Genomic DNA, 144,179 nt, shown 5'->3' on the forward strand with positions numbered 1-144,179 from the left:
CCGCCACAGGGGGAGCTCCTTTTCAATTGTTACACTCACCCATCCGAGTCTTCGGCGGCACTTCAGCGGCAGGTAATAAACCTTGCCACCAAAGAAGGAAGTACCCGCTGCCGAAATGCGGTCGAGACCCGGACGTGCCAGGTGAGTGTAACAATTGAAAAGGCGCTCCCCTGCCTGTCACCGCCGCCTAAAATGCCCAAAACAAAATATCGGGACAAATGGCGTCCCAACCATAATTCGGTAGGGACGCGGGACAAACTGCTCGATATCGGGACAGTCCCAATTTTATTGGGATGTCTGGTCACCCTATGAGAAGGCCACAGCAGTCAATCAGCATCGAAAGTCTCTGTGTGTGTAGTGTTGGAGTGGACCACACAGTGAGAGTTTGTCTGGGGAAAGGGACTTAGAGGAAGAGTACATTTGCAGATGGGGGCTGGCATGGTGCAATGTTCACTTATTCACTCTATTTGCCAGCAGGTGTAAAGAAACACGGCCAAGCCATTATTAACGAGATCTCCTTGTTCTCAGGCTCAAGTGCTGCCTTATTTATTGGGGATACACGGGGACAGCTGACAGTACAATATATTTGTAGGTAATTTGTGGATCTCTGGCTCTGTAAAAATCAATTGAGGCTTGTAGAGCATGCACGACACCACCATCCCACAGAGTGTGTGCTGGATTCTGGGGGAAATCCCAGTGTGAGGCATGACAGTTAGGCTGGAAATGATGAGTTGTGCTGCTCTTTATCTGAAAGAGAGCATCTGGCAGGCGCTCATTTTCTCTCTCTAGATGTTGTGTGGGATTTGAGTGCATGGGTAAAAATGTAGACTGCCAACCCCAGAGGCAAAGTTTCTTCCTTTCTCTGCAGAACAGTGGCGCAAACTTTCCCACTCTCCCCCACCAATGTGCATCAGCCCTGACCTGTGGGTATCACTAGGGCCCTACCAAATTCACAGTCATGAAAAATGCATCACAGACCATGAAATCTGGTCTCTCACTGTGAAATCTGGTCTTTTGCGTGCTTTTACCCTATCCTATACAGTTTTCATGGGGGAGACCAGCATTTCTCAAATTGGGGGTTCTGATGCAAAAGGGAGTTGCAGGGGGGTCACAAGGTTATTTTAGGGGGGGCTGCAGTATTGCCACCCTTACTTCTGCACTGCCTTCAGAGCTGAGTGGTTGGAGAGCGGCGGCTGCTGACTGAGGGTCCAGCTCTGCAGACAGCAGCACAGAAGTAAGGGTGGCAATACCATACCGTGCCATCCTTACCTCTGCAATGTTGCTGGCAGCGACTCTGACTTCAGAGCTGGGGTCCCGGCCAGCAGCCACCACTCTCCAGATGTCCAGCTCTCAAGGCAGTGCCACTGCCAGCAGCAGTGCAAAAGTAAGGGTAGCAATACCACAACCCCCGCTACAATAACCTTTGCGACCCCTGCCCAACTCACTTTTGAGTCAGGACCCCAACAATTACAACACCATGAAATTTCAGATTTTAACAGCTGAAATCATGAAATTTATGACTTTTTAAAATCCTATGACCGTGAAATTGACCAAAATGGACCATGAATTTGGTAAGGTCCTAAGTATCACTTTTAGGTTGAGGATATAAGTGATCCCCCTTCAGGTCAGCAGCCCGCATGCTGAATAATGCACCAATCCTGTGGGGATAATAACCAGAGATTTTATAAATGAAGAGTAGGACGTAATACATATGCATGAGAGGCAGAGTGAAGGTTGCCCCTTTCTTGCTTCTGAGTGCTTCACTTTGCATCCTTCATGTACTTTTTTGATTGATTTAATATTTATTATCATGACGTCTCCACCCATTTAATTGTACTGGGGGGAAAAACACATTTGTTAACAGTGATGAATGATGGGAGAGTGATAGTGAAGCTGAAATACTTGTTATTTAGACTCTCAGTTCTTTGGGGCAGGGACTGTCTTTTTGTTTTGTGTTTGTACAGCATCTCGCACAAGGGGGTCCTGTCCTCGATTTAAGTCTCCTAGGAGCTATGGTAATGCAAATAATAAATAATGATGATATTCATCTTCTGTCAATAGACAGCAATGATGCTAATGGAATGGGAAAAAATACCTCCTTAAAGGTTTATTGCTTTCCAGAACATTTTCTCCTGCTCCGGGCACTGTTTTGCAGACAGAGAAGGGGGAATTTATTATTGCTGAGTTTGTCTCATGACAGGCTGTGGGATCATCTATCTATCTATCTAAATTATAAAAATCTTGCCTATTTTTAAAGGAAAATCTTCTGTGACTGGATATGCTGACTCTTGATGATACCTAAATACAGCATTGATAGCTGCATTATAGCTATGGAAGCTAAGGAAAGAGGCAATGTTTTAGGGGTAGAGGACTGTGTACAGTGTCTAGTAAAAGGGGCCCCAGTCCCTGGTTGAGGCCTGTTGGCATTACTGAAATAGAAATAATAAATCCTAAGGAGAAAGGGAATGCAGCTGTGTACTATTCACATACAGATCTCAGTAACCTGTTTCAGGTTGTTAACTGCAATAATGAATAGTTCTTCTTGTCCCCTAATTTTTTTTAAACATTTGTAGAGAAATTTCAGTGGTGGAGAAGGAGGGGAGAAAGGGATCTTCACAGCAATCACTTAGATTAAGGAGGCTTGTGCCAACCTGGGCAAAAGGAGGGTTTTTTTTCTTTCCAGGCTGAGCAGGCAGGGTGGGAAACAGTGCTTTGACTGTTGCAGGCAAATCAGGCTGTTTTAATCACTTTTCTTCTGTGTGTGTGTGTTTGCGTGCTCCAGGCTGAGTCAGCAATCTGGGGCAAAGTGGTAGGCTTCTCATCATGTGTGCAAAAAGGATTGCATCATATCATCAGGGGGGAAAAAAGTGCCACAAAACCTCCAATATCAGAAACCCAGCAAGTCACTGTTGGGTGAATTGGTGACGCCACTAGCCGTAAGACAGCAGCTCCCCTTGTAGTGGATTTATCGACAAGATTATTCAAACGTGTTGTTTTTAAACCTTTGGCGGAGATTTCTCCTTCATTGTGAGAGCATTTTTACCCCTGCCTGCTTCCAAAAAGGGAAGGAGCATTTGAGGAAAAAAGTTTTCATCATGGCCACCGCAAAGGGTCTTGAAAGAACTTGTCTTGTGGCTGACAGAGGCACCAAGAAGTACTCCTTAGCTCTAGACAGGTAACGCAGCTGTCTGTGTCTATTTCACTTTATATTGCTTTGCCCTTGAAAGTACAATGAGCCAGTAATCTGCAGACATTACTACTGAATTTGAAGCACTCACTTCTCTGAGTCTCAGACTCTATATAGGGATGCACATTGCACTATGGTATTGTTTGGGGTTTGGTGGGGGGTTTTCCCCTTCCAAACTTTCTTATTAAATGTTGGTTTAAGATACTAGAGATTAGTCTAATGCATCTGTGATGGATTGACCCAATCTACCGTTGAAGCCAATATCTCCTACAATGTATTTTATATGCTTAGTAGATTTATGGTAGTATGCAAAAATCCCACTGATTATAATGTGCTTTTAGGCTGAATCATAATAGTGCTATTGACATTGTGTTTGAGTCCAGGCTCCTTCATGCCTGGATGTCTAAATAATCTATTAGGTGTTAAAGAAATGTGATGGCATTAAGGGCTTGATCCTGCAAAACCTTACTCACATGACTAGCCAACTGGACTTGAAGTCAATGCATGTACTCATGTGATTGAGGATTACTCATGGGAGTAAGGGTTTATGTGAGCAAGCCTTTACTTGGTAATCCTTGTAAATGGATTTAGGGCCATATCCTGTATTCCCTGCCTTCCTCAAGCTCTGATGGGCAAGGAATGAAGGACTGGGCTATATGTTAGTTGAGAATTGAAGGGTATTTATTCTTAAATGTATTTGATTGTGTGAATTAAATGGTAATATTTTTTTGTTTGGAATTTAAAAAAAATGAGTACAAATGTCTACTAGGAAATACCTTTATCTTGAAATGTATTTTCATTCTTCCTCAGGCTTAGGAGCAGCAAATATTTTAAATAAAATAGCAGCACTGCTACAGTTTAGCACCTCTTGACATTTTCATTATCTCACTGCTTTTCAGGTTATTTGTTGCTTGGCTGTCTTAAAATGTGGGGGGCAGAAACTTGGTAGGAAACCTGTCCACTCTAATGAAAATCTAGCTCTGTGTTTTTCCACTGTGCCCACCACCACAGTATCTTAGTGCTTTAAATATTTGATTATTGCTTTAATATTATTTACCTGGCTGCATAAATATAAATGACGCTGTCCAAAAGAACATATACATTAGCAATAATATTTCTATTAAATCCCACTCCCCACATGTTATGGGACTCATTATCAGTTACCAAGGAATCTCAGTGGTGGTTTACAATTCAGCTGAAACAGCTTGGGGGAAGATCTTCACCCTCCCTCTGGCTGCTTTGCATTGGGGCTCTAAAAGCCCTGAATCTGATTGAGGGAATAGTTTTCTGGCAAAGGAACTGCTGAAGACAGCCATAAGGCTGCCTTCTGATCACCCCCTCACAAGCCCTGGTGTTAGGGGGTGTGCCAGGACAGGGCTGGGGGATGGATGGGGCTGGGATTAAAGCACATGGTCTTGGGAGATTGACGTAGGTCCTCAGGGCTGTTTAAATTGTGCTACAATTGCAGAACAGCACAGGATTAGGACAACATAGAGGTGGTTTAAAGCAAAGCTCCCCTCTCTGGGCTGCAAGTTCTGTGCTGCGCCTGTTTTTTAATCTGTAAAATTCTTCATGGACAAGTGGTTATTACTTATATTACAGTAGTAACTAGAAACCTCCACCAGCTTGGGACCCCATTGTGTTAGACACTGTATTAACCCATAAGAACGGCCATACCGAGTCAGACCAACAGTCCATCTAGCCCAGTATCCTTACTCTGAGGGTAGCCAGTACCAGATGCTTCAGAGGGAATGAACAGAACACAGCAATTTTGAGTGATCCATCCCATGTCATCTAGTCCCAGCTTCTGGCAGTTGGAGGTTTAGAGATACCCAGAGGATGGGTATCCATGACCACCTTGGCTAATAGCCATTGATAGACCTATTCTCCCTGAATTTATCTAATTCTTTTTTGAACCCAGTTATACTTTTGGCCTTCACAACATCACATGGCAACGAGTTCCACAGGTTGACTGTGAATTGTGTGAAGTACTTCCTTATATTTGTTTTAAACCTGCTGCCTATTAATTTTGTTGGGTGACCCCTAGCTCTTGTGTGATGTGAAGGGGTAAATAACACTTCCCTATTCACTTTTGCCACACACTTCATGATTTGATAGACTGCTATCAGATCTCCCCTTAGTCAAGTCTTTTCTAAGATGAACAGTCTCAGTTTTTCTAATCTCTCCTTGTATGGAAGCTGTTCAATGCCCCTAATAATCTTTGTTATCCTTTTAGGTACCTTTTTCAATTATCATATTTTTTTTTTTTGTGATGGGGCAACCAGAACTGCACACAGTATTCGAGGTGTGGGCATACCTTGGATTTATACAGTGGCATTATGATATTTTCTGTCTTAGTATCTATCACTTTCCTAAAGGTTCCTAACATTCTTTTAGCTTTTTTAACTGTTGCTGCACATTGAGCAGATGTTTGCAGAGAACTATCCACAATGACTCCCAGGTCTGCTGTGAAAGGCAGTGTAGCCTATTGGGTATAGTAGTGTATTGTGACTCAGAAGATGTGGGTTCTATTCCTAGCTTTGTCACTAACCTGCTGGGTGACCCTGGACAAGTCACTTAATTGCTCTGTGCCTCAGTTTCCCTGTGTATAAAATGGGGATAATGATGCCAGTCTCCTTTGAGATCAACTGCTGAATAGCTCTATATACAAACCTAGTTGTTGTTGTTATTATAGTGGGGAAAAAATCCATACCCTGAAGAGTTTATAATCTTTGACCCTAATCCTGTAAAGTACTGAAATCAGTGGGGCTCAGCAGAGGCACAGGGGGCTGTCTACACTGAGCTCTGTCTACTTTTGGGATCTGTGACAACATACAATGGTTGGAGGAAAGAAACAAATGTAGGTGCAGGGGGGATGGGGTAACAATATTATGAGCATATATTTGCATAGACTGGCTGTGTGCATGGTTTCTAGGTGTAATAAACTGATTAGTAGTATCAGAGGGGTAGCCGTGTTAGTCTGAATCTGTAAAAAGCAACAGAGGGTCCTGCGGCACCTTTAAGACTAACAGATGTTGGAGCATAAGCTTTCGTGGGTGAATGCCCGCGTCTGATGAAGTGGGCATTCACCCACGAAAGCTTATGCTCCAATACTTCTGATTAGTAGTAGTAATCTCAGTTTAGTCCTGGGGATAAATTACTGTATTTTTCAATTCTTTGTGTGTTTGTTTAGCAGAAACAACCCTGCTGTATTGCTTTCAAAAGCATTTATTTTGCAGACAAATTGGCTACTTCTTTACAACACTTTTTTTTTTTTTTAGTAAGCACCTTTTTAAAAAAAAAAAATGGAGATATACCTATCTCATAGAACTGGAAGGGACCTTGAAAGGTCATTGAGTCTAGTCCCCTGCCTTCACAGCAGGACCAAATACTGTCCCTGACAGGTTTTTGCCCCAAATCCCTAAATGGCCCTCTCAAGGATTAAACTCAAAACGCTGGGTTTGGCAGGCAATGCGCAAACCACTGAGCTATCCCTCCCCCCCCCCCCCGTCATTATTATTATATTATTCTGATGACAAAATCCTGGTCATCATACTCATGTTACTAGGAAGTCTGGCTTCCTGAACCTCTCTCTCCACAATGTTTTGGAGAGAACGTATTGCTATAGGCCAGTGGATCTCAACCTATTTATCATTGGGGGCCACATATGCGGCCCAAAATGTGTTACCTGGACCGCAGGTTGAGAACCGCAGCGTGTCCCCCCAACTCCTCCCACAGACCCCTATGCCTCCCTCCTAGAGACCCTTTAAAGAGTGGGGCCAGGAACAGAACCCTGGGTGGGGGGCTGGGCATCAGGGATCCTGGACCCTGCCGTGTGGGGCTGGATGGCAGTCCCAACCCTGGACCCTGCCGTGGGGGCTGGATGGCAGTCCCGACCCTGGACCCTGCCGTGTGGGGTCGTGTGGTAGGGCAGCATGTTGGCAGCCTGGACCCCAACCCCGCGGGACTGAATGGCAGCCCAGACCCCCGCTACGTGGGGCAGGCATCCGGGAATCTGGACCCCACCATGCAGCCCAGCGGCCTTTAGCACACAGCTGTGGCCCAGCTGTGTGCTAATTGGGCCGCATGTGGCCTACGGGCCCCAGGTTGAGAACCGCTTCTATAGGCTCAGGTTTTCAACAGACACTAGTGATCCCAGGTTTTGTTTGCCCAGCTTGAGACACTTTAAAGGAAGCTGTTTTTCACAAAGTGCTGAGCATCCACCCTGTTCATGAGTACCCATGAACAATTTGATATCCTACTCGGTAATTCTGTCATTTGTGCAGGAGTGTAACAGTTACACTCGTTATATCAATGACTTGTTGACCCAATCCAGTGCTGATGAATGTGTTTCCTGTTATGTATTTTATATGCTTATTAGAGTTATTGCACTGTGCAAAATCCTATTGATTACAATGGGATTTCGGATGGCTTTCTAGCCGTTTGACTCAAGGCTTCATCAATCTAGTTTCTTACTATTGTTAAAATACAAAGAACAGTAAATCAAGAGACAACATTAAAGTAAGTTTTGATTGCCCTGAGAAAGTCTGAAATTTAGAGTTGCAAGAGCAAATCCACCCCTAAGGGGTAGACTAATACTCAATGTGTGTGATGGATGGTAAGTTTTAAGATTCTCTGTGGAAATGCAGAATTCTTCTGCTGAGTTGCCCTGATATCAGGTGCTAGAACTTTGCATAGAGCTGCAGAGTTGCTTTTGCGGACTCATCTTGCTGTCAGGACAACTGAATCTTATCAATGCCAACCCAAGGAATATAAAAGGGTTTAAGTGGCTCTCAGAGGCAGGGGAAACCAGAAGCAGTGACAAGAGGGACAACCCTAAGAACAGGTGATCTGAGAAGAAAGCTTAGGGCTTCTTGACAGTTGAAAGTTGTTTTGGATTAATATGGGGTGTGAATTTAAAGTGCTATAGCTGTTCCTGAATAACACCATATGTAGACAAGGCCTTAGGCTTGTAACTGATTCCTGCCCACCCTGCTCACACCGCTGTGCAAAGGTCTGGCCTAAGGACTCTGAGGAGAGTTAGTGAGATGACTCTTTTAGACATGGACTCATTTTAAATAACGAAGATGTGGGTATGTTTAGTTCCTCCTATCCTAGCTTTCTGCTGGTGGAGAGAGTGGGCTAGGGTTCCTGTACCCACTCAGCGAGGACGTTACAACACCTAGAGTGTTCACCGAGGTGGAAGACCAGCTGGAAAAGGCCTTGACAGTTTGAGTGCTCAGCCCCTAGTAAAATCTCTGCACCAAAGGGGAGAACTGGAAACCTTTGGGATGGAGTCAGTGAAGGACCAAGCTCTGCTTTTCAAAAGGGAGACACCCTGCCAAAGACCTGCCTAACCAGTAGGCAGCATTGTTGGTGATTGTGCATCTTCTACAGGAGCCCTTGAACGTGGAACTCATTCCCTCTTTGGGCCAAAATCAGACATCAGGGACTACTTCAGAGCCCATCTCTTTTCCTTGGCTTTGGGGAGGGGAAAGTTTGAGGAGTTTATCTTTTTATTAGTGGGTATAAAGTCTATGATTATAATCTTGGCAGTTAATTTATTATAATTTAATTATTATTATTATTTGTATTGTGGTACCACCTAGAGGCCCCAATTAGGGCTCGTGGCCTCATTGTGCATATGCACCGTGCAGACATATAATGAAAAGACAGCCTCTGTTCCAAAGAATTTACTATCCAAGTACACAACAAGAGACAACAGGGGGCTACAGCAACCAGAAAGGGCGAACACAAGTTCATCTGTCTGTCTGTATCCACCTGTTGTCTCTTGGTTGACACTTAGATTGTAAGGTTGTGGGGGGCAGGAATAGTCTTTTTGTTCTGTCTTTGTACAGCGCCTAGCACAATAGGATCCTGGTCCATGACTAGGTGGATTTTATGAGCTGAGTTAAGTTTCATATGTGGCCAGCCCACAAAACCTAACTAAACAAAATAATTGCAGGCATAATGACTGTCAATTAGATGTCTAGTACAGATGCTAGCCAGCTGGTTTATATCTAGCTTGCAAATATTTACCTGCTTTGTTTTGCACCTACACAGCTGAGGAAGCAAGAAGAGACCTGTGGCTAGGCAGGCTGAAAATATGACCCCAAATGACTTAAAAACATCCAAGGTTGTATGCAGTGTAGTTGTAGCCATGTTGGGCCCAGGATATTAGAGAGACAAGATGTTACCTCACCCACCTCATTTCTTTAAAACCATCCAAGTTTAAAGACATCAGTTAAGATCAGCATGGTACCTACATAAAGGAGATGAATATAGTTTTGATGTATTATTTCTAAAGGTAGTTTCATTATTATTTCAGACACAGATAAAGCGTGATTTTCTTTTGTGGGGGAGGTATTCCTTCTCTGGGAAGTTTGCTGGTTCTGGTTTCATTCCCCTCACTGGAGTTCTAATACAGCCCTGTGAGGAAGGCAGCTGTACCCGTCAGCTTGTAGAGCAAGTCACTGCACATATCACATGAAAACAAAGACAAGGAAGCCATAATCACACTTGTTAATGATTTGTAGTGGTGCTGCGCTATGTATTAATGTATTCTTATTTACTCTTTCCTGGTGTAACTCAGTAGGTGCCCCTCCATGACATGTACCCTTATTGCCTTTCCTACAAAGAAAGAAGAATTTGAAATGGAAAAAAGATTGTTTTAATTTAGGACTCTGTTTGCAATGTGTCAGTGCAGGGAGCAAAAGCTCGAAGGTTGTGTCTCACTCTAGCACATATAGGAGGTTTATGGTATGCCTGCACTGATCTGTGCACTGTTAGCTCTTGTGCTCTACATCTAAAAATTTGTCTGTTAGATTATTTTAATTAGCAGGGAGCTGCTACTGAGGAATCTGTTACTTGCTGCAGTTGGCAGGGGTCTTCCTAATACATTTGGCCAGATTATGTTCTCTCTTACTCTGGTTGACTTCCGTGGGAATGGTGGATGCTCAGTGCCTCTCAAAACCAGGCCAGTAATTTAGGGGTCTAATTGAAGACACATAAATGTGACAATGTTTGGCTTTCCTCTCAGTTTACCGATCTGTTCAACGAGCTCTACAACACAGGGCCTACCAACCTCATAGTGATTGTCCGAGGTTGTGTTAGCTGATGTTTTGTAAAGTGCTGTGAAGATTTAAAAGAAAAAAAAAGGCACAAAGAGTGACCCAGTTCCTGACAGCATAAGAAGGGTTTGGTGGCTGAGAAACATGCAGAGGTAATTTTGGCACCTCCATTCTAGCAGATTCCCAAGCAAATTGCGACTCAAGTCCTCAAGATATTTTTAACTTTCACTGCCAGCCGATGAAAATCAGGTTAAGGCGAAATTAATTTTTTTCCACACACAATACAGAAGAGTGCTGAGATTTAATTCCAGAGAGACAGAGAAACTTGCATGCTGTGAGCTCTAGGGGAAAGTGAGTAAACTGTTTAACTCAGCCATCTGGAATTAATCAATTTGTGGTACCTTCTGGGTCTAATTCATCAGCAAAACACTGTTTCGAGTGACACAGTTGAACATGAGAAAGCAGATGAATATAAACACAAAATAATGGCAGATTCTTGTAGAGGGCTGGCCCTCAGGGTGCTGGCTGGCAGGGCAACACATCACCAGATGTGAGTCCTGTTCCCAGATGGCTCACCCGCAATTTATTTGCTATTCTGGGGAAATAGAGAAGAGGAGAAGAAAACAAGGAAAAAGCATCTCCACTTGGTGGGCAATAAATCTGACCATTTGCTCTGCCAAATAATCTCTGTGGAAACATGTACAGGGAATAGGTTGTCTAGGCTAGGCAAGCAAAGAGACTGATGGACCTGGTATGTGCCCACCTCAGAAAGCCCTGCTAGGAAAAAAAACCTGACTTTGGGGAGCATAGAATATTTAGAAAATCAAACCCATGCTGATAATTACTGGACTTAGAGAGCAAGGAAAATTCCTGCCACTTTCCTGGTAAATGGGCTGACAGATACTCTACACCAGAGTCTCCCCTTCTTTGCCTAAATCCACTTGGTGAAGGCAGCAGAGGGGGAAGTTGTCAGTGTTACAGCTCCTTAACTTTCAAGGTATCCCAGCCCTGAGGTAAGATAGGGCAGCCTAGGGGCTGCAGTAACTTACAGCTAGTTTGTTCCCTAGGGGACCAGATGCCAGCTGTGACTTGAAAGAGCTGTGCTGTACTGTGCACTGCCTTCCCATTTCACTTCACATCCTGACCTGCCCACTATGCTAGGCAGGCAGTGAGCATAGGTTCCACTCAGTTTACACCAGTTGATTTCCTCCCACTGAGAAGTTCTCTCTTGGGTAGGTGTGGCCAGTTTCCAACCCCTGTGCACCACTCAGCCAACACAAAGGGGGAAGAACCAGGGCAAAGAATCTGTCCCTCTGCCTTGATCACTTGTTACTGGAAAAGTTATTTGATCAAATAATCCATATGATGAGTACAATTAGTTTCAGGGTTTTTGTCCTGAACAGCAGGCTTACTGTTTCACAAACAGCACATGAAAAGCTGTATAAAGTCAGTAAGATCTATGTACCTCCTGAAGTTAGGGGCCCTTTAAATCAATCTACAAGACACATATTAATCCCAGTGACAAATCCTTCAGTGCAGGGAATGTGAAAACAGTCTGTTATTACCAGAGTGCCGTTAAACCCAGGTCTGCATCACATCTCTGAGCTAATTTCAGACTCAAAACAATAGGGCAGTTCATTGCATTTCAAGACTTTCATTACATTACATTCCAAGACGGTAATGTGGCACATCAACATTCATAGACTGTAGATGGGTAGAGCGAATGATTTTATAAACTTTATATATGTAGCATTGGGAAGAAATAGTTGGTTATCATACTGCACTCCTACAATAGCAATTCAGGAAGTATGGCAGGGGAGTTTTATTGTTGAATTTATTACACCAGAAGCAGCTGCTGCAGCAGTAAATACTGTAGTTGAAGTTACATAGTGGATTCTATTCTAACCCCCTTGGGCCAGTGTCTATTCCATCCAACCTTTGCTCAGTGTAGGAATAAAGGAGTAGAGAACAAAGGCACTTACAAAACCATCTTGGAGCCACCTGGCCCCTACCATAAATTAGAGCAGTCTCAGGATTGCTCTAGAATATGCCATGCACAAGGGCCACAGGGGCCATTCAGCAGCTGAGGACAGCTGCAGTACAGTGGACCCTAACTATACCCCTTTCCTTCCATCCCCTGGTATCCCCTATGTTGGAGATTTTGAGAGGGGACAGGATTGAGGTGTTCTGGCAGCTCTAAATTTACTAGGAAGCCGTCGTATGTTGGGGGGATTCTCTAGCAGCAAGTTCTGCTCAATGTTTGCTCCTTTTATGCCACTTGAGTAGCATAGATGGGGACCAGGCTACCGTGCGTCCCCTGCTTATAGCGACTCATGCTTTTTCATCTTTTGGGCTGCCAATTTCCATGCTTAGTCTCTGCCTGAAGCTGGATTTTTTCGGGTGTGCACACATGGAAGGTTTGAGAAACAGTTCAGCCATTTTTGAGTATGAGGAGTGTGGGATAAGTGAAGTTTTTCAATTATAAAAAAAGGAATTGTGGCCCCTTCTAAAATAATAAATTGCTGGGAGTAGAACATTGAAATTTTCTATGGAACTAGCCCCTGTCGAGAAGTGCCTTTAAATGTTCCATTGAATTTGATTTGGATTTGCCAGATTTCTGACTTTCTGCAAGTCATGCTGTACATTTGCATGGAGCTTTTTGTTTTGTTTTTGCTCAGTTCATAATGTGCACATCTTAGGAAGGCTGCACTGTGCATGACTAACTTAGGTGTGTAATGAAGAGAGCACTGAAGCGGGGCATAAGAACAAACTGAAGATCCACAGTTTCTTCGAACCTCACCCTGCATACCCTTACTCATGTGAGTAAACCTCTCATGTGAGTAGTCCAACTGAGGTTCAATGGGGCTTTTGACTTCAGTGATTAGGCACAGATGTGTGGGATTTCAGGAGTGTACCCCTGAATAGAAATAGCTTTGAAATCTTCTGGTTCTTTCAATCTCCTAGGATGGGACCGCAGCAGAATAATTTAAACAAAGAAGAATGCCAGGAGGAATCAGAGGATGCTGAAGATAATCCACTTTACCACTGCCATAGCCACTCAATGGCCTATGAGAGCAGAAAAATAGAACAATGTCAAGCTAAGCGGAAGCTCTATGCAGCATCAATAATTTGTCTCATCTTCATGACTGCTGAAATTATAGGTGAGTAGAGCTCTGTGTTTTGCCATCAAGGAAATTTCATATTGTTCTCAAGGTCAGTGATGTTTGAATCCTTTTGCTGTCACTCTCTCTGCACTTATTGTGATCTTCATTATAGAGGGGTGAACCAGCTGGGATAAAATAACTAATCCCAATCTTTTCCAATTAAAAAAAAACCTGTAAACTTTTTTAGTGAATTTCTCAAAACTTTTGTGTGACTGTCATTTAAGGATTAAGGCTGGATCCGGAATGGAGGGAATAATCCATATAATAGACTGGCCTGACAACTTAAGCCTGGTTCAAATTAGGAAGCTCTGGAATTCTTATGAGACAGCCTCCTTTCCTATTTCCAGACCTTATTAACTTTGGATAAGATTCAGAGATTTGATATGTTTATCCAAGTCTGGCAGGTCTGCAAACATTTGAGGGTCACCCATCAGTAGGATCTGATATAAAATGAGTGTAATACAACAGTCTTAAAGCATTTTGAGTAAATTCCAGGGTCATATTCATCATCTGTGTCTTTCCATTGAAGTCAATGGAGTTACATCATGGTGGATTTAAAAGCTTCAGATTTGACTGTTGGTTTGTCTTTGGAGAATTGGAGTGCTTTATGTTTGAGGTGGGGGAGTGCTTTATGTTTGAGGCTATGAGATAGTTAACAGTTCCCAGACGCTCTTGGACCGTAAATGGCCCGTCCCACAATGCTTCCATCTTATGGGCCTGGAGCGCCTTCAAGACCATGACCTGGTCCCCTACTTTGAAGGAATGCTCTCTGGCATGTTTATCACAGGCCTTTTGCTCTTCCTGAGCATCTTTTAGGTTTTCTTTAGCAAGGGCTGAAGAGTTTCGGAGGGTGTTTTGTAGGTTGTTTACAAAGTCCAGAATGTTAGTTCCTGGAGAAGGCGTAAACCCCACCCATTGCTGCTTCACCAATTGTAATGGCCCTTAACCTTGCAGCCATACACAAGTTCAAATGGTGAAAACCCCAAACTGGGATGTGGTACAGCCCTGTAGGCAAAGAGCAACTGCTGCAACACTAGGTCCCAATCATTGGAGTGGATTGGAGGTGGCCAGAGGACAACAATTCCATTTTGCGAAAACTTTTGAAAGTTTTTAAATGTTGTTTTTGTTCTGCATTGGAAATGAAACGAACCCATTTGAAGGTTTTCATGAAAATGGAGTTAGATTTCGATCTGAATATGGACATTTCAACCTAAGCTGTTCAATTTGGTAAGGGGCATGCGTATTGTCTGGTTGCTAGAGCACGGGCCTGGCATGCGGGAGAGCCAGATTACTCCGAATCAGGCAAAGCAGAGAGTTGAACCTGGATCTCCCACCTCCCACTAGTCCTAGCCACCAGGCTATAGAGTGGGAGAGTTGATCTCTCTCCCTCTTCAGTGAAGACATTGTCTAAACTGGTATCTCTCCACCCAACATTTCAGTTTTGACGAAACAGCATTTTTTGGCAAAGTTTCATTTTGTCAAAAATGTTCCAACCAGCTCTAAAATGGATCCAGCTGGCAGTAAATTATTCCACAGTCTAGGAGGCCTTGTTCCTAGGACCTGTCTCCTGATAATCAGCCTAACTTTTCCTTTGCTCTTTCCCATAGCACTTGTAGCCCCTGGAATCACTCTAAACAATGCCTCTCCCTCCTTGATATTTGTACTCCATTGATACTTGTGGGTAGTTATGTTTTCATCCTTCCTTCACCTCCTTCTATTTAGCTGTTTGTTTAGCGAAGTTATATATATTTATTTCCTTAAATCTTTGCTCAGAAATCTGTCCTTCCAGCCCTTAAATAGTTTTATGATTCTGCTTTGAATTTTCTCCTGTAAAACAAATCCTCTATCTTTCTCCATACCATGTATATGTACCTCACAGCAATGGATGCAAATATTTTTTCTAAATCCTGGGAAAGCTTCATCTCCTATGTCAGTGAGAGATTTTGGAGATGTGGTGTTGTGCATGAGAGATGTAGTGTGTAGTTTGGCACAACACCATACATGCTACATCAGCCTTGTCTTGTGGTAGCGTGAGGAAGCATGGAGGGAGACCTGTGCACCTGAAAGGGATTTTTCCACACCAGCCCCACATAGTATTGTAGAGGACAGCCATGGAGGGACTATGGGATCCATGCTTATGTAGACCTAGTACCCCTTAAACCCCATGCAAGTACAGAGCTTGTCTGCTTCTCTAGCCCTCTTGTCTATAGGCTGAAGCCAATGGTTTAGTGGTTAAAAAAATATGTAAACTAACCGAAACCACACTCCATATTCCCCAAGTGAGAAGTTGGTAACTCTGTTTACCTCTGACTACACTACTAGCTGGAGCTGTGGTCAGTGAGAGACTGCACTGCTGTCTTCTACCTTTGTTGTCCATTAGAGGGAGAATTTTCCTCCCCAACTTCATCACCTCCCCCCCCCCCCCCCCCCACACACACACACAATTTCCCTGCATAAATTGCTTGTGGGTCAGGTGAATTTCACTGGGTGAAATTTGGTGCATGCTATTTATCTCCATACAGTAATTTCCAGTGACAGAAGTAATGCTTTATTAACAAAACTATGTAATCAGCAGGCTTAAATTTGGTGAATACAGCATTGCTAGAGGATAATTGGAAGGACAGATGATATGTTAACAAAATGTTTCTTTTTGCTTAATGAATCATTCAGATTTTTGCAGTGACAGCTAAGTAACAGGCTTGAAAACCATTTTGTTTCAGACCATTAAACTCTGACAAACCAGTTATTAACTGCAGTTACAGACAGTCTATAGGGATTATTGCAATTATGAACCATATATTTAATTTTTTTAATCATTAGGCTAGACAGCATGTGCTAGATGATTGACCATTGAGTGACTGACAATTTCTATTGCTTTGTAGTATACAAAGCAATAAACAACCACTGTGAGTAATAATCAGTCACAAAGCCATTTGTTGGGAATATTGCTACGAAGAAATAAACCTTATAGCTATAATACAAGCCTTACTCTTGAAAGTAAAGAACATTTTATCCTCCCATCCCCTTTTAAAGGGCAAAATACTCCTGTAGGCAAAGCTGAGATAAGCAGCTGAAATGAGGATTGCTCCTGAGGGAATTCTGCACCACTGCACAATGCAGAGTTTGCACAGAAATTAATGTTCTGTGCAGAATTTTCTTTTCCCCCACAGTAATGGGCTGCAAAACTGCTGGTCGCCACTAGGGGCTGCTGGACCCAGGGGTATGGGCATCTGGCCAGGTTCTGCGGGGGGAGGGGACAGAGAAACTGGAACTGGGTTGTCTATTCTGGGAAGCCATGGCTCTGAAAAAGATTTGGGGATCATAGTGGACAATCAGCTGAACAGGAGCTCCCAATGTGATGCTGTCACCAAAAGATCACTAATGTGATCCTGGGATGCATAAACAGGGAAATCTTGAGTAGTAATAGAGAGGTTATTTTACCTCGGCATTTGGCACTGGAGTGACTGCTGCTAAAATACTGTGTCCAGTTCTGGTACCCACAATTCAAGAAGGGTGTTGATAAACTGGAGAGAGTTCAGAGAAGAGCCAGAAGAATGATTAAAGGATTAGAAAACATGCATTATAGTGATAAGCTAAATAGATTGAGTCCCTTGAATCTAACAAAGAGATGGTTAAGGTGACTTGATTGCAGTCTATAAGTAGTCTATAAGAAATGGGTGTCACGGGGCAGGGGGAGAGGGAAGGGATGTTACAGCCCCACATCTGAATCCAAGAAACTGCCCTTAGCCTCTGGGCAGTATGGCCTAATGTCTAGAGTCAGTAAGATGGCCCAGTAGTCAGAGTCAATACGGTGGCCCTCCTTTGCAAAGCTGCATGGCCCAGTGGCTGGAGTCAATATGGCAGCCCTCCTATGAAGGGCTGCATGGCCTAGTGGCCGGGGGGAAGTGGGCTGCAGCCAGGGTAGGAGGAGGGCCCTGTCAGCAGTGACTGTATTCACCACTAGGTCAGCAGGGATCCATCCGAAACATGCTGACTTTGCCCCAGTTCTACAACCGGAAAAAGTCTAATTCCCCTGGGCTACTTCCTACCCTGTTTTCCCGTGCAGTTGTCCACCAGTCTTCTAGGGTCATCAGCTGGTGAAGCTCCCGATGACTCCATCCACTCTTTGGCTTCCATGGGCAGCCAGCTATCTGCCTGGGTCTCAGTGCACCTGGCCTTCATGGTTTGGGGCTCCACCACTCCTGAGAGTGAGACTGCAATGTGTGTCCTTTCCCCTTAGTGATCAGCCTAGACTGAGCTGGGCTGCTTTTATACTGAGGCTTCAGCCGGAGCATGCCCAGCAGTGGTGACAGGGTGTGGCTTCCTCAGCCCACAATATGGGGTTAACTTGTCCAGTGCAAGGCAGGTATACCCCCAGGACAACGTAGAACATATATTTCAAATGGGCTCTTCAATCTAGCAGAGAAAGGTATTAACACAATTCAATGGCTGGAAGTTGTAGCTAAACAAATTTAAAATGGAAACAAGGCATACATTTTTAAGAATGAGAGTAATTAACCATCGGAACAATTTACAAGGGTCATGATGGATTCTCCATCACTGACAATTTTAAAATCAAGATTGGATGTTTTTCTAAAAGTTATGTTCTAGGAATTATTTGGGGGACGTTCAGTTACCCGTGCTATACAGGAGGTCAACATGGATGATCACAGTTGTCTCTTCTGGCCTTAGAATCTATGAAGGTAAGAGTGCTCAAACGGGGATATTTGAAATTAATGACAAAATGTGGATTTGGGACAATCCCTGGAAGATTTCAATTCCATTTTGGCACCTTGAGGTAGATAGAAGCCTAACTATATCATGTAACTAAAAGGGAAGCCATGCCCACATTGCTGGGACCAGCACAAGGAGATTTCAAAGAGACACCTCTTGGCATGCATCAACTTGGGCAATACGTCCAATAGTCCTTTGGATCATCTTTCAGAATTTCAAGCTGAGCAGAGTGGGCGTCTTGTAATTCTGTATGAAAAAACACAACAGAATGGAAGTAAAGTATCCAAAATGTAAAAGGATGTTGCAGCATTTTGTGGTCTTTATGCCAAGTTAAGAGAAAAACATCTCATATTCCAGCTTCTTATGGTTGCAACATGTTGTATGTCACTGTGTTAAATAGATATCTACCTAGAAAATATCTATAGTACAGCTGTAGGTGATGTATCACAACTGAAAAGTTGGTGTGTTACATGCTTTTTGCTTCAGCCTTATACATACATCAAAATGCTGCAGAGTAAAACTGATCAAAAATTTTCATCATAACAATTTTTGGTCAGAAAATGCTGTTTAGATTACACCTAATTTTTTGTGCAGTAATATCCATTTGACAAAATGTTGTTTAGGAGAAAAAATGGAAAAACATTTTGAAAATATTGAAACATCTCGACATGGAAAAGTTTCATTTTGAAATTTACTTTATCTAAAAATAGTCAGATTCAAAACATTTCATTCTGGTTTTATCAAATCAAAATATTTTGATTGACTGAAATGAATGTGGGGGTTTTTTTGCTTTGTTTTTTGTGGAATTTTGTTTTGTGGCAAACTTTAGATTCTGGCTTCTTGTTCCTATTCAGGATTGTTCTGTTTCTTTAAAAAAAAAAAAAAAAAAAAACCCACCCCTCTTTTTTGGTGTTTTTGCCAGATGGAAAAATCCATTTGCGGACCAGCTGTCATAGAATATCAGCCTCACTAGGTAACCCATTCCAGTGCTTCACCTCCCTCCTAGGCCTGGTCTACACTACGGGTTTAGGTCGACTTTAGCAGCGTTAAATCGAATTAAGCCTGGACACGTCCACACGACGAAGCCCTTTCTTTCGACTTAAAGGGTCCTTTAAACCGGTTTCTTTACACCACCTCTGACGAGGGGATTAGCGATAAAACCGGCCTTTGCGGGTCAGAATTGGGGTAGTGTGGACGGAATTCGACGTTATTGGCCTCCGGGAGCTATCCCACAGTGCTTCATTGTGACCGTTCTGGACAGCACTCTCAACTCAGATGCACTGACCAGGTAGACAGGAAAAGACCCGCGAATGTTTGAATTTCATTTCCTGTTTGCTCAGCGTGGAGAGCACAGGTGACCACGCAGAGCTCATCAGCACAGGTAACCGTGATGGAGTCCCAGGATCGCAAAAGAGCTCCAGCATGGACCGAACGGGAGGTACGGGATCTGCTCGCCATATGGGGAGATGAAGCAGTGATAGCTGAACTCCGTAGCAGTAAAAGAAATGGCAAAGTATTAGAAAAGATCTCCAAGGCCATGAAGGACCGAGGCCATAACAGGGACACACAGCAGTGCCGCGTTAAAATTAAGGAGCTACGGCAAGCTTACCACAAAGCCAGAGAAGCAAACGGAAGGTCCGGGGCAGAGCCGCAAACTTGCCGCTTCTACGCGGAGCTGCATGCGATCCTAGGGGGTGCAGCCACCACTACCCCAACCGTGTGCTATGACTCTCTCACTGGAGAAACACACAGGGAAGACGGTTCGGGGAACGAGGAAGATGAGGATGGAGGTACTGTAGGTAGCTCACAGCAGCAAGGAAGCGGAGAAACCGGTTTCCCCAACAGCCAGGATATGTTTGTGACCCTGGACCTGGAACCAGTAACCCCCGAACTCACCCAAGACCCTCAGGGCACACAGGAGACCTCTGGTGAGTGTACCTTTGTAAATATTTGTAAACATTACACATGGTTTAAAAGCAAGCGTGTTTAATGATTAATTTGCCCTGGCAATCGCGGCCAGTACATCTACTGGAAAAGTCTGTTAACGTGTATGGGGATGGAGCGGAAATCCTCCAGGGACATCTCCAGAAAGCTCTCCTTTATGTACTCCCAAAGCATTTGCAAAAGGTTTCTGGGGAGGGCTGCCTTATCCCGTCCGCCATGGTAGGACACTTTACCACGCTAGGCCAGTAGCACGTAGTCTGGAATCATTGCATAACAAAGCATGGCAGCGTATGGTCCCAGTGTTTGCTGGCATGCAGACAATATCCATTCCTTATCTCTCTTTGTTATCCTCAGGAGAGTGATATCATTCACGGTCACCTGGTTGAAATGGGGTGATTTTATTAAGGGGACATTCAGAGGCGCCCGTTCCTGCTCTTCTGAACAGAAATGTTCCCCGCTGTTAACCACGCGGTGGAGGGGAGGGGTGAAGTGATCATCCCAGAGAATCATGTGTGTGTGTGGGGGGGTGGTTTACTTGGGTTTGTGCCACATGTTAACCGGGAAACCGCAGCCCCTCCTTTTACATTGAAAACCCATTTTAAATGGACAACCCAATTCATCCTTGATATGGGAAATGCGCTGCTGTTTCCAACCTTTCCCGCATGTTAAGAAGGTTAAAAAAGCCAAAACACTGTGGCCTACCATGGCTGCCTGCAAGCCGAAATATGCGACCTTGTAATGAAAGAGTGTACCCATTATTCTCTAAAATGTGTCTTTTTAACCACCTCTCCCTTCTCCTCCACCAGCTGCAAATGTTTCTCCTTCGCAGAGGCTAGTGAACATTAGAAAGAGAAAACGTAGGACGAGGGACGATATGTTCACGGAGCTGCAGATGTCCTCCCACGCTGATAGAGCACAGCAGAATGCGTGGAGGCAGTCAATGTCGGACATGAGAAAAGCACAATATGAACGAGAGGAGAGGTGGCGGGCTGAATGGCGGGATGAAAAGAGCAAGTGGCGGGCTGAAGACGATAGGTGGCGTCAGCTTGCAGACAGACGACAAGAGTCAATGCTCCGTCTGCTGTAGCATCAAACTGATATGCTCGAGCATATGGTTGAGCTGCAGGAAAGGCAGCAGGAGCAGAGACCGCCGCTACAGCCCCTGTGTAACCAACAGCCCTCCTCCCCAAGTTCCATAGCCTCCTCACCCAGACACCCAAGAACACGGTGGGGGGGCCTCCGGCCACCCAGTCACTCCACCCCAGATGATCGCCCAAGCATCAGAAGGCTGGCCTTCAATAAGACTTAAACTTTTTAAAATGCAGTGTGTCCTTTTCCATCCCTCCTCCCCCACCCATCCCAGGCTACCTTGGCAATTATCCCCCTACTTCTGTGAGGAACTAATAAAGAATGCATGAATGTGAAAAAACAATGACTTTATTGCCTCTGCAAGCGGTGCTCGAATTGGGGAGGGGAGGGTGGGGTGGGGTGGTTGGTTTACAGGGAAGTAGAGTGAACCGGGTCGGGGGGGGGGGGGGTTTGGAGGGTTCATCAAGGAGAAACAAACAGAAGTTTCACACAGTAGCCTGGCCAGTCACAAAACTCGTTTTCAAAGCTTCTCTGATGCGCACCGCGCCCTGCTGTGCTCCTCTAACCGCCCTGGTGTCTGGCTGCGCGTAATCAGCGGCCAGGCGAGTTGCCTCAACCTCCCACCCCGCCATAAAGGTCTCCCCCTTACTCTCACAGATATTGTGGAGCGCACAGCAAGCAGCAATAACAATGGGGATATTCTTTTCGCTGAGGTCTGAGCGAGTCAGTAAGCTGCGCCAGCGCGCTTTTAAACGTCCAAATGCACATTCCACCACCATTAGGCACTTGCTCAGCCTGTAGTTGAACAGGTCCTGACTCCTGTCCAGGCTGCCTGTGTACGGCTTCATGAGCCATGGCATTAAGGGGTAGGCTGGGTCCCCAAGGATCACGATAGGCATTTCAACATCCCCAACGGTTACTTTCTGGTCCGGGAAGAAAGTCCCTTCCTCCAGCTTTCGAAACAGAGCAGAGTTCCTGAAGACGCGAGCATCATGTACCTTTCCCGGCCATCCCACGTTGATGTTGGTGAAACGTCCCTTGTGATCCACCAGGGCTTGCAGCAGCATTGAAAAGTACCCCTTGCGGTTTACGTAGTCGGTGGCTTGGTGCTCCGGTGACAAGATAGGTATATGGGTTCCGTCTATGGCCCCGCCACAGTTTGGGAATCCCATTTCAGCAAAACCATCCACTATTGACTGCACGTTGCCCAGAGTCACTACCCTTGATATCACCAGGTCTTTCATTGCTCTGGCAAATTGGATCACAGCAGCCCCCACCGTAGATTTGCCCACTCCAAATTGATTCCCGACTGACCGGTAGCTGTCTGGTGTTGCAAGCTTCCACAGGGCTATCGCCACTCGCTTCTCAACTGTGAGGGCTGCTCTCATCTTGGTATCCTGGCGTTTCAGGGCAGGGGAAAGCAAGTCACAAAGTTCCATGAAAGTGTCCTTACGCATGCGAAAGTTTTGCAGCCACTGGGAATCGTCCCATACCTGCAGCACGATGCGGTCCCACCAGTCTGTGCTTGTTTCCCGGGCCCAGAATCGGCGTTCCATGAACCTGCCCCAGTGACACCATGATTTCCACATTGCTGGGGCCTGTGCCTTGTGAGAGGTCTATGTCCATGTCAATTTCCTCATCACTCTCTTCGCCGCGCTGCAATCGCCTCCTCGGGTGGTCCGGGTTTCGCCTTGGCATGTCCTGGCTCTGCATATACTCCAGGACAATGCGCGTGGTGTTCATAGTGCTCATAATTGCCGCGGTGATCTGAGCGGGCTCCATGATCCCAGTGCTAGCTATGGCACCTGGTCAGAAAAAAGGCGCGAAACTAGTATCTGATGGACCAGGAGAAGGAGGGAGGGCGGGAGGGAGGGAGGGCCGAGTGACGACATGGCGTACAGGTACAGGAACAGGGAATTAAAATCAAGACCGGTGGCTGTGCATCAGGGAGAAACACAAACAACTGTCACACAGAATGGTCCCCCCAAAGATTAAACTGAAAACCCTGGGCTTAGCAGGCCGTTGATTTCACGGAGGAAGGGGAAGCAAATGAATACAGAACAAATCTATTTTTTACATCTTAAGCTGGCAGCCGACGGTGCAGCATGAGTGATAGCCTCTGCAGTATGATGATGACGGATACCAATCATAATATACCATCGTCTGCCAAAAGGCAAGGGGCTGCTGCTGTGTAGCAATGCAGCCCCACGTCTGCCAGCCCCACGTCCGCCAGCACCCAGCATCGCCCTCGGCCTCTTCTGGGTGCTTAGCAGACAATACTGGGCAATTGGCAGAAAATAGTATACTACGACTGGTAGCCATCATCATCGAAACAGTTGCATGTCTGCCCAGGTGGCCATGATTGACAGCCACTCCAGTACGACGACGATGGGTACCAGTCATAATATACCATCGCCTACCAAAGGGCAAGGGGCTGGTGCAATGCAGCCCTACGGCTGCCAGCCCCACGGCTATTACTCATGCTACACCGTCTACCGCCAAAAGGCAGTTAGCAGCTGCTGCTGTGTAGCAATGCAGTCCCACGTCTGCCGGCACCCAGAGGACATATGGTGACGGTGAGCTCAGCTGAGCTGAGCGGGCTCCATGCTTGCCGTGGTATGTTGTCTGCACAGGTAACCCAGGTAAAAAGGTGCGAATCTATTGTCTGCCGTTGCTGTGATGGGGGGGGAGGGGCCTGACGACATGTACCCAGAACCGCCTGCGACAATGTTTTGCATCATCCGGGCATTGGGATCTCAACCCAGAATTCCAAGGGGCGGCGGAGACTGTGGGAACTGTGGGATAGCTGTGGGATAGCTACCCATAGTGCAATGCTCCGGAAGTCGACGCTAGCCTCGTACTGTGGACGCGGTCCGCCGACTAGAGCACCTAGAGCATTTTATGTGGGGACACACACAATCGGCTGTATACAACCGATTTCAATAAAACCGGCTTCTATAAATTCGAACTAATTTCGTAGTGTAGACATACCCTTAGTGAAAAAGTTTTTCCTAATATATAACCTAAACCTCCCCACTGCAACTTGAGACCATTACTCCTTGTTCTGTCATCTGGTACCACTGAGAACAGTCTAGATCCATCCTCTTTGGAACACCCTTTCAGGTAGTTGAAAGCAGCTATCAAATCCCCCCTCATTTTTCTCTTCTGCAAACTAAACAATCCCAGTTCCCTCAGCCTCTCCTCATAAGTCATGTGCTCCATCCCCCTAATCATTTTTGTTGCCTTCCATTGGACTCTTTCCAATTTTTCCACATCCTTCTTGTAGTGCAGGGCCCAAAACTGGACACAGTACTCCAGATGAGGCCTCACCAATGTCTAATAGAGGGGAATGATCATGTCCCTTGATCTGCTGGCAATGCCCCTACTTATACAGCCCAAAATGCTGTTAGCCTTCTTGGCCCTGCAGAGCCCCCTCACATTTTGGATAATGTCTGTTCTGTTGTGTTTTTTCATTTCACTGCAATGAATCTATGGTGCTCCATTTTGGGAAGTAACCTATAGGCAGCAGTAAATGGCACTTATAAGGAATAGAAGAATGTTCTCTGTCCTATATGTGTGACTTACAGTATAATTATTTGGGAAGGATCTTGTTGGAGAAAACACTGTTTGCCAGATGAAACGTATCACTTTGTAGCAGTCTAACCTAGCCACGCCTGCAGGGCAACAGAGACTTAAGTCTAGCACCACCTGTGGAGCAAGCTATTTTCTGAACAGTAACTACGTTGTCGAGCCACATAGCGCTTGAAATTTTGGCCATGCACTCAGATCAACAAGATTCACCTGCCACGTGGAGAGGAATTTGAACCGCTATCTGCCACTTTCTGAGTATAAAGAGATCCACAGACAATCAGGAGATATACTTAGGGATCAGATTTCCTCATAAGGTCTGAAAGTGGTATGTTGCTTTTTGTAATGTTTTCCAGAATTTTTACTGGTATTCATATCAGGGTGTGGTTAAGATCAATAGGTGAGTTGGGCATGGCTGAATTAATCAGTTGATTCAGAAAGGGTTTAAAAAAAAAAGTGTGATGTGACTGAAGTAATAGGCACTGAGTCTTAGCAGCACTATGGCCACCCCACTGTGTTTTATGCCACACACAGCTCTATGCCACTAAGACATCAGTTTCAGAGCTGACATAATGGTTCCTTCTCCGTGATCCCTGGTTGCCATATTGGCCCCATGTGACCATTGGCAGCTGGTGTAATTAACGCCAACCTTTAGTTTCTCTGGCATAATTTAGATCAGCCTATAGTCCATAGTGTGACTAGCTTAAAGCATGTCCTATATATAAAAAATGATAAGTTTAATATGACAAATGTAACGCTCCCTTCCCCTACCCAAAATACTATACTGTATATCACGTAAATAGGGCACAGAACATACTATCTTTCTATTGGATTCTTCCTTAAATCCCATTTACTGTTGTTCACTGTCTTTACTCTTGTCCCCTTACTAAAACTCAGTGGGGGTGTTTTCGTTGGCTAGCTCCCAGTACCAAAAGAAAAGGGAAGGGTCGATGGGAAATCAGGACTCTGAGACTGACAGTCCCCAGGAACAATGGGGAGAGGCCAATGCTCCAGGTCAGCCTGATTGACAGGGTGAGCAGGCTAATCAGGAGGCCAGGGGGTCCTGAGCTGGAATTACCTGGGTCAGACAGAGTGGGGCCGAGCTAAGGAGAAAGCCGGGGCCCGAGCTGAGCTGGGGAGCAGAGCTGTGCCAGCTAGAGGGGCCAGAAAAGCAGACCAGGAAGCAAGTCAGTGCTGGGAGCAGAGTCACAGAAGCAGCCCACAGAACAGACCTGTCCTGGGAGCAGAGCTGCAGCAACCAGAGCCAGAAGGGCCAGAGAAGCAGCCCAGGGAGCTGAAGGCAGAGCAGCAGCCGTGCTGAGGCAGTGTGGAGCTGGAGCTGGCGCTGGAGCAGTCCGGAGCTGGGTGCGTTGAGCAGCTGGGAGAGCGAGGGGGACCCTAGGCAGCGGGCCTAGCACAGGGAGACACCCCCAGCCAAGGGGCCCTGCAGGCCAGACTTGGAGGGGGATCGTAACTCCGACGGGGCGGAGACGACACAGGGAAGAAGGGTCCTGCCACCTAGAGCCTGAGAGCGTGTGGCCACGGCCAGAGCAAGTGTCCAACCCGCAGCGTCTCTGCGGCACAGCCAGGGCCTGAGAAGGAGGCCTGGGACTTGTGAGGAACAGACTGAACTTCCCTGACATTCCAGAGACGCTGGTTGTGGTGCCTCTGTGCCACAGAACGGGGTGATGTGTTTTCCTTTAACCTTTCCGATTTTTTCCTTATTTTTTTAAATGGATTGCTGCTTAATAAATTGTATTTGCTTTGAACTGTATTTAACGATTAGGGTCAGGGAAGCATCCAGTGCAGAGAGCACCCCGGAGTGGGGTCACCCTAGCCCCTGCCCTAAGTGACAACGACAAGGTTGGGGGTTGAGCCCCCTAGGAATCCTGGGCCCAGCCTTGTTGGGGTTACGAGGACTCTGCCAGACAGGAGAGTGGAAGGGGAGCCCTTGAGGTCAGGCAGGCTTCTGGTAAAGGAAATGGGAGCGAGGACTCAGATCCTTTCGCTAGCTCACTTCACCGGGATAGTGCATAAGCCAGTAAAGTTCCCCACAATAACGGGACCATTTAGGTTGCTCTAAATCAAGAGTGGGCAAACTACAGCCTGTCAGGGCTTTGGATCCGGCCCGCGGGATTGCCACCCAGGAACGGGGAACCGCGGCCAATGGGAGCTTTGGGGGAGGTACCCGCAGGTGAGGGCAGCACACAGAGCCCTGTGCCCCCCTGTCCTCCAGGGGCTGCAGGGACGTAGCGCTGGCCACTTCCGGGAGTGGCACGGGGCCAGGGCAGGCAGGGAGACTGCCTCAGCCTCACTGTGCACCACTGCCACCCCAGAGCCGCTCCAGGTAAGTAGCACCAGGCCGCAGCCCGCACGCTCAACCCCTCCTACCCCCTGCCCTCCAACCCCTGCCACACCCCGCACCCCTCCCTGCACCCCTGCCCTGAGCCCCACTGCACTCTGGACCCCCTCCTGCACCCCAACCCCCTGCCCCGAGCTCCCTCCTGCACTCCGCACCCCTCCTCTGGCCCAACCCCTTGCCCTGAGCGCCTTCCTGCACACCGTACCCCCTCCCACACCCCGCATTCCCTCCTGCACCCCAGCCCCTGCCCCAGCCCTACGTTCATGGTCCTGCATACAATTTCCCCACCCAGATGTGGCCCTTGGGCCAAAAAGTTTGCCCACCCTTGTTCTAAATTATGCCAGAGAACCACCCATCCCAGGGTCAGGAAACAAACAAAGCCATCTTTACCCATTTTTGTGTAATGAGTGTTGCTTAGTTTGATTGGGGTCATATTGTGTTGACAAAAATGTCAGTGATTTGTGAGGAGAGATTAGGGGCATAATGGGATTGTAATTCAGAATGTTTGAGACTGTAATTGTTCTCCCACTTTAAAATAGCAATTAAACCACATTTCTAATGAGTTACAACATGTTTAAGATTTACCAGCCACTGGATGCTTTAGTAAAACTAAGATGCAACTTTTTTCAGGACTAGGAATATTTGACTGCGTGAATGGGATAAAAACATCTTCTAGTCTGTAAAGAGTTTAAAGTTATGCCATACATTATCATTGTAAATGAAGTTTTCTTTAGTTTTATAACAAATAAGGTCTTGGATACATGTCCTATTATATGCATGTATTTGTTTTACACAGGTGGACAAATTTCAGGAAGTCTTGCTGTGATAACTGATGCAGCACACATCTTGGTTGACTTGACAAGTTTCCTGATTAGCCTTTGCTCACTGTGGTTATCAACTAAACCTTCCACTAAAAGGTTAACTTTTGGATGGCACAGAGCAGGTACCAAATGTACTGTCATATGACCATGTGAAATAGAAAAGGCAATTCATCATAGCACGTACTCGGGAAAGTATTCTGAGATCAGGCACAGGTCTGTGGGTTTGTGAGGCTAATCTATTAATGTTCTCAAAGCTCCCAGGTTACATCAGAAACTGGAAAACAGCAAGTCATGGAACCTCAAAGAAGAAAAGAATATAATACTGGAGAACGTTACAGCCAAAGTTATTAGACCAGTGGTTCTCAACCTATTTACCATTGTGGGTATATGCAGCTCTAAGTGTTATGTGAGCTGCATCCATGCAATATATAACCAACCTGTATCCCAACCATTGAGCCATGGGGAACCATAGCTGGGAAGCTACCCACAGGGCAAATTTGCCCCCCACACCAGTTCTCCCCCCAGAGATGGGCCTTACAGGGCAGCCTCCTGTTTTGGCTGAGAACGCCAGGTCTGGACATGGCCAGCAGGGGTCTGGACATGGTCACAGAGCAAAAGCCAATGAACAGGCTGGCAGGCGGTCTGCTGCAGGCAGTTCTGGGCATGCTGCAGCCTGGAGCATGCTTATCCTCCCCAGAGGCGACACGTAGCTGTAGCTAGTGCGGGGGGGGGGGGGACGCATGCCCCCCCATTTCTCTGGACACCTCTGGCATGGACACCCAGAAGTAAGGAGCTGGCACTTAGTCATCCCCATCTCTTCCCCCTGCCCTATCCCATCCCTCTTCCTTCCCCACTGTCTCGTCCTGCCTAGGCACTCACCATTGTACAGAAACAGGACTTGCATTCATGTACAGTCTACTAAACATTTGTGCAATTGTGTGCTCCATTTGGATATCTGCAGACATCTTGAGGCTTCAATTCTACAGTGCATTTCAGTTTCACATGGTGTTTTCTGAGGCACAATTGGGCACAAATCCCAAGGTGCATGTCACCTTCCTGTTTCGTGAACCAGCAGACACTCTGCCAGCCCATGGGAACATGTATGAATCCATCATTCCCAAACCATGCCCATGAGTCTGCAACAAACGTCAACCCTGGGGAAACCAGATTTATTTGATCCCAACATGATTTGAATATTAGGATCTGCAAACACATAAGAACGGCTTTCTAATGGGGAAGTGTTAGTGCTAATCCATTAGCCAATTCCTTGCATTTTATTTAAAATGCCCCTAAAATTCAATTGTTTTAACCCCTAGAAATTCTGGGTGCTTTGATGTCGCTGCTAATCATTTGGGTGGTGACTGGCGTGTTGACATATTTAGCGAGCATGAGACTGCTGCAACCAAATTACGAGATTGAAGCTACAGTGATGCTCATTACTTCTGGTTGTGCAGTGGTGGCCAATGTCATGTAAGTTGTCTTTTTTGTATATAAAATACTTAATCATTTTGAGATTTCCTGGAGTGGACAATATCTACATATATTTACACATATGCTTGCTATTGCTTACCTTTTGCTTTAAGGAGTGCGATACTGAGGTGTTTGTTGTTGTTCTCTTAGACAGTATGATCTCACTGATATTTGCAGCATTGTATCTCTTTCAGATTAAGTCTAACTCTGCACCAGACAGGGCCTGGACATAGTCACAGAGGACAAGCCACTGAACATATATCAGCTCTTCAACAGAAGCCAGCTTTGGCCAATGCCAGTGTGAGGGCAGCTTTTGTACATGCCATTGGAGATCTATTTCAGAGCATTAGTGTGCTAATTAGTGCACTTATAATATTCTTTAAGGTCAGTTTTACTGGGTTTACTCACCTTCATAGCAATTAATGATGCAGTTATTTTCATAACACCATCATTAGATGCTATGTACATATTTTCTCTGTCTTAATGATATATATTGTAATTTAGTCATGGACAGTTATGCTCATTTCTGGGAATAAAATGGCTGTTGAGAGCACAACAATTTTTTCCTCGGGGTTTAAGCCATACGGAATCTATTGTTATGTGTCTCTCTCCTTTATCTTTAGTGGCTTGAAGTCTTAAAGAATAATGCAATCAGAAAATTGTCTGTTAACCTGGCTGTACTGGGACTGTACTGGTCAAGAATATCAGCAATGGTTACTGTGTTAGATAAATGGATTATATTGGTTTTTGATTAGCTCGTTAAAAATGTCAGCCAGAAACGGAAAGTGATGGATTTAATCAAGTGATGTGCTTATATTTTTTTAGCCAGAATACAAAATAGCTGACCCAGTCTGCACATTTGTGTTCTCTATCTTTGTGCTGGCAACAACCATCACCATTTTAAGGGACATTTTACTTGTATTGATGGAAGGTAAGAACTTCTGTATGTACAGTAGCTGTTTCTGGAATCAATATTATTCTGTTCTCTCTGTCTCTCTATAGAATACTTACCAACACTGGCCAGGGGGTTAAAAATGGGTGCCTCAAGTTAGGCTCTTAAATCTGTGTTTTGTCCCCTAAGTACCTGCCCTGATCTTCAGAAGTGTTGGACAGAGAATGTCTCCCATTGATTTCAGCCAGGTGCCTAAATATGAATTTAGGAGACTAACTATAGGCATTTATTATTTAAGAAAATCTTCACCACTCTTCATGGAAGAAATACATTCGTTCTACATGTACATTGTGTAGAAATCTCAAAAATGTTAATTGTTGAAATTGTATGCCTGACTCTTTGAAAATCAATCTCTAAATTATAATCTTGCAGGAAGTTACTACAGTTGTGTGCAGAAATTGGGTATACACATGTTCAAAATAGCCATTTACACATTAACTGGCCATCTGGGTGCTCAAATAGCCAATCAGTACATGCATTCATGGCAACTGCACGCAAATTAGAAGTGCAAATGGACATCGATTTTTTTCAAAAAAGTCAGGACCCTTAGTGTATTAGATGTTGTACAAGAAAAATCTTAATTGAACTCAAAGTATTTTAAAATAAACAGTTAGAGCACTTCAGTTGGATACTAGATGGTATATTATACTCCAGCAAAGGAAAAAACATGTCTGTGAAAATACCTAGAAAATAATTTGCCAAATTCTGTTCTTCATGTGACCCTCTTCAATTTCTCAGATATTTACATACAATTCTGCAGTGGGAGTTATGTGAACATGTTGGAGAACATAATTTGGCCTCTAGCTTTCAGGACTAGAATATTTTGATGCTAGTATAATTCTTAGGGTAACATATATAATCAGATGTGGGCTACCATCGGCAGCTGCAGTCAGAAACACAGAAATGCTTTAACACTTCATCTGATCTTGCATAACTCCCTTAGCGTGCTTCTAGTTCTTTTGTGATCCAAAATCCCTTGCACTGTGCCTCCTTAAAGCATACCATCATAGCTGGACCTTGCCCTTTATTAACACAGCAGCATAATACCCACCGCAAGCTAAATAACAAACAGTAGCTTGTCAAAACATAGCAGTGCCCTGATGTCATTTTCAGTATTTTCATAATTCTAAGCATATGCTGATCATAATTCTAGTTAGAACTATTTTAGATAATATAATGACAGAGTTATGTATATTCCAGATTTCCATTGAATCTTCTCCAAGAATCTCTGTGTTGCTGTTTTGTTAGTGAAACCATGATGAATTCCTACAACTCTGAGTCCTGTGGCACCTTTAAGACTAACAGAAGTATTGGGAGCATAAGCTTTCGTGGGTAAGAACCTCACTTCTTCAGATGCCATCTGAAGAAGTGAGGTTCTTACCCACGAAAGCTTATGCTCCCAATACTTCTGTTAGTCTTAAAGGTGCCACAGGACCCTCTGTTGCTTTTTACAGATTCAGACTAACACGGCTACCCCTCTGATACTCCTACAACTCTGTTTTTCACATGCATGCCATTGCTTCCCATAACCCCTATGGCATTTGTGAATTCTTTGTTTTGTACATTGTGTATTTCCATTATGAATCATGGATTTCATATTTCCATTATTTCCAATCATGAATCAAGCTTGTGCCAAAAATAAATCATAAAAATTGTGCTGCAGGTTTGACATTTTATCAAGCAGCAGAGGTATAAAACACTGCTAAGGTTTTGGTTACATTGATCTGAAAGAGCAAACCCAAGCAGCTTTCAAAGTCAGGTTAGAGTTCAAGGTAAAATGGACAGTTCTGAGCACCTTTTCATTAAGGTAATGAGACTGCCTAGATGTGTCAGCTGAGGGCCTGATGTTTGATTTGCCAAGGCTGAAAGTCAGAGTAGCAATCACAGATACACCTCTAGCCCGATATAACGCGACCCGATATAACACGTATTCGGATATAATGCGGTAAAGCAGCGCTCCGGGGGGGAAGGGAGGGGAGGGCTGCGCACTCCGGCAGATCAAAGCAAATTCGATATAACGCAGTTTCACCTATAATGCAGTAAGCTTTTTTGGCTCCCGAGGACAGCGTTATATTGGGGTAAAGGTGTACAAGTTTTTGCTTTCTGGGGGCTAAGCGATATGACGCAGCTATTGCCTCAACTACAGAAGATATAGGCCTTAAAGGGATGAAGAACTGTTACGTAGCTTTTTGGCTTGCTGTGGTTTAACCAACCTGACTCTCTGCATAGCCTATTGCTTCATGTGTCTTTATTGGCTCTTCCTTTTTGTATACGTTTTTGTTTCAGTAAAGAAATTTATCAGTATAGTCATTATAAAACTTTCCCAGAGGTTGCCTCTGCGTTCACCTGTCATGGGGCAGAAATCTAGAGTGAGAGTCACAAAAATGTAGGCATGGCAATTGCAAAGCCTAAATTTTAGGCTCCTAGAAAATCAGTGGGTTTCACAAAGCCTGAATTCAGTGCCTAGGCTCCCTATATAATGAATGGAAGGAGATAGGTGCCTGCCTAAACTAGCCAATGGGAGATGCCAAAGCAAGGGTATGTCTTAATCCCCACTCTCAGTGAATTTGGTGTCTAAATCCAGGCTGGAGGAAGGCGCCTCCCTCTGGGATACTTAGCTGCAAACCTTCTCTTGGGGTTAGGCACCCATGCCATTTTTTGCAAGGGGAAAGAAAAGGACCTCCCGCCCAGGGGTTAAGGTGAATAAATAGTGAAAGAATCAATGGGCCAGAGAGCATGGACAAGAAACTGATTCTGTAGCCTGGTTTTATAGGGACAGTCCCGATTTTTGGGTCTTTTTCTTATATAGGCTCCTAATAGCCTCCACCCCCAATTTTTCACATTTGCTGTCTGGTCACCCTAGATGGTTAGGACATTTGCACGGGAGCAGGGCCAGCTCCAGGCACCAGCACAGCAAGCAGGTGCTTGGGGCGGCACATCCAGCTCTTCGGCTGAAATTCGGTGGCGGGCCCCTCAGTCTCTCTCGGACGGAAGGACCTGCCGCCAAATTGCCGCCGAAGAATGAATCGGCGGCGGTAGAGCTGCCGCCGAAGTGCCGCCGATCATGGCTTTTTTTCCCCCCCTGCCGCTTGGGGCGGCAAAAACGCTGGAGCTGGCCCTGCATGGGAGACCCATTATTCAGTCCCCCTGCCCCAATGCTTTTTAAAATTATCAACCCACAGTGGAACAGCTTCTACAGGAGTGGGTGAGGGAGGCCCACATCAGAATATCCCACAACCCAGCAGTTAGTGCACTCACCTGAGAGATGGCAAAGCCCTGTTCAAATCCCATCTCCCTCTCAGGCAAAGGATCTCCCACATCCCAGGTGAGTACCCCAACCACTGTACTAAAGGTTATGTTATGAAGGGGGAGCTCCTCCTCCATTTTGTGTGAGCTCACCTCGAGAGGCGTGATATGGCAGGCGAGCTCTGAGCACACATACCAGATTGGGCCCCACAGGTGAGTTAGGTGGAGCAACACCTATCTTTCTCTGATTCCTGCAACGCTCTAAGGCTTAGGCGTCCAAATATCTAGAGTGAGGCTGCAGTGCACATGCACATAGGCAGAAACATAGGCGCCTAAGGAAATGATACTGCGAAAACGTGGGTGCCAACTGAGTTTAGGTGCCTACAGGCTTCAGTAGCAACTGAGTGGGGCCAGATTTGGGGATTTAGGTGCCTAAAGTGTCAAATGTGTCCAGCCAGAATACTGCACCTGGCAGGTCATCTCTCTTACATTAGGTAATGAAAGTGGAGGACGCCTGGTCTGTTGGTTATCAGAAAGGCCTGGGAGTTAGAACTTTGGGTTTCATTTCTGGCTCTGCTGCGCTCTCAGTATGTGACATTAGGCAAGTCTTAACCTCTGTTTAACCCATTCCATCTCATGTATTTCTGCTAAGAACTTTGGGCTAAATTCTTTGGAGGTTAATTCCACTCAAGTCAGTGGGTTCCACTGGGAATAAATTTGGCCCATTGTTCTTACTCACATCCTGATCAACGCAATACAGATGTGCCAGCCGATGGACTGCTTTTTCCCCAGACCATTCAGACCGATGATACTTTGCTGCGTACTGTTCTGAGTTACTCTTCGACTATCTTAGGTGAACCCCTGAGGATAATAGTTCCTTTGGGTCTGCTCAGCCTGGTGGGCTGAAGGGGAGCCAGGAAGCCCTGGGATTGTCACCCCTGAGCTGGTGCTCCCAGGGTTTCTGGGTTCTTGGTTTCCCATCAGCCTGCCAGGTGGACTGCTGAGGAACTGGGTTGGCCAGCTGGCAGATAGGGTTCCATCAGACCACTGCCTGCATTCCATTGGACCTTCATTGAAATTGAACAGTCTCTGTGGAACGTTACTATTCCAACAAATCTGCATTCTCCCCACAGGAAACAATTCCTTCAGAGAGTTTGTGATTAGCTCTCATGAAGACCTTTCCTCTCAGCACCATACTGTGCTGAGTCTGTGCTCCCTACAGTGTAGTATTCTTGTGATAAACTGACAGAACAAAACACGAGACACTGAGGTTCTTGTGTAACCACAAATAACTGGCATTAGAGCTATTGTAAGAAAGGCACAACTGAGTTGAATTGGCCATATCATTATTATACATGATGACACAGCTTTTATAAAGGGTGTCAGCAAGCCTGTGGACAAGGGTGGTATAATTGATATAGTGTACTTGACTTTCAGAAAGCCTTTGACAATGTTCCTCACCAAAGACTCTTAAGTAAAGCAGGCAGCCCTGGGAAAAGAGGGAAGGTCCTGTCATGGACCAGTAACTGTTCAAAAGATAGGAAACAGAGTAGGAATAAATCGTCAGTTTTCTCAATGGAAAGCAGTAAAAAAATTACTTGAGAGTTAAGTCCAAATCCAATAGTGAAGAGTTACAAAAGGATCTCACAGGGTGACTGGGCAACAAAATGACAGATGAAATTCAGTGTCAAGTGCAAAGTAATGCACATTGGAAAAATAATCCCAACTTTACATACAAAATGATGGGCTCTTTTTTGACAATGGAGCCTACAAATTTGCCTGAATTGTGAGCTCAACAGTAAAACTTATGTAAATGTTCCAAAGTGTTAAAATAAACTATAACAACAAGTGTTGATGGGGGAAAGGAATGAAAGGGAGACAGAATAATTGGATTAGTCTAAACAAAAAGACTAAATTGTTATGATTCAAGGACTGTGTTGAAATTATACTTGTTAAAAACAAGAGAGGTGGAGCTGGAAGTTAATGAGCCAAAATTTGGTATATCAGATATTAGTGCTAATTGGTGGACAAAATAATGAGCGAATAGGCTAGTCCACCTATCACTCCCTTTTTGAGCCCTTATAAGAAAGAGATTTCTGTGTGGAAAGTTGAAAACAACAACAACAACAGAAATCAAACACTCAGAAAGAACAGATAGACTACTTGTAGAGAGGCGGACTCACCCCTGCGGCGCTTCCTGCTGGTTTCTCCGGGAATTAGCTCTGTCCAGCCTCCGGAGCGCCCTCTGCAGGCTGGTGATCCGCCTTGTGCATTCTGGCCCCCATGTCCCTCCCTGGACCCCAGTGCCCTTTTACCTGGGGTGCTGCCCCCTGGCAGTAACCCCACAGTCTTAGGGTCTCCCCTCCCTGGGGAACCCCCACCCACTATCCCTACCTCGCCTCAGAATAAGGCCACTGCCAGTCACCAACTAGCCCCCACTCCCTGGGGCAGACTGCAGTATAGGGCACTCATCACAGGCAAGGTTGGGTTTGGACCTGCTGCCTTGGCCTACCCATGGGCTGCCCTCTGCAACCCCCAGTACCCCTTGGCCCAATACTAGGCCACAGCTGTTACCACTCAAGAAAGGTCTTGGAGTCATCCTGGATAGTTCGCAATGAAATTAATAAACAGCAGGTTTAAAACAAATATAAGGAAGTATCTGTTCATACAACATACAATCAACCTGTGGAACTCATTGCTGGAGGATGTTGTGAAGCCCAAAAGTATAACTGGGTTCCAAAAACAATTAGATAAATTCAGTTCGATAACGTCCATCAATAGCTATTAGCCAAGATGGTCAGAGACGCAACCCCATGTTCTGGGTGTCCCTAAACCTCTGACTGCCAGAAATGAGGACTGGAGGACAGGGGATGGATCACTAGATAATTGAGCTGGTCTGTTCATTCCCTCTGAAGCATCTGGCACTGGCCAGTGTCAGATGACAGGATACTGGGCTAGATGAACCATTGGTCTGACATAGTCTTATGACATAGTACCTAAAATAATTCTTTGCAGTTTACAGAGCAGGTTAGATGCAACAGAGATAGAGGATCAAGTGGAGAATCATATAAACCCTATTCAGAGCCCTGAAATCAAAAAGCTTTGACTTTCATGTTAGACAAGAAGAGTGGTCTAGTGAAGAGGGTACTTGAGTGGGATTTAGGAAATTTGGGTTCAATCTAATCTCAGATTTCCTGTGTGACCTTGGGCATGTCACTTAATCTGTTCTGTATCTTCTTATCTGTAAAATGGGGATAATACTTCCCTACCTCACAGGGTTATTGAAGATAAAAAGCCACCAATGCTTGTGAGGTGCTCAGATACTATGGTATAAATACCCCTGAAGATGTCAAAGCAGATTAATGGAATATTAATAAACAGCCTACTCCCATAAATAAAAGCAGACTTTCATAAGCCTAACTCTAAAATCTATTTGCATTTAATTGCTCCATTGAGTTACACCCTAGTGAATTACTGTGTAACTGGGGACAGAATTTAACTTCACAGTAAACAGAAAAATAGAGCTGTACACTATGGCACATGTTGTTTTTATAAGAAAACCCAAACCTAATTCAGTAAAGATTCAGGGGTCTCTCTGTGTGTTCTTTAATTGAATATAGTTCTTATTTAATCAAAAGGCATATTTCCTCCTCTACAGGAACACCCAAGGGATTTAATTATGATGCAGTGAGAGAGAGAATTCTAGCAGTCAACAAAGTGGAGTCTATCCACAACCTTAATCTCTGGTCTCTAACAATGAATCAAATTATTCTATCCGCTCACGTTGTTGTCACAGGTCAGTAAATATCTGTAAACAGAAAAATAATAATTCATCTGAAGCCTAGTAAAGTCAATTTCTCCTGATTGGGATACAACTGTTTGTCTGTATCTGGTGCTTATTAAAACACATGGAGTAATTTTTGTTAAAAAACAAATAAAAGCAACAATAACTTCCCCCCAATATTTTTGTAGAACATTGTTGTTAAAAAAATTGGAAATTTTTGATCAGCTACAACAACATAGGGTACAAGCTTGCTGAGCAAGACTGAACAGATAGTTGCAATATAGTTATTAAACTGTAACTTGGAAACAGAAGTAAATCACCCCAAATGTTTGCAGATAGTTTCAGCAGTCACTCATGTTTCTTAGAAGTATTACATTTCTGCAATGTGATAATTTTTGTTCACCATCTACAGAAGACACAGTGGACAATCACCAGATCCTGAAAGAAGTTACTCAAGTTCTCTTTGACACTTACACCTTCCACTCAGTCACCATTCAGATTGAACCACAAGCAAATCAGAAGCCCGACTGTGTCTTTTGTCAAGATCCAAAGGATTGAAGCAGCCAGTGCATCTCGTTGACCTATTATTACATATTTAACAAGTCAAAGGGCACTGTGTGCTGGTTGCACATACTCAGCTAGGCAACCAACCATAAGTAATTGAACTGACAAGGTTTGTTACAGAGTGCAGTGTGCACTTTCACCATTGTTCATTGGTGCCATTTACCACGAAGAGATGGAGCATTAGGGCCATTTGTCAACTGGATTATATGTGAGTCAATGGTTACATTCAATTACAAGAACATGTATCTAAATTTTTCTCGACGAGAGACAACTGGTTGGAGTTAAAGTAATATTTAAGAGTATCTCTTTGTAATCACGGGTAACAAAAAAATTAATCAGCCTTCAAATTATCCACAGACTAATTACCCCTAAATGACTAGTTGAAATCTGACTAATGTCATAGCAAAACTCAGCACCACTGCTCAGGATAAAGGAGAAACAGCAAGTGATCATAAAGAATACTGATAAAAGGGAAGATCAGTGCATAATGGATATCCTGCATGTTGCATTCAAAGAAAAGTAACAGATATAGCATATTCTGTAATAGGAACCACAAGATGACTCATTTTGTATATATTTGGTGGATTTTTCTATATGTCAGTTATCCAACAGCAACTAAAGTATTTTTCTGTGGGATTAGGAGAGTATCCTCCATAGCAGTTGTATGGAAATAGTGAGTAATAATCAAGGGGCAGGGTTTGAGCCACCATGCATAACTGACCTGTGGAACTCATTGCCACAAGGTATCATTGAGGTCATGAAAAAAATAGATTGGTTGTTTATACAGATAAGAAGAACATCCATTGTTTCACAGATTAAGGCCAGAAGGGACTATTAGAATCACCTAGTCTGACCTCCTGCATAACACATGCCGTATTATTTCACCCAGTGATTTCTACAGCAAACCCATGACTCCTGACTGAGTTATCATGAATTTTAGAAAGACATCGAATCTCAGTTTAAAGTTATGTTAGGGCACATAAAATATAGCTTCAGTGTTCAACCCAACTGTGGATATGCAGCACGCCCTACTGGTCTCGGGTAGTTCTGCAGCACCTGTCCTCAGTTTCCATTCTCTGCTGACTCCGCAATACATGACCAATGCTTGAGTTATTTAATAGCACCCCTTTTGGGGGCTACTTTATGAGCATACAATAATTTAAAATGTCTCTTGCCTCTCAGTCTCTCGCTGGGGGGGCACAGCTTCTTCCTTGCTGAGGTCTGGCTGCTTTACAGTCTTTTGCCCAGTCTTCCACCAGGCACACCTCCTTTCTTCAGTTGTCCCCAGCTGTGACTGTTTGCAGGGTACCCAGCACTGTGATTCGCCTTGCCACCAGCAAGAGGGAATCTTGGTTGTGCTTGGTTGGGTGTCAGCTCTTTACCAGCCTGATTGCCACTCAAGCACTCTCCTCTGGGCAATCCCATCCTTTACTTTGCCTTGCAAGGTAATAGCTGCATCCAGTTCCAGAATCCCTTTGAAGCATTTCTCTGTGATATCCAGCCCGTGTCACTGGCTACACACCAAATTACCAAGTCCGTTGTTCCCAAAGGAATAGCACACACCGGCTTGTATGATTCAGCTCAAGATCAGCGTCTTGTTTAATATCACGGAACTGAGATATTTATAGTGAAATCAAGAGTAAGTTAATTATGGAAGCCTGGAGATAGTGAGTACGGGTATTGGAAACAAATGGTTACATATGTGTAAGCAGGGTCTGAATGAGTGCTCCCCTGACAGCTAGCTGGGAGGGGGAGAGACTTTGTGTGTGTTTATGTAAATACAGTTTGCTCCTGCTCTGCTTAGATATTCAGCATCTAGAGCGGTGTCAAAGTAATCAATTTTGGCTGGTGTTGGGTACAAATCACCTTAGTACTGAATGCAGAAGTAGTGAAATGCTGTTACCAAAATGTTGTAATTATTGTAGGAATACAGGGAAGCAGGACTGTGCTTAACCTGTCCCAAGTGAGGGGGGTCACTTTCAGCTGAAAGGACCTTGTTAAGCCAGGGGCTCAAATGCCAGAGCCCTGTGAAAGTAAGATGGGTGGGGACAGATGTCCCTGCCAGGAGGTGTGTGGACTCTCCCAAGGAATATCCAGTCTGGTTTGACCTGTTCCTCCCCCCTGTTCAAAGAATAGAGCTAAATAGGCTTCATTAGAAGCCTCTTTGTCATTTTAAATGGTCAAATAGAGCTAAAAATCAGTTGTGGTGGGACTGTATTTCTGCCCAGAGCTGAAAATCACTGAGAGCTGAAATCACTTGAGATGGGGCAGTGTTTCTGCCCAGTCTATAAAGAACTGAAAAAATCACTAAGAGACTGATGTGCAGAGGTCACAGCAGAGAGAGGCAGGTGGTAGCAGAAGGTGACTGACAGTCAGCTGACAAACAAGTGGCTGGTGAGGCGGTGAGCAGACCGAGCGACCAGCAGGGCAGCTGGCGGAAAGGTGCAGTGAGTAAGGTGCCTCCTTACCTCCACCAAGGGTGGGAGGTGAACTCTGCAGATTCACCTTTGATCTCTGGGTCTGCATTGACCGAGGACAGAAACTGTGAGTGGGGTGCTGAGAAGGGACGGGCATGCTAAAGGGACTTTTGGGTTGCTGGACTTAAGAACCTGTGGGGAAAAGGACACTGCCCAACTTACTTGGGGATAGGTCTTTTGCTCATGGTTTATGTTTATGAACCCTGTTTGCAGTGTTTTCCCAAATTAATGCCGAGTTACTTCTCTCCTTTTATTAAAAGTTTCTTTTCTACACTCACACTCTGTGATTGCAAGTGGGGAAGTATTGCCTCTCAGAGGCACCCAGGGGCGGTGTGTAATTTTTCCAGGTTACTGGGTGGGAGCTTGAGCCGGTTATATGTTATATTGTTTAAAAGGAACCCCTCCATCTTGAACTCTGGATTGAGAGGGCAATTAATTGGTGTGGATTAGTGTTTGTGGGCATGGTAGGAGAAGTGTCTTTAAAAGTGATTTGAATGAGGTGAGGATGTGGGCCTGACCCATTAGGAATTGGGACCAGGGGCACTACAGAAAAGATCTTGGCAATTGGAGTGGGAAAAAGAAACAAACAGGATGGGAAGTTAGGATGTAGCAAGAACAAGTTTGGAGATCTAGGCCAAGGTGGAGATTAGTAGGCCCATAGAAGTGAGGACAAAAAACTTAAGGCCAAAGGGGAGTTAGTGGTGGGGTTCGAACAGGCAAGTGGTGTGGTCCGCCAAGGAAGATTATTTTGGTAACAATATTCTGTAAGGAAGGAATGTGAGAATTAGAGAGGCTAAAGAAGAGGAGGTTACATCAACTAAAGAATGGCATGACTAGGGTATGAGCAAGTGTGTTAGCAAGTAGGACCCCAAAGATGGAAGAGATTGTCACTATGTTTTGAAGGACGAAGCAATAAGATTTTGTGTCCACCAGGATATGTGGGAAGAGGAGGAAAGAGTTCAAGCTGACTCAAGATTATGAGCATCGATGATAGGAAGGATAATAGCAGTGAAAAGAGAAGTGGAGAAACGTGGTGGCAACGAAGATTTGAGAGGGAAAATAAGAAGCTGGGTGTCAGCCATATTCATTTTGAGCTGGCAATGCATCAGTGATTTTCAAAAAAAATTCATTTGCAGACCCCTAAAAAATTTTGAATGGAAGTGCAGACCCCTTTGGAAATCTTAGACATAGTCTGCAGACCCCACAGGTTCACAGAGCACAGGCTGAAAACCTCTGCAATAGACTATCCAGGATAGCCTCCTAAAGAGACAGTCAGTCAGATATGCAGTACTGGATAGTAGTAGGCAGGACAGGTGTGAAGTGGAAGAGCTGAGGCCAGATTAGATTAATTTCTATCTACAGTAGAGCATTTATTTCCAGCCAGAAGAACTGACCACACATTTGCAGCAAAAGCTAAAACAGGAAGTTGATAGCAACTCAGTTTTGTGGAATTTCCCCAACATTCATTTGCAGAAGCAGATAAAAACCAATGGGAGTTTTGAGTAAGGTTTGAAGGATGAGATCCCATTTTCATTCAGATGTAAACTAATCTGTTCCTATGAATATTGTAAGTGGTGATACAGTTGACAGTTTCACATTGTTCATGCACCGGTGTGAAACAGTAAGGTGTGGTTTATCCATGCCCTTTTTCATTCTGATATTTCCAGGATACTGACTTATTACATAGTTGTCTCCAGAATGTTTTTTGATTCGTTTGGGGTAAGATCCTCTACAGAAACACTACTCCACTATAAAGAGACCGGTGGAGGGAACTCCAGGACCAATTTCTAGCTCTCTCTGCTTATATTAACTTTGCATTCCTCTGGTCACCTCCAGAATGTTCTTTCACCGCTTTAATTTTGGACAGTGGCTTCAGGCAGCCCATATTCAATGTCTCCATTCCTGGGTGTTTTGTGAAACAGAATGGTTTTTAACATCACAGTGGCCCGATTCTTAACCTAGCTAACTTTCTGTGAAGTTCAGTTTGTAACACTGAAGTTTATATACATCATTACACTCATCTTTCTCATTTTACAGCTCATATATTATACAGAGACTGTTTTGGGTGGCTCGCTTTCACTTATTATAGCAACTTCGGGTTTGAAATTTAACCCTCTCTGCAGGGCTTGAGGTTAAGGAGGCAAGGGGGGATCAAAGGAGTTTGCATTATGACCATAAATATTCGCACATCCAAAGCTAGACTCTTCCTCATGCCCCAGTGACAAAAAGAACCAGGTACTGGTATTTTGATGGAATTACATTTAAACAATGTAAAAAATATTTTTCAGGGATATAAACTGTCAAGCTTCAAGCATGAAGCTACATTAATGACTAAGGCCAGGAAGAAACTTAATGTGCAGATTAGTCCATACCTGTCCATTACGGGGAGGGAGGGGAGTTTCTTGATCTTCCTCTGAAGCATCTGGTGCTGGGCAACTATGTCTACACTGGCACTTTCCGCGCTAAAAATTTTGTTGCTCAGGGGTGTAACAAACACACTGGTGAGCAACAAAAGTTTTAGCACTGAAAAGCACCAGTGTAGATAGCGCTTTATCACTGGGAGCCGCCGCGCTCCCGGCAATAAAGCTACCACCTCCCGTTTGGGGTGATTTTGTTTGGTCACCGGGAGAGTTCTCTCCTGGCGATAAAGAGTGACCACAGCACTGCAAGGTGTGCTGTGTAGACATGAGACTGGACTAGGTGGAACATTAGTCTGATCCAGTGTGGCGGTTTCTATATTCCTAATCTCTGAGAACAGACCAAATCATAGGCCCTTTTCCCCAATGAAAGCAAGTGGCAGCCTAAATATTAAGCAATGTTTATGTCTGGGATACCATTTTCACTGACGTCATCAGGCTATGTCCTGTAGTTTTGACCCTGTATATTCTCTCTCCCCTGTGCTAATTGGCTGTTTGCCTCAAGCCCCACCCACTCTCTTCCTCACATTCTCTTCACCTCAGTCTCACTCTGCCATGCTCTCCCCTTCCTTTCCTCTCTCCTCTCCCCTGTGTTGTTGCCCCTTTCCCCAGTCCCCTCCCTTTGTCTTTCCATCTAGCTAATTTCCTCTCAACAAACCCCCACCCATTTTTTTTATCATAGGCACTACTGACATTTGGCACTACATTTTCATCAAAGGCACTACTGACATTTGCCAGCCATCAGTCCTGCCTCTCAGCTATATCCCTTCCCCCTGACTTCGGGGCCTATTTAGATTGTGAGATCTTTAGGGAAGAGACTGTCTCCCCATCTGTCTGTACAATGCTCAGCACAATAGGGAGCTCAGCTGGCCGTGAGGCAATATCAGAGTAATAATAATGTGACTTTAGGATGGGTGATATGCCTTTCCAGCCATCACTTATTGGCCCACTTCAAACAAAGACTATACATTTAATTTGTATGTAAATTATTTAAAACCTTAGGAGGCTAAGAGAATGCTCAGAATTGCCTACTGAAGTGTTCTAGCAGGCAAGAATTGTTCAGTTTCAACAAAAGCAGCTGTTCAGTGCGCTAATGCCTGCTGATGTTTTCTTTCAGCTAAGAAAAATAACACCCTTTTCCCACCTCAGTAAGCAAAAAGGAATTGGAGGCACTCAGTTGCCTAACTGCCTCATCACCATTCTTGAGGGGTAAAGGGTTATTCAACACTACATTACTTCTCATTACCCAGAGGATCCTCTGTGTCAGTATTTAATGCTAAAAGAAAGGAGAGAAATATTAAAGGGCAGTTGACTCAGTAAATATGTGGATTCTAGCAAAATCCTGATTTTTGTTTGAAAGTTTATTATCCACTTTGTGTCAGAAGAGCAGCATCTAGCAAGAATGTATCACAGGCAGGGAGGTATTTGGAAATCAACCGAATATCCTAGCAAGGGTGCAAGTAAAGCAGTATTCTTCTGGAATGGAAACCTAACACAGGTTTTACATAGATGCCGATGAGTACTCACAAACCAATGTGAACTATGTTTTTGTAATACAGCTATGAATCCTGTCCTAATGAAATCTGCTCCAATATCCATAATCTGATTGGTGCAATCAGAAAAATAGATGGAATTTGAGATGAAAAAATAAAAAGCAAAGTGATTTTGAGTAAAAAGTGCATGCTCAAGAGGGGACAGCCAGACTCTTATTTAGTTTACACTGGTGTAAATCCAAAGTAAAGCCTTGGATTTCAGTGCCATTACTGTGGATGAAGATTAGAATCTGGCCCTCCATGGCATTCTTACATCTCAGTTTCTCCCATTTCATTCCCCATCTTTCTGCATCCCCATCAAATCTTTCCAACAACCCAGGTTCTGATCCCACATTGTCTTGCACCTTGCATAGTCCCTTACACCTGTTCAAAGTGGATGTAAATGTCACCCAGTGTAAAGAAAGAATTCTGATTTGGTAGCATTTTGACACCCACTAGTTTTCTATGGTAGTGCCAAGGTTTATGGCAGCCCACATATGGAATCTTTCAAACTTAGTCCAATTCCCATTTCCCCCCAAATGGGCTTTTAAAAGTAGGTCTGGTCAAAAAAATTCTGTCAAAACTGTTTTTCACTGGAAAACTAGGTATTTGACTAAACAGAATTTTCCATAAAAAGTATCTGCTTTTTGATATTTTTGTCAAAAAATGGAATGCCCTAAACCAGAAATATTTTGAGTCTGAAATATTACTGCAGCGTCTCATGGGAATTGTTAATTGGTTGCCTCCTGCTTGCATTCTTCTCTATGGGCATGTCTCCCAGCTGGACTTCATCTCCTACTGCACACTTGCTGGGTTTCAGAGCCTGGGCTCCAGCCCCAGTGGGAACATTGTCACTGCTATTTTTATCCCTGCAGTCTGAGCCCCATGAAACCAAGTAAATTGACCTAGGAGGCTCTGAGACTTGGCGCCATAGGATTTTCTTTGCAGTGTAGACATAACTGGAGGGGGCTCAGATACTGTGGTGATCATCATCATGGAAATGCCTAGAAATGAATTGAACAAGTATAATCTAACCCAAAGGAGGCTGTTCACCTCCGAATATGCAAATAGATCATCCAATGGGAATTACACTGGAGTGTCATGCTGAAAGAGAAATGAAAGTTAACAACTCCTCTTATCCTATTAAACTACATTTACCAATTAAATACAATATTGGAAATCATAAAATTTGTTCCATTAAAAAGAAAAAAGTTTGAGCTTTTTCTTTTTCTTTTCCTTACTGTAAGAGCTTTTAGAATTGATCCATCACACACATTTATGGAAGATATTATTTTAGCAGAAATCACCAGGTCACCCTTTAGTCACCTGCTGAGTTTAAACAGCAGAAGTCTGACAGAAAGTCAACACTGGCTGTGACAGATAACTCTTACTGGATCGGTTCTGGTGTTGGACTAAATTTGTGAGCCAATATGATCTTTAAATATTATTATTTGTATTATGTGGCAGCTTGAGGTTTGTGCTAGATACTGTACAAGCACACTCTGAGAGATGGTCCTTGTCTCACAGACTTACAATCTCCATAGACAAGACCAACAATGCATGGGAAAGGAAACACGGTACAGAGAGGTGATTTGACTTTCCTAAGGACCTACACCAGGTTAACGACAGAGCTGGGAATAGAAACAAGATCCCTTAACTCCTAAGCCAGCACCCTTCACACCAGCCCATCCTGCCTCAATTTTCCTGAGATCTCTTATCTGTGTAGTTTGTATTCAAAGGGCTGTTTTACTACTGGAAGAGGGAGAAATCCCCTGTTAATTTTTCATGGCTGATCTCAGAGGAACTATCTGAAACCTGACAACAAAAGGTCTGTCTCAAAGGTATTGTTTGGCATTTCTTAAGGGCCTTATTTCTAGAATTTCTGAGCACCCACAGATCCCATTGATTTGCATTGGAGTAGCAAGTACTCAGCACCTGTGAGTCAGACACAAAGCTTTTAAACTAGATAAGGAGGAATAAGGGAAGTCATGCTTCCTCTGTGAGCAGAGCATACACTTGTGAGGATGGGTTTTGGAAGGTGATGTGATGTGTGTCTTGCTGGATCTGAAGGAGGTCTGGTGGGAAGGAAAAAGATGTTTGCTATGAGTTCTGTATCATGGTCAATAGTTTCTTCCATGATAGCTTAGTTCATGCAAGGACTTAGGGAGAGCCTGTGTCGTGAAACTAGGCAGCACAGTTAGTCTGGGAGATACAAGTAGCCAGAAGGGCATACAGGGTCTGTGTGAGGCCTACATAAAGAATCCTATTTATAGTCCTACAACCAAGTCCTTTCTCTCATCTGCCAATGACAAACCTGACCCTGTAAATGCTCCATGCATGAAATGGAGAGAAAGTTCTGCATGGATGGTGCACCTTCACAATCTGATTGCAAATAAGGAAAATGGAGCTCTATTGACAATATACCAACATGGGACAGGAAACCATATTCGAAGGGAACAGAGAGATCCCTTAGGCTGAAAAAAAGATTCTTCCCTGCCATGTGGGATTTTTCAGGTATCTCCTAAATCCTCCTGTGTATCTTACGTTCTAACACAGTGGTGTGTTATACAGCATTTGTCTATAGCATATTTTTTTATTTCATGGTTTACCCACTACTTCTGTAAATTTGCCAGTAAAAATCTCCTTTAATTGAACTTCTGAATTGAATCCTGGATTATTTTACTTGGGAACAGCTGCTGGCAGGCATCTCAGAGTGAAGCTGCACGACCGGTCTCAGGAGACAACAGAGCAAAGTGCAAGCCCAGCTTCCACTCTGGATCAAGGGCATATTACAGGCTCTCTTCCCAACCATTGCTTGTGTAGCCCACACATACAGTGTGGCTCTCTGTTTCCTTCTAGTGCCTGCACCAGCTAGAGCTTTGAATCTGCTACTGGCTTTGAGTTAAGAGATGGCTCTTTTAGCTTAGGCAAGAGAGGTTCCTGCTTTGATATCCAAATGTCTTGTGTTCGATACCTGATGCTAATGACCCACTCGGGAATGTTACAATTCACTGACTTGAGGCTGGGGTCTAGGGAGAATTGTACAATCTGAAAGTTTCAAGAAGCAGTGATGCTGGCTGCTCTCATTTTCTCCTACGGCACCAGACTTCACCCTGAAAGAAGAGATAGGAAACTACTTCAGCATTAGCTGTGGAATGAGATTTCTGTTCCAGAGAAGACCATCTTCACGGTTCATAAGGATTTTCACTCCATGGATATGCTGGCTTGGATCAACCCGAGCAGTCAATCATATCCTGGATCTGCCACTGACTAACATATAGAAGCTAATTTATCACATTTCCTTGCCAAAGCACTAACTGTTTAAATGAGCAATACAACACTGAACATTTTTTTAAAAAGTCAGCTGAGTTATTAAATACAGGGCAGCAAAACATGAGGGAGTTTCTTTGATTTTTCTCAGTTTATGTAACAGAACATTACTGAAAGAACATAATCAATGCGGAGTGGTATTATATTTAGCTGTACAACAGTTTATTGCTAGAAATAGATTAAAATGGCCGGAAAAGCCAATGCAGTCTTAAATTTGAAGTGGGAAAAGTCTTGGTCTTGGCTATGGTACTGAATAGTTTGACTCCATCAGAATTATTTTAAAGGTGACTTGCAAAAAGGGAAGAGATTGTGCTTGTTCACTTTTTCTTAATGATGTATAAAGGTGGGTGAAATGTTGCTGGGCGGGGGGTGGTGGTGGTGGTTCTGCTTTTTTATTTTAACATTAGAAATTTCAGTCTTGTCTACCTCTATTTTTTTTCTGGGAGAATTCATAGATTCATAGTTTCCAAGGCCAGTAAAGACCATTGTGATAATCTAGTCTGACCTCCTGTATAACACAGACCATAGAAATTCCCCATAATAATTCCTAGAGAATAACTTTTGAAAAAAATATCTAGTCTTGATTTAAAATTTGCCAATGATGGAGAATTCACCACCACCCTTGGTAAGTTGATCCAGTGGTTAATTACTCTCTCTGTTAAAAATGTACATCTTATTTCCAGTCTGAATTGATCTAGCTTCCACATCCAGCCAACAGATTGTGTTATACCTTTCTTTGACAGGCTGAAGAGACCATTCTTTAATATTTATTCCTCGGGAAGGTATTTATAGATTGTGATCAAGTCACCCCTTAACCCGCTCTTTTAAGCTAAATATTGAGCTCTTTGAGTCTATCACTATAAGGCACATTTTCTAATCCTTTAATCATTCTTGTGGCTCTTCTCTGAACCCTTGCCAATTTATCAACATCCCTCTTGAATTGTGGGCACCAGAACTGGACACAATAGTCCAGCAGTGGTCACACCTGTGACAAATACAGAGGTAAACTAACCTCTCTGCTGCTACTCAAGAATCCCCTTTTTATGCATCCAAGGATTGCAATAGTCCTCTTAGCCACAGAGTCACATTGGGGAACTCAGGTTGAGCTGATTATCTACCACAACCACCAAATCTGCAGCATACAGGATAGAGTCTTCTATTGTGTAAGTATGGCCTACATTCTTTGTTCCTAGATGTACACATTGACATTTAGCTCTATTAAAATCTAAGTTCCCTCTAAGCTGCGTGGCTGCGCGTCCATGCAGCAGCCTATTAAGCACCACGCAGGCACTCAGGGCTACAGTGGGGAGCGATTCCTCTCCCCCAGCCCAAGACCCAATCCAGTCCATCCACGGATCTGCTATAGACACGGGAAGTGCGCCCCTCCCCCGTCCCCAACCCAGCCTGGCCCAGACCTGCTGTGGCTGTGGAAGAGACACCACTTCCGTGGCCCCAACCCAGCCCCAGCCTGGACCTGCTGCAGCGGGGAGAGGCACCCTTCCCTCTCAGCCCAGATGCTGCTGTGGGGAGAGAGAGTTGGGGGGAGTTCTCTCTCCCCGTCGCAGCCCTGGGGCAGCCTGCACCCCCAACCCCTCATCCCCAGCCTGACCCCAGAGCCCACACCCCCAGCCGGAGCCCTCATCCCCCCCACACCCCAACCACCTGCCCCAGCCCTGAGCCCCTCATCCCTGCCCCACCCCAGAGCCTGCACCTCCAACTGGAGCTCACCCCCCCCTGCACCCCATCTCTCTTCCCCAGCCCTGAGCCCCCTCCCACACTCCAAACCCCTCAGCCCCACTCCCGCCATGTGAATTTTGTTATGTGCACCAATATGGAGGTGATGTCTGACACATCACCTCCATATTGGTGCACATAACAAAATTAATGTTCCCACATGGGTGGGAAAAATTAGAGGGAACACTGATTAAAATTCATATTTACTTGTGCGCAGCTGACCAAGAGATCAAGATCATTCTGTATCAGTGACCTGTCATCTTCCTTATTTACCACTCCCCCAATTTTTCTGTCATCTGCAAACTTTATCAGTGATTTCTTCCAGGTCATTAATAAATTTATAAATTTAATAACATAGGGCCAAGAACCACTCCTTTTTGGGACCCCACTAGAAACACACCCATTCAATGGTGATTCCCCATTTACAATTACAATTTTGAGACCTAACTGTTAGCAGCTTTTGATCCATTTAATGTGTGCCATGTTAACTTGATATCGTTCTAATTTTGTAAGCAGAATGTCATGCAGTACCGAGTCAAATGCCTTACAAAAGTCTAACTATATTATATCAACACTCTTACCTTTATCAACCAACCCTGTAATCTAATAAAAAAATATCAGGTTAGTGCAGGGTCTGTTTTCCATAAACCCATGTAAACTGTCATTAAATATGTTACCCTCTTTTCATTCTTTATTACTTGAGTCCCATATCAACAGCTCCATTATCTTGCCCAGGATTGATGTCAGGCTGACATGCTATAATCACCCAGGTCATCCCAGGTACTCTTGTTAAATACTGGCAAAACATTAGCTTTCTTCCAGTCTTTATTTTCAAGACTTATTGAAAATAAACATTGATGATCCAGGAATCTATGGGCCACTGGAGGATGAGTAGGATTATGACATCACAGATACTAGTGAAAAGACAATAGATCAACTGAGAGGGGAAATTATTTTTAGCTCTTTAAAAATTGTCAGGCTCTTTAAAATTGTGGTGTTGTGTTTTTTTTTGCCACTTATTGAACTGAAACATCTAGTAAGCAGTTTGGAGAAATATCTTCTAATGAAAAGATACAATAACTCTGCTTCTTCCTGGGGCTTCCAAGAGACCTAAATCAGAAGACAAGACTCGATATTCCTGGTATTTCTCATACAAATCAAATACATCCTTGCCTTCTGCCACATACCTGGATGTTAAGAATAATGTCCTACAGGTGTATTAGGAAATCATTCTGTTTTATTATAAAATTCTTGTAAGTCTCATATTTTTACTAAATTAAAAAAATGAAAAATTCATTAAATTAGTGATTTTTTCTGATTTTTATTTAAATATTGACATTTTAAATTTTCATTGAAATTCCAACATTTTATTAACTTTGCCTGGCTCTAGTTGTTACAGCTAGAGCTGAAAAATCAGAAGTGCTATGAATATCCTCCAAAGGAGCCTATCCAATGGTAACCGAATCCTCAGATGATAAGAAAGCTTGTTATTCTAATTTTGGTCTGGTCAGAATGATGCTTCTGCTGTCTCTGTTTTTGTTGGTGCTACAGTTTCAAGTAAGTGACAAGCTACCTTTCAATTTTCAATCACAAAGAATCTGGAAAATCTGCTTTGCCTTTCTTGTGATTACCCAGAACTGTAAAGTCAGGGCATAGCTTTTGGTTGCTCTTAGTCACTCAGGTATATAATAGAATTTCAGGGAGCTGAAATTGCTTGCATTCACTGACATTATGTGACATATTTCTCTCCTGCACAACTTGGATTTTGCTGCCCTTGATACTTGGCACTTATACCGCTTGCTACAGTGACTGTGGTAGTCGGGCACAAATTCTGTGCCATGGTAACTAATGTATCTGAGTGTTCACCTGTTCACTTAGGCAGAATACACAGTAAGGGACAGTGTAGATCTGCCCTGCTCCAGTAGGAGCACTGGGAGGCATTCTGTTCAGGCATTTTGACTCTTTGAGCAGAATGCCTTCTACCTTGCAACATCAGTGAGCCCACTGCTAAGCACACACGGGAACAGTGTATATTCTGGTCTTCTCCCTTGCCTCTCTCCTGGGACACTGGGCTCTCCTACGGGACTAGGGGAGGATGTACTCATTGGTTCCTTGAATGCAGATAGTGAGACAAAACAGTTATGATGAGATTTTGTTTGTCACCGAGTATGTAATCAGATCACTAGTTAACATGCATAGAGACTTCTGTAATGCTAATATTCTATTCCAGCCTATAAGCAACTCCTTACACTGCAGGCTAGGGGAACTGAATGCATTGTAATAGATCTCATTCTTCTCTACAGACCAGCTGTTCAGGACTCCTCAGAGTGGTAGCGAGCTAGACACATAATCTAGCATGACACAGGTCTCTGTTCCAACGGGGGCGGGGGGGCGGCACTTCAGCTTCTGTGTGCAGAACTCCCACTGAAGCCCATGGGAAAGGGCACCAGTTTGCTTTGCTATGTTTGCTTTGCAGGCTACATTTTTACCATCAGACTGATCATTAAGAGAAGCACACGCAGGAGCGATGATAAAAATGACCACGGTCAAGCCATAAATAGGGATTATTATTACTCTTGTTTCAGTGGAATTAGAAAAACAGATTTGATGTCTGGTGAAGGTCATGCCACATTGAGCATTTTGTTGTCTATTAAGAGAGAAATCTGTTATCATAGGGGAGAACAGCCAGCAGAAATTCACTCAGATATCAGTAAACAGCAGAGCATTGATAATCTCTCTTTAAAATGACCTAATACGTGTCCTGTTCTGCTCCTGTTGAAATTAAGGAAGAGTTTCTATTGACTTCAGTAGGCATATTCAATAGGCTATTGCACAGATTATGGTTACAAGACCATTTGAGCTGGTTCCAATCTTCAGTCCTGATCCTTACGACACTTACTACAAACTGTATTGCTTATTACCACAAGCAGACCCACTTGGCAACATTATTTTTTTTCTTAATAGGAATGAAATTTTGATCATGCTGTCAGCTTCACCTAGCATATACCTCCCGTTACTTATTGATTTCAAGGGAATTTCTCATGGCAGATGGGATGCTTAAGAGCAGGTGTTTACAGCACAGGAGCTTGCAGAGATAACAAATCTCACAGCTGCGTAGACAACCTCCTGGTTGCACTGGTCTAGGTTGTCTCTTCTAAGTATTGGAAATGAGAGAGGAGGGACGGGCTTGTGGGTAAGATAGTGGCCGCAGAATCAGGAGACTAGGGTTCTCATGCCAGCTTTCTCACAGACTTCATGTGTGACCTCAGTCAACTCAGTTAATTTCTTTGTGACTTAGTTTTCCTATCTGTAAAATGGAGGTACTAGCACCTACCTCAGAGGGGAGTTGAGACTATATCTGTTAATGTATCAGGTGCTCAGATACTATATTAATAAGCACTATCACAAAGTCTATAAACCACTAAATCAGCAGCCAGGTAGCAAGTTGCTAATCAGAATTATTATTAGACATTAACATTTGAGTTTGAAGCTTAACGAAGTACATCACAGTTCCTTTTGCTTGTTGACTATGTTTGCAGAAATGTGCTATCTGACCCGGCTTTTGAAAATCTCTATAGAATACTACTGAGGGTATTCTGTGCCAAAAATTTAAAAATTCTGTGCCCAATATTTTAAAATTGTGAAAAATTCAGCAAATTTTATGTGTCAAATAAATGTGGAGACTCCAGCGCGGCATTGGGGAGCACAGGCCACTGGCTACCCAGAGGTGGGAGATCACTGTGCCCCTTCCCCCCTCCCCCCGCGGGACACCTCTCCCCGGGTTGCACACAACTCTGACACAGTGCACGGAGCGGGCCTGCCCCAGAAACACTCCAGGGCCCTGCCTCTCTGTGCCAGGTGCACCAGGTGTGGGCAAGGAGGCTCAGCTAGGCAGGATCCAAGTGTGCAGGGGCTTAGTGTGTGGGTTGGTCCAGGTATGGGTTGAGAGGGTTCTCTGTGGGGCAATCTGGGTGCGAGCGGCTCAGTGGGGGATCCAGGTGTGGTGGGGATCTGGATGCACTGAGGCTTATAGGGGGGTTCTGGGTGCAATGGTAATGGAACTCTGCAGGGGGTCCAATGAAGGTGGTTGGGTTAAGTGGGGGGGTCTGGGTGTGGGGGGGATAGAGCTTGGCAGGGGGTCTGGGTGTTGGGGGCTCAGTGGAGGGTCCAGATGCTGAGGGAGTGGGGCAGGGATCCGACTGTGGGTGGCTCGTCTGGGTGGTCCAGGTGCAGGGGGAGTGGGGCTTATCGGGGGGGGTTCTGAGTGCGGGGGGTGAGACTTGGCAGGAGGGTCTGGATATGAGGGGGTCTGGATGGTGGAGGATCAGCTCCCTGTACAGGGATCCCTCCCCCTGCAGTTGAGGAGCGATGGGTGCAGGAAGCGGGGGTGGGGGGTAGTTTGCAGAGCTTCCTGTAGCTGGGAGAGAAATCTGGGGGTGGGTTTGACCCAGCCCTAGATGCTGTGCAGAGGAAGAGGAAGTCCCATCCTCCCCAGCCCAGCTGGGACTAGCAGCTGAGCCCGGTGCAGGGTAGGAGCCACCAGCCAGGTCTTCCCCAGTCCTGTCCTCAACCCCACAGTGATTTGCCTCTCTGCCAGCTGCCCTGGACCCCCGATACATACTGCTGGGAAGGGTTGCATGACTGCTCTTGTGGCTTCCCTTTGCTTCCCCCGGAAGTAATGGAAGTATTCTCAAGTGAACCACCAGAGTCAGTTTTGAAAGCTTCTACAGAGCTCAGACCAACTTCACTCTCTTACAAAAGTTTAATCATTTCCTGTCCAAACATTGCTTATTACTAAGCTACCTCGGTGTTATTGGGAGCTCCACTGGTATCAGCCAGCTCATTTCACACAGTCCAGATTTGACAGCAATTCACAATACAATTTATTATATTTCAACTGCCATGCAAGTGGCAATGGTGTCACTGAAGGTCTGACTCTGCTCTCTCTACTCAGACAAATTGTCTAGATCAGTGGTTCTCAAACTTATTTGATTGCACCCCCTCTTCTTTATGTCTATAATAGTTTACATGCCCCTCCCGCCATATGAGTACATATACCAATACAAGAAATCAACATGCAACTCTCACTAAATATTAAAAACAGTAAGGCATTGATTCAAACAGAGCCAACGATCCATTGTAAGAAGAGCAAAAGTAAAACTCAATTGTGGTCAATGCTTACAATTAAATGTGCACACCGCATAGTAGCAAATGGCTTAATGTACAGATGGAACGACTTTGTATAATGCTATGCAAGCTTAACAGAAATCTGTCAAAATGCACAGCGCCATCGAGGACCTGATCTGTCTGGAGGAATCAGCTTTGCTAGTTATTCATTGCTGTAGGTAAAATGTGTGCAGTACGTTTTTTTTCTAAAGCTTTTCACACACCCCAGAATACATTCCATGCTCCCCAGCTTGAGAACCTCTGGTCTAGATGATACCAATGGAACTATTCACATGAGGACAGCCAGCAGATTTGGCTCTGCAAGAATTAAACAGGGCTACAAAAGCTGATTATGAAAAAGAAAATGATTAACTATTTTAGTAATTCCCAGTGAGGAGGAAAAGAAGAAAAAGAGAGCAGGGACATGATGCTTTTAATCAGCGGTTGCCGAAACCAATACAATTTTGTGGAAACTCTTGGAAGTTGACAGTATTTTCAGGCCTCAGGACTACATGCCAGTTGAATACTTTGAATATTCATGTTTAACTAAAAGGGCACTCCAGATATTCTCTTCCTAATCAAACTAAAATATGTGTCCACCAATCCACTGCATACAAGCACTGTTCTAATCTTGTTCACACAGAGAGAATTTGTTTCATCTGCTAAAGCCCTCACACAACATTACGTTGGTAATTGGCAGCTTATATAATAAATGCAGTTTGTAGCGGTGAATTTGCATATGAGATGTGGGGCTAAAGAATAAAACAGGAAGAATATTCAGAATGTAGAGAACAGAGGACTGTGAATTATTCCACTGAAATATTTCCTTAGACCAGCAGTTTTCAAACTTTTTGAGCTGAGCCCCCCACCCCTTTGAGTTACAATTTTTGGTTGCACCTCTCCCCAACCCAGACAAAAATAGATACATGTGAACGTATGCTTGATATCCTACTCATAAACCTAATAGAGATCTTCACACAACAATTGAATTACCTACACCTGGAAGTTTGAGATACACAGATACTGACCAATGGCACAGCCAAGGCGACCTCTGCAGTGGGCCGCTTCTACCTTGCAGCCAGGCTGCACTGCTAGCCCCTCTGCCCCTCCCCCTGGGGTTTTCAAGGTAGGGGAAGGTGCGTGCCATGGACTCTGTGGGTGGAGCCAGTAGTGGGTGTTGAAAATGACCCACAGGCTGGCTGGCCTACTGAGGTGAGTCAGGAGATAGAGGTGGCGCTCCAGCCCTGCTCCCTGTGGGGGCAGGCCTGGGCTCTGGCACGCACTGCCTGGCATTGCCTCCCCAAACGTTCCTCCATGCCTCCCTAAGGGGCATGCCTCACAGTTTGAAAACCTCTGCCTGAGACTAAAAGGTGCATGTTGGCAGGCAATCAGATCAGACATCTGGCTTCTCTGACAACAATATGAAAAAGAGAAGTGCTTGGTTCTTAAAGGGAAACCTCAGTAACATTCTAGAGCCTTGTCCTGCTCCCATTCTCTTCAATGCTTAACATTCCCATGGATTACCCATCACCGTACAGTTATGAATATTACCCAAATGCCCCAGTCAGGTTCCAGTCTCCCTTGTGCTAGCTGCTGGTCCAACACACAGCTAGACATTGCACCTGTTCCAAAGAGCTTACACTCTAATTTTGGACAAGGTGTCACAAGTGAGTGCACCGGGAGAATGCAGGGTTGGATGAGAATGTGCAGTTATCACACAGAACAAAAGGAAAAATATTAAGGCATGTAAAATTAAAGCACTAAGTAAGGCTTTCAATTGAACAATTTCCCTTATTCCCTTTAGCTATAAAATCTTTTAGACAGGGACGCCCCCCCCATAACAGTCTTTTCAGATTGTATTAAAGATAGTATTAACTGGCATTAATTTTGGGGGAGGGGAGAAGAGTAAGTTAGTTTTGATGGCCTGGAGTAGTTATTTTTGAAGTTCAATCCTCTTTCCTTTAAGACAAAGCAAGACAAGCACATACAAAAGGGGAATGAATACGAATGAATGATGGTGCCATCTCTGCTGCTGACTTTCACGTCTCCACACAGGCCCAGCATAGGGTCTGATCAGCAACTGAAAGACTTGGCAAACTTGTACTAGTATTGGGCTGTTTAAAACATTGCTTTTAGCTGTCCGTTCTGGTCGCAGGTTCACAGCAGTGTTATAAAAGGTGGAGTTGCTGTGGCCGGCTCAGCCAGACGCCTTTTAAGAGGGTAAAGGAGAGAGGTAGGAGAGAGGAGAAATAAGGCAGGGAAGGAAAATGACACAATAGGGAAGGGCTGACATCAGGAATCTAAGACTCACATCCCAGCTGATCAGGATTTACCCAAAGCTAGTGGAGGTGGTGATGTTTTATTCCATTCCCTCTCTCTGGCACGGTCTGGTGAGGATGTCTTTCAGGATCAGGACAATGAAGGCCAGATGGTGTCATGATGGATCCCAAAAGATGTTGGGGGTGACAGTCGTGATAGTAAAGCCTGCTTCTTGCAGTGCACCTTTCTTGCCTGTTCCTATTCAATGATCCCTGAGATAAAGAATATCCGAGAAGGGGTGGCAACCTCATTCCATTCAAAGTAACCAGTCAAAACCCATTTTGGTGATCTGAACCCAAACACTTCCTCCCATTTCTAGAATCTTCCAGATCATTGTCATACCAATTGGTAACTTTGATAAAAGCCTTAAGGACCCTGTGATGGGGTATACAAACCCCACAGGGGACCCAAAGGATTAAAAGGCAATACTGGGCCCAGGTAGCCCCACCCCTTTGAGCTTGCTAAGCATGCTCTGACTGGAGGAGTGGGTTAAAAGGAGCTCAGACGCCCAGTCAAAGGCTGGTGAATAGGCTGCGGGAGAGAAGAATCCTTCTCTGGGAAGCTAGACAGAAGATTGAGGCTGCAAGGGGGCCACAGAGTAGGTAAAACCCACAGGCAGTGCCTTCTCCAACCACCATCCCCTTTGAAAAACAGCAGGTCCTGCAGGGCTTTGCTCTTTTGGACTCTTTTGGTAAGTGATTGACTGTTTGAACTATAGGGGCCACACCCCAAACGGAAGGGACATGTAGGTAGGAAGTAACCCAGGGCAGTGGACTTAGAGTCTCTGCAGAGAAGACCCTGCCAACATAGTTTCTCAAGGGGCCCTGGGCTGAGACCTGGTGGAGAGGGAGGGCCTGGGTCCTCCTACCCAAGTCCCTTGAGGCCCAGATGCATGTGGAGTCCAGAAGATTCCTGGCTTAGGGTCAGGAACCAGGCACCTCTACTTCCCTGACAGAAAGGCAAGGGGCTGGAGGTCAGGTGTGCTAACTGGTAGGCTACCTGACCCTCTGAGTACCCTATCACAGACCCCTCATCACAATTCTTTTCTGTTAAACAATCTGGTTTGTACTAATCTTTGTCTCCAACTCCTGATTATTTTACAAACAATTTTATGTAAATGGGCTCATTTGAATTTTTGGATAACTAAGAGTACAGGCTTTGGAACAACAGAACCCCCATCATGAGTTCTCATTGATGTCTGAAGTCAGGACCTTCAGCACAGAAAGCATGAGCCTCTACAATCTGAGCTAAAGTAGTAACTGCATTAGTTGGTAGCAGTGGTAAACTCTTATCCTCTTATGTGGACAATTCACTAGAATGCTGAACTAGTGAGCTACATTATCTCTGTCCTTCCTATTTTTAATCAAGATCATCCGTTCATAGATGAGAACACAGACCTCTTGTAGAGACAAAGACCTTTATGAAGGACATCTGCTCAGGGTATAATATATTTACCTTGTTATTGCTCTCTATAGCTTCATCAGCATATAACTTCTATGTAAGCATCAAAGTCACTGCTCTGTGTGTTGCATCTTCAGAAAACATGATGGGTGTTGGCACTGTTTTACTGAGAAGCATGACACTAACTACAGCTGATCAAAACTTCTGTTCACACTCAGTTTGGTACATCTGTTGTTCAATAGTTAGCTTTAGTTAACTTTTTGTTTTACTTTGCACGCTGAATTTGAGCTGTTTCAATTTGCCCCCTGCCTCTGCTGTGCAAGATACTTTCCTAGGAATATTTTTCTCTTTATTTTTAAATGTATTTTTAAAGATTTACCCTGAGGTGCTGTAGACCAGAGAAGAGCCTCTGGACAGCGTTAAGCACTGCATTTACTTTTATGACTCCAACAATATCAGATTTTTACTCTAATTTTAGAAAGTCAAGCTGCTAGTAAAAAAATAATAATTAATTACACATCATGGTTCCTATTCAGCATGAAGGATTTCATGCTGGCAGGACTTAAAAGAACAGTGTCTTTCTCCTGCAATATATCTTTGTTTCTACTTTAAGCAAGTCACTGTCTCCAACAGAAAAGATGGTCTGAGATAACAAAGGCAGATCTAGTACCTATCCTCCTATTTTATAGTTTACCAACTGTATTCAGTATTCTTTGCTGTTCTGAGCACTGGTCCCATGCCTCTTGGGAATTGTCTGTGTACTAATGTTCAAAGGCTGACTGGAGGATTCGGCATGACTTTTTCTCTCCTTACTTTTCTGGCATTAGGCAAAGGACAACACACTTCAGTTAAGAGGACAATGATTTTTAATTGGTGCTACCATCATGCAGCATGACAGCAAGTATTGGCCCAGCATGTAATCAGAGTGGCGTTGGCATTTGTAATGGGGCTGAGATGTCAATTCATTTGTTCATAAGTTGAAAGAAGTTCATGTATCATTCCCTTGAATGCTTGCTGGAATTTTAAATGTAAAGCAATTACAATAATGCTGTTTGCTTTATCGTGTTTTTAAACCTCCTGAATCACCACTCCCTGATACTAAATGTACACACCGCCAACCTAGGGGCTTTGCTCCAACTTGTGCAGCTGGAGCTAACATGTAGAGGGTATGCAGGACCACCCCACCCCATGAGATCTTGCTGACACTGCCAGAACACCTGCAATGCCCTTTGGGACAGACATGTATACTACCCCTCTACAAGCTCTGGTCCGGAGGGTGGGGGGAGCTATTCCACCTCCTTTGGGGTACAGTATTAGCACTAGGTGGCCCAGTCCTTACGGCACTGAGATTGTGACAGCCTCTTTGTGGGGAAGGGAGGCAGACTAGCTCATAGTAGAACAGCAGCTGTAACTGGCAGAGTTTTCATGAATCCAGGCCACTGTACTAAATACATCCTTATCTACCATGGAAGTGTAATATAAAATAACTATACCACGGGGAGACTTCTGCCCCTCAGTCAGTGAGAGCTTTTCATAGGCATTCAGAGGTGAAATTTGGCCTTCGAAGTACCATGGCTGCAAAATTCTTTATATTCTAGAGGATGACCGTAACATTGCTATGAGTAATGTGCCTGCCATCTACCTCAGCTGTCACCTGTAACATTACAGAGAAACTAATATATTTTAAATGGTCTAGGCAGGCACTGGTTGAATAATGTAAGTAATTATTAATCTATAACTTATTAAACAGATGCAAAAAATGGAATCAATTATTCAGGGTCTGATGTCACCATCTCCCTCAGATGGAGTAGTCCCTTACTTGCTGATCAATCCCATTGGCGTTGATGGGGTAAGGTGCTAATTGGTATGTGGCAGCATTAGGGCCCTGATAAGCTGTTCAACTTTGCAAGTGGGTTGAATCTTAATTTTTTTTAAAAGAAATAAGCAGCAAATCCCCATCAAGTCAAAAGTAAACTTTGCTGAACAGTCTTTGAGCAGCAGCCTCTAAATATATATATATATCTTATCTCCAGAGTGGCTGAGCAGCACACAGATATTAATACATTTATCATCCCCATGTCCCAGGAGGTAGAAAGGTGGCATTATCCCCAGGTATGGAGGGGGAACAGAGGCACAGAAAGATTGAGTGACTTGCCCAAGGTCACATAGGAAAACTGCGGCAGAGCCAGGAATCGAAACCAGCTGCATTGAGTCCCAGTCTAGTGTCTTAAACACGAGACCATCCTTCCTCCGTCATATGGACCGCTAGAAGGACTAATCTGTACAGAAGTGCCAAAAACTTCTGTATGGCATATAAAAATGCCTCTAAAATATAACTGCACATCCTCCATTTCTTTGTCTGGCTCTGTTTCTTTTTCTGTCACATACAATTGGGCAGAGAGGTTAAAACATTAAGCAACTATTGGTTTCAATAAATTAGTCAGATATGACCAGAGTCTTTTGATCAAAGAGCGAAAAGGTCATTTGCTGCACAGAAACTGTGCCTATAAAGCATTAGCTATTTGAAAGAGCAGAAGCATAACAAAGGAAATTTTATCACAATCTTTAAATCTTACACTACAGAAAATCTAGTATTAAAGCTTAAAAATCATCTCCGTGTTTCCCTGGTCTGGTTACAGTACATTCCAAAAGACAAATGTGGTTTCTATTCTCACCAGAAAGGACCTCATCTAAATTCACTTATTTCCAGCAAAAGTTCTAACAGTTCGATTCTTATAAAACAATATTAGAGAGATCTTGGTCTCAGACTAGTCCCTGTTTACGATGAGAAGTAGGCTAAATACAACAGCACAACATCAGGCTCTGTCTTTATGGAAGGCGTCCCTACTGTTTCTCCCCCAGGAAGGCTTTTACTGACTTTTCTGCACATTTTATGAGAGGAAAAAAGGAGAAACCTCAGACTCTGTGGGTGAAATCCAGACCCCAATGTAGTCAATGGCACAATGTATATTGACTTCAATGGGGCCAGGATTTCACCTAGACACTTAACGCTAACTAGCTGGAGGCAAGAAAGATGTGGTACGCAACCATAACCACTGCCTTACCTTACCAAATATCTGCCCTGGAGGTCTGTATTTGGGTGCCCAGCTGTATCCCTTTGATGCACACCTTAGAATGACTCGGACTATGGGATGATACTGTCCCTTGCTAGAGACAGAAGCCCAATGGATCAGGCCCTAGATATCCATGTTGATCTTCTTAGATCTATCAATTATCACTGGTGCTGGTGATCTTGATATGGTGTCAGTTCATTTACAGAACCTAGTAGGAAGAGAACCTAGGGAACAATATGGGGCAATTGCCATTTTGCCCCACAGGCCCTCTCAAGTGATATGTTGCAGGTTTCTAATTTGATACACATATGAGATAATTAAGATGGGCAGGGAAGAAGTGCACTGAGGTGCTTTCAGTATCTTGATCGTACCCAGCATCATATTTCTATCTCATATAGTGTTGTCGAATGTCAGTCTCAATTTCTTGGTGAGGGATAGGTCATAATATGAGAGAGGCTAGATCCAGATAAGACTGAGACGATGATGGTAGATTGGGGAAGTACTTAGAGGATATGGCAAAGAGGATGTTGCCTCTCTCCTGGCTGAAGACATGTGTCTCTCATTTGTTACTCAGTTGTGTGTCTTGGAGGCCATCATTAGATTCCCAGATGCTTTTAGATAACTAAGACTTCTTTTTTTCCATCTGCATCTGGACAGGTGGTTGTGAACTTTTCTTTCAGACTTCACTGCTGTAATCCACTAACTTGCACTCTACAAGAGACTATATTTTAAATCCACCCAGGAGCTGAAATTTGAGCAATATGTGGCAGCTGGCTTGTTAAGTGAAGTATCTTGATGTGAGTATGTGATAGAATTATTTCATGATTTACTCAGGCTGCCTCTTGACTTCTGGATGGTTTTTAAGCTGTTGGTTTTGACCTACAAGCTCCCAAGTGGGCTGAAACCCGCTTACTTTTGTGTGTGTGTGTGCAGGGCCGGCTCCAGGCACCAGCGAAGGAAGCCCTCATAGAGGACATCCTCCCAGTAGCTCGGCTGATTGCAAATGTGGCAGTATCACACACACACACACACACACACACACACACGCCCGAGGCTCCAGGCACCAGTGAAGGAAGCAGGTGCCTGGGGCAGCCAATAGAAATGGGCGGCACTTCATCCGGTATTGGGGCAGCAAGTCCTGGTCTTCGGCAGTTGATCAAGCTCTCCATGTTAGTCTTTGGCGGCACTTTGGCGGCGGGTCCATCTCTTCTTCTTCGGTACTTTCAGTACTTTGGTGGGAGCTCAATCCTTTTGGAGTTTTTTTTCCACCGCTTGCGGCAGCAAAAAAGCTGGAACCGGCCCTGTGTGTGTGTGTGTGTGTGTGTGTGTGTGTGTGTGATACTGCCACATTTGCAATCAGCCGAGCTACTGGGAGGATGCCCTCTATGAGGGCTCCTAGAGTTGGAAATTCATTCCCTCTGCTTGGTCCAAAATACCCTATATTTGGCGACTTTCAGTGCAAACTTCAAAACTCCTATTATGAACTGGGTTTGGGGAGGTATGAAAGTGTGTGAAGGGGACAATGTGTTCAAGGGTAACTCTGACACATGATAAAGGGTCAAAGAACTTCTCTGCAGCTCAGGCCTCCTCTTGTCCATTAGCACTGAACAGGACACCATGATGTAACCTTAATGCTTGTTTATACTCTGTCCTCAGCTAATTCCTTATTTTTATTTTTCCCATAAAAAACACAGAAAGGAATTCAACGATGAACACTGTGACATTCTTGCTGATGGTGAAGATGTCAGAACAAATAAAAGATATTCTCAGGACAGTTGGGTCAGTTAAATTTTAATAAACCTTTACACTAAGCCCTGCCCTTCGATTGACCCCTTCATCAGTAGACAGGCATAGAGCAAATATTTGCAGAATCTGTTGTCAGATTGGCTGGCTACCAATAACCAGCACAACCAATGGCTCAGATCTCAAAAGTAAGTCAGATGAAACTGGTGCTACATGAAAGAGGTGGAAGCATGGAAGGGCTGTTGATGGGGAGGGGGAGAGGGAGGAGAAGGAAACAACAAAGCACAGTATAAAACAGAGAAGACAAAAGAAAAAAATGAAAAAAACAAGTTGAAAATTACAGGTGAATAGAAAGATAGTGAGTCGGATTCTGTTCTAGTTTTCATGAGTCCAGGGACTTCAGTGGAATTATTCTGAATTTCCACAGCTATAACTGAAAGCAGAATGTGGCTCAGTGAACAGAAACATAAGGAGAATGGAGAAGGGTATTTTTCTAACCGTGCAGTTTCCTGCCCCAGAGGCTGTGAAATAATGATGAACTTCTATCTGAAATGTGAACTTCTATGGTAGTATATCAGTCAAAGAATGCTTCTGGAGAATGTCAAATTCTCTGGAGAAAACCAGGCACTAAAACTGACAATGTTTGTGGCCACTGTAGTTTACCTCTTGAGAAACTTAGAGAGTTGCCGAAGCTACTCAACAAAATAGAGAAAATAATAATAAAACTAAAACTACGGAAAGGGAGAATATTGGGCCTTGCATTCCTTTAGCAATTATCTAATCAATAAACATTCTAGTGACATTACTGAATATTTAATAACCATAGCAGGAATAGAAGCTTAGGAATTGGGAATGTGGATCTGACAGCAAAAATATTTGATCCCAAACCTGCTTCCATTGAAGTTACTCATAGTTTCACCATTTACTTCAGTGAGACCAAGATTAGCTTCTTGTTAGCCTTAGTAGGTAAAATGTTGCCAGCTCTTGTGATTTTTATCTAGTCTTCCAATATCTTAGGTTTTACTTAAAGTCCCAGCTCCTGGAGACAAGTGATTCAGTGAGAATCTCAGTTTTCATTTTTTTAAAAAAGCAAGTTTCTAGCCTTCATGGTTTCCGGGGAAAGCTTGAAAATGTGACCCAAGTGCATCCTAAAGACTCAAAAGCCAGAAGTTAAATAAAAAGAACCCAAGTTCATTGTTTTTTAATCTTGTGATTTTTTTTTAAGCCAATTTCATGATTTTCCAGAGCCTGGCTCATGATATTTGTATGCTTAGGAATGGTAATATTATAGGTGACATTCTATATGCTTTTCTGTTCCATATGTCCTCTTCATTCCATTCATAGTGATATTCATTCTGATCATAGTGCTGATTAAGGTGTGTAGATCTAACCCCTGTCATTGAGCAGGTCAGGGTTAAATGCAGAAATTGTGTTCCAGGGAGTTAGGAAAGTTAGTGATGGTACAGGAGAGTCCCATTCACTGCCTTCTGTATACTTCGTCCTGCTCCTCTCTTCTTGTAGTTTCTCACTTTTACTACTTATGCAAAGAACTCCGATTAGGGGCAAGGCCAAATTGAAATAAATAGAGTTGGTTCTACTCGGGGCAGAACTTGTCTCAGTTTCGTTACTCCCGCAATACCACCTCACCTATGTGGAACTCCTCCCCAACATTACCTCTGTGAAGTCATAGCAAATTGCTAAACTAAACAGTAATTAGTCTCCAGGACCTGATGGTATTCATCCAAGTGTTCTGAAGGAACCCAAATGTGAAATTGCAGGACTACTAACTGTCATCTGTAAACTATCATTTAAATCAGCTTCTGTACCCAAATGACTGGAGGATAGCTAATGTGACGCCAATTTTTAAAAAGGGCTCCAGAGGTGACCCTGGCAACTATAGGCCAGTAAGCTTCACTTCAGTACCAGGCAAATTGGTTGAAACTATCGCAAAGAACAAAACTGTCTTTGACATAGATGAATGTTGGGAAATAGTCAACATGGTTTTTGTAAAAGGAAATCATGCCTCACCAATCTGCTAGAATTCTTTGAGGGGGTCAACAAGCATGTGGACAAAGGAGATCCAATGGATATAGTGTATTTAGATTTTCAGAAAGCCTTTGACAAGCTCCCTCACCAAAGGCTTTTAAGCAAAATAAGCAGTCAAGGGATAAGAGGGAAGGTTCTCTCATGGATTGGTAACTGGTTAAAAGATAGGAAACAAAGGGTAGGAATAAATGGTCAGTTTTCAGAATGGAGAGAGGTAAATAGAGGTGTCCCCCAGGGATCTGTACTGGGCCCAGTCCTATTTAACATATTCATAAACAATCTGGAAAAAGGGATAAACAGTGAGGTAGCAAAATTTGCAGATGATACAAAATTACTCAAGATAGTTAAGTCCCAGGCAGACTGCGAAGAGCTACAAAAGGATCTCACAAACCTGGGTGAATGGGCAACAAAATGGCAGATGAAATTTAATGTTGATAAATGCAAAGTAATGCACATTGGAAAACATAATCCTAACTGTACATATACAATGATGGGGTCTAAATTAGCTGTTACCACTCAAGAAAGTCATTGGGGATAGTTCTCTGAAATCATTCACTCAATGTGCAGCAGCAGTCAAAAAAGTGAACAGAATGTTGGGAATTGTCAAGAAAGGGATAGATAATAAAACAGAAAATATCATATTGCCTCTATATAAATCCATTGTATACCCACACCTTGAATACTGCATGCAGATGTGGTCGCCCCATCTCAAAAAAGATATATAGGAATTGGAAAAGGTTCAGAAAAGGGCAACAAAAATGATTAGGGGTATAGAATGGCTTCTGATATCTGCTGGGAGAGCAATACAGCGGTGCACAGGCAATCCAGGAAATTTTTGGAAAGTGTAGGGGACAATTTCCTGATGCAAGTGCTGGAGGAACCAACTAGGGGCAAAGCTTTTCTTGACCTGCTACTCACAAACAGGGAAGAACTAGTAGGGGAAGCAAAAGTGGATGGGAACCTGGGAGGCAGTGACCATGAGATGGTTGAGTTCAGGATCCTGACACAAGGAAGAAAGGAGAGCAGCAGAATACGGACCCTGGACTTCAGAAAAGCAGACTTTGACTCCCTCAGGGAACAGATGGGCAGGATCCCCTGGGAGAATAACATGAAGGGCAAAGGGGTCCAGGAGAGCTGGCTGTATTTTAAAGAATCCTTATTGAGGTTGCAGGAACAAACCATCCCGATGTGTAGAAAGAATAGTAAATATGGCAGGCGACCAGCTTGGCTAAACAGTGAAATCCTTGCCGATCTTAAACGCAAAAAAGAAGCTTACAAGAAGTGGAAGATTGGACAAATGACCAGGGAGGAGTATAAAAATATTGCTCAGGCGTGCAGGAGTGAAATCAGGAAGGCCAAATCACACTTGGAGTTGCAGTTAGCAAGAGATGTTAAGAGTAACAAGAAGGGTTTCTTCAGCTATGTTAGCAAGAAGAAGAAAATCAAGGAAAGTGTGGGCCCCTTACTGAATGAGGGAGGCAACCTAGTGACCGAGGATGTGGAAAAAGCTAATGTACTCAATGATTTTTTTGCCTCTGTCTTCACGCACAAGGTCAGCTCCCAGATTGCTGCACTGGGCAGTACAGCATGGGGAGAAGGTGACCAACCCTCTGTGGAGAAAGAAGTGGTTCGGGACTATTTAGAAAAACTGGACGTGCACAAGTCCATGGGGCCGGATGCGCTGCATCCGAGGGTGCTAAAGGAGTTGGCAGGTGAGATTGCAGAGCCATTAGCCATTATTTTTGAAAACTCATGGCGATCGGGGGAGGTCCCAGATGACTGGAAAAAGGCTAATGTAGTGCCCATCTTTAAAAAAGGGAAGAAGGAGGATCCGGGGAACTACAGGCCAGTCAGCCTCACCTCAGTCCCTGGAAAAATCATGGAGCAGGTCCTCAAGGAATCAATTATGAAACATTTAGAGGAGAGGAAAGTGATCAGGAACAGTCAGCATGGATTCACGAAGGGGAAGTCGTGCCTGACTAACCTAATTGCCTTCTATGATGAGATAACTGGCTCTGTGGATGAGGGGAAAGCAGTGGATGTGTTATTCCTTGACTTTAGCAAAGCTTTTGATACGGTCTCCCACAGTATTCTTGCCGCCAAGTTAAAGAAGTATGGGCTGGATGAATGGACTGTAAGGTGGATAGAAAGCTGGCTAGATCGTCGGGCTCAACGGGTAGTGATCAATGGCTCCATGTCTAGTTGGCAGCCGGTTTCAAGCGGAGTGCCCCAAGGGTCAGTCCTGGGGCCGGTTTTGTTTAATATCTTTATTAACGATCTGGAGGATGGTGTGGACTGCACTCTCAGCAAGTTTGCAGATGACACTAAAGTAGGAGGCGTGGTAGATACACTAGAGGGTAGGGATCGGATACAGAGGGACCTAGACAAATTAGAGGATTGGGCCGAAAAAAACCTGATGAGGTTCAACAAGGACAAGTGCAGAGTCCTGCACTTAGGACAGAAGAATCCCATGCACTGCTACAGACTAGGGACCGAATGGCTAGGTAGCAGTTCTGCAGAAAAGGACCTAGGGGTCACAGTGGACGAGAAGCTGGATATGAGTCAACAGTGTGCTCTTGTTGCCAAGAAGGCTAACGGCATTTTGGGCTGTATAAGTAGGGGCATTGCCAGCAGATCGAGGAACATGATCGTTCCCCTTTATTCGACATTGGTGAGGCCTCATCTGGAATACTGTGTCCAGTTTTGGGCCCCACACTACAAGAAGGATGTGGAAAAATTGGAAAGAGTCCAGCGGAGGGCAACAAAAATGATTAGGGGTCTGGAGCACATGACTTATGAGGAGAGGCTGAGGGAACTGGGATTGTTTAGTCTCCAGAAGAGAAGAATGAGGGGGGATTTGATAGCAGCCTTCAACTACCTGAAGGGGGGTTCCAAAGAGGATGGAGCTCAGCTGTTCTCAGTGGTGGCAGATGACAGAACAAGGAGCAATGGTCTCAAGTTGCAGTGGGGGAGGTCCAGGTTGGATATCAGGAAAAACTATTTCACTAGGAGGGTGGTGAAACACTGGAATGCATTACCTAGGGAGGTGGTGGAGTCTCCTTCCTTGGAGGTTTTTAAGGCCCGGCTTGACAAAGCCCTGGCTGGGATGATTTAGCTGGGAATTGGTCCTGCTTTGAGCAGGGGGTTGGACTAGATGACCTCTTGAGGTCCCTTCCAACTCTGATATTCTATGATTCTATGATTCTGTATAAGGGGAGATTAATAAGACTGGGACTTTTCAGCTTGGAAAAGAGGCAACTAAGGGGGGATATGCTAGAAGTCTATAAAATCATGAGTGGTATAGAGAAAGTAAATAAGGAAGTGGTATTTACTCCTTCTCATAATACAGGAACAAGGGACCACCAATTGAAATTAATAGGTAGCAGGTTTAAAACAAACACAGTATTTTTTCACACAATGCACTGTCAACCTCTGGAACTCCTTGCAAGAGGGTGTTGTGAAGGCCAATACTATAACGGGGTTCAAAAGAGAGCTAGATAGGTCATGGAAGATAGGTCCATCAATGGCTATTAGCCAGGATGGGCAGTAATGGTGTCCCTAGCCTCTGTTTGCCAGAAGCTGGGATTGGGTGACAGGGTATGGATCATTTGATGATAACCTGTCTGTTCATTCCGCTTGGCCACTGGCCACTGTCAGAGGACAGGATACTGGGCTTGATGGACCTTTGGTCTGACCCAGTATGGCCATTCTTATGTTCTTATAGCCTGAAGCTTTCCATGTGTGAATATTTTAGATACTGTTAAATAAAAATATATCTGCACTATTTCATATCCTTCCTCTTGAGGATCCAGGTGGCTGAGTGCTAAAGATACATATAACAAGCATATTGGCCACAGCCTGATTAGGGTGTGAGGTGGAGAAGCTGCACTTCAGCAGGACTTCCTGGAGGAATTCTGCACAACTCTGAGGAAATGCACCCTGATGCAAGCGCTGAACTGCTATGTTGCACAATATAGCTTATATCCCCCATACCAGCTCAGCTCCATTGGTATGAGTGGAAGGGATGGATGAAGCTCTGACTCTCTGCTCTTACCCTGCCCCTCTTGAGGAGACTAGCTATAGTGGCAGTGCTCAAAGTGTACCATTATTGCCTTCCCTGGAAGCAATAGAGCTGGAATTTTACCTGACTACTGCACAGGTCTGCCAAAAAGTGGAGGAAAATTCCTTATGCATCTACTCAGGCCCAAATAGTGTCTATCCCTAAGTAATACACCTGAGAAAGGATGCTGATTATCTAAGGGATATTGTGGCATCTTGTTTCTAAATGTATTTGATAACTGCAAATTAAAATCAGCTCTCATCCCTGAATCCATTACGCCTCAACCAAGTTCACAGACAGATATGTATCTGACTCCCTGTTGCCCTGGTGGGTGCTATATCTGAGCCAAGTAGCTGTAATGTAACACATCAATCACCAGCTTGTGTGATTAGTGCATTTGACAATGATTAATATATTTGACAAGGATATTTTTGTTTGATATTAGCTTCCACTTATGTGTACACAAAACTCTCCTTGAAAACATGCTGATAAAAAATAGAAAAGGACTCAGGCAAACATTGTTTAAAATGCAAGTTAAAGAAAACTCAATGGTGTTGGGCATTCACACCACAGTTTTGCTGGTATTTACTTAGAAAATAAAACTGACACAAATAGGTTGATGCTTTCCTACTAACTGTAGACAATAGGGGTAAATATAATCATGTTCAATTCTTGCAAAAGCGATCCCTCGATAAGAGATTCTATCAAGCTGGCAACAGGGGAATGGGGATAGAAGATACAATGACCAAATAGACAATCAAATAAATAGAAACTGGGAGAGATAAGGGCTGTTTTCCTCTGCATGCTTATCAGCTTCAGCATTGACTCTACAGCTCTTGAGCTTCTAGAAATCCCAACCGCAGTGGAAGATGACATACTATTCCACAGTCAGGATGACAAGCTGACAGTGTGGTCTTGGGGCAGGAACTCTAGCAATCATCAAAGGAAACAGTGATGGATGGACTTTTGACTACAAATGACAGCAAGAAAATAATAAGATACGGCAGGAAGCAGCAATAGTTTTATAATGACAGGTGCTGCTGAAGTAAGAATGCCTACTTCTGGCATGCTGTCACTAGACTGGAATGAGGTTGGCACTTCTATTGAACAATATCTTAACACTTATATTGTATTTGTAAATATAGATGCCAGTGTCAATCAGAAGCAATTTCACTAAAGCCCGGCCAATGGCTTTCCAGCAGATTAAGAGGCGCATCATGTCCCTACAGTATATATTTAACAATCACTTTAATTATAGCTGGTTGGGGGACAGGAGAAAATTAGCCTGAAAATTTTTGACTTTTCATAAAAAAAATAAACCCCCATTTTTTGTTGTTGTTTTTTTTACTGAAAATTTTTCAATTTGGGGATTTTTTATTTTTTGATAAATGAAAATTTTCCAAGGTAAGTACACAATTTCCATGAAATCTTCCATTTATTAAAAACTCAATTTTCCATTAAAAAAAGTTTTGACAAAAATTTTCAACTAGTATTAACTTTCCTCCACCTCTGAAATACATCAACTTCTGGGGTAGAATGCCATAGCTATATAATAGCATGCCGCAGTTCAGGATAAGAAATGAAGAATGTTCCAATAAGATCAAACCAAATGTGTATCCATGCCCATATTTGTTTTTCCTTTTCAGTATTAAAGATTATTCCCTGTCTATCAGCTCAAGGAACACCATAATAACAGTGTTTGATACTCAAGGTATCGTAATGTTATTTGCTATAAACACACAGACTTGGTTTTGTAATTGTTGTGCCCTCAGAACTCCCTCTGAAAGAAAAAGGTGAATCCAAATAAATTCCAAATTCTATTTGTTTCTGACTCAAATACATTGTGTTGTCACTTAGGCAGCATGAAAATATTGCTGCTGCTTTGGTTGGACAAAGCGCCTTTTCATTACCAGGAAATACAGATATTGATAAACTATGAAAATATTCAATTATTGTGAATAGTTGGGGATCAATTCCGTTGTACTGAAAGCTTTTACAAAATGGCACGATGCTGAAATAAACATAAATTCAACAAGGATATCCATCTTACACTCCCAAATACAATAATTCCTAAGGTTCTTGACCTACTCTCTCAGACGTTGCCAGATTTGGTTAGCGCAGAGTCTCTGCCATCTTGCTTTACTGCTAACAAGGAGAATGATACATGTTCTTACAGTGTAATATCAACATTATAGGAGCATTCGATCCCATATGGGTCATACAAGCATTTCCATCTTCTGTCCTGTTTTCAGTTGCTTCTAACTTTTGAAAAGTTTTTCACTTCTCAGGATGAAATCTTCAGAGCTTGGTCTCTTCCTAAAAAAAATGTCACACCAAGGAAGCTGGAGGAAAATCATTTGAACTGTTCTTGAGAATTAGTAGTGTGGAGAGAAAAATACATTTTTCCCCATTAAAGAAAAAGTCTTCTGCCTCTTTTGAACGGCTCTAGTTCTAAAACGGTTGGGAGTAGAAAGTTAATATTTGGAAAGGAAATAGCTCCATTTAGTGGAAGTGCCTTCAATTGTGTCAGTGAAAATCACTTTTGATTTGATCATATTATGAAATATCACATTCTGCAATCTATAGTAAATTTTGCTTGAAGCTTTCTCACCAAGAGCTTGATCCAAAGCCCTCTGAAGTCTGTGGAAAGACTCAATGGGATTTCAATCTGGATTTAAACCTGCAAACTACACATGAAAGGAAGGCTATGCTGTACATAGGTTTGTAGTTTACCTTGCTGTGCAGTGAAAAATATATTTATATATAGTTGTGCTACCTTAACTGACATAACAATTCAGAATAACTTTATTTACTAGGGCCCAGATCCTGCAAAGGGATCTGAGCAGATGGTCTCTTCCAGGTGTGTGGTGTCCCATTGACATCACAGATTTCTTTGAGAATCAGGACCGTAGACTTTTTATGTTTTCTTCTATCCAAGGGATGCATTTTAATAATCTAGGCCCAGATTCTCAAAGGGTATTTAGGCACCTAACTCACTTTTGAGGTTCTGGGCTTTAGGCCTGGTTTACACTACGAGTTTAGGTCGAATTTAGCAGCATTAAATCGAATTAAGCCTGAACACGTTCACACGGCTAAGTCCCTTTTTTCGACTTAAAGGGCCCTTTAAATCGGTTTCTTTACTCCACCTCCGACGAGGGGATTAGTGATAAAATCGGCCTTAGCGGGTCGGAATTGGGGTAGTGTGAACGGAATTCGATGTTATTGGCCTCCAGGAGCTATCCCACAGTGCTTCATTGTGACCGCTCTGGACAGCACTTTCAACTCAGATGCACTGACCAGGTAGACAGGAAAAGCCCCACGAATGTTTGAATTTCATTTCCTGTTTGCCCAGCGTGGAGAGCACAGGTGACCACGCAGAGCTCATCAGCACAGGTAACTGTGATGGAGTCCCAGGATCACAAAAGAGCTCCAGCATGGACAGAACGGGAGGTACGGGATCTGCTCGCCATATGGGGAGATGAATCAGTGCTAGCTGAACTCCGTAGCAGTAAACGAAATGGCAAAATATTAGAAAAGGTCTCCAAGGCCATGAAGGACAGAGGCCATAACAGGGACACACAGCAGTGCCGCGTGAAAATTAAGGAGCTAAGGCAAGCCTACCACAAAGCCAGAGAGGCAAACGGAAGGTCCGGGGCAGAGCTGCAAACATGCCACTTCTACGCAGAGCTGCATGCCATGCTAGGGGGTGCAGCCACCACTACCCCAACCGTGTGCTTTGACTCCTTCAATGGAGAAACACACAGGAAAGAGGGTTCAGGGTACGAGGAAGATGAGGATGAAGATAATGTAGATAGCTCACAGCAGCAAAGAAGCGGAGAAACCGGTTTCCCCAACAGCCAGGATATGTTTATCACCCTGGACCTGGAACCAGTAACCTCCGAACTCACCCAAGGCGTGCTCCCAGATCCTGAGGGCACACAGGGGACCTCTGGTGAGCGTAACTTTGTAAATATTACACATGGTTTAAAAGCAAGCGTGTTTAATGATTAATGATTAATTTGCCCTGGCAATCGCGGCCAGTACAGCTACTGGAAAAGTCTGTTAACGTGTATGGGGATGGAGCGGAAATCCTCCAGGGACATCTCCAGAAAGCTCTCCTTCATGTACTCCCAAAGCCTTTGCAAAAGGTTTCTGGGGAGGGCTGCCTTATCCCATCCGCCATGGTAGGACACTTTACCACGCTAGGCCAGTAGCACGTAGTCTGGAATCATTGCATAACAAAGCATGGCAGCGTATGGTCCCGCTGGCATGCAGACAACATCCATTCCTTATCGCTCTTTGTTATCCTCAGGAGAGTGATATCATTCACGGTCACCTGGTTGAAATGGGGCGATTTTATTAAGGGGACATTCAGAGGTGCCCATTCCTGCTCTGCTGAACAGAAATGTTCTCCGCTGTTAGCCACGCGGTGGTGGGGAGGGGTGAAGTGATCATCCCCGAGAATTGGGTGTGGTGGGGGAGGGGGGTTAGTTGGGTTTGTGCTGCATGTTAACACGGAAACCACAGCCCCTCCTTTTACATTGCAAACCCATTTTAAATGGCCAACCCAACGGGTGCTTGGTATAGTAAATGAAGGCCCTACTGTTTGAAATCATTCCCACATCTTAAGAAGGTTAAAAAAGCCAAAAGACTGTGGCTTACCATGGCTGCCTGCAAGCTGAAATCTGTTGCCTGGCACTGCTTGAGTGATCTCTCACACCAAACCGGCAGGCCCTCAATATAAGAGGAAAAATGCGAACTTGTAACGAAAGCACATGTGCTGTGTAATGTGAACAGCAAAATTTAACGTGAAAGAGTGTACCCATTGTTCTCTAAAATGTGTCTTTTTTAACCACCTCTCCCTTCTCCTCCACCAGCTGCAAATGTTTCTCCTTCACAGAGGCTAGTGAAGATTAGAAGGAGAAAACAGCGGACTCGGGATGATATGTTCTCGGAGCTCTGGATGTCCTCCCACACTGACAGAGCACAGCAGAATGCGTGGAGGCAGTCGATGTCAGACTACAGAAAAGCACAATATGAACAAGAGGACAGGTGGCGGGCTGAATCGCAAGATGAACAGAGCAAGTGGCGGGCTGAAGATGATAGGTGGTGTCAGCTTGCAGACAGAAGGCAAGAGTCAATGCTCCGGCTGCTGGAGCATCAAACTGATATGCTCCAGCGTATGGTTGAGATGCAGGAAAGGCAGCAGGAGCAGAGACCGCCGCTACAGCCCCTGTGTAACCAACAGCCCTCCTCCCCAAGTTCCATAGCCTCCTCACCCAGACACCCAAGAACACGGTGGGGGGGCCTCCGGCCACCCAGTCACTCCACCCCAGATGATTGCCCGAGCATCAGAAGGCTGGCCTTCAATAAGAGTTAAAGTTTTAAACTGCAGTGTGTCCTTTTCCTTCCCTCCTCCCCCACCCATCCCGGGCTACCTTGGCAATTATCCCCCTAGTTGTGTGATGAATTAGTAAAGAATGCATGAATGTGAAGGAACAATGACTTTATTGCCTCTGCAAGCAGTGCTTGAGGGGGGAGGGAAGGGTGGGGTGGTTGGTTTACAGGGAAGTAGAGTGAACCGGGTGGGGGGGGGCAGAGGGTTCATCAAGGAGAAACAAACAGAAGTTTCACACCATAGCCTGGCCAGTCACAAAACTCATTTTCAAAGCTTCTCTGATGCGCACCGCACCCTGCTGTGCTCTTCTAACCACCCTGGTGTCTGGCTGCGCGTAATCAGCGGCCAGGCGAGTTGCCTCAACCTCCCACCCCACCATAAATGTCTCCCCCTTACTCTCACAGATATTGTGGAGCGCACAGCAAGCAGCAATAACAATGGGGATATTCTTTTCGCTGAGGTCTGAGCGAGTCAGTAAGCTGCGCCAGCGCGCTTTTAAACGTCCAAATGCACATTCCACCACCATTTGGCACTTGCTCAGCCTATAGTTGAACAGGTCCTGACTCCTGTCCAGGCTGCCTGTGTACGGCTTCATGAGCCATGGCATTAAGGGGTAGGCTGGGTCCCCAAGGATCACGATAGGCATTTCAACATCCCCAACGGTTACTTTCTGGTCCGGGAAGAAAGTCCCTTCCTCCAGCTTTCAAAACAGACCAGAGTGCCTGAAGACGCGAGCATCATGTACCTTTCCTGGCCATCCCACGTTGATGTTGGTGAAACGTCCCTTGTGATCCACCAGGGCTTGCAGCAGCATTGAAAAGTACCCCTTGTGGTTTATGTACTCGGTAGCTTGGTGCTCTGGTGCCAAGATAGGGATATGGGTTCCGTCTATGGCCCCACCACAGTTTGGGAATCCCATTTCAGCAAAACCATCCACTATTGCCTGCACGTTGCCCAGAGTCACTACCCTTGATATCACCAGGTCTTTCATTGCCCTGACAACTTGGATCACAGCAGCCCCCACAGTAGATTTGCCCACTCCAAATTGATTCCCGACTGACCGGTAGCTGTCTGGTGTTGCAAGCTTCCACAGGGCTATCGCCACTCGCTTCTCAACTGTGAGGGCAGCTCTCATCCTGGTATTCTGGCGCTTCAGGGCAGGGGAAAGCAAGTCACAAAGTTCCATGAAAGTGCCCTTACGCATGCGAAAGTTTCGCAGCCACTGGGAATCGTCCCACACCTGCAGCACGATGCGGTCCCACCAGTCTGTGCTTGTTTCCCGGGCCCAGAATCGGCGTTCCACAGCATGAACCTGCCCCCGTAACACCATGATTTGCACATTGCTGGGGCCTGTGCCTTTTGAGAGGTCTATGTCCATGTCAATTTCCTCATCACTCTCATCACCGCGCTGCAATCGCCTCCTCGGCTGGTCCTGACTCTGCATATTTGCTTTGGCATGTCCTGGCTCTGCATATACTCCAGGACAATGCGCGTGGTGTTCATAGTGCTCATAATTGCCGCGGTGATCTGAGCGGGCTCCATGATCCCAGTGCTATGGCGTCTGGTCTGAAAAAAGGCGCGAAACTAGTATCTGACGGACGGAGGGAAGGAGGGAGGGGCGAGTGACGACATGGCGTACAGGTACAGGGAATTAAAATCAACAAAGGTGGCTGTGCATCAGGGAGAAACACAAACAACTGTCACACAGAATGGCCCCCCCAAAGATTGAACTCAAAACCCTGGGTTTAGCAGGCCGTTGATTTCACGGGGGGGGAAGGGGAAAGCAAATGAATACAGAACAAATCTATTTTTTACATCTTAAGCTGGCAGACGATGGTGCAGCATGACTGATAGCCCTCAGCATCTTCTGGGTGCTTGGCAGAAAATACTGGGCACTTGGCAGAAAATAGCATACTACGACTGATAGCCATCATCGTCATTGGGAAGGCAGTAGACGACGACGGATACCAGTCATAATATACCATCTTCTACCAAAAGGCAAGGGGCTGCTGCTGTGTAGCCATGGAGCCCCAGGTCTGCCAGCCCCACGTCTGCCAGCACCCAGATCGCCGATGAAGGCTACCAGTCATACTGCACCGTCTACTGCCAAAAGGCAATTAGCTGCTGCTGTGTAGCAATGCAGTACCACGTCTGCCGGCACTCAGATGACATATGGTGATGGTGAGCTGAGCTGAGCGGGCTCCATGCTTGGCGTGGTATGTTGTCTGCACAGGTAACCCAGGTAAAAAGGCGCAATTCGATTGTCTGCCGTTGCTCTGATGGAGGGGGAGGGGCCTGACGACATGTACCCAGAACCCCCCGTGACACTGTTTTGCATCATTCAGGCATTGGGATCTCAACCCAGAATTCCAATGGGCAGCGGAGACTGCGGGAACTGTGGGATAGCTACCCATAGTGCAACACTCCGGAAATCGACACTAGCCTCGGAACTGTGGATGCGGTCCGCCAACTTAATGCACTTAGAGCATTTTATGTGGGGACACACACAATTGGCTGTATACAACCGATTTCTATAAAACCGGCTTCTATAAATTCGACCTAATTTCGTAGTGTAGACATACCCTTAGTCAGCAGTTACATGCCATACAGTTTCTATGCAATTTCTTTTCCACTAGCAGTAGAGGTGCTTTGAGAGGTTTGGGGTAGCTGCTAACTCAGCTCATTTAGGAAGACTATATTACAGTTTAGGTGCAATTACGGGGATGAGGTAGTGAATGCAAAACTAATTTATCCGAAAAGGTAAATGGTCAATAAGTGCCAGAGCATTTTCACTATTTCTCTGTTAAACTTATTCTAGAGTTTAGAAAATGGAATTTAATCTGTGCTTTTCAATTAAGTGACTATTATTCTCTCCATTTTTGCCATGTACAGCACTGCAAGATGCTCTGAGGGACAGATTTAGATACCCTTACACATCTTGACTAGTAGCTTCCCCTATGGCTGGTTCCTATTGACTTTGGGATTATCTACATGAACACTCAGTTTGCCGGAAACTAGGGTCTAAATCTATCCTGCACTAGTCTGCCACACATTAAGTGTCTGTCTTGACCAGGAGTCGGGAACCTTCGGCATGCGGCCCATCAGGGTAATCTGCTGGTGGGCCATGAGACATTTTGTTTACGTTGACCATCCACAGGCACAGCCCCCCGCATTTTATTTTGAATGCTTAAGAGCCAAATTTTCAAAACATGGACACACTGATCATGCACATTTGTACACACTAACATGTCTGTAGTCAAATGACAGAGTAGGTATTTTTAAATCAAAGGCAAATCAGAGACATGTGCATGAAATCTCTAACATACGCCTACACAAGTGACAGCATACAAGTGATGGTGTGCCCAAAATGCAGCTAGGTTAAGAACCTTTTCAAAATGTGCTCTTTGATGTCTTTGAGCTACTTGATTCCATCAAACATAAAGTGACTGGCATTCAGAATAGAATATAGGGTGTTAGTCATGTGGTTCCTACTGACACTCAGTAGGAGTTGAGCAGCTAACTACTTTAGACCCCTTTGAAAATCCACTCAAAAATCCTGTGAATCCAGCTGAAGACTTACTCCTCAAGAGTCACTGAATGTATTTAATCTCTATGTGCTGACGAACATTAGTATCCAAAGATATTCCTTAGAATTAAATATTTTATGTTCTAATTAGGACTGTCAATTAATCGCAGTTAACTCACGCGATTAACTCAAAAAATGAATTGCAATTAAAAAAATTAATCACGATTAATTGCACTGTTAAACAATAGAATGCCAATTGAAATGTATTAAATATTTTTAAATGTTTTTCTACATTTTCATATATATTTATTTCTATTACAACACAGAATACAAAATGTACAGTGCTCACTTTATCTTATTGTTTTTTATTACAAATATTTGCACTGTAAAAATGATAAACAAAAGAAATAGTATTTTTCAATTCACCTCATACAAATACTGTAGTGCAATCTCTTTATTGTGAAAGTGTAACTTACAAATGTAGATTTTTTGTTGTTACATAACTGCACTCAACAGCAAAACAATGTAAAACTTTAGAGCCTACAAGTCTACTCAGTCCTACTTCTTGTTCAGCCAATCGCTAAGACAAACAAGTTTGTTTACATTTACAGGAGATACTGCTGGCTGCTTCTTATTTACGTCAGAACAGGCATTCACATGGCACTTTTGTAGCCGGCGTTGCAAGGTATTTACGTGCCAGATATGCTAAATATTCATATGCCCCTTCATGGTCGGCCACTATTCCAGAGGACATACTTGCATGCTGATGATACTCGTTACAAAAATAATGTGTTAATTAAATTTGTAACTGAGCTCCTTGGGGGAGAATTGTATGTCTCCTGTTCTGTTTTACCCGCATTCTGCCATATATTTCATGTTATAGCAGTCTCGGATGATGACCCAGCATATGTTCGTTTTAAGAACACTTTCACAGTGTATTTGACAAAATGCAAAGAAGGTACCAATGTGAGATTTCTAAAAATAGTTACAGCATTTGACCCAAGGTTTAAGAATCTGAAGTGCCATCCAAAATCTGAGAGAGACGAGGTGTGGAGCATGCTTTCAGAAGTCTTAAAAGAACAACATTCAGATGCAGAAACTACAGAACCCGAACCACCAAAAAAAGAAAATCAACCTTCTGCTGGTGGCATCTGACTCAGATGATGAAAATGAACATGCATTGGTCTGCTCTGCTTTGGATCATTATTGAGCAGAACCTGCCATCGGCATGGATGCATGTTGTCTAGAATGGTGGTTGAATCATGAAGGGACATATGAATCTGTAGCGCATCTGGCACGTAAATATCTTGTGACGCCGGCTACAGCAGTGCCATGTGAATGCCTGTTCACACTTTCAGGTGACATTGTAAACAAGAAGTGGGCAGCATTATCTCCTGCAAATTGTAACCAAACTTCTTTGAGCGATTGGCTGAAGTAGGACTGAGTGGACTTCTAGGCTCTAAAGTTTTACATTGTTTTATTTTTGAATGCAGTTATTTTTTTGTACATAATTCTACATTGGTAAGTTCCATTTTCATGATAAAGAGATTGCACTACAGTACTTGTATTAGATGAACTGAAAAAGACTTTCTTTTGTTTATCATTTTTACAGTGCAAATATTTCTTTTATTTTTTACAGTGCAAATATTGTAATGAAAAATAAGTATAAAGTGAGCACTGTACACTTTGTATTCTGTATTGTAATTGAAATCAATATATTTGAAAATTTAGAAAACATCCAATAATATTTAAATAATGGTATTCTATTATTGTTTAACAGTGCGCTTAATCACAATTACTTTTTTAATTGCTTGACAGCCCTAGTTATAATGTTTTGGGAGGAAAGGGGTTAATTTTATTTATAATAGCTTTGAATATCGTTTAACCTGTGGTTCTATTTCTGTGTTTACATACATAGAATATTAGAATATATAACAGCAAATATATTCTAAATTTTAAAAAGTAACTAGAGCTTTGGGGAGCTCTCAACCTTTCCAGACTACTGTACCCCTTTCAGGAGTCTGATTTGTCTTGCCTACCCCAAGTTTCACCTCACTAAAAAACTACTTGCTTACAAAATCAGACATAAAAATACAAAAGTGTCACAGCACATTACTGAAAAATTGATTACTTTTTCATTTTTACCATATAATTATAAAATAAATTATTTGGAATATAAATATTGTACTTATATTTCAGTGACTAGTTTGTACTGATTTTGCTAGTGCTTTTTATGTGGCCTGTTGTAAAACTAGGCAAATATCTAGATGAGTTGAAATACTCCCTGGAAGACCTGCGGTACACCCTGAGGTATGCGTACCCCTGGTTGAGAACCACTTTCTTAAAGGGCCCTGATTTTCAAAAAGTACTGAGCACCTGCCCTCTGAAAATTAGATCCTTTTTAAGTGTCTCAAGTTGTGCACTCAAAATAACTCATAACTTTTAAAAATATGGACCCTGTATATATTACAGATATGGGGGAAATTTTCAAAGGTTGAAATGGCTGTTGGATACCTAACAAATGTCAATATGCAGTGTTGTAGCCATGTTGGTCCCAGGTTATTAGAGAGACAAGGTGGTTGAGGTAATATCTTTTATTGGACCAACTTCTATGGGTGAGAGACAAACTTTTGAGCTTATACAGAGCTCTTCTTCAGGTCTGGGGCCTCAAACATGAAGACCTTGTCTATCAAATGACAGTGTGAGTTAGGAGCCTAACTGCCAACTGTGTCTTTGAAAATCCACCATAAGTGTTTACTAAACTTTGTCTTGCAATAAATATGAAAAAAAAGCATTTGAAGGTGGATCAAATGTTTTACTGCAATAAACCATTTCTGTGATTTTGTACTTGTAATAATAATAATAATAATATAGCTGGATTATGGGCTTTTCAAGTCATCTGATCTAGGTAATTAAAATATTCCCATTTGATAAAGTAATTTCACCCTCCTCCCCAGCCTTCATGAGACAAAGTTCACAGTTACCTGTGATGCTGTGTATATGAGGTGCATGCAAAAATCTTATAAATCTTTAGGGGAGGCTATATTAAGGTGCAGAATTCTACCAGATTTATCCAGACATCTGAGTCGCATTTTGGAATTTCATTTATTTACAGCTCTGGTGAATTTACTATATGTGAAAACAACAAGGAGTCTGGTGGCACCTTAAAGACTAACAGATTTATTTGGGCATAAGCTTTCGTGAGTAAAAACCTCACTTCCTTATGCCCAAATAAATCTGTTAGTCTTTAAGGTGCCACCAGACTCCTTGTTGTTTTTGTAGATACAGACTAACACGGCTACCCCCTGATACTTTACTATATGTGCTTCATTATAATGTAATGTTGCATGATTCTGATGCCATGGAACTACACTCAAAGTCATTTGGGGGAAAATAACAAATGCATTGTATTTGTTTTATTATTAAAATACAGATAAAATAGTCCTTTAAAATATTATCAGTTTCAAGAGCATTTACTAATGTTCCTGTCTGCCGTATGAATCATGACATGATCCTGGTAACTTGGCAACAGCATCAGTTAATATATTTGGCAGTATACGCTGCCTGCATTTTAAGAGGATGAGCAGATTTTCTCTTCTATAACTAATCTCATTTTCTAGTGGTGTTCTAATTGCTATATGTGTGCAGTCTATTGCTCCTATCACTGATGGAAACCTAGCAATTTCAAGGACATCATGCATTACTTGCTGCTGATGCTGTGGATCTTAGAGGAAAAGTACCATAATACACGGATTAGTTCCCCTGAGAAGCACATCCATAAACTTATCTGGGCATTGCGAAGCAGTGGGTTGATTAATGCCAACACTATTCCCCATTTGTGGTTTGAAAGACCCAGTTGCTTAAAAATAAACAACAACCCTAAAGCAGATGTTACTGTCACAGTCACAAGTAAAGCATGACTTTTTGTCAGAATCACTCTCCAAATCCCCTTTCAAGCCATCACAGAGAGAAGTTATTGTTTGTCAAATCTGTATCTTGGATACATTTGTTCCTCAGTCAGACATGGAAGGCTGTAAAACAGAGATTAAATAGCCTCTGCCTATGAATTCAGTTAGTGGGGAAAGACGGTGTCTTCTTTCTCTTAGTTATTTTTGATTGTTTAAGAAAACAACACAGGAAAAGTGTCGTGTTTCAGAATGTGCATAAAAGTCAAATCCTCCAGTTAATAATAATGATAAAATTTCATTCCATCATCACCACCATCATTACTTAGGTGCCAACAGTGTGTTCAACTTTATGAAGGCTTTTACAGTCCACACTAACACTAATTACTTAGTTCAGTAAAGCACTATGTAAATACTAAATATTACATCTCAAATGAGCTGTACAAACATTATCTAATTAACATTTATAAACCTCCTGTGAGGGAAAGAGCTATGTATTATTATCCCCATTCTAGAAACAATGTGATGGAGATACAACCAAAGTGATTGAGGTCAAACATTTCAGATTAAGGGCTCGTCTAGACGTGCTCAGTGGCACAGTTGCCCTGCCCCCAATGCAGCTGTGCCGCTGCAGTGCATCTGGCAAAGACGTTCTATGCTGATGGGAGAGAGCTCTCCTGTTGGCATAATAAAACCACCTCCGCAAGAGGTGGTATCTATGTCAGCAGGAGAAGCTCTCCCGCTGATATAGTGCTGGCCACATTGGTGCATAGATTGGTGTAATTTACGTCACTGAACGGGTGGCTTATTCACACCCCTGAGCAACATAAATTATGCCTACAGAACCTGTAGTGTAGACAATCCGTAAAATTAGGCACTTAAATGTGTTATGAGCTGGATGAAACCTTATTATGGGTGGAGTTAAAACCTCATTCAAATTGATGTGTGAACACACCCTTCACTTAAGATAGTTGTAAGAACTACTTAAAGCGACATACCAAAAATAAGGCTTAATAGAGTCTGCCTAGAAACCAGCACCATGTGGGCATGGGCATTGTGACCAGGTTTGTTGTGGGGGAGGAGAGGCAGCTCACAGAGAAACTGAGAAAACAGAGAACATAAAACATAAGAACGGCCATACTGGGTCAGATCAAAGGTCCATCTAGCCCAGTATCCTGTCTTCTGACCGTGGCCAATGCAGGTGCCCCAGAGGGAATGAACAGAACAGGTAATCACCAAGTTATCCATCCCCTGTCGCCCATTCCCAGCTTCTGACAAACAGAGGCTAGGGACACCATCCCTGTCCATCCTGGCTAATAGCCATTGATGGACCTATCCTCCACAAATGTATCTAGTTCTTTTTTGAACTTTTTTGAGAGAGAGGCAGAGGCAAAAAGAACTGGAAAGCTAGGGCAGGGCTACACTTAAAACACTGCATCAACACAGCTGCTCTAAACTGACGGGACAGAGCTTCTCCCATCATCTTAGTTAATCCACCTCCATGAGGGGCAGTAGCTATGTTGGCGAGAGAAACAGTCCCGCTGACATAGTGCTGTCTACACTGGCACTTAGATCAATATAACTAAGTGGCTCAGCGTGTGGCTAATTCACACACCTGAGCGATGTAGTTATATTGAAATAATTAGGTAGTGTAGACCATGGCTTAGAGAGAGCTTTTAGGTTTGGAGTTGACTAAAGAGGCTTGGGGCTGTAAGCTACAAAACTGCTCCTTTTGTTCTTGGTTCCTCTGGTGTTGGAAAATCCAGATTCCTTGTAAATAAACAAGACTTCATCAAAGATAATACCAGACTCCATCAATTTCTACTTCCCCCAGGAATGTCCCCTGGGCCCCAGACTTTGACTAGCCACTCAGATCAAAAAGGGGCAACACTTGATTGAGGCACCTAAATAAAAGTGGGCCGAGTTTTCTGAGGTGCGGAGCACTTGCAGCTTTCAATGGAACCACTGGGAGTTACAGGTGTTCAGTGGCTCTGAAAAATCAGCCCACTTTTATTTAGGCACCTAAAAATGGATTTAGGGGCCTAACCTTACGTACCAAAGTTTGAAAATGTTGATTTGAGTGATTTGTTTGTGACTGCTGAAGGAACCTATATCAGAAACAGGAATGAACACAGCAGTTCTGATTCTCATACCTGTGCTCAGAGCCTGGATATCCCTATTTTTCAGCGGTGGGGTGCTTTGGGGATTAGTTTGCTATTCTGCACCCCTACTGATTACAGTCAGTGCTCATCCATAGGCCCCTCCACATCTCTGCCTACACATTCTTGAGTATGTTTTGTTGTTTCAAAGATCGTAGTCCCCAGGAAATAGTGAAATATGCCTCTTTCTGGAAAGAATATGTGACCTCAGACTTCATCTTCTGGAATACTTTCCACTAAACAACAGCAATTAGCATTTTCTTAATCGCCTCATCCAGTATGAGCATGATCACAGAAATATGGGGTGACTGAAAAAGGATTGGTATATAGCAGATTTCAATAAAAATCTGCAGTTTAACTCCCTTTTTTCCAAGTGAAATTCTTTTAAAATTTACCATTCTACCAAGATATTTGCAGTTTCCAGAACATAAATTGCTGGCAGGGAGTTTGTGTGGTTTCTTTTCCACCTTAAAATCCTCATTGCCTCCTGGTAGAGGACATAATCTGAAACCCATGAAAAGACCCCCATCAGCTTCGATGGGCTTTGGGTCAGGCATTTATTATTAGAACTTGTACGGCTCTTTATTTGTTGATAGATATAATTATTGTCTTGTTGCTTAATCTGACCTCTTCTACTGATATTAAATAGACAGGTGGTTCTTCAAGGGTTTAATTTTTATAATTTACATCTGGAAGAATGTGTTAATCTTCCTATCATCCCTATGCTTCTGTGACACATCTGTTCTTAAACCAAAGTGTTGAGGTGAGATTGCAAGCCTCTGGGACTAGTATCTGGTGTTAGGAGCAGTTGGTTTCCTAAGGATGTATTTTTGGAAGCAGCCACCACAGGAAATGCCGTCTGACATATGAGAGGTCTGGATGATTGTCTCAAGTTCCCAGCATAGCCGACACACAGGTATCTCAGATGCTAACTTCAGGTGGACCTTGGCTGCTGCATTCACAAAACAGATGTGAGAAAAGCTTATTTCATGAAACTTCTATTTTTTAAAGTCACTGAATGAGGTCTTATGGCTGTTTGTGGGTGTGGAAGAGGGCCAGGGAGTCTCTTCCCCCGGCACCCTTTTTCAGGTGGCAGTCATATATATTTTAAGGCCAGAAGGGACCGTTGTGATCATCTAATCTGATCTCCTGCACAGCACAGGCCATAGAATTTTACCAAGTGATTCCTCCATCAAGTCCATAAAGTCCTGATTGAACTGCTAGACATATCTTTTAGAAAAAATATCCCTTGGGTGCGCATGCCCTAGGAGTGCAAGTGAGTTGGAGAAGGCCAGCTAATGTCATCCTCAGTGCAAACACACTCAAAGCCCATCCCCATGCACAACAGAGAGCACCAGCTGAGCTGCCCAGGGAAGGAACACTGGCTAAGTCTTTTAAAATATGTAGCAAGTGTGTCACTATGCAGTAGCCTTCTCACCTTCCATAAAGGCATGCTTGGACACTAATAAATCCAGAGTAGTCTTCTATTCCACATCCCACTCTACTTTCTTTTCTTGCAATATTCTGCCACACAGTCCTGCTTCTTCATCTTCTAATCAATGCAAATAACTCAGTGCTTCTTTACCTGGGGATAGAACTTTTCTCCTGAAACTTGCTTCACAATGGCATGAGGCTGTTTTTGGTGGGAGTTTTTCTACTTATGTCCTGTGTTTTAAATGGTCTCCATGGTTGTGGGCACAGTTGTCAGGGTAAGTGGCTGAATTTCTCCAGCCTTGGTCATTTTTCAGCTCCACTTTCAACTTTAACAGATCCTAGTTTCCAGAGTGAGGGATAGATTTAGTTTCTCCAAACTTATTTCATCAGGTTGTTCTGAGCAGAGAGCTTCTGTTACCAGCTACTTCCTCCAAATGAATACCAAGTGTATGATGACACCAAATGTACAGGGCAAATGTTTAAAGAGGCAGGGCCCCAAAAGGTCCAATGCATTTCCAAAAGCAATCTCCAGCCTCAGTGTCCTGTTTCTCTTCCCATGTAGCTTTGAGCAGATGCTGCAATGGAGATGCTTAGGGCTGATATGTTCATAATGCACTGTATATATGAAATATAAGACAGAAGTTCTCTACTCATGATGGAGTCTGGAGAGCTGGGATGTGAATGGAATAAAATATATTGGGATAAAATATTTCTCATATAGTACTACATACCAAAGCAATACAGAAAAATACTTGGACAAGATGTGGATTTACACAATGACAAAGCATTTCTATATATTGAAACCATGCTCTGATGTTACTGATAGCTTGTTTATATGATCACCAAAGAATACCGAAGGCATGCAATGTATTTTGTATCATGTAAAGCACTAATGGGCAACCTGCGGCCCTCAGGCCGCGCTCAGCCTGTCAGGGTAATCCGCTGGCAGGCCGCGAGACAGTTTGTTTACATTGACCGTCTGCAGCTAGGCAATATTGTCCGGGAACGGCAAACTGCAGCCACTGGGAGCTGGGAGCTGCGGGCAGCCATGCCTGCGGACGGTTGATGTAAACTAACTGTCTTGCGGCCCACCAGTGGATTACCCTGACGGGCCGCAGGTTGCCCACCACTGATGTAGAGACTAAATGTTTATATGCTTTGCACTGAAAGGTTCCATCTGACTGCTTCCATACAACGGATACCTTCTTTTGTGATAAAGCTGGACCTGATTAATTTAAGCAAGTTATTTTCGGCATGCACCTCATATTCACTTGGAAAATATTGTTAACTCACTGAGTTTAAATGCCCCAAAGCATCTGCAGAATGTCTAGCAAGTTAAGCCTTTAACAAAGAGCCTTAGTTCTAAGATGACATTTTATTAAAAAAAAAAAAAAGAAAGAAAAAAGAGAGAGAGAGAGGAAAAGAAATAAGGTAGAGATTAAATAGCAAGCGATTATCATGGAAAAAGTAGAAGAGAAACTGAATCATTCTTTACCCAGCTCTGCGATCTACTTAAGAAACTTGTATCCCCAATCTAATACATGTAGAAAATAAATTCAATAATAGAAAGAGAAATGGATAAACTGCAGAGAATAAATCTTAAGAAGCATTTCATAATGGTTGTCAGAGCAAGGAACTCGAGTTTTAAAAAATGGAATGACAGGGAATCAGACATAGGCGCCAACTCCGTGGGTGGTCCGGGGCTCAAGCACCCATTGAAAAAAAATAGTGGGTGCTCAGCACCCAGGAGTCAGAGCCTGAGGCCGTGGCTACACTGGCGCTGTACAGTGCTGCAACTTGCTGCACTCAGGGGTGTGAAAACGCCAGCCCCTGAGCACAGCGAGTACAGCGCTGTAAAGCGCCAGTGTAATCAGAGCCTGCAGCACTGCATGCTCGCTCGCAGCGCTGCACGCTATTCCCCTCGGAGAGGTAGAGTACATACAGCACTGCGAGAGAGCTCTCGCAGCGCTGGTGGTGCGACTACACTTGCGCTTCACAGCACTGCCACGGCAGCGCTGGGAAGTCCCGAGTGTAGCCAAGGCCTCAGTGTAGAACCTGATGAGTTCTATGCTGCTAAAAACTTCTGCCCTTGGGTCAGGGAGTTTGTTTATAAACAGAGGCAGGATGATTAAGATAACAAAAGGCTTGTCATTAAATTAAATTAAGGATCATTAGATGATCCTGAAAGCATTCGCTTTCCACTTAAGTTAAAAGATAGGAAACAAAGAGTAGGAATAAATGGCAGATGAAATTCAATGTTAAATGCAAAGTAATGCACATGGCAAAATGTAATCCCAACTATACATACAAAATGATGGTTCCTAAATTAGCTGTTACGCATCAAGAAAGAGATCCTGGAGTCATTTGCAGTACTTTTGAAGCACTATGTTTCCAGAATACTGCAAATTCATAAGAATCCTTCTCATTGTACCTCTATCATCCTGAATTCATTCTCCAGCTTCAGGAGACTTACAAATTATTCCCAGTCATCAACAGGACAGATGCAACTGAATAATGTGCATGAAAACAATACCAGGGGAACTAGATGTAAATAAGATTGCTGACAGTTTCATCCAGAATGCTACAGTGAAACAAAATGTCTTTAAACTGGGATGTTAGTGAAGACAGCTTCTAGGTGATTGCAATGATTTTAATATACTGTAATTCAGGAGAATGTAATTATGTAGTTCATAACAATTGAATCATTATTAAAATAGTAAAGATACCAACAATAGACTCATATTCAATAACTAGAATATGAAAGAAGTGTATACATAGTTTCCCCCCAAAACTGGCAGAGTGCCCCCCCCAAACACACACACCTCTTCAAAAGCACCCACCAGCAAAAACAAAAGTCAGCGCCTCTATACGTGTATGTATATATATAATGCATACGGTGTATAAATGAAAAATATGTACTGCAAAGTAAGAATAAAACAGTGCAGAACATCTTAGCAAACAATGGAAATATCTACAATGGAAAAAGTATTATCCATAAAAATAACTAATTTAAAACCTGGGAAGGAAAAAAACCTTTGAAAGAAATATGTATATCAATACACAAGATTCAATCAAATATTTAACAAAATATTTGACACATAGGGAGTTGTTAATATATTATGGTACCAATTTTATTGATGATTTTCTTCCTAATTTATTCTAAGTAGACATTTTATTTTTGCCTTTTCTTTTCTTTCTTCTGGAGCTCATGCTCCAATCAGTCATTCAGAGAAATAACATCACTCATACACTTGTCCAAATTATTTGTACAGATCCGATCATTCCCAATAGGTGACTTGGGTAAGGGCCACAGCTAAAATTATTGCTTGCCTAAGGTTTCATTTTGGTACCATGATAACTCATTTTGAACGTGAGCCCTGTAGAGTCCCTTTCAATTTATTACTCAATTTAAGTGAACTAATCTAAATTAAAATCTCCCTGAATCAATACCTCATTTTTATCATCGGGCATTCTGACTGTATCATACAGATCACTCATCCATTATTCACTGAACAGCTAGGCTAAAACAGATTTATGGCAAAAATGGTTTTCTCTACCATAGTCTTACATACTGTTGCCCCTTTTCAAACAGAGCAGCTAATCTAAGTTTGGGGCCCTGTCCTATTTGGAAGTAGAAATTAACGGAGTCTGGTATTTTCTTTGATGCAATCTTCTTTATTTACCAGGAATGTATGAAATCCGGTGTCTCTGAACACAGAAGGAACTAAGAACAAAAGGAACAGTTTCTTAGCTTACAGCCCCCAGGCCTCTTTAGCCTACACCAGACCCAAAAGTTCTCTGTAGCTTTTTCCAGAGTCATACTAGACTTACAGGCTCCTGCTTGGCTTTCTTGCCTCCTCCTCTCTCTCTGTTCTTCTTTTCTCAGTTCCTGTGATCTCTCTTCCGCCTTCTCCCCCCGCCGCCCCCTGCCACATACCCATATCCATACCCATACCAATAATCAGCCAAAAGTTCCTGGGCATGATCATATGCACCTTTGGTCTTAGGTTGGGGCTTATGATTACAGTTCTGCAGTGATTGAAGTGCCAGAGCTCAAGCAATTAGGTGCTGGGGGCTAAAGCAATTTTTTTACATTCATAACAGATGCAGCAAGCCCAGAGGTGCCGGGGCTATGAACTGCCAAGCCTAGAGGTGCTGGGGCTCAACCCTAGCAAGCCCTGGCACAAATTAAGCACTGAAGTAATGTTAACTGAAGGATGAGTTCACATCTCTCAGTCTCAATGGGATTTTAACTCAACCTATAACAGGGTTTACTTTTACCCAACTCATAATAACATCACCCACCTCAGCATCACTCATCCTTCCATGAGGCCTAAAATGGTGACACCCAACAACCCACCTCAAACAGAAAGAAAACAAATTAAAAATAATTAAAGGTTAGCGATTTATGTATATACAGTGTCTTTCTGTCAAGATGTTTTCATATCACCAATCCACAGGAATTTTATTCCCGCCCAAATCTTTTTGGGGCTTTTCTCTCCCCAGGTTTCCTTGCAACCACTGGGGGTGGGAGAAGAAGGAGGCTTTTACACAGCCCCTGAGGAATACTTATTGTGTTTGTGGAATCTGCTGGCTGGCAGACCGTGTCCATTCTGTTCAAATGGGGAAGTCACCTCTATAACAACTCTTCCAGCCTCATCTTCCACAGCTACATTCTCAGGTTCAGGGGGCAGCCATGCTGGAATCTTGTTCCCCAGACTGTAAGCACTATCATCTGTGTCCAATAGGAAAGGGGGTTTGAAACATGGATAGGCCAAGTCATGTGCAGTCCCAATAGCCTAGTTCAACTTTGAAAAGGCTAAATCACACCCTGCTAACCTCTAAAATGGTTTCTCTTTTTCACTATTTGCTGCCTGTCAGAAACAGTCAGCAAAAGGGCAAGGGATCCATTCCCTTTTGATTCAGAGCCACAAGATCTCTAGCAGCTAAGATTCTCCACTCTCCATCTCTCCCCTGCTGGAATGCTACCACAGCACAGAGCTGTTAAAATCATTTCCGTCCCTGGGAGCAGGACAACTCATTCACTGCAAACCAGCTGCCTACAAACTATTTGTTTGACTTGGGCCATATTTTTAAAGGGAATTGCCACAAACTGAATTGGTGAGACACCTTTCCTGGCATTGATGACACAGTTATTAGCCAAACTCCCAATATTATTGGTTACCCGCCCAGATCTATATGAAAGTTTGTGGGGCTAATCCTTGTACCTCCACCAACATTTGCCTCTTCAGCGTGGTTTTCCTCTGTTTTTGAAAATGGGAGAGAGGGTTTCACTAGACACTTCTGACAGTTTGCCTTGACTTGCCTTAAACCTATAACAACCCTTTTTGTGGCCAGTTTTGTCACAGTACCAGCATTTAACTGATCTGTTTCCTTCAATTTTAGAATCATTGCCAATTTCCCTTGTTTTATAAACCAAATGTATCAGTTTTCTAATCATTCAATGAGGTCATGAACCAGATTAAAATTCCTCTTCCATCATACATATTAGCCACAGACGGATTTACAGGGCTCATGGCAATCTGTTTCCATCTTCCTCACTAGTGGCTGCTTCCTCTTCTGGTGTACTGCTGCAAGGAAAGATCCAAATTCTGTGACAAATTCCCCCAGCCTCTTGGAGCATCTCTGGCCTCCGTTCGCTGATCTTGAGCTGCAAGTCCAACTCCAGCTGAGCATCTATACATTGGTTCATTGTCAGTCCATCCTGGAAGGCCTCTGTAGTATTTGGATATGTGAGGAACATGTGTTTGGGTGGAGGTTCTTCTTTCCCTCTCCTACTAACTCTTTGCTGTGCCCTGGCCAGCTCAGTTTGATGGCTAGTTCCAAACTGTATGTCAAGGGCGTGTACCAGGTCTGGGTAACTCCATCTCTTTTCTGGGCATGAGTTCTGCTGCATCATCATAGCTGGGACACCCAAATTGGGTACTAATAACCTCTCTTTCTGTCCATTTTCCCAGCTGCTGATTTGAACTATAATGTTGAATTGAGCCAACTAAGCCTCCTCGGGAGTTTTTTCCCTCCACAATAGTGTTTTTTGGCCTCACTGGACCTGGGGCAGCCTGACCTCTGTGCTCTGGGCCTCTGTGGTTTACAAATGGGGTAGAAAACTGTTGTAACTGTCCAGTCTGCTGTCCAAGTTGTCATCCAGGGAGCTGCCTTCCACTGTGATCTGTGACCCTTTGATTTCCTTTGAAGCTGAATTTTCAGATCTTTGAGTCCTTGCTGCAGCTCATCTCTTTTAGCAAGTTGCAGGTTGGCTAAAGCTTGTCTTGTCTCCACTATTTCATGGGAAAACTTCTGATCTATGGCAGTCAGGTTGCTGGCCACCTTTTTGATCTGTCTTGCCATTCCAACCTGGGGCTTTATAGCTGGGCTTCCCAACCTCTCAGGATACTTTTGTAGTTGTTGTGTCAACAGATATTTGATCTCCTCCTGCAAGTCAACCCTCAGTCTTTTCTGAGAATTTGCCAGAAACTGCTTATGTTCTTTTTGTGAAACTTCCAGGTCTTGTTTTAAATTCTTTTCTGAAGCCTCCAGCTTCTATTTTAAATCCCACTGACTAATTTTGAGTTCTGCAAGCACTGTCATTATTTGTTCCACTTTGATTCAGTAGGAATACCAGCTCACAATCTTTCTCCTAGGAAACTGGATCCCACTTCTCTAACACCTGTGTTGCCCCTTTTTGACCCGAGCAGCTAACCAGCATTTGGGGCACTGGGGATGTTCTGGCTGGAAATAGAAATAGATGGAGTCTGGTATTTTCTTTGAGGCAATCTTGTTCAGTTGTAAGGAATGTACGAAGTCCTGTGTATCTGAACACAGGAGGAACCAAGAACAGAAAGAGCAGTTTCTTAGCTCACAGCCCCCAATCATCTTTACCCAAAAGCTCTCTCTCTCTTTAGCTTTTTCCAGGGTCACATTGTGCTTCCAGGGGCCTGCTTAGCTTTCTTGTCGGCTCCTCTCTCTTTGTTCTTGTCTGTTCAGTTTCGGTGATGATTCTCTCCCTCTCACTCTCGCTCTTGCTCTCCCCCCCAATATGCAGCCAAACGCTCCTGGGCGGCTTCACACACACATTTTGTCTTAGGTGACGGCTTATGCTTACAGTTATAGTAACTGAAGCGCGAGTTCATACCTGTCACTCTCAATGGGGGTTTAACTAAACCCCTAATGAGCTTTCACCCAGCTCATAACAATACAAATGTTATATGAAGTACAGCAATCAGTAATATGGCAAAGCTCACACACATTTATATAACCCTTCTAGATTTAGCTTTTTATATATTCTACAGCCATTTCACTCCAACCATTTATCATCGCACCATTACAGGGTAATCTAACGGGTAGTAAAATACTAACAAGGTACAAGATTACAATTTGGAAAATGATGGATTTTTACTCTTTCAGTTTCCTAATTTAGGAATGAATACACACTGTACCACTGTTGTGTTCTTCCACCAGTAATTAGGGTGATAAGAAAGAAAGAAAGAAAGAAAGAAAGAAAGAAAGAAAGAAAGAAAGAAAGAAAGAAAGAAAGATGCATATGTTGTGTGTGTGATAAGGAATGAATACATTTTTAAAGCAATTTTTTAAAATAAAATATCCTCATTCTTGTGACCAAATTAAAGTAACAGGAACAAAAAGTGATACATAGAGAGAGAGACCATTCTATTGACAAAGACTGCAAAAAATCTTTTAGAAGACTTATGCATTCACATCTTGTTCTTTCCATTATTATTTTATGCCCCACTTGTGTTACAGTCTACACCAATATATTTTATGTCCAGAATTTCATCTTTTTTTTCCTTGACCTTCTAATTTACATTCATGATATTTCAAATGCAAGAGATCTGAATGCGCACTGTGGCCCTGATTAAGCAAAGTACTTCAGCACACACCTAACTTTAAGCATATGAGTAGGCCAACTGAAGTCACTAGAACTTACTCATGTGCATAAAGTTAGGCATGTACTTAAGTATCTTTCTAAATTAGGGTTTAAGTGTTTGATGCAACAGAGTGCTGCGCCCTCTGTCTCCAATCCAGCAGAGCACTTAAGTATGCATTTAACTTTAAGCACATGAGTAGTCCCATAATGGAACTACTTGTGTACTTAAAGTTAAGCATGTGCCTAAGTGCTTTGCTGGACTGGAGACAGAGGGCTCAGCATCATGCAGAATCATGCCCTTCATCAATAGATATTTAGAGACAAAAAATGAATACAAGAATCAGTGAAATGAGGATATTGAAGGGGGAAATAAGGACCGGCTCTGACATTCTAGAGATAGTCCAGATCCTATATTGTAGTCACACAATTTAAGGACATTCAAGGCCTTGTTTACAAAAACACCTGTGTATAGTTCTGCCCCAAATTTTCCTGTAATCACTGGCATGCTATCTGTCCTTTTGTGTGCCCAAATAACTGGCTTTCCTGTGCAATTGTGGCAATTCCACATACTAACTGGACATGTAATTGTGCACATGCATGTTTAAAAATCAAGCTGTCTGGGCATTTAGGAGTGCATCATTCAAATCAATGGGAGTTTTTCCATTGAATTATATGGGAGCAGGATCAAGCTATTAAAGTTTAATCAACCCTGGTACAGTGGTCACCTTAAAAAATAGGCAGCTTTGCCTTGGATGAATTACTTCAATATTTGCAGACTTTCATATATTGCCCTGTAGTGTAGGAAGTACTGAAATAAATTTATCTATTATTGTCTAAGTCAAACCCGGCTAGTGTTCAGGGATGAGTACAGTATTGACTAGTTTGCATAATTCCATAAATCCACCATGAAGTGTAAACATTGTGGTTCATTGGTTCTCCCCTTTCCCCACAGCAGATGAGTAGGGTACAAAAGAGTCACTCTATTCACAGTTTTGTCTCTAAAAGCAAACTGCCAACTCCTGGATAGACAAAACTTGTAGGAACAGAAGTCTTTTAACAGCTTCTTTTGGTTTTGCAGCTACTGTGCTTTACCCTGCTTGTTGGAGAAACTCCACTGGAACCCACAATAGGAGCAATTCTGCCAGTTTCCTAAAACTGCAGCTCCTCTTTATTAATCCTAGTTCCCCTAGCAACAGCTAGAAATGTGACAGGTGGTACTGCTCTCACTGTCAATCAAACCATATTTAAAATTAGACAGGAAAACTTTAGGTAATATACGGTAAAGACCCTGCACTGGTCCAAGAGCGACAGATTAAAGATGGGATTTAACAGGTCTCTTTCATCTCTAATCTCTGTGATTCTGTGAATAAGGAATTGCCATGAAATCTGCTACCATTTATTGAATCCTGGATTCTAATTTTGGACAAAAAATTTGATGTCAATTATGTGGTTTATACCCCAAAATGGCTCTGAAAGCTTTAACTGGAGCTGGCGAGCTCAACTGGGGCACCTGGCTACACCTGGAGAATGGGCCAGGCCCCATCAAAGATGAGTCCTACATGGGAGAGGAGTTGGGTGGTTAGTATAAAGTATTAAGACAGTAAGCCCAGAAGAGAAGGGGGCTGCAACCTTTTTTAATATTATGATAAATGATTTCCCAAAACAAATAAGTGCTGGGTACATGTCACTCTATTCACAGATGATTGTACTCTGTGGGTTAGGCGTAAGCATACTGAAGTGGCGAAAATAGAATCAACAAAGCATTACCAGAGACCTTTGGCTGGGGAAATGCATGGGGTTTCAAGTTCCCCATTGCTAAAACCAAAGGACTGATCTTTACAAAAGGGAAAGTTACAAAGGAATGTAAACAGTACCAGTATGGAGAACAAATAGATGTAGCTCAAAGGTTTAAATTTTTAGTGGTAATATTCAATACAAAGTTACTTTGGAAAGATCATATAAACTATGTTAAAGATAAATACACAGGAAGGATTAACCTGCTTAAAAGTCTTGTTGGGAAAAATTGGGAGGGGGAGAGGGTATATAAGAAAACACTGCTGATGGTATACAGAGCCTTAATTAGACCAGCTATTGACTATGGCTGCTAAGCCATATTTCAGGGCTGGATAGGACAAATGGAGTGCTTTGTTTAGAGTATCAGAGGGGTAGCTGTGTTAGTCTGTATCCACAAAAACAATGAGGAGTCCGATGGCACCTTAAAGACTAACAGATTTATTTGGGCATAAGCTTTCGTGGGTAAACCCCCCCACTTCTTCAGATGCATGGAATGAAAATTACAGATCCAGGCATAAATATACTGGCACATGAAGAGAAGGGAGTTACCTTACAAGTGGAGAACTAATGTGGTATATGCCATCGTGTGCCAGCAGTGCCCCTCTGCCATGTACATTGGCCAAACCGGACAGTCTGTACATAAAAGAATAAAAGGACACAAATCAGACATCAGGAATGGTAACATACAAAAGCCAGTAGGAGAACTCTTCAATTTCCCTGGACATTCAATAACATTCAATAACAGATTTAAAAGTAGCCATCCTTCACCAAAAAAACTTCAAAAACAGACTTCAAAGAGAAACTGCAGAGCTAAAATTCATTTGCAAACTTAACACCATTAATTTGGGATAGGGACTGGGAGTGGCTGGCTCACTACAAAAGCAATTTTCCCTCTTTTGGTATTGATACCTCCTCATCAATTATTGGGAGTGAACCACATCCATCCTGACTGAATTGGCCTTGTCAACACTGGTACTCCATGTCTGGTTGGCAGCCGGTTTCAAGCGGAGTGCCCCAAGGGTCGGTCCTGGGGCCGGTTTTGTTTAATATCTTTATTGATGATCTGGAGGATGGTGTGGACTGCACTCTCAGCAAGTTTGCAGATGACACTAAACTAGGAGGCGTGGTAGATACACTAGAGGGTAGGGATCGGATACAGAGGGACCTAGACAAATTAGAGGATTGGGCCGAAAAAAACCTGATGAGGTTCAACAAGGACAAGTGCAGAGTCCTGCACTTAGGACGGAAGAATCCCATGCACTGCTACAGACTAGGGACCGAATGGCTAGGTAGCAGTTCTGCAGAAAAGGACCTAGGGGTCACAGTGGACGAGAAGCTGGATATGAGTCAACAGTGTGCTCTTGTTGCCAAGAAGGCTAACGGCATTTTGGGCTGTATAAGTAGGGGCATTGCCAGCAGATCGAGGAACGTGATCGTTCCCCTTTATTCGACATTGGTGTGGCCTCATCTGGAATACTGTGTCCAGTTTTGGGCCCCACACTACAAGAAGGATGTGGAAAAATTGGAAAGCGTCCAGCAGAGGGCAACAAAAATGATTAGGGGTCTGGAGCACATGACTTATGAGGAGAGGCTGAGGGAACTGGGATTGTTTAGTCTCCAGAAGAGAAGAATGAGGGGGGATTTGATAGCAGCCTTCAACTACCTGAAGGGGGGTTCCAAAGAGGATGGAGCTCGGCTGTTCTCAGTGGTGGCAGATGACAGAACAAGGAGCAATGGTCTCAAGTTGCAGTGGGGGAGGTCCAGGTTGGATATCAGGAAAAACTATTTCACTAGGAGGGTGGTGAAACACTGGAATGCATTACCTAGGGAGGTGGTGGAGTCTCCTTCCTTGGAGGTTTTTAAGGCCCAGCTTGACAAAGCCCTGGCTTGGATGATTTAGCTGGGAATTGGTCCTGCTTTGAGCAGGGGGTTGGACTAGATGACCTCTTGAGGTCCCTTCCAACTCTGATATTCTATGATTCTACTCCACTTGTAAGGTAACTCCCTTCTCTTCATGTGCCAGTATATTTATGCCTGGATCTGTAATTTTCATTCCGTGCATCTGAAGAAGTGGGGTTTTTTACCCACGAAAGCTTATGCCCAAATAAATCTGTTAGTCTTTAAGGTGCCACGGACTCCTCATTGATTTTGTTTAGAGTAGTAACTGGCCATTGTGGCTTAAACAAAAATCTTTTTTGAATAAATAGACACAAAGATGGACTGTATGAACTCTGTAAGGTGAAAGAAACAATGGATCACTTTTTATGGGTATGCAAGAGCTTTGAGAAAGAAAGGGGAAAGATTTCTGAAGAATTCAAACATCTTAAGATAAAAAAAATTACATTATGTTGTTTAGTAAAAACACCAGGGAAATGGAGTATTATTAAAAAGGCACTGTTACATTACCTGAAAGACACAGGGAAGAGTGAGAGGATATAAACTGCTAAATACTGAGGAATTATAGTTGGTGGCGGCTATAGACTATTCAGACAAGTCTGCTTCACCATAAAAGAGAGAAAAAGACAAGAAAGAAGGGGGCTGTAGGGAGAGTGGGAAAGAACTCTGTTGTCCCTGTCTGGGCAGAAGAGAAGTCTGCAGGGTAAAGGAAGGACATCAGAGATGGAGAGGAAAAAGGAAGAGGAAACCCAGGGAAAGAATTGGCCTTTTGATCCTCTTTGAGTACAGAACTCTGGCAAGTGTCCAGGAGAGATAGGGAGAAGCCACTGTGCTGGAGAAAGCTCCAGGGTTAAGCCTGGTTACAAGAGCAGCATCTGGGCCTCCAGGAGGTCCTCAACTGAGAAACAGAGCTCAGGGGAAACTTAAGAGGGATAAAAGATCAAGCCTGAGGACGGCAGTTCTTTAAGTATATATTTTTAGTTGAGGTTTGTTGGGGGACTTCAGGAGGGAGCCCTGCAAGCCCCTGTGGTGAAAGAAAGGTGAATCTAGAGAAACTATGGAGTCAGAGAGGAATAAAATTACACAGTGGGCCCAGGAAGGGACTGTGGGAAATGTCTGATGGCATTCTGAGGTAGGAAGAAGCCCAGGGGGAGAAAGTAGGGGATGGGTCTGAATACACAGAAATTGCCTATTTATATAGGGTTCCTGGGCTGGAACCCAGAGGAGAGGGAAAGCCTGGGTTCTCCTACAGGTCCACTGAAAAGATGCTGTGAAGACCCCAGAAACCAAAAGTGGAAGGTCTTGGATCAAAGACTTGGACTTGGATCAAAGACTTGACATGAGACCATTGGACTCTTGTTTGTGGTACTCTGATACCCTGGAAAGGGTGACATTTTAAAGAGACCTGGCTGTAGGACTAAGTCACAGGAAGAAGCTGACCACTGTAGGGCCGGAGTAGCTGTTGGCAACGAGCTGCTAGATGAGGAGAGCCTGCTATGCAATGCCAAGCCACCAGGGAGTCACTCCAGCAGTGAGTCAACTCTTCTACAATGGTACAACCAGGGCCGGCTCTAGGATTTTTGCCGCCCCAAGCAAAATCAATTTTGGCCGCCCCCCCCCCCTTTTTTTCTTATCCCACCCCCCGCCCTGCCTCAACTCCGTCCCTTCCCCAAATCCCCAGCCCTGCCTCCTCCCCCCAGGCTCTCAAGCCTAGGAGGGAGGGAGGGAGAGGGAGAAGCAGCGCGTGCGCTGCGGCCACTCGGGGTCTCCCCCTCCCTCCCAGGCTCTCAAACCCGGGAGGGAGGGGGAGATCCCGAGCGGCCGCAGTGCGCGAATCAGCTGTTTCGTGCGCCGCAGCCGCTCGGGGTCTCCCCCTCCCTCCCAGGCTCTCAAACCTGGGAGGGAGGGGGAGATCCTGAGCGGCCGCGGGGCGTGAAACAGCTGATTCGCGCGCCGCTGCTCCCCCTCCCTCCAAGGCTCTCAAACCCGGGAGGGAGGGGGAGATCCCGAGCGGCTGCAGTGCGTGAATCAGCTGTTTCGTGCGCCACGGCCACTCGGGATCTCCCCCTCCCTCCCGGGTTTGAGAGCCTGGGAGGGAGGGCGAGCAGCGGCACGCAAGCGGCAGCAGCGGAGGTGAGTTAGGGCGGCCGTGGCACATTTTTAGGGGCAGCATGGCCCGCGCCAGAATGCCGCCCCTAAAAATGTGCCGCCCCAAGCACCAGGCTGTTTTGCTGGTGCCTAGAGCCGGCCCTGGGTACAACATGGATGTGAACTCTACTAAGGCATCGCACTAACCTAACATTTCCTGACTCTGTTTGGTCCATGACATCTTGTCTGTTAAGCAGCAAACTTGGCTTGCTGCAGCAGCAGCATCTCTGCTTTCTGCTTGGAAGTACAAGGGAGCAGTTTGATGTTAATGTGAACTTTGTGTTCCTCATTTTAACAGTGGTGAGGTCTGAAGGAATGGCCTTCTTGTTTGGGAACACGACAGACAGCTTGTCTACACAGTTCATGTAACAGCAGTAGAAAAAACAATGTAGTTAAATGAGTTTTGCACAGCTCTGACCAAGCCCTTTCTTGACAGACTCAGTGAGCCAAACTGTGTTCTGTCTTCTATTTGTCTCTGCTGCTACATTAAATACAATAGGCCAAACCTAGCCCTCAAGTAACTCAACTTGTTTGACACTGCTAGTTAAGCTTGCCTTCTGGGGAACTGCCTGAAATGCTCAACTAGATGTAAAAATCTCCACACCAAAATCAAAATGAAAGTCCCCATGATGTAAAGAAAATCCTGGAAGAAATCACATGCCCCTGCTATATTGTCTGCCATTGAAATGGCAGCCATTTTATATGTACCCTGATAGCAAAAAAAAAAAAAAAAACCCAGCCCTGGAGTAGATAAATCCATTTAAAATTGGCTTTGCTGAAGAATAATGAATATATATTGTACACATTGCGGCCCAACTCCCTCCAAAAGAGCAATGGTACAAATGCTTATTAGAATAGACATTGGACTGAGGCTATTATAGGGAATTTCCATTTCTGAGGGGAAAAAATTTGACCTAGATTTCTTCTCAGCAAATATATTCACTCAGTCTGAAAAGCAGCAGTGGTTTAAGTTCTGATTACATTCAAACCTCTGCATGCAATTACAATATGACAGCATCAGGGTTAGAAATGGTTTGTGGTCTCATTCAAATCTTACCATGTTTGTATGAAACAGATAAATGCCCCCCAAACATTTTGATTAAACTATGTGAGGATAGATTTACATGCACCAAAGTAATGTGTTAAGCAGATTGGTCTTCCAGCTGCGGAGAGCCGAAGAGAAGCTGGAAAGAGACTGGGCATAGTTCAGAAAGCAGCGCTTGAAAGAATTGAGTGGTACATTATTGGAAAGGCAAGACTGTAAGTTATTTCTAAAAAATGTAGTGAAGTTCTCCTCTCTGGGAAATGAAAATAGTTAGGAGACCTCTCAAACCCCAGCAAGATCACACATGTTCCACATCCCCTCCCCATTCCTTTCCGCATGCTGTTTTAAAAGCCATCACATAACAGAAAGGATGGTCCTTCTCATAGTAAGGAATTGTTGCTCCCTCAGCTGCCATGAGGTAAAAATAAACATGCCAATATGTGTGCAACTGCCATCTGTACCTAAAAAGGGCAGAAGCTCTGTCTTGTTAACATAATTACTTCAATTTCAAAGGAGCAAAGAAAGGTATTGTGGCCTTATTGCCATAGGCAGGTTTATGTATCCAACTTGATGAAATACAGTGTAGGCTCACACAAGAGCCTAAAGTGCATGTTGCCTATAGGTGTGAGCCTTGTGTAAAACAGAGTGGTTTCTGAGGAGGTAGATAAGGGACAGTCCTCCTGCTCAAACCCTAATTCGGACTCCTGGCTTCCCATTGGTCACTAGATCGGTCTGTCTCATCTCCTTAAGAAAAACGGCTACATTATTCTACAGCAATGGACAAAACACAGTGACCTGTGTTATTACTAGAGCCGTGTTTTGATTCTGCAGATATTAGTGCAAAATTTTAAAACAAACAGCTGAATTATGCCTCAGTTGGGGATCAAAACTAGAGATCAACCCAAACCAAAACTTGGGATCTGTGATCCAGACCTGTAGGGAAAGTTAAGCTGCATACCTACATTTTGGAACCTGAGCTTCAAAGATGTTCAGAGCAGAGACCTGGATTCTCCTCTTTATAAAGATATTGCACCAAATCTTCAGCTCCACTCTGGCTGTTTTGTGCTACTTGGAATATCTCAAAGTAGCCCAAAGCTGGCATAACAATCCTCTTGACAATTCTTACAGCGTGCCCCTCCTGCCTCGTGGCATGACTGGGAGAAAGAGGGCATAGCTGAGATATCGCTATTCTCCAGTTATTGGAACATCCCATGACAGTCTGAGAAAAACCAGCATAAATTAGAGCAACTCTTAAACTGCTCTTCCTTGGCCAGGGGTCCCAGCTGGTGAAGACGGCCATTGTTGTTCCACCTCAGTCTTGTGCCAAGACCAGCTCTTCCTGACTGAAGAATTTTCCTCACAAAATTCAAACCTAGACTTTTGAGTTTGGGCCTTTCTCTAGTCAGAATCGTATCAACCCACCTAATTTCACACAGTTTCTGTTGTAAACCATAACCTAGCCAAGGGTCAATTGAAATTCAGCCCATGTTCATGCAAAACTCAAAGTTGGCCCAAGATTCTGGCTGACAACCAAAGTAGATGGTTTCAGGTTTGTCACAAATACTTTTCACTGATCTGGCTAGTATAATATTTTGGTTGACTGTTGTCAGCAGCGGCTCCAGGCACCAGCGCTCCAAGCGCATGCCTGGGGTGACAAGCCGCGGGGGGTGCCCTGCCGGTCTCTGCGAGGGCGGCAGTCAGGCAGCTTTGGGCAGCATACATGCGGGAGGTCCGCAGGTCCTGCGGATTTGGCAGCAATTCGGCGGCGGGTATGGCAAATCCGCGGGACCGGAGGACCTCCCGCAGGCATGCCGCCAAATCCACAGGTCCGGGGGCCTCTGGTCCTCCAGTCCAGGCCTTCGGTGGCCTGCCTGCCATGCTTGGGGCGGCAAAAAAGCTAGAGTCGCCCCTGACTGCTGTATCATATTATAATGTTTTTTATAATGCTATCTGAACCATTTTAGCAAAGCTGGTAGCCTGGATATATTTATCATCTGCCTGAAGTTTTGTGCTTTCCTCACATAACTGTCAGTATTTGTCCGAAATGGGTAAGCCAGATGCTTATAGCCAACTTGAATTTATTTATTTTCAAATATCCATGAGTAAAAACACTTGCGCCATATGATCATCATAGTTTCTTTTTTTGAGGTTTATTATTGACACTTTACCTTTGCCCTGATGTGACTTAAGGTGCTCGCAAATTATAAATGCACATACATTCCCTTTATACAAGTGAAACCATCTTGGGTAAAACTGGCCAGACTTTCAGCACCACTACTGTAGTCTGTATAGAAATGTTGTCCCTAGAGCTAGTGGTTTTGACAGTGAAGGTGGCTGACATGAAAATACAAAGTGGGTGTCCTAACCAGAAATGTTTACCATGAATAGGACACTAGAGTTGAGTTCTTCTATAGAGACCTGAGTACTAGGAACTGTGATGTTTCTTTTAGGGAGAGAGAGAACTTCTTTACTCCTGACCATCAGTAGCGCACAACCATTTTGAATGCTATCATTTGTGATGAATGTGGAATGAATCAAGAGCAGTTTGGAGTTTGGGGAAGTGTGCATCAAATAACACCATCAAATAACACCATTTGAAAGGATTATCAGTAGAGACGGGTTAGAAAATTTTAGTAAACTGTTTTGTGAATAAATGCCAAGATTTTCACAAAATTGTATTGATCTCCATGAAATTTTGTTTTCAAAAAGATTGGGGAAGGACATCCTGAAAATGTCAAATGTCCCATATTCATTGTTCATTTTGAAATTTATTTTATTTTATATTTAAAAAAATTAAAAATTAAAAAAGGAGGTCAGGCTAGCTGATCTGGCAGCCCCTAAAACTCCATGACTCTAAACATTTTGATTGGCCAGACTTTTTATTATTTTATTATTTATTCTGAATGTTCATTTCCCACCAAATTTTGGCTTTTTGTCCTGATTCAGGATGAAAAGCAATTTGAAATCTCAATTTTTGGCAGGACAGAAAATCTGTTTTCTGACCAGCTCCTATTATAAACACAGCTCCCTGGCTGGTGCCAATGGCACAGCTCAATTAAAAATTTTGTTTTCTCTGACCTTCTGTAGTTCAGACAGATAAACTCAAATAAATAATTACGTCCCTAGAATGTAGGCTAAAAATACACTGAATTATTACAAGAAAAATGACAACCCAACTAAGTTAAAGAAAAGACCCAGCCACAAAAAGTTATGTCACATTCTCTATTTCACAAGGACATAACAATTCAGAGACATAAGTCTAGTGTATGCTGTTACTTCCAACTACTGAGTGGCTTGTTCAAGTTTCAATTGTATTTTTGGAGAGGAATTGGGTTGAATCCGTTATTCAATTTGCCATATGCTAATACTGGCATCTCATGTTTGTCACTTCACAGGACCTCTTGCAGGAAAGCACAAAAATCACCGGGACCACAAATAAACTGTGCTTATGACCAAAACCATCCTGGTTAACTGTGATTCATTCTTTATTCAATCTTAGTAGATTGCCCCCTTTTGCGATGAAAGGACTTCTCCTGGACATGGATAGTGCAGCGTCTCAGTTTAATTAATGACACTTTCTAGCAAGTATCCTTGTAAAGAAATTTTAAAAGTACTAATTATAATTTGGCTAAAACTTCATAATAAACATATACAGTTAACAAGTTGGTAAATAACAAAAAGGAAGATAAAAAAATTAGGGTTAAGTAAAATCCATTTATTCATGTCTGAATATTGGTGCTATCATAGCAGAATTTTCTGAAGTCTTCTCGATCCATCCCTAGTTTCAAACACTCAGCAGATTACTTCCTAGTTATTTCCTGTATATCATCCATCCATCTCCTCGCTGGTCATCCCCTTATACAGTGACCCACCACCATTCCTTCTTTGATAACTTTTTGAGGTTATTTCCCTTCCTATGCGTGATAAGATCAAAGTACATCTATTTGCACCGGTTGATTTCCAACAGCAGGCTCTCTTTCTCTCCAATAATATCTCTAACATAAGCATTTGTTTTCTTTTCCATCCAGGAGATATGTAAGAGTCTTTGACAGCACCATGTCTCAAAGCTTTATGCCAATCAAACCGTACCTTTTGAGATTCCACAGTTTTTCCAAGCTTTCATTAGGGAGGCCATGGATGAATGAGCCATTCCTAGTCCTCTTCTGATTTCTTTGGAAAAGCTTCCTTGGATATGTGAGTTCTCAGGTAATTATATTTATTTACTGCCTCTCCAACTTGACTATTAATTGTGATGTCTGCTTGCATCTTGTTTTTGTTAATTAAGTCAACATATATGCATTGCATTTTCACCCCATTCAGGAATAGTCCCTATTCCTCACTAACTGCTTTTACAAACTCCACCATTTGGCACATTGCATCAGTGGTTGTAGCAAAGAGCATCATGTCCCAACTACATCCACTTTGTCAAACCATCCAGGGTTTGTCTTGCAATAAATTCTGTGTCCATGTTGAAAAGGCTTGGGGGTAGAATACACCTTTGTCTCACACCCTGTACAGTAGAAAACCACTTGCTGTCTTCTGCTACTATTTGCATCATGATATATTGTTGAGGTAGAGACTAGTGACGAGTTCGATGAGATGCTGTGGAGTCCCCATGTCTCCAGTATCATCCAAAGATGGTTATGTTGGATGGTGTCAACCGCTTTTCAGTAGGCAATGAAGCATATGATCAATGGGTGATTATGCTCCCTGCAGTTTTCAATGATGTGATGGATGTTTGGAATTTGATCATGTGTGTCTCATCCTGTATGAAATCAGCTTGTTATGGCAGTAGTTCTGCTTCCATGTTTGGCTTCATGCAATCTTGGATTATGTAGAGCAGAACTTTGCTCATGTACAATATCAGGGAGATAATACAATTGTTATTGCACTCTGTTATGTCTCCTTTCTTTGATAAGGGCAGAAAAATTCCCTTCATCCAGTCACCTGGACAATTTCTAGTCATCCATACATTACTGCAAATTTTACATAAGAACAACACCACAGACACTAATCACTTTTAATAATTCTGCTCATATATTATCTATCTCTGTTGCTTTCCCAGGTTTCATTTTCATAACAGCACACACCACTTCGTCTCACAGGATTGATGACTCTGGCTCCATGCTCTCTTCTGTCATCCTGTGTTGTAAATGGCTCTGATGAGGCATACATATTGATACAGTAATCTCTCCACTCGCATTTGATATCATCACCTTCAGTAAGAACTCTGTCATCACAATCTTTTATTAAGTTTGATCATGGGGAAAACTTTTTGTAAGAAGTCTGACCACTATGAACATATCTTCTGTATTATTTCTCTCTTTATAATGATCAAATTCCCTGCATTTTGTCCTTATGTATTCACTCTTGTCTCATCTAGTCTAGGATCTATCTGTTCCTTGTACCCTCTCCTACGTTCTTCAATCTCCATGCTATTCTCTTTCACTCTGCATCTTTTTTTCACCAATTCGAACAAATTCTCAGCTAAACCACGCTGCAGTCCATTGCAATTTTTTTTCAATGAGTACTTTAACAGCTTCAAGCATGATAGTTTTCATTTTGGTCAGGTTGTTCTCTTTCATCTTTGACAACGTCTCAAATCTGTTTTAGACAGACCTTATATCGTTTTTGTTGATTCTGGACAAGTCCAAAATGTCAAATATCATATCTTTTTAAGTTTTAATTTTAGGTTTGGTGGCCAACCCACAGTTGATGGCCAACAGTTGATGGCCAACCTGTAGTCTGCACTCCAGAAAGTCTTTGTCCATTGGATGCTCAACCTCTAGCATTGCTGTATCATTACGTAGTCAGCTAAGTTCTTTATAGTGCTGTCAGGTGACCTCTACGTGTAGGATGTTGGGTGAAAAAAGTATTTGTAATGACAAGGTGATTTGAGTAGCAAAATTCAAATAAAAGCCTCCCTCTCTCATTTTGTAAACCCAAAGCATTATTTCCCATTACTACTTTATCAGAGCTTACACTTCCAGCTTTTGCATTCAGCTTTTCAATTACAAGGGTGATATCTATCTTCAACTAGTATTTTAACGTGTCTCTCATCAGGCCATTCACAGAGCTCATCAATCATGCCATCATCAGCTGCTGACATAAGAGCATAAACATGTATGATTTACATATTGTCTGTCTTCACTCAAAGACAAACTGTGATGACTCTATCGCTGATTGGATTATATCAAAGGACATAATTTGTCTTCTTGGATTAGACAAATGAGACCCTATATTCTCTCATTTTCTCAGCTCTTGAGTAGTACACTGTATTCATTCATCATCATGAAACAACCCATATCATTTCATTGTGGGCCTGAGATTCCATATATATCTAATATCTTTCCAATTATTTGGTGTTGGGATTCCATCTGAGACCTTTTCCACTTGGCTTATCCAGATCACTATGTTCAGTTCTGGAAGAATACTTTATCCAGTTCTCTGGGATCCAAAACACTAAGTTTGACTCTGGATTTCATTGCTCAAGTCCCTTTATTAGGCATAGAGCAAAGCTATGCTGAGTTGATCAGATTCACACGTAGGAAGTGGGTATAAGGCATACCACATAACCAAAGTTACACAGACAACCTCTTCCTTTGTATACATTTACACATTATTTGCTATACATTATACCACACATGTTTGGATTGGATTGGTTATTTTGCAGGAACCAGTACCTGTACAGCATGCTCTGTCTCTGTGCTGTTCATATGGAAACTGATCTTTACATTCCAGGTTTATCTTGTCCATAGTCCCTAGCTACTTAGCTAGCACGGACATCCTGACTCCAGCATACTGTTTGTCAAGCCCCTATTTACAACCTAATCATTCATTCACCTTCCTAATTATGCCAACTAAGAAATGAGGCAAGTTACTTATGTCAAGCCAGGTTTACATTTGGTCACAGCGATGAATTTCCCTTCATACATACTCCTCACATTGCATGTTCCTACTCTGATGATTTGTTTGTGAAGGTTCAGGTTATTCTCTTCCTTAGTGAAAAAATAAGACACCGTATTTTCCAAGGATTTGGTACAGCACCATCATAACCACAGCCTGTGCCATGAATGGCTGGAGCCTCCTTCCCAGGATAATTTGTCACACATTCTGTCTTGGGGATCTCACTGCCTAGTGCCATATACAGATCTACACTTTGCCTTTGTTCTGCCATGATAGTTCTCATGGGGAAAAGTACAGGGATTGATTTTCTGTTGCCTTCCCTCCGGTTTGTGGTTTTTGTTGGTTAAATCCATGATTTAACTCTTCCACCTTTCGATGGCATTTCCTCCAGCAGGGGTTCCATTACCCGCCCCAAGTGCCCATCCAACCAAAGCCATTGGCACTTCCTAAGGTTTGCCAAGTTACCTGAATGCCACTCATCATGCAGGTGGTGCTGTCTACTGCCATTACAGCAGCGGGCATTAATGCAGTCTGACCTGCCCCACAAACAACCTAGGTGTATAAGGAAATTAACGGGATAAAGTGTAGAAATGGAAAATCTGGGTTGAATATCGGGAGAAGCTTCTTGACACTGAACTATATGAGGCTGTGGAACTATCTCCAAAGCATGTCGGGAGAAGCCCCATCACTAGAGACATTTAAAACTAGACTGGATGAAGCCCTAGAAGATCTTTCACACTGAAGAAATCTGTTCTGCATTGGCTGGAAGATGGACTCCATGACTTAACAGGTCTCCTCCAACTTTCAAGGCGTGATGCAGCCCTGCCATATGGATAGTTGGCCCTTTTAATGATTGTGTAAATGCAAAGGAAGTGTAATAATAATAAATTGCCATCATTATATGAACTCCTGCCTTCATATGGAAACAGGTTCTTGGAAGTTAGAATTAGAAATCACCCAGTAGAACATCAAGTCCATCTCCTGTCAATGAACATTGTAGAGCCCCAGTCCTGCTCTCACTGAATAAGTCAATGGAAAAGTGTCCACTGATGTCAATGAGTGCAGGATTGGGCTCATATCTGCAGGCAGCGTACATCAGCTATTAAATTGAGCTACACTTGGTCTTAGGCAAAAGGCCTATAAAAAGTGAATGGCTTCCTGTTTGAAACTCTAATGCCAATCCAATGAGGGAAGAATGTGATGGATAGTACAAATCTTGCCCAGTCTAAAAGGGATCCCTGATGTCATGGCCCCAGCCCCATGGGACCCAAATGAAAGGGAGCAACATGAACCAGGAAATGTGGGAAACTAGGACCCAGAAGTATTCCTGGAGGGAGTGAAGGGAAAGAAGCAGAACAGCTACACTCTATTTTTCAAAAGCAAAGATGAAGAAGACAGTATCCCAGGAAGATTGCTGCTAGGAGAAGACAACTGTCCACACCTGGAGAGTCTGTGACAAATGTATGTACTTTTATTTTTCTTATTTTGCACTGTGCATCTTCTTTCAATGAACAACCCGAGGGCCAGCACGAAGAAACTTTACTTCGATTTGGATCTTGAAATAAATAATCAAGTATCGTTCCCAGTAAAAAGGTTTTTCTTCTGTACTAAAAAGGTTCTCTTGATGCTCATGGGAAGGACTTAGGAATTGCACTCAGTCCCCCATATTTTCACCCTCTATTATTTCTGCTGTTGCCTTATTTCCCCTCCAAAGTCAATGGTGAGAAAAGGAAGCTATAATTTACGGTATGCTGAAGGCCATCTGTGGGAAGCTAATTGTTTTCCCCCAGTCACTTTCAGATTTTTTTTTCATCATCTCTGTAAGTGTGTTTGAACCGGAGGCCACTGCAATCATGGCAACTACCCACGACAGCACACACTTTTATTTTTCTTGGCAACAATTATTTATCCAGCTTGTCAAGTTGCTGATGACATTGAAAGAGCATCTGTTTCATGCTGTTTGCATCACTTAATGTAGTAGGACACAATGTTCTGGACCATTTTGTTGGTTTCTCTGACGTCTTTTCTCTACTTCAGTTTACCATTGCTGGCAACTTTTACTTGAGCTGGGCTTGTTAACTGTATCCTTGTTTACTTGATTAGCTTATTTACTGCTGCTAGCTAACTATTTAGCTTTCCCCATGAAATGTATCCATCTGGGGCTTTCCCCCATGTATTGCATTGCTCACTGACCTGTTTTGTGTCTGCCTGATCCGCACACTCCCTGGGGTGATTCTCCTACTCTCAGTTAATACAATGAAGTAACATAGAGGATCCTAGAGAGAATAATATTGAGCCACTGCACTATGAGTAAAATAGTGATTTAGTTCCCAAAATGTTTACATAAGCAATGGTATTGCAAATCACAGCATTCACTTTGGTATCTGACTTTAGTTTATTCTGAATAATCAATCGGGGGTTTGTTTCTCTCTGTTCTAGATTCTAATTACAAACAGCTATAATCACATTTCTACATGCAGATTACACACTCGTCCCAGGAAATAAGGGTACATATAAAGCTAAATTATGGCTACTCAAGCATGGGTCCCCTTGGTGTGATGGGATGGAGAAGGCATAGTGAACCCCTTCACTTCCTATTGCAAGGTGAAATCATGATTTGTCTAGTAGGGTTGCCACATGTATGGTTTTTGTAGCACCTTGCAGGTTGCTGGTAAAAATGTGCTGTGGTTTTTGTTTGTTTGTTTGTGTTCCCTCACAGCACCAACATTCCCTCTGTAAGCTGTGTGCACGTGTGGCCGCCGCGGCTGTGCAGCGATATTGTAACTCCTGACACATGCACATCGCAGGGATAGGAATGGAGCCTGGATAGTCCTTCTCTGCATGCTAGGCCCTCAACCTGCTCTTGGCACCAGGGACCAGGAAGTGGGATGTACCCAAGGTTAGCCATCAGGGAGGAGTCAGGAGTGGGAACTGGGGTGAGGGAGGCAGGGCTCTTGGGTGGGCATGGTAGGCAGCTTACAAAAGGGCTGAGACTCCTGGGAGGGGGTGGATGTAGGGGTCAATGGGAAAGTAAGAGACAAAGAGGCCTTGAATCTCCCCCGTCCCATCACCTGCACTGCTGCCTGCGGGAAGGGATGGGATGAGAGGGGTAAGGCCGCTGGTGTGTGGGGGGGGGGGGGCACCTGAGAGGGGAAGAGGAAGGTCAAGCTGGTGACCTGTTTGGCTTCCTGTTTGAAACACTAATGCCAATCCAATGAGGGAAGAATGTGATGGATAGTACAAATCTTTCCCAGTCTAAAAGGGATCCCTGATATCATGGCCCCAGCTCCATGGGACCCAAATGAAATGGGGCAATATGAACTAGGAAAAGTGGGAAACTAGGACCCAGAAGTATTCCTAGAGGGAGTGAAGGGAAGGAAGCAGAACAGCTACACTCTATTTTTCAAAAGCAGAGATGAAGAAGACAGTATCCTAGGAAGATTGCTGCTAGGAGAAGACAACTCTCCACTCCTGGAGGGGAGGCAGTGGCCAGGTTTGCTGTATTTCTTAAGTGGCAGGCCTAGCTGCAGGCCTGGGCAGTGCAAAGGATTTGAGGTGGCTAGCATGGCTGACAGTTCTAGCTGTAAAAAGAACAGGAGTATTTGTGGCACCTTAGAGACTAACAAATTTATTAGAGCATAAGCTTTCGAGGACTACAGCCCACATTCATAAAGGCTGAAGCTGAATGCCATTTAAGCTGAACAAGTGAAACTTTGTTTAACCCTGTGAACTGCTCTGCCCATGTGGCTGAATTGCTTTCAGCCTGACTCTCACTTTCAGCCTCTCAATAACAGTCCCTCCAGGGCATATTGGCACTCTGAATCCAGTTCTACTGATGATGATACCCTAGTGGCCTCAGGGAAGGGCAGTGGAGGGATAGCTGATCTGTGGCAGTCATCTCAATGGCAGCTCTTTGGAAAATCCTGTCACTGATTTAAATGCCAGAATATTGGTTTAAGAGCCTAACGCAATGTCTCTGACATGTTATTGGTTGACATACCAACTTCTCAAAAAAATCTCATGAAGTGAATGGATTAAACATCAAACTTGCATCCCTCAAGTGTACTTGTGCCATGTTTGCACTAACTGCTAACTTTTGGCTCCTGTATGTGAAAATCTTTCTTATAATTAATCTTGTAGAAAACACCTGATGACTTTTATTTGAGGAATAGGAGTGTGATCACGTAATTAAAGCGTGTGGGCAATTTTCTGTTATGTTACCAGACTCACAGTGTTGTAACAGCAGCTTTGGGCCCTGTATCCTAACAGCCATAGGGGTCGGGGTCCAGGTGCATATACACTCCATTGGCATTTCCTGGAGTTGGACTGCTTAATCATATGACCTATTGGGAACCACAAATTTTGTGGTTCCCAATAGACCTTAATGTAACTGTTTAAAATTGAATGTCTAGTTATTCTGCAACGCCGACAGATCTGGTCACTCTGGGGTGGGTGTCCTGCTCACAGTTTTATGTTTATGAATCCTGCTTGCGGCATTTTCCCTAATTAATGTCAAGTGACTTCCCTCCTTTCATTAAAAGTTTCTTTTCTACACTCAGACTCTGTACTTGCGAGTGGGGAAGTATTACCTCCAAAAACACCCAGCGGTGGTGTGTAATTTTCCCAGGTTACTGGATGGGGAGACGAGCTGGTTCTATGTTGTACTGTTGAAAAGGAACACCTAGCTATTGAACCCAACACCGGTTGCTGCCGGTTCCACCTGGCAAAAGGGTTACAATTCATTTTAAATTCTGCTTGTTAGGCTCATAAGATGCATCCTGTTGCTGGGACTGTCCTGGGGGACAGCAATCTTCTTTTAGCATACTTGCTACTTGTTGGTTGTGCATATATATATAATGACATTGGGGGTCAAATTGTGACTATGCTTGCACACACTTACCTATACATACATGCAGGCATGTGCACACGCTCTTCACTATGCTTTGAATGAGAGCGTTGTGCACTCCATTAACTGAACCCAGGCTGGGTGATCTGTGCTCGCCTGTGTGGAAGAGTGTCATGATCTCACCTTTACTCCATTCCATCCCCCTTAAAGGGCTAACATCACCATCAGCACTTTCCTGGAACAGAGCCAGCAATCCACACTCCTCCAATTCTGGCTGTCTTCTTTCACAGGGACACAAAGAACCTTCCATCTACTCCTAGCTCTTGGTGGTCACTGGTACCTCAGGCTGAATATGAAATACTTCTTCTGATTGCTTTTTGGTTCAGAACAAGACCCCTTGAACTAAATTTGAGCTGTCCTAGTTCTGCCATAAATGTGCTTAGATTGAGAGCTTCAGATAATGAATTAGTCCGCACAATCTTGACTCAGTGATTACAGTGCAATATTTGATTTAACACAACAGGAAGACCTTTGTGGCCACAGATCTAGGGAGCTTTTACTTGCCTGACAAGACTGTGGAAGCAATTAGTGAACACAGAAATTCTCAAACTGGGGTCCACGGACCCCAGGATGTCCTTAGTGACTGTATAGCAACCCCAACATTCCTCCATGCCCCACTAAGGGCTCGGGGAGGGTACACCAGAGATTTTCAAACTAGGGTTGGAGGAACACAACCAAAAATTGCAGCATCACTGCAGAAAAGAGCTCTCCTTCTGCCCAGTGACACCATGAGTAGGTAACAGCTAGCCAAGGAGATACATCGCTGCTCTGCCCTGCTACATCAGCACTTCAGGGAGCAGCGTCAAATGAAAGGCAGAAATCTGGGGTGGACACCTGACCCCATGTGCCCCTCCCCCACGCATTGCCTCTGACGACACCCAGGATAGATAGACTCTGTAGTAAGAAGCAGACACAGGGACACACCATCTCATTGATATCTGTAAATACCTATACTCTTTTGCTTAAAGCATTACTAACAGTACGTGTTGATATGAAGTACACATACTTTTGTCAATCAGTTTCTCAGTTGGGGGGTCTGTGATTAACATTGCATTTGCAAATGGGTCCATCGACAAAAAAAATGTGAGAACCTCTAAGTTAACAGATAATCAAAAGCTCCCCTATGAACATTAGATGTGATATTCCAGTGATTCACTGAGAACATTTTTCATGACTTTCAGTACAAATACACATATAGGACCCCCCTGCCTCCTCACACACACACCCAAACCACCAATGGATCAAAAGTTTAGTCAAGAGGAGTCACAATTTTAAACCTTTGATTTGCTTGACATTTCCCTTTCAGTATGAAATATCAGGTCTCTGAGGTCAAGCAATGACTTGGCATTGCAAACCCATTTTCTGGAAGAAGATTTTAAATTCATAGGATTGACATAAAGGTGAATCATTCTAGTAAAAAGGCAATGTGGATGTACTCTATATGAAACCTGAGCAGAAACGCACTGAACTCTGTCACATAATGTTACAAAGGTCCTTTACTCCAGTGAAAAGATCTAATTAGCATTGTGAAAGCTACTGTATTTTATTGTTGGTTGGACAGTTTTCTGGGAAAGGAACTCAACAGCAGAAGAGACAAGAGAGATGAAATGGAAAAGATCTAAACATAACAACTTGAGAGAGACCTTCTGCCTGGTGTGGGAAAGTAGATGGGAAAGGTACATTACCTCTGACGGCAGGATGGATGTTCAGGCTGTGGGATGCCTGAGGGAGAGCTTGGGGCATGATCCTGTTCCCAAGTGAAGTTTAGTGGAGTTCTACTGCCCATGTCAATGGGTGCAGGATTGAGTCTTGGGGTCAGTTGTGGTGGGGCAATGGTGGGGAGAGCTTGGTATGAAAGGCATAGTCAAGTAAAAAGGAGCAGACACCGGAATGGCTTTTATCAGTATCTTGATTCGTAGACCTCAGAGATGATATTTCTTATCATTTCAAAGGAAAATGTCTGCAGCACTTTGGAAAGCAAATCAAGGGCTTAGAATAATGCTTCTCTTTCCCAGAAGTTTGATTTGTTGATGGTTTTGTGTTGATGTTATTCAGTCTGTATTAAACTATTTAAGAGTAATTAAAATGTAATCCAGTAGCACCCAAAGGTTCTAAACAAATCTATGCAATGTAGAAACCTACGTAAGGGCTTACTCCCTTCCCAAAGAATGTACAATCTTAGATACATAATATACAGAGGGTGTGCAGAGAGACCTACTATAGTACTATATGCATTTTCATATCCTTTTAATAACTATAAATGGATAAAATACCACCTAATTCACTCCTGCCCTCAAACTATCATTAATTGGCTGTGCTGGGAAGGGGGAGAAAGTGATTCTTAATACCATTTGGGCCAATAGAGATCAAAGTGCAGAAGGTCCCTTTCACGCCTGGATCTGGGGAAATGATCAAGCCCATGATAAAGCAGAGGTATCCTTCCAGAAAGCACCCTTGTCTGTGTAAGCCCACTGCTCAAGTATTTTCAGTGCTAGGGAAAAAAGAAAGAAAAGTTTCTAATGCATGTGTTGTACAAAATGTGTATGTTTAACTTTCTAAATATGAAATACACTCTCAACACACATGTCGCTGTCCCTCCTCAAGAATGACTGGCAGAGTTTGAAATGGATATTGATGTAAATCTGTAGTTACCCTCAAGTGGATCAAATTCTGCTATCTGCTAGTCAGGATTCACACTGCTGTAACGGGAAGCAAATTTTGGTCCACAACCTTCAGTAACTCTCTGTGAGCCCAAGCATTCCAAATGGAGCACAAAGGGAGAGTGCTTTTGTTTGACACTCATATTCACTTCATTGTGGCTGAGCAACTGGTTCAATTCTTTGCCTCTCATCCTGCCTCCTCCCTCTTCCTGGCCCCCCCAGTAATCACCTTTGGGCTAATCCCAACTGTTCAAAAAGCGTGTTTGGTACATTGAGAGAAGGGGTTAGGATACAAACAGTATCTCAGCCTTAAATCCAGCATTTTCTAAGATGAACTCTAACATTGTTTATGGGCTGACACTGTTTGCCTGAGACACCTTGTGATAAATGAGAGGCGGGGGAAGGGGGAATGTAGTTTCCTGTTATGGACACCCAGCCAGCCAGTTAGCTATAAAATCCCTCTTGGTGCTGTTCTCTACTTGCTTTACCTGTAAAGGGTTAACAAGCCCACAGGTAAAAGGAAAGGAGTGGGCACCTGACCAAAAGAGCCAATGGGAGGGCTAGAACTTTTTGAAATGGGGAAAAAACTTTCCTTTGTCTGTGTGTTGTGCTTCTCCAGGGAAGAGGGGAACAGGGCAGCAGTTATGCAGTAAGAAGCTGAAGGCCAGATATGAAAATCATCAGATCGTATCTAGAACTAGTTATTTAACAACCCAGATACGTAAGTAGATCAGGAATGTTTAGAAAGACACGATTACGTTTATTTCTGTTTATTTCTTATTGGCTTGTGGACTCCTCTGTGCTAAACCAAAATGCTTTTTGTTTTGCTTGTAACCTTTAAGCTGGACCTCAAGAAGGTTATTCTTGATGTTTAATTTTTGTAAGTGGGTTTTTTAAATCCAGCAAAAGCCTAAGTTGCAGATGTATTTTCTTTCTTTTTGTTTTTAATAAAATTTACCCTTTTTTAAGAACAGGACTGGATTTTAGGTGTCCTAAGAGGTTTGTGCATATGTTGTTTAATTAGCTGAGGGCAACAGCTAATTTCCTTTGTTTTCTTTCTCCACTCTTCCCCGGAAGGGGGCGGTGAAAGGGTTGAGGGCGTCCCACAGAAAGGAATTCCCAAGTGCACCTTCCTGGGTTCCAAGGGGTTTGCATTTGCGTGGTGGCAGCATCTACCCATCCAAGGTCAGAGAGAAGCTATAACCCTGGGAGTTTAATACAAGCCTGGAGTGGCCAGTTTTAGTTTTTAGAATCCTTGCGGGCCCCCACCTTCTGCACTCGAAGTGCCAGAGTGGGAAATCAGCCTTGACACACCTTATCAAAGAAAGGGTTAAGTCGGTTCTGCTAACTTGCCAAGATAGGTGACTCACTGCCCTCTTGGATATAAGGGAGGTGGAAGTGGTTCACTACAGAGAAAAGAGCTAGGGTGTGGACTGAACAGTCCTGAGTGAGGAACCCTAAGAGCAGCCAAGCCCGGGGAGCTTTGAGCTGAACTTTATCTTATTGTTCATTACTGTGTTAATAAAACCAAGCCCCAGAAAGAAATTTGGTTTTAAATGGCTCATGCACTATCCAAGTGAAGTCAAAGTTAATGAACATAGAAAGCTCTTCTATAGTTGATTCTTAACTGCTGCTTCACGAAAACTGGAATTCTGGCTTCAGAATTTTTGGACTTGGTAGTGGAGTAAGTGAATCATGGAGTCTGGAAGTTCCTTCAAGGAACTGTTTTTGTTGGTCCAGGCAGCACTTTAGGCTGGGACCGGTCCCCATTAATACACTCATGATAGCAGACCATAACAGTAGCATGAAGGGTGCCTTTGCCATCTGCTGTGTCTTCAAGGAAGTCTGTTACTGGCAGCACAAAATATAAACCTACCCTTGATGAGGTCTGGGGGAATGTGCAACCCTTCATTCATAGAGCCCTGCACGGATACAAATTTATACCCGTGGATGTGGATATCTACGGATATAAATCGGTATCCACGGAACTGCAGGGCTCTCCGGGGAACCGCAGCAGCGAAAGGAGCAGAACATTGGGCCGCCACTCCCAGGAGCCAGCGCCCCATGCTGGCAGCTCCTCTGATGTGGCTGTACCACCCCCAATCCCGCCCACTGGGGTGGGCACCAAGCTCACTAGCAGCTGTCCTGGGTCACGCTAGTGTGTGCAAGCAGCACGCACGCCCCCAGACAGGAGAAGCAGACAGCTGTGTGGAAGGGATGGGGGCAAGGCTGCGGGCAGGGCTGCATGGCTCCTGGGAGCAGCGGCCCCACATTCTGCTCCTTTCACCGCTGTGGTTCCCGGGAGATCCCTGCAGTTGTATCCTCTATAATTCAGTTCCAGGAGGCAAAGAATCTCATCTGCAATTGCAGTCTCCAGGCAGAGTGCTTTGTTGTACACAGTGAGAAGCCAAAACTGAGCATAAGCTGCACGAGGAATTTGCTACGGGTTTTGGAACAAATTGTTAAACCAACTTTCACTTTTAGTGGTAGATTGTACATATGCTGCACAGTTGTCATGTATGTGTTAGAAACCTGCCTTTTACTCAAGCACTCACACATGAGGCTTTGCAATAAAATGTCAGCCTTGTGCTTCAGTTGCTTACTGTCGTACTTGCTGGTGTCGATGCATACCTAAAGAAGAAGTATAGGTCACATGGTATTATTTTTTCAGGTTTGGCATCGCCTATAGATCCTGAAACTCCCATGCATTACAAAACAAAATCCTTTCCATAAAAATGTAGCAGCTGTAAATAGTCTTCATATTACTGTTGACATCAGCACTTTCTTCCACTTTTGATAGCACCACATCTTTTGCAGCCAGCTTTTAAGTATATGTGCTGTGATTCATTTCTGTGGATAGATTTACTAAAAACTACATCCATATCCCAGTTCATCTTCAATAAATGCTTTAAGAGCCTTTCTGCTAAGCATTTGTTCCTCTTCAGCCCTGTTCAAAGCACATATTTCTTGGTATTTAGCCTCTGCATTGGCCATTGACATCACTTTCCCATCCATTAGAGCTTCTCAGAGGCAATTTAGGAACTCCAGCTGAGTCACACCATTTGCAGTAGTAAAATCAGTATTTGTTTCTGTTGCTTTTACCTTTTGACACAACACATTACATACAATCTTAGTGTAGCACTTGATGTGAAGCTCAGTGTTATCGGTGTGGGCATCTTTTGCGTCAATGTACCTCTTAACTTTACTTTCTGAGTAATGTTCTTGGTAGAGTGACCGCTTCATACAGTTTCTCACCGGTCTCATGTGCCAAAACAGTGCTTAATGAATGACTTCAGGTTTCCAGCTTACCACAGAAGAAGCAGGTGTTCTTGAAATGCATACCATGGGACCTAGTATGAGGAAAGTCTTGCCCACAGCTCGCACTTGTCCTGGCATCTTCATGTACTTTCTCTCCAACTTTGCCAAATCCAGTTTATGGGTGCACTTCTTATAACTTGTAAGGTGCCACCCAGCATTGTGTTTAATCTGGTCCTCCACAGTGGTATTCTCCAACAATTCAGCTACTAGTCGATACTCTTTGTTCTCCCAATGATGCCTAAAAGTGATCAAGACCAAAGTGAAAACAAGGATTTTGTAATAAATGACATTCGGATTGTAATTTATTGTTAGGTAATATATGTTATATAACTAAGCGCATACTGTTTGCAGGTGGATTCTAGTAATTTCTGGCTTGATACTGGCATCTTAACCAATGCCTCATTACACCTGTATTGGCATAATAAACTAAGCTGATAATCAATACCACTGAACTGCTTCTTTATTGCTGATGAAGGCAAATCAACTTGAAGCTCCCCTTCCATTTATAGTAATCTCTACCATTAAAAAAAATAAGGTATCATGTTCTGAGCATTAAATGATAACGGAATACTGTCAGTTGAGGGCTGCAATTTAACTTTATGAGGGCTTCAAGTTTGACAGGCCCGTCTTAAATTATAATTACAAATAATTGATTTTTAAACATTTTCTCGAATATAAATTTACACAATTGTTCTAGGTTTGTCATGCTTGGCACTATTGTGGTCATGGAACATAGGCCTTTTGAATGATACTCAACTTGACCCATTTCCAGTGACATTGTATTATCAGTATTTCCATCACCCAGAGGACCTAGAGCTGGAAGCCCACCTATCACACCACAGAGGTTGACACCATTGAAATTATAATTTGATAGATTTTTACAAATCAAATGATACCTCCATTATCGCTCTATCATTTTACTTGCCCTCAGAATTACACATGCTCCCAGACTAATTTGAAGATTGCTGGACTCAGTCTGTAGTGTCTGATGCAAGGGCGGGATGCATAGACAGCTGACACATGAGGATTGTGATATGTCCTTTCTGCACACAGCCCATGGGTCAATCAGGCCCTCTGTTTTCTATTACTGTGGTATAAATCCTAAGTAACTCCACTGAAGTCAGAGTTATTCAAGATTCGTGTCAAAACCCTTCTGTTTGGTGAGACTGTTTATACATGAATTCTCAAAATTATCATGAGAGCTTCATGAGATCACTGTAAGTTTGGGGCATTTTTCTTTGCCCCTCATTGGGTGGAATTCAGCCTCCACTCAAAGCTGTTCTTAAAAATCCTTTATTCTACTTTCAGCTTCCAAGGCTGATATTGGCAAGAATGTGCTACTCTTCCCCTCTCATGTATATCACTGCTCCAAAGAAAAATAATTTAGTGTTTCTAGCCGGAGAAAATTTTGCAGTTCTTTTAATAACTGATTCAGACACATGTATTTTCCACAGAGATGTGGAAATGGCCTGGTTCAATAAAATGTAGGAATAAGAAACTAGATGAAGGTGGGGAGAGGGGGCCCAGCTTTCAGACTCTTTATAACGAGATTTAAATATATAAATACTGTATGAGACACAAAATCATGTGGCTACTCCCCTATAAATGTCCGCAGTGCTACAGCGTGATTTAACTTCAGTACTAAATGGTTTTAAAATATGGGTGCACACTAACTACAAATGACTAGTTCGCTCTGAAGAGGAATGAACATCTAAAGACCAACCCCTCTCAATTAATAGGAAAAGTGTTATACATTTCTTAGAGAACTCAAATAATAACTGCCTGCATAAAATATTCACTTATACAACTGTATAAATATGATAGTGGAATTACGCAGTCAGTCGCTTTGAGAGTTAAACCGATTGCTAGAGTTGTTCCATCAGGCTCTGAAATAAGTGTTTGGAAAGCTTGATATGAAGAAGTAAATCAGGCTTTCCCTTAAAGATTTTCTCTTCTAAAGTGCTGGTGAGTAAACTGACAGAAACATATCCTAAAAATCCTATCAAAGGTCTTCTCTTAGGTATTGTTGAAAGTGTATTGAATGATCACTATTGTATTTGTCAGTAACGGAGTCTGTAGGGTGAACTAAAAAAAAACCATAGCTAACTTAGGGCTTGTCTTCACTACCCACCTGGATCGGCGGGTAGAAATCGATTTCTCGGGGATCGAATTATCGCGTCTCGTCGGGACGCGACAATCGATCCCCGAATCGATGCGCGTACTCCACCAGCCCAGGTAGGAGTAAGCGCCGTCGACGGGGGAGCCGCGGCGGTCGATTTGCCGCCGTCCTCACAGCAGGGTAAGTCGGATTGGATACGTCGAATTCAGCTACGCTATTCGCGGAGCTGAATTTGCGTATCTTAAATCTATCCCCCCCCCGCCCCAGTGTAGACCTAGCCCTAGACTATTCTACACTATTACTTATGTTGGTATAATTTATGTCGCTCGGGGTGTGACTAAGCCACCCCCTGAGTGACATATGTTACACTGACCTATGTGCCGGTGTGGACAGCGCTATGTCAGAGAGCGAGCTTCTGCTGATGACATAGCTACTGCTGTTCATTGGGGGAGGATTAATTAAGTCACTAGGGCCTGGTCTACATGGGGGGGGGGGAATCGACCTAAGATACGCAACTTCAGCTACAAGAATAGCGTAGCTGAAGTTGACGTATCTGAGTTCGACTTACCTCGCATCCTCACGGCATGGGGTCGATTGCCGCGGCTCCCCCGTCGACTTTGCTTCCGCCTCTCGCTAAGCTGGAGTCCAGCAGTTGATGGGAGAGCGATCGGGGATCACACGCAATAAATCGATCCCCGATAGATCGATCGTTACCCGCCGATCCGGCGGGTAGTGTAGACGTACCCTAGGAGAGCTCTCTCCCATTGGCTCAGAGTGGCTACACTAGAGAGCTTACAGCAGCACAGTTGCATTGGTGCAGCTGCACCTCTGTAAGCCCTCTAGTGTAGCCATAGCTCTTAGATATGATCTTAATCTGAAACTACATAAGCAAGCTACAGAGAACTCCTGTCTGGTTCTACAGTAATCACTCACTCAAGTTTTTTTAGCAGGATATCAGGATACAAGCATGACATCATTACACAACTCTCAGTAGATCATACTTGAGAACATGTCACTAGTATGTAGAAATACCAGTCTTGTACATTACAACCTAACACTATTTATGAATACCATCTTGTTTTCCATTGGGTTGTTCAGCATTTCAGTTATTGGAGGTGATCTGCTATGGAAAATGACTTTGCAAATATGTTTTCAGGGTTGTTGTAGCTTTCAGAAAAAAGGTGGATGAGGTCATATCTTTTATTGGACCACCTTCTGTTGGTGAAAGAGACAAGCTTTCGAGCTACACAGAGCTCTTCTTCAGGTCTGAAGAAGAAGAAGAGTTCTGTGTAGTTTGAAAGCTTGTCTCCTTCACCAACAGAAATTGCTCCATGTGATGGGGCACCTGCCCCACACTAGGTTCTAAGGGGTTAATAGAGCCCTAGGGCAGCTGCATGGGAGGCAGCCAATCAGAGAGGGGCTGTGAGGAGCAGTCAATCAGGGCCAGGCAGGCCCATACAAGAAGGGCTGCAGAACAGAGCAGCTTCAGTCACTCCCTAGAGCTTGAGGAGGGAGAAGGACTGGCTTCCTTGCAGGCTAAAAGCAGATAGCAGCCTGGATAGAGCAGTGCTGCAGGCAGAGATCTGGGGATCTAAAGGCAGCTCCTGGAGGGCTGCAGGGATCTACAGGCTGAGGCCATGAGGGAAGGGCAAAGAGGGTGCCAGGGAAACCTACAGAAGAGTCGGAGGGGGAGCCGCAAGCAGCAGCCTTCTACAGGGTTCTTGGGCTGGGACCCTGATCCCCCCCCCCCCCCCACACACACACACACTCACCACTGGGGAAGTGGCTAAACAGTAGACTGCGGTCACCTCTGAGAGAAATGGCTGGACAGGAACTGCAGAGATGATCCCCTGAAGGGGGAGCACCAAGTGTGGCATGGCCAGAGGGCTGTGTCACTGAAGAGTACATCACGGTCTGTGGAGGGACGTGGGTCCAGGAGCAGAAGAGGTGAAGGGTGGTGCACCACCAGAGCAAGGTGCACTGGCTACCAAGGCTAATTCACGTATTGGCCATGAGGAGGCACTGGTGTGTTGAGACAACCCCATCACCGTCCAATAAGAGATATTACCTCACTAACCTTGTCTCCCAACTTTGTAACCATGTCATTGTAGGGTCAGGTTTATTGTGTCTTAATGAATACAGATCAGATTTGCCCAGGTTACAAATTAAGGTCCTTTTTCTAGTTGTCAGCCCCATAAACTCACTTTAGTCTCTGAAAATTAAGCTGCATTCTTAAATACTCACCCATCATCAACTTGGCCCACATGAGGTGCACAGCTTAACTGTACTTTAGCTACATTTACAATACAAGTTTGTTGAATCAGGGTTGTTGGTGAAGTTGCACAGTCCAGACAGCACACAGATTGACTTTAGGATTCTAGGGAGAATTTGCAGGGGTGAAAAACATTTTATAACTTATCAAGGGAGAAAATTTAATGTCACTTAATACTTTTCAGAGCAGTTGTAGAACCCTGTGATTCCATTTTTAGAGAACTGCACCAAGAATAATGTTTTTAATAACATCATTTAGATTTTTGAGTTTATCAAAATGACTTGCCATAACAGATTGTTGTATTTCTTTTAAAGTAACTGAATCAAATTAACCAAAGAATAAAATCTTCATATAGGGCACTCAGTCACTTACAGCATGGCCTATTTGTTTGCAAGCATCCAGTAAGTCAGTCATGAATAACATGGTTACCCAGAAGAAATTAAACACAAAGATGTCAGCATGGCCCAAGCAAAGGTACAGGTCAACACAATGACCTAGGCAAAAACTAGCGATATACTTGACAATGCTAGGATTCACTTGAATAAACAGCTTTATATAAAGCTATCTGAGCAATACAAATAAATCTATCTTGTAGTCATTCTTAGTGGAGGCACGTCAGTAACTGACTAGCAGGGAATAAACAACCTTATAGTAGTAACAATCACTTTGTTATTAGATGTTACGAAGCATCAAGTTGGATTTATATGTGTTGACTACACCATGAGACAGCTTCAGATTAAATTGCTGGCTTGTTCTAGGACAAAACAGACGTTAAAGAGGAGACTGTTGTCTTTCAATAGCCTTATGATGATTTAGAGTAAGTTTAATCATCTCTCTCTCCCTCTCCAAAAAGATTAGAGATGTGATTGAAAGCGCACCATGTATGCTGCTTTTATTCTCAGAGAGATCACCCATTATAAATGTATAAATTTGCATGCAACCTACTTCACATTCAGAATGTGAGCACAAAGTTAGGAAGGTGGAACCTGTAACAGAGCATTTAAAATGAGAAACATGGTATGGTTCATAACACAGTAAACAGAATCCACAGAGCCTCAGGGCTGTTAGCAAAATGGACTATTCTCTAACTGCAAACTAAGCCGAGTCCTTGGGTAAATTAAAAATCTACCAGCATAAATAAATAAAAGCACGTTTTTTTAGTGGAGGGAAGGAGTGAGCATCTCTGCCAGTCTTTAGTTTGCTGTGTGATGTTTCCTTCAAATAATAGCTTAGCAACTCATTTTTCTAGTGTATGCATCCCCTGTGCGAATGAGACAAAATTCCCCAATTTTAATGCTTCTTAGTTTCACATTTATTTCATTTCCTGCAATCACCAGCAATCTCTTTGGTTTGTAAACAGGACAACTGCACAACTATACTCAAGCCCCATAATTATGACACTATTGATAATAATCCAGTAGATAAATTGTCTTTTGTGATTTTATTTTTTAAAGAACTAATACTATTTATTAGGGGGCAAGTGAGTGTGTTTGATTACAATAACGTGCAAGCTCAGTCTCACTCTCTCTCTCTGACCGACATTCACCCCTAAAACTGAGCCTTTCTGAAGACTTGAGAGTGTTTAGTTAAGGAACTCTCTATGTGTTCCCCATTCTCCTCTAGTGCTCAGCTTCCTTTTCTGAGAGGCTGGAGCTGTTGTGCAGTCAAGGGGTGTGCAAACTTATTTCCCTCCTCTGAGAACTTCAGGAACAATCTGCTAGCTTTGCTTTTGACCAAGCTACACTGGTGGTGTCTTCTTGATCAAACCAGAGCTCTGTGCTAGGATGTAAGGTCCAGAGCACCTTTTTCATTTTAATAAAAGAATCAGCACAGGAAGATACTCTGAGATCGATCCACTGGTGGTCGATTTAGCGGATCTAGTGAAGACCTACCAAATTGACTGAAGATCGCTCTCCAGTCGATCCCTGTACTCTACCCCTGACGAGAAGAGTAAGGTAAGTTGACGGGAGATTTTCTCCCGTCGACCCCCTGCAGTGTAGACCCCGCGGTAACTCGACCTAAGGTATTATTCATGTAGCTGGAGTTGCATACCATAGGTCAACTTACCGTGGTAGTATAGACATGGCCTGAGTCAGCAAGCCATGTAAGGGCATGTGACTTACTCATGTGTCCCTGGCTCCATCTTGTGCCAGTAATTTCCCACAAACTGCGCTGTGAGCTTTGTTTTGGGACAGTAAAATTCCAAGCACCTGGCAGAGAGCATAAAGGCCCCTTGAATCATCTCCATGTTGCCTCTTTCCTGATCTGATTCTCTCGACTTACAACTAAAAGGAACATTCTAAACCAGCGGTGGGCAACCTGCGGCCCACAGGCCGCATGCAGCCTGTCAGGGTAATCCGCTGGCGGGCCGTGAGACAGTTTGTTTACATTGACCATCCACAGGCATGGCCGCCTGCAGCTCCCAGTGACCATGGTTCGCCGTTCCCAGCCAATGGGAGCTGTGGGTGGCCAGTATGTCCCTGTGGCCCATGCACCAGGAATGGTGAACCGCAGCCATTGGGAGCTGTGGGCGGCTGTGCCTGTAGATGGTCAGTGTAAACAAACTGTCTCACAGCCCGCCAGTGGATTAACCTGTGGTCCACGTGTGGCCCGCAGGCTGCAGGTTCCAATCTTTTGGAAGTTGCCAGAGAGACTTTACAAGCGAGCAGTCTATAACATCACTGTTACACACCTGATATAAGAACTTTGCAATGATTGTATGTATATGATCTATTAACCATTATTAACTCTCTTCTTTTCTCTTCTAAATAAATCTTTAGATTTTAGTTACTAAAGGATTGGCAGCAGTGTGATTATTGGGTAAGATCTGAGTTATATATTGACCTGGCTATGTGGCTGATCTCTTGAGATCAGAAGAACCCTTTGTTTGATGAAATTGGTTTTCAATAACCACTCATCATTAAATCTAGTGTCTGGGTAGTGAAATATGGGCTGGAATGCCTAAGGAGACTGCATTTTTGACTTCTTGTTAACCAGTGTGGTGAGACAGAAGTTTACTTTTGGTTACTTCAAAATAGGGAATAACTGGTTAGGCAAGGATTCTGCTGAAAAGGATCTGGGGGTTATAGTGGATCACAAATTGAATATGAATCAACAATGTGATGCAGTTGGGAAAAGGCTAATATAATCATTCTAGGGTATATGAACAGGAGTGTTATATGTAAGACATCAGAGGTAATTGTCTCACTCTGTTCAGCACTGCTGAGGCCTGAGGTAGAATACTGTGTCCAATTTTGGGTGCCTCGCTTTAAGAAAGATGTGGACAAATTGGAGAGAGTCCAGAGGAGAGCAACAAAAATGGGGAGGAGGGACTTTAGAAAACCTGACCTGTGAGGAAAGGTTACAAAACCTGGGCATGTTTACTTTTGAGGAAAGAAGACATAAAAGTCTTCAACTATGTTACGGGCTCTTATAAAGAGGATGGTGATCAGTTGTTCTCCGTGTCCACTGAAGGTAGGACAAGAAGTAATTAGCTTAATGTGTAGCAAGGGAGATTTAGATTAGATATTAGGGGAAAACCTTTTAACTAAAGGAGTAGCTAAGCACTGGAACAGGCTTCCAAGGAAGGTTGTGGAATCCCCATCATTGGAGGTTTCAAAGAACAAGTTGGACAAACACCTGTCAGGGTTGGTCTAGTTACACTTGGTCCTGCCTAAGTGCTGGGGGCTTGTGAGGAGGTGTGCTAATGCAACAGTTCCACCTCTGGTCACACAGAGCATTGCATAGAGTCCACTCAGTCTGGCAGGGCAGTCAATCAGCTCCTCTTGCCTGAATCTCTATGGTAGTCCCATTTCGGGGGTATAAAGGGTGTTAGTCTCAGTCCTGTTGGGGTGTACAGGTTTCCCCTTATCTTTGGCTGGGTTAGCTGGTCCAGATCCCAGGGGCTCTAGAAACCGCTTTGGTTCTTAAGTCTCTGAGGGCCTGGTAGGGGAGCCCAGGCCTATCCACTCCACTGGGTTCCAGCTCAGGGCCCTTAAATGAGGCAGGTGAAATCAAACCTCAAAAACTCCTCCTGGTGGGCCCTGAGATCCTTCTTTCCTCTCTTAGTTCTGGAGGCTTCACCAACCTGTGGCTCTGTTCATCACTTCTCTGGGGTGTGGTCCCTGGGTGTTTTCTCACTAGCTAGCAGGCAGGACTTTCCTTCCCCAGCCTGCTTGCTCCTTTGGCAGACACCTTGCCCCTCTGCATCTCAACTATTCTATTCTCCCTGCTGCTGTGAGGCTGAGAGTCAGCACTGGCTGGTGGTTGCTGCATTAACATCTACATTACCAACATCTACATTAATAACATGGGGTCATGCTGGTCATGGTCATGGTCATCATAGTGATATACCCTATGACAGGGCTGAACTAGAGGACCCCTCAAGGTTCCTTCCAGCCCAAAATTTTCATGAGTCTATGCATGTTCATATGTTTAGCCCCAAGACTTCTCTGTTAACTCAGGATGGGATTTTCCAAAGCACTTAAATGCCTTCAGAGCACAGGTCCCATTGACTTGTTCTTTTAGATCTCTGTAGCGGGGTGGTCACCTGCTCCTGCCTTAAGACTTAAAACAGCCTGGGGAGAGGGCTGTGGCAGGGAAGGAAAAGTGGGGCTGATTGGGGGAAGCAGCCTCAGCTGGGGGGCCATGCCCCAATCAGGCCGTGGCTGGCTTAATGAGGGCCCAGGTGGCCATTATAAGAGGGCTGGGGCCAGAAGCCAGAGCAGGACTCTCCCTCTAGCTCTTGAGGAAGAATGGTCTGGCTGCCTGGGAGCTGAGCAGGGTATCTAGACTGGAGCAGGGCTGGGGGAAGGCCAGAGGCGCTGGGGAGCACTGGCCTGGAAACCCCCCAGGCTGCTGCCCTTGTTAAAGGCCAAGAACAAGTACTGGGGTTGCAAAGGAGCAGCCCAGGGGTAGGCAGAGGCAGCAGGTCCAAACCCCCCTTGTTGGTGATGAGTGGCACTTACACTGCAGTCTGCCCCAGGGAACGGGGGGCTAGGTGATGACTGGCAATGGCCATAGTCTGAGGTGAGGTGGGGATAGAGGGTGGGAGTTCCCCAGGGAGGGGAGACCCAGATCTGTGGGAGTACTGCCAGGTGGCAGCACCCTGGCCTGAAAGGGGCACCGGGGTCCAGGAGGGACTTGGGCCCAGTGGCAAGCGGGACACCGGCTGGCAGAGAGCGCTCCGGAGGCTGGAAATGCTAATTCCCTGGACAACCAACAGGAGGCGCTGCACCGGTGAGTCCTGCCCCATGATAATCTCCTAGCTGCTTTTGAAAATTCCCACCCCCAAATTCTTACTGGATACGTCCTCTGTAGTGTTCTGCTTCTGCAACAAATTCATTGTTACAATCTACCAGAAAGTAGTGACTATGTCAATTAAAATTGTGAGTAACCATGGTGTCCCCTACCTCCCAGAGCTCTCCAAGTTGGGGACACAGGATTGATGATATGTCTTTTCCACACTCAGTTCCCTTTCAGACATTGTACACTTGTATTTCTGTCAGAGTCCTTCACTCGGAAAGCTTTCACATGTCTAATCATCCAATTATTTAGTCTTGTGTCATGTTGACAACCGGTTTGGTCCTGTTCCCATTGAAATCAAAACATGACACAATTCCTACTTATTTCAAAAGGAGCAGGATCAAACTCAGTGCTTACGAGAATAGGCTCTGGACAAACCCAGTTATTAGCAATGAACTTTCTTATATAAAAGTTAGAAAAAAATAAAAACCATGTCCAGATAATCATAGTATAGTACAACATTTACAGGTGTACACAGAATAAAAAGCTTAAATTCTTTGGCTGGTTCGCAAATAATACTTGCTCATACTCAGCAGACTTGAGCCAACTACCACTGAATTAAGGGGAGTCTTACTACTGACTTCCTTGGAATATGGATCAGGCCCAAATTCCTTTCTGGATCCATCACAGGCTGTATGTGATTAACAAGTTAGTGTGTTTTAAACAGTACAGTATTGATGCAGCAGCAAGAAAAATGCTGGTGCTTCATTTGGATTCTTAAAACAAATTATCTGTTTTCTTGACAATCTACTTGACTTTCCCCATTTGTGATTTCCTTTGATTGCTCTCACTGTAGTCAAAAGACTACACATAAAAGAGTTCTAGGAGAGCACATGTGATTAGACTAATACAGGATAACCTAGCAAAGAATTTCAATTCTACAGTCCAATTTTTACTCATTTGATGCCTGCTCCTTCACTGCTTTTAATATCAGTCAAGACTCTCTGATAAAAATGAGCATTTTGCCTGAGTAAGCAGTCCTGGCCCAGATATAGCTATTTTTTTTCATATCCAGCTTGAATCACTTTCCTTTCCAATACTGTACATCCAATAAATACACACTGTGACAAATATCATTACTATTAAATAGCATAACTGAAACATTATTTAGTCTGTCATCTGCTTCCTTATGTTCTCTGCCTCTCCTGCTGTTTTCCCAAACATAAAAGAAGAAATATTGTATAGTTAGAATAAGTTACTAGAAGGCAAGATGGTCCAATAGGGATGGAGGATGATCCAGTGGACAGGACATGGTCATGGGGCTCAAGAGGCCTACGTTCAGTACCTGAACCTGACACAGATTTTCTGTGTGACCTTGAGCAAGGCACTTGGGCCCAGATCCTCAAAAAAATTAAAATTAAATTTTAAATCAATGGGAGTTAGGCACTTAAATACCTCTGCTTCAGTTACCAATCTGTAAAATGGGGATAACAGGACTTCTTTACTATGAAGTATGTGAGGGTAAGCTTTATCAATGATGGTGAGACACTCGGATAGTACAGTGTTGAGGACCATATAAATACCTAGATAGACAAGAATAATTTGGCTTGTTTCATCACTTTCTCCTAAAATATCACAATCATTTGCCCTGAGCTCCGCTTTAAATAAATGAGAAACTGTTTTTGGAAGAGTGACTTTGTAGTGTGTGCCCCATTGGGAGCTGTGAGCTTGTGTCAACAATGAAATAAAACACAGTGTGTCAGAAAGCTGCCTGCAGTCAAAAACAACAGCTGGGTTTGGATAGAAGGATAACACTAGATCTGGAGCCCAATCATCTCACAGGAAGGGGAAAGAAACCTGCTGGGAATAAGCTCCTAGTTTCTCCCTCCTTTTGTCCAGGAGAGGGGGTTTTCTAATCTCACACAGGAGACGCCTATGTAGCCTGGAAACCCTGCAGAATCCTAAGCATCACAGGGAAAGTAGGCTGCAACTAAGCTGGTTGTGGGTTTACCATGGAGAGTCAGCCCTGTAGAGATGCTTCCTTGACTCTTCTTCTCCCCAACATTATGGCTATGCTGCCATTAGCTCTCATCCATGCCTGCTAATCATAGAATCATAGAATCATAGAATCATAGAATATCAGAGTTGGAAGGGACCTCAAGAGGTCATCTAGTCCAACCCCCTGCTCAAAGCAGGACCAATTCCCAGCTAAATCATCCCAGCCAGGGCTTTGTCAAGCCGGGCCTTAAAAACCTCCAAGGAAGGAGACTCCACCACCTCCCTAGGTAACGCATTCCAGTGTTTCACCACCCTCCTAGTGAAATAGTTTTTCCTGATATCCAACCTGGACTTCCCCCACCGCAACTTGAGACCATTGCTCCTTGTTCTGTCATCTGCCACCACTGAGAACAGCCGAGCTCCATCCTCTTTGGAACCCCCCTTCAGGTAGTTGAAGGCTGCTATCAAATCCCCCCTCATTCTTCTCTTCTGGAGACTAAACAATCCCAGTTCTCTCAGCCTCTCCTCATAAGTCATTTGCTCCAGACCCCTAATCATTTTTGTTGCCCTCCGCTGGACTCTTTCCAATTTTTCCACATCCTTCTTGTAGTGTGGGGCCCAAAACTGGACACAGTATTCCAGATGAGGCCTCACCAATGTCGAATAAAGGGGAACGATCACGTTCCTCGATCTGCTGGCAATGCCCCTACTTATACAGCCCAAAATGCCGTTAGCCTTCTTGGCAACAAGAGCACACTGTTGACTCATATCCAGCTTCTCGTCCACTGTGACCCCAAGGTCCCTTTCAGCAGAACTGCTACCTAGCCATTCGGTCCCTAGTCTGTAGCAGTGCATGGGATTCTTCCGTCCTAAGTGCAGGACTCTGCACTTGTCCTTGTTGAACCTCATCAGGTTTTTTTCTGCCCAATCCTCTAATTTGTCTAGGTCCCTCTGTATCCGATCCCTACCCTCTAGTGTATCTACCACGCCTCCTAGTTTAGTGTCATCTGCAAACTTGCTGAGAGTGCAGTCCACACCATCCTCCAGATCATTAATAAAGATATTAAACAAAACCGGCCCCAGGACCGACCCTTGGGGCACTCCACTTGAAACCGGCTGCCAACTAGACATGGAGCCATTGATCACTACCCGTTGAGCCCGACGATCTAGCCAGCTTTCTATCCACCTTACAGTCCATTCATCCAGCCTATACTTCTTTAACTTGGTGGCAAGAATACTGTGGGAGACAGTATCAAAAGCTTTGCTAAAGTCAAGAAATAACACATCCACTGCTTTCCCCTCATCCACAGAGCCAGTTATCTCATCATAGAAGGCAATTAGGTTAGTCAGGCATGACTTCCCCTTCGTGAATCCATGCTGACTGTTCCTGATCACTTTCCTTTCCTCTAAATGTTTCATAATTGATTCCTTGAGGACCTGCTCCATAATTTTTCCAGGGACTGAGGTGAGGCTGACTGGCCTGTAGTTCCCCGGATCCTCCTTCTTCCCTTTTTTAAAGATGGGCACTACATTAGCCTTTTTCCAGTCATCTGGGACCTCCCCCGATCGCCATGAGTTTTCAAAAATAATGGCTAATGGCTCTGCAATCTCACCCGCCAACTCCTTTAGCACCCTCGGATGCAGCGCATCCGGCCCCATGGACTTGTGCACGTCCAGTTTTTCTAAATAGTCCCGAACCACTTCTTTCTCCACAGAGGGCTGGTCACCTTCTCCCCATGCTGTACTGCCCAGTGCAGCAATCTGGGAGCTGACCTTGTGCGTGAAGACAGAGGCAAAAAAATCATTGAGTACATTAGCTTTTTCCACATCCTCGGTCACTAGGTTGCCTCCCTCATTCAGTAAGGGGCCCACACTTTCCTTGATTTTCTTCTTGTTGCTAACATACCTGAAGAAACCCTTCTTGTTACTCTTAACATCTCTTGCTAACTGCAACTCCAAGTGTGATTTGGCCTTCCTGATTTCACTCCTGCACGCCTGAGCAATATTTTTATACTCCTCCCTGGTCATTTGTCCAATCTTCCACTTCTTATAAGCCTCTTTTTTGCGTTTAAGATCAGCAAGGATTTCACTGTTTAGCCAAGCTGGTCGCCTGCCATATTTACTATTCTTTCTACACATCGGGATGGTTTGTTCCTGCAACCTCAATAAGGATTCTTTAAAATACAGCCAGCTCTCCTGGACCCCTTTGCCCTTCATGTTATTCTCCCAGGGGATCCTGCCCATCTGTTCCCTGAGGGAGTCAAAGTCTGCTTTTCTGAAGTCCAGGGTCCATATTCTGCTGCTCTCCTTTCTTCCTTGTGTCAGGATCCTGAACTCGACCATCTCATGGTCACTGCCTCCCAGGTTCCCATCCACTTTTGCTTCCCCTACTAGTTCTTCCCTGTTTGTGAGCAGCAGGTCAAGAAAAGCTTTGCCCCTAGTTGGTTCCTCCAGCACTTGCACCAGGAAATTGTCCCCTACGCTTTCCAAAAATTTCCTGGATTGCCTGTGCACCGCTGTATTGCTCTCCCAGCAGATATCAGGGTGATTAAAGTCTCCCATGAGAACCAGGGCCTGCGATCTAGCAACTTCTGCTAGTTGCCAGAAGAAAGCCTCGTCCACCTCATCCCCCTGGTCTGGTGGTCTATAGCAGACTCCAACCACGACATCACCCTTGTTGCTCCCACTTCTCAACTTTATCCAGAGACTCTCAGGTTTTTCTGCAGTATCATACCGGAGCTCTGAGCAGTCATACTCCTCTCTTACATACAACGCAACTCCCCCACCTTTTCTGCCCTGCCTGTCCTTCCTGAACAGTTTATATCCATCCATGACAGTACTCCAGTCATGTGAGTTATCCCACCAAGTCTCTGTTATTCCAATCACATCATAGTTCCCTGACTGCGCCAGGACTTCCAGTTCTCCCTGCTTGTTTCCCAGGCTTCTTGCATTTGTGTATAGGCACTTAAGATAACTCAATGATCGTCCCTCTTTCTCAGCATGAGACAGGAGTCCTCCCCTCTTGCGCTCTCCTGCTTGCCCTTCCTCCCAGGATCCCATTTCCCCACTTACCTCAGGGCTTTGGTCTCCTTCCCCCGGTGAACCTAGTTTAAAGCCCTCCTCACTAGGTTAGCCAGCCTGCTGGCGAAGATGCTCTTCCCTCTCTTCGTTAGGTGGAGCCCGTCTCTGCCTAGCACTCCTTCTTCTTGGAACACCATCCCATGGTCGAAGAATCCAAAGCCTTCTCTCCGACACCACCTGCGTAGCCATTCGTTGACTTCCACGATTCGACGGTCTCTACCCCGGCCTTTTCCTTGCACAGGGAGGATGGACGAGAACACCACTTGCGCCTCAAACTCCTTTATCCTTCTTCCCAGAGCCACGTAGTCTGCAGTGATCCGCTCAAGGTCATTCTTGGCAGTATCATTGGTGCCCACGTGGAGAAGCAGGAAGGGGTAGCGATCCGAGGGCTTGATGAGTCTCGGCAGTCTCTCCGTCACATCGTGTATCCTAGCTCCTGGCAAGCAGCAGACCTCTCGGTTTTCCCGGTCAGGGCGGCAGATAGATGACTCAGTCCCCCTGAGGAGGGAGTCCCCGACCACCACCACCCTCCTCCTCCTCTTGGGAGTGGTGGTCGTGGAACCCGCATCCCTAGGACAGTGCATCTTTTGCCTTCCAAAATCCTCTGAGAAAGGGTAGAGGGCACAGAAGAGGAGTGAAAGTTTCAAGCAGCACCAATTTCCAGATAGGTTTTGATCAGAAATCCACTAGTTTTGCAAGGGACTGTGCAATACACAGGAACTTTTCTGTCTTTTGCACCTACTGACCTATGAAATCCCAACCCCACAGTACGCTTGCAGAGTGACTTCCGTGGAACTTGGGACAGCATTTTAAAAGTTTCTAAATGGCTTTCAATGGCTTATGTGCTCCTTTGGGTACTATTTTGAAAATCCCATCCTTTGACTTCAGCAAAGCCACTGATTTACCCCTTCTATTCAACACTGCCTATTTCTGCACAGATTTGCTCCCCTTAATTTTAACTCTTTCATCCTTTCTGCATATACAGTAAGGGGACAGCCAAAGTTCACAAAGAAATAATGAAAATGTGAATAACTGAAACTTTGTAAAAGTATTGAGAGCTGTTGTCAATTACACATGACAACCAGTTTTGCAAGTTGCACAAATGGTACAATTAAGTACTGAGTTACCCCAATGCTCCAAAGTATGATCCTTGGCATAAGATGGCACATATTCTAACTCCTATAAGGATATGATCCAAGATTCCAAACCTCTCTCTGCACCCCTATCAGCAAAGTATCGCTCTATTTCCATATTGGCATGCAGAAGCCAGAAATCCATTCCATTTCTAAGAGGTTTTGCAAGTCCTCTCTTTTTCTAGCAATCAAATGTTAATGGAATATGCCACTTCAGTTTGCATTAATTAAGTTCATTTGTTTGCATAAAACCTTGCCAGACCATTTCCTACTAAACTGTTAGTCAATCTGATGTTTGGAGTCAGAATGAGTAGTTGGAAATAAAAGTATGTTCCTAGGAAGCAGTGTCCTCTCAGTATGAATTCTTTTTTTCTTAAACAAAACATTTCACATATTTTATACCAAGTGGAAACTTGGAAGAACTCATGTTTGATGTTCTTTTCAGATATGCAGAAGAAAGACTAAAGATGGTTTGCACAATGCCAGCTATCAGATACTTTTTCTCATTCTTATAATAATCACTGTGTTAGGGAGCATATATAGAGATTTAAGATTTACTAGTTTGTTTGATCACCATAGATGTTTTAATTAGTATATTTATGCCAGTTTTCCCCCACATAACCTATAGAATCAACATCCTAAGATCTTTATCCCGTGCTCAAAAGATAGCACCAGGCTTCATAGCATCCTGATTTATGCTCAGACCTATATGTAAGTGTGAAATGATTTTTTATTCTGCAGCAATAGATATAATAAAAAATCTGTACAGTGTTTCCATTGTGTGGTAGAACAACTGATCAGCTTAATATAGTCAAACCTTCTTATGGAGAAATTATTTAAAAGAATAACTTCACAATAAACAAGGGGGCACTGTGGTCCCCATTCTGCAATAGCATCTACTACCATGAGCCTCTGCCCCCAGATGAAGCCCTGTGGGCCATAAAAAATAAATTTAATGTTGCACTTAGTACTGAATTGAACCAATTTGGGACTCTACTTCTTCTCGATATGCCAAATCCTGAAGCCATTACCCAACAATCTGTACTAGGGCAAAATCCCCATTGATGTCAATGGGAGTTTTGCTTAAGTAAGAACCACATCACTGAGCCAGGTAAATGTAACAAAATGTTGGTATTCATTGTATTAGCAATTAAGCATGAATTTAAAAATGTATTAGAAAATCCCTCTCCTATAAGATATGTGGCCTACTGGCTAGATCACTAGGTTGACACTTAGGAGACATGGGTCTTACACCTGGCTCTGCCAGAGGCCTGCCAGGTGAAGCTGAGTCTTTTTAATTCTCTACAACTCAGTTTCCCCAGTTGTAAAATGGTGTAATGATGCTGACTTCCTTTTCTAGAGCACTTTGGGATCTACCAGTGAAAAGCTCCATATGAAAGCTAGGTGTATTCATTATTATTGTTGTAGAGAATGGAAATTAACAAATGGAACTGACTTAAATTGGAGTCCTCACTGTTTGGGCTTCCTACTTGTTTATTATATCAGATACTGTTTATAAAATCATTTAGTAATACTGGGCAGAAACAGTAAGGTATAATTAAGGTTTTTAAAATGTGAATAGATCATATCAATCTACATTAAATACAAGAGTGAAATTATTTCAGTCCTGCCTATATGGGGTGTTTTAATACACTTGTGGAAATGACAGAGGGTCCTGTGGCACCTTTAAGACTAACAGAAGTATTGGGAGCATAAGCTTTCGTGGGTAAGAACCTCACTTCTTCAGATGCAAGTCTGAAGAAGTGAGGTTCTTACCCACGAAAGCTTATGCTCCCAATACTTCTGTTAGTCTTAAAGGTGCCACAGGACCCTCTGTTGCTTTTTACAGATTCAGACTAACACGGCTACCCCTCTGATACTTGTGGAAATGAGACTGTTAAACAGTACTGAGTGCTTTGCTGTCTAAAACATAACCAACAGTCATGGACATGGATGTGGTGGAAGCTACTCTGCACAGTTCTGCTGTTACATCTTGGTGCCAATGCATTTCTTTCTACAGACTCTCAGACGTCATGAAGCCACTAGCTGAGGTACAAGCCACGGAGGGGTCTCATGGGAGTCAATGTTACTTAGAGCTGTGCTAACTCTCACGTGCACAGCTATGAGGCAAAGATGGGAACGTGCCTATGGGAAGCTGCTTGTAGCAGGGTGGACACCTGCTCCTGCCTGGAAGGGCCTGAGATAGCCTAGGGAGCAGGCAGCGTGAAGGCTGAGCTGATTGGGGAAAGTGGCTGCAGCTGGGGTCATGCCCCAAACAGCCTCAGCGGGCCCTATAAAGGCAGGGAGCCAGGAGCTCAGGCTAGAGTCTCTCTCTGCCTTCAGAGAGAGAAGGGCCTAGCTGCAGGGAGCTAGACAGGGTACCTGAGTGGAGCAGGGCTGGGGAAAGGCTGAGGAGCTGGGGAGCTCCAGCCTGGATAGCCCCAGGCTGTAGCCTGGTAGGAGGCCAAGGGGTACTTGGGGTTGCAGAGGGCAGCCCAGGGCTAGGCCAAGGCAGCAGGTCCAAACCCTCCTTGCCAGTGATGAGTGGCCTATACTGCAGTCTGTGCCAGGGAGTGGGGGCTAGTTGGTGACTGGCAGTGGCCTAGTGCTGAGGCAAGGTGGGGATAGTAGGTGGGGGTTCCCTGGGAGGGGAGACCTAGTGTGTGGGTACTGCCAGCACCCAGAGCAAGGGGCACCAGGGTCCTGGGAAGGACACGGGAGCCTGAGGAAGAGGACAGGTGGATCACCGGCCTGCAGAGGGTGCTCCAGAGGCTGGAGAACTAATTCCCCAAAGCAACCAGTAGGGGGTGCTGCAGGGGGGAGTCTGTACCCTTACACTGCTCCTTAGCTCTTCCTTCTGCTTCCTAGACGTGCCCCTCTTGACCATAAATTGCCATCCCCACAAAGCTAAAATGGGAGGATTTGGGAAAGCAGCTGCCCTTTACCCATTCCTGGCACACATCTGGCCTGCCTCTGTTTCCACTAATGGAGAGGGGCTTCATGCACTCGGCCCTTATGAAATTAATGGGAGTTTTGCCTGACCAGGGACTGTAGAGTTTGGCCCAATGTCTGCATATTTTCTGTTCAGTAACAGAATCATAGAAATGTAGGGCAGGAAGGAACCTTGAGAGGTCAGCTAGTCCAGCTCCCTGTGCTGAGACAGGACCAAGTAAACCTAGATCATCCCTGACAATGAGCTCAGTTTCCTCTTTACTTTTCTAATTGCTGCTACACATCACTTCTCTGAGCTCTGCATGGTGACTTTTACGTCTTTCTCCCCAGAGAGACCCTGAAAAAATCAGATCTCATCAACCTATCCGCAGTTTAGGCTGTTTTTACTATTGTGCTTTACCTGACACTGTGCAACAACAAATTATCCTTTAATAATCTCTTATGGAGGCTCTGATCAGAGTCTAAGTAGGCCGTCTCCACTGGGTCCCCTACATTAGTCCTGTAAAGGGCTCTAACAAAGTTGAGAGCACAGATTTTCCTTACAGAAACTCTGTGGTTTTGATGCCATGAAGTTATAGTTATCCAATTGTCACACTATTCCATCCTTAACTGAACCCTCAATCAGGTTCCCTGCTATCATAACAAGGTTCAGGGATCAGTAATTCTTAGCTTCATTTTTAAAGATAAGCATCATGCTGGTGAGTTTTCAGTCTTCAGGCATAATCAGTGTAAAGGAAATAATGTATTCTTGTTATTATCTTCACTATTTAATGCTTTGTTTGCATTAGATTCCTTGGATGAATATCAGCCAGTCCTTATGATTTACAGCACCAGGGTTTCTCAAACTGCATCGCATATAGCTTTCTTCTTAGGATCTTCAGTCTATTAAAGGCCACAGCTTGATTTCAGATGAAGTGTCCTTTGAATAGGAAATTTCTCTTTATGCTCTACCATAAAGATTGATGCAAAAGAATAATTTAACATCTCCGTCCTCACATATTGTACCTGATGCAATCAGCATTTACAGGATATGACTGGACAAGTTGGAGGGGACATGGTTTGGTAGAAAGGCAGAAAACTCTGTTCCCATGAGAGTATACTCCCCTCCACAGCCTAGAATGGAACTCAAGATTCCTGAGTCTCACCATTCCTCTTAAGTAAATCCATTTATTCACATCTGAATATTGGGACATCATAGCAGAATTTTTGAAGCCTTCATGATCCATCGTTAACTTCCAGCACTCAGCAGCTGATCTTCCAGTGAGGTGCCACACACCTTGCATCCATCTCCTCGCTGGTCATCCCCTACTGCTATGACCCTCCACCATTCCTTCCATAATAACTTTCTCAAGGTTATTTCCATGTGTAACCTAATGTGACCAAAATATATACGTTTGAGTCTGCTGATTTCCAACATCAAGGTCTGCTTCTCACCAGTAATATTTCCAACATAGGTATTTGCCTTTTTGTCTGTTCAGGAAATACACAAGAGCCTTCATTAGCATCACATTTCAGAAGTTTCAGTTTTCTTCTTGTCAGCAGTATTAAATTCCCATGATTCACATCCCCAAGTCACTGTGGAAAAAATTAGGCTTTTCACAGTCGCATCTTTGTACATTTCAAGATGCCACTTTTCTTCATACTTTCTGAAGGGAGGCCATAGCTGAACAAGCCTCCCTAATCATCTTCTGATTTTGTTGGCACAGCATCCTTGTTGGATATATGAGCCCATAATATTAAATTCATCTACTGCTTTGACAGCTTGTCTGTTAATTACGATGTTGACTTGCAGCCAGTTTCTGCTATTTGTGTCAATGTACATGCATTTTTCATATCATTCAGGAATAGCCCATATTCCTCACTAACTGTTTTTATGAACTCCAACATTTGTTACATTGTCAAGATAGTTAAGTCCAAAGCAGACTGTGAAGAGTTACAAAGGGATCTCAGAAAGCAGGATGATTGGGCAAAAAATGGCAAATGAAATTCAATGTTGATAAATGCAAGGCAATGCACATTGGAAAACATAATCCCATCTATACATATAAAATAATGGGGTCTAAATTAGCTGTTACCACTCAGGAAAGAGATCTTGGAGTCATTGTGCATAGTTCTCTGAAAACATCCACTCAAAGTGCAGCGGCAGTCAGAAAAGCGAACAGAATGTTGGGAATTGTCAAGAAAGGGATAGATAAGACAGAAAATATCATATTGCCTCTATATAAATCCATGGTATGCCCACATCTCGAATACTGAGTGCAGATGTGGTGACCCCATCTCAAAAAAGATATATTGGAATTGTAAAAGGTTCAGAAAAGGGCAACTAAAATGTTCAGGGGTATGGAACGGCTTCCATATGAGGAGAGATTAATAAGACTGGGACTTTTTCAGCTTGGAAAAGAGACAGCTAAGGGGGGATATGACAGAGGTCTATAAAATCATAAATGTTGTGAAGAGAGTGAATAAAGAAGTGTTATTTACTCCTTCTCATAACACAAGAACCAGGGGTCACCCAATGAAATTAATAAGCAGCAGATTTGAAACAAATAAAAGTACTTCTCCACACTGCAAAAGTCAACCTATGGAACCCATTGCCAGGGAATGTTGTGAAGGCCATAACTATAACGGGGTTCAAAAAAGAAGTGGATAAATTCTTGGAGGATAGGTCCATCAACGGCTTTTAGGCAAGATGATCGGGGATGCAACCCCATGCTCTGGGTGTTCCTAGCTTCTGACTGCCAGAAGCTGGGAGTAGCTGACAGGGGATGGATCACTTGATGATTGCCCATTCTGTTCATTCCCTCTGAAGCACCTGGCATTAACCCTTCTCGGAAGACAGGATGCTTGGCTAGATGGACCATTGGTATGGCCCAGTATGGCCGTTCTTATGTTCTTACGATGGTTGGTGCGAAGACCGTTGCATTATTAGCATAGCTGAAGTTGGTTAAGAGGTGTCCACCAGTGGAAATCCCACCTCCTTCTACTTTGCCAAAACCTTCCAAGGCTTGTCTCATAATAAATTCTGTGTATATGTTAGAGGCCTGGGGACAAAATACACCCTTGTCTCACACCTTGCCCAGTGAAAAACCACTGCTGTTTGGCTACTGCTGTTCGCACCATGATCTGCTGTTTGTGGCAGAGACTTGTGATGAGTTCAATGAAATGCTTTGGAATCCCCATGTCTGCCGATATCCTGTAAAGATGGTAATGTCAGGCGGCATCAAACGTTTTTGTGTAGTCAATGAAGCACATGATCAATGGGTGATTGTACTCTGCATTTTTCAATGTGAAGAATATTCATGATTTGGTCACATATGCCTCAACCTTCTGTGAAACCAGCTTGTTGTTGTGGTAGTTCCGCTTCTACCCTTCATTTCATTTAATCCTGGATTATGTAGAGCAGAATTTTGCTTGTGTGCAATATCGGGGAGATGGTACCATAGTTACTACACTCTGGTATGTCTCCCTTCTTTGATAAGGGCAGAAATATTCCCTTCATTCAGTCCTCCAGCCACTTACTTGTATGGGGTGAGAAATGAGATCCACTCCAGTTAAGCTTAAACAGCTTCTTTTAGCCTTTATCTGTTTTGTGACCATGCTATTATCAATTATGAATTGCACAAACATGCAAAAATAGACAAGGCAAGAAAGTAAATGGCAAATTACTCATCCTGAGAACTGGGTGCCTCTTTCCAAATCTCTGGTGTCTGCCATGTTTGGCTTGTTCTTCCCCTGTTTCTCCTCCCCTCTCTTTTTGTCAATCATCTTTTATCCCCTGTTCCATAACTTTGCGTAGACTCACTTTACCAAACTACCTCATCTGTGTTCTTATCTATATGCCTGCCATTCAAACCCCCTAATTAAAGCATTCTCATGCATAAATCACAATAATTAACCTAAATTAATACAATTTTACTCTTATCTGTCTAGTTCCCCCACACTATTTCATCCAGCTGTACCTTCTCTTTATCCTTTTGACTGCGTTGTTTTGTAGCCTTGGGTTTCTTCTTGTTTGCTAGATCTTGTCTGATTAATATATCATTTCTTTATCTTGATGGTCATCATGGGGGGGGATTTCACCTGGCCATTATTCATTGCAGAGATGGCAACTCCCTCTTGACTCTGTTTCACCCTACTATCTGCACAGACAGAAAATTATATGGCTAAAACACACTAACCAGTTTTCTAGTTTACACAACCTTGAAACTGTCTCAAAGTCTGGAGCACTGTATCAGTGGAAACACATATAAAAAGCAAAAACTCCTTTATATTTTCTTATAATACTATATATTCTATATATAATATTCATTTCTCTAACATTAGGTGTGTGTGTGTGTGTATATATATATATATATATATATATCACAATTACACAATTCTCTAACACTAGTCATTCATACATTACAAATTGTCCACATGAGATCATTACCACATTCACCAACCGCTTTTAACAATTCAGCAGGAAAGTTATCTACCTCTGGTACTTTCCCAGGCTTCATTTTCATAACAGCATGTACTACTTCCTGTCTCAGTACTATGGCTCCAGTTCTGTACTCACTTTGCTGTCATCCTGTATTATGAGTGGCTCTGGCGAGGTATACAGATTGGCATAGTAATCTCTCCACCTGCATTTAATATCATCAGCCTCTGCCATCATGATCTTTTATTAGGTTTGATCATGGGGAAAACCTTTTGGTAAGAAGTCTGACCATCGTGAATATACCTTTTGTATTATTAATCTCCTTAGAATTCTCAAGTTTCAGACATTTTGCCTTCAAATATTTGCCCTTCTCTCATCTAGTCTGCCTTTGAATCTCCTCACTACCTTGTATTCTCACCAACATTCTTCCAACTCCATACCCTTCTCTTTCACTCTGCATTGCTTTTCTGCCAGTTCAAACACCTTCTCAGTGAACCACGGTGCAGTCCAATGCAGATTTTTTTCAGAATGTGTGCTTTGGCAGTTTCAAGAATAATACTCGCTTTATTCAAAAATTCATTGGGATTGTTCTCCTCTTTCATCTGTGCCAATGCCTCAAACCGATTCTGGACAGAAGTTATATCATTTTTGTTGATTCTGGACAGGTCCAAATGCAGTGAACTTGTAGTATATTGTATTTTTTTAAGTTTTAATTTTACGTTTGAGGCTAAAAACTAATGGTATGACCCACAGTCTGCACTGCATTCAACATTCAATCTCCAGCATTGCTGTATCATTATATAACCGATTTGGTTCTTGTGATACCATCAGATGACCTACACTGGTATAAATGTCTAGGATATCGGGTATTTATAATGACCAGGTGATTCGAGCAGCAGAATTGAACTAAACATCTTCCTCTCTCATTTTGTGAGGTCAGACCACTGTTTCCCTCTTTGAGACCTTACAACTCCAAATTTCACATTTAAGCTCCCAATTACAAGGGTGATATCTTTACTTGGTGTTTTAGTGAGTATCTCCTCAAGTCATTCTTAGAGCACATTAATCATGTTGTCCACTGCTGTTGTAGAGGCATAAACCTGTATGATTGACATACTGACTGGCTTTGCTTGAAAGTGAATTGTAATGATTCAATTGCTGACTGGTTTATATCCAAGCACACACTTTGATGTCTCCTTGGCTCAGATAAATGCAATCCCATTTTCTCTCCTTTTCTCAGATCCTGAGTATACTGTGTATCCATCCATCATCATGAAATGACCCCCATCCTTCCAACACAGCTCTAAGATTCCACATATATCTATCTTACGTCTTGCCAGTTCTTTGGTTACAATTGTGACCTTCCCTTCATACGTATTCCTCACATGCCATGTTCTTACTCTGATGATTCGTTTATGAAGGTTCAGGTCATTCTTTTTCTTTGGGGAAAACATCAGACACTGTTTTGTTACAGCACCATCTTAACCACAACCTGTACTCTTAATGGCTAGAACCTCCTCCCTAATATAATTTGTTGTGCCTTCTGGCCTGGGCATTACTGTGGGCAGCTGGCCACCATCAGGGGATCGTCGCTTTGATGTTTATATTATGACATTATACCTTCCAATATCATAACATATAAAAATTGAAATGATAAAGCTGAAATGAAACATTCCAATCTTAACTGAACATTTGGACCTTATTGAAACAAAACAGTCTGATAAAGTCATTTCAATGTTTCCAAAACAAAACATTTCAAAAAATTTGTTTTGTGGTAAATTTTGACTTTTTGTTCTGATTTGGAACAAAAAGTTCAAAATGTGAGAATTTCCTGCTGAATGGACATTTCATTTTCTGACCAGCTCTCAGGAGAAGGAATGGTGGGGTCACAACCCAGCCCTCTTCACACCAACCAGCAGAATTGGCTTGGCATGGAGAGAACCACATGCTTCCTCCATTAAAACGATGGCAGAGCTGCTGCAGAGGTTGCTCCACTGGAAAAACTTTGGGTGAGTCAGCCCGAACTTCTTAGGGGAGCGCCTTCTACAGGGAATATGATGTCGCTGCATCCCCCTCCAGATAGGACTGTAACTTAGAACTAGATATAAGTTGGACATTAAATTAAACTTATTTCCATATCCTAACCAAAACTAAAGGTGAGCAAACAAAAATTGTTAGAATTGTTAGCTAGAACTGAAATAGGAATAAGATGTGATTTTACTCAACAAGAAAATTTACTAAAGATATGAATTTTGTCTCTCTCCTAGCAGAAATACCTGCTCTTGTGCTGTTACTGAGACTGAAGGTAACTTTTTTTATGTGTGCATCAAACAAGCTGTCTTTGGTCTTTTATTATTTTTTTTAATTGAAGTTGATATTTACACTTGAGAAGAGTGGCAACACTCGTTCTCTGCAAGATACTCAGTTAGGATCTGATTTGGCACTGTTGCTGGAGAGCATTAGGAACATGTTGTTCTCTGCTGTTACAGAAGGAACAAACTGCTTTCTTCGCACAGAAATCCCTGCTAGACAATGCACAAGGGAAAGATATAGATATCAGTGGTGCGGTAGCTGTTGAATGCTGCCACTGCAAGATAGGTGTGTGGGTGTCAAGATGGGGGGATGGGTATTAAAAAGGAGAGAAAGAAAAGGTTACTTGATTTCTTTTAAAACCATTTTTTGTGGTAC

The 144,179-nt window shown here is 43.6% G+C and overlaps 2 protein-coding genes across 2 annotated transcripts; both read left to right on the forward strand.

Annotated features, from left to right (window-relative positions):
* The first annotated feature begins 12,935 nt into the window (after positions 1-12,935).
* Positions 12,936-47,068, forward strand: SLC30A8 (solute carrier family 30 member 8). The gene is made up of 8 exons (XM_065586058.1): positions 12,936-13,076; positions 13,222-13,418; positions 27,935-28,081; positions 29,276-29,429; positions 29,624-29,813; positions 30,255-30,360; positions 37,286-37,423; positions 37,824-47,068. Coding segments are annotated over exons 1-8 (1,080 nt in total). The 5' UTR covers positions 12,936-13,074; the 3' UTR covers positions 37,970-47,068.
* On the forward strand, positions 19,078-21,528 carry LOC135981803 (myb/SANT-like DNA-binding domain-containing protein 2). The gene is made up of 2 exons (XM_065586057.1): positions 19,078-20,083; positions 20,906-21,528. Exons 1-2 carry the CDS (start codon positions 19,546-19,548, stop codon positions 21,184-21,186), a joined length of 819 nt encoding a protein of 272 aa, XP_065442129.1. The 5' UTR covers positions 19,078-19,545; the 3' UTR covers positions 21,187-21,528.
* Positions 47,069-144,179: the final 97,111 nt, after the last annotated feature.

This window comes from Chrysemys picta, chromosome 2, assembly GCF_011386835.1.
Source record: "Chrysemys picta bellii isolate R12L10 chromosome 2, ASM1138683v2, whole genome shotgun sequence".
In the NCBI taxonomy this organism is placed as follows: Eukaryota; Metazoa; Chordata; order Testudines; family Emydidae; genus Chrysemys; species Chrysemys picta.

Excerpts from the sequence above, each read along its gene's own strand:
- SLC30A8 (XM_065586058.1), top strand. Across the intron at positions 28,082-29,275 it reads TTTTGGATGGCACAGAGCAG|AAATTCTGGGTGCTTTGATG; the intron begins GTACCAAATGTA and ends TTTAACCCCTAG. Across the intron at positions 37,424-37,823 it reads CGCTCACGTTGTTGTCACAG|AAGACACAGTGGACAATCAC; the intron begins GTCAGTAAATAT and ends CACCATCTACAG.
- LOC135981803 (XM_065586057.1), top strand. The coding sequence starts at position 19,546 with ATGGAGTCCCAGGATCGCAAAAGAGCTCCAGCATGGACCGAACGGGAG. Across the intron at positions 20,084-20,905 it reads GGGCACACAGGAGACCTCTG|CTGCAAATGTTTCTCCTTCG; the intron begins GTGAGTGTACCT and ends CTCCTCCACCAG.